This window comes from Canis lupus, chromosome 9 (genome assembly GCF_003254725.2).
Source record: "Canis lupus dingo isolate Sandy chromosome 9, ASM325472v2, whole genome shotgun sequence".
In the NCBI taxonomy this organism is placed as follows: domain Eukaryota; kingdom Metazoa; phylum Chordata; class Mammalia; order Carnivora; family Canidae; genus Canis; species Canis lupus.
The window spans coordinates 31,867,674-31,979,532 of NC_064251.1; the positions used below are offsets into that span (position 1 = coordinate 31,867,674).

Sequence of the window (111,859 nt, forward strand, 5' to 3'; positions counted from 1 at the left end):
CCTGAAATTTGCCTTGTTGTTTTCAACAGCATTTCTTTGATACGCTAATTCTGTGTGCAGAATGCTTTTCTTACTTTAGTCTGCTTTTCCATCTCCAGCTCTTGTCTCCTCTTTCTTGATCATCTTAATAGTTTCTGAGTACATCCTTTCAGCCAGATCCCAGACTAAATATATGCAGAGGAATATACACAGTCAAAACAGAGATAAATGACACAGTCCTCCAGCTCACTAGAGATGTCATGCATAGTCAAAGACAAACATTTAAGAACAATTGCATTTCAGAAAGATAGAAACCAGGATGGAGATATGTACAGTTCTCAGTAGGGCATGAAGTTCTTACTTATTACAAGCTTCCTTAGGAAGGGCCCTGTTAGGTATTGAACTGGAGGAAAGATAATACAGGCACAAATCAGCATGAGCAAAGGTGAGGAGATGTGAAGGAACATGGCAACACTGAACCATGACAAAAGTTCAGGCATAGGATGTGAGGGGAAAAACAGTGGTGGGAAATAAAGCTGGGGAAGTGTTTTCTATCTAACAAATTCAGTGACATAAGCTCCATCTTCTAGACAACAATTTTTCAATGTTTTTGATTATTCTTTCCTTCTAAAATTTTTGAGCTTCCCCCAAAATGTATGGGAACTTACTGATAAATCTTATACAGTACTATGATGGATTCATATATGAGGCATCAATTACGTTAATTTCATATTTAAGTTAAAAAAGTAACAATAAATACAACACTAATATTGTTTCCCCACAAGGCAAAGGACTGTCTTGCTTGGCCTCAATCTGGTATTATCAGAAGAGCTTATTAGAGGGCAAAAAAGTATTTACATTTTTGCAAGATAATTCTACCAGCAGCATGGAAAAAGGATGAGAGCTGAATTCTTGGAGTTTTAACGTATATAAAATTCACCTGGATTGTTTTGAAAATAAAGAGCCGGAGTCCCCAGTGAGTTAACGGAGCCAAGCAGTGTTCATCAATAACTACGAATATTATAAAAAGACAACGTTTAGTGCACCTAGATGGAAGTATTTGAAACCTCACACTACCTACAATATATTTCCGCCAGAACCACCAAATCTGCATATGGTTGAGGCTTTACATTTAAATGTTAATAAGGAAATTATTAGTAATTATGTAATAATTATAAACATGTAATTATATAATACAGATATGTAATTTTCTATAATACATAATAATTTATATATAGATTTATGTATAATACATTAATATTATATAAGTTATTTATTATATAATATAAATACATAATATAAATTAATATATAATTTAATAATTATATACTTACTAATACATAAGGTACTAAAATAAGATATATAAATTATAAAATTGATTATTATATAACATTATTAAATAAATTGAAGAAAATTACAGAGGTCAAATGTAATTCTACAGCACAAACAACCAAAATTCTTCAATAAATAAGAAGCAAATAGAAGGAAGAGTAATACAGGAGGAAAAAAAAGTGATAAGGGATATATCAACCAATTGCAACATAGGGAAGTTATTTGGTTTTTGATTGCAAAACTTGTGAGATGGGGCACCTGGCTGGCTCAGTCCATAGAGCATGTGATCCTTGATCTCAGAGGATGAGTTCAAGCCCCACATTACCTCAAAATTGTGAGATAACATGGGAAATTTGAATGTTGACTAGTTGTTCGATAAAAGAAGAATTGTTAATTTCTTAAGGTATTAAGATAAATAGTAAATGTATTTAGATTTTTAAAAATTCTTTGTTATTTAGAGATATGCACTGAAATCTTTATAGATGAAATGAGATATCTGGTACTTACTTCAGAGTAATCTGGGATGGGGAATTAATCAAATAAGATTGGCCATAGGTTATTAATTATTAAAGCTAGATGATAAATATGTGGAGCTTATTATATTTTTCTTTTTAATTTTGAGCATGCTTAAAATTTTTCTAATAAAAAATATTTTAAATTCAGATCCTAGGTTTCACCTCCTAGAGATTCTGACTCCATAGGTATAAGGTGGTACTCAGAAATCCAAACTTTTAACAAGCACCTCAGGAAATTTTGAATCAGATAGCCCCTAGACCATAATTTGAGCAAATTCAACCCAACAGTGAAGTGGCTTGAAGGGAGGAAACTAAGCAGGAGAAATTGGCAGTAGCTTTAATAGAGTAGGTACTCAAGATAAATATCTGACAATTTTATTTGATGATCATTTACAGATACTTGTCCCAAATCTTCATAGTGTTTGTGTATAATAATCATTCAGGGTGTGATTACTGGCACTATTTCCTGATGTGGGCCTTTTTTCCATTAGATTTTTTGAGTCCCCTAATGCTTGCCTCATGAACCAAGGCTAATTCCCTGATTAGATAATCATCCTTGTGAATGCTTTCTTCCAAATCACAATGGTAGCAGAGATGTTGCCAGGCCTTCCAGGAAGGGAGAGACACCCAGTTGTGACCCATTACATTGGCATCAGCTCTCACTCCACCCCTTCCAGGAGGAAAGGGGAGGGAATAGAGATGAACTATCCATCCCAGTGCTGTCAGGTCACATTACATCTCAACACTCCACACCCCCTTTTTCTTTCCACTTTTGAGACTGTCAACTGGAAAGTGCCCCAGGCCTTGGAGTTGTATAGTGGGCTGGGGTGTATAATGGAGACAGGGCTTACTGCATGTCATAAGGCAAAGGAACTCAAAGCGGGAAGGTCCTGCCATGGCTCCTCAGAACTTGGGTCCCTCTCAGGCAGTTACCCTGCAGGTGGCCCTCTCAGCAAAGTCAATGCAAAATGCTACTGCTGGCTGAGCCTCGCAAGACTGCTTTCAGTCCAGGGAAGGCTCTGTGGTCCTGCCAGCAACAGAGTAGCAGTCTTCCAGAAGAATCTTCTTATCTACAGCAGGTCTAGGCTTCAGACCTGCCTGGGATCGGCTCACCTCAGGGTCAGTAGATGGAGTGGCCACATTCAACCCCTCTCCAAAATACTATGAATTGCAATAGACTTGCCTCTTCTGCACAATCCAGGGAAACCTTGCTGTACCCCACTGATAAGGTAATGAAACAACAGTAGCCAGAGATGGGCCCTGTTTGTATCCTGAGTTTATAGAGAAAAACCTTCAAATTAAGGGTCTCAGTGATTTATCTGCAATCACAGCTCAGGACTAGGATCAAGTATTTTGCTTCAGATTTGTGCATGTAACTCCTTCAGAGGGTTTGTTGTTTTTTTTGTTTTTTTTGTTTTTTTGCTTTTGATGCAATCACCTTGCCTTTTAAAACCTATCCTTCCCCTTCTCCCCAAAGGGAACCTATCTTCCTGCCAACGTGGACTCTGCATTTCCCTGAACATGTCCCACTTATTTTCATATATTTCCCTTTTCCTTCTTCCTGGAATGCTGTCTTCTCCTCAACTCCAATTTGTCTCATTGAGATCCTGCTCCAGCTTGACAGACTTTTAGGATTCATTCACTGCTTTCACCCATAAGTGACATTTCCCTCTGCATCTTCATCACACTCTGCTGATAACATTTCTTGTCACTCCCATTTGTTTCCTTTTCTTATATTTTTCTTATTATGGCCATGTGTATACTTGCCTGTAGAATCCTGTTGCATTGCAAACTCCTTGAGCCCAATGACCATTTATTACTCAGCTTTTTATTTCCTCAGCATTTGTAATAGTGCTTTCTAAATAGTAGAAGCTTTAAAATTCTATTGAATCAAGGGGCACCCGAGTAGCTCAGTGGCTGAGCATCTGCCTTTGGCTCAGGTTGTGATCCCGGGGTCCTGGGATCAAGTTCTGCATCAGGCTTCCTGCGGGGAGCCTGCTCCTCCCCCTGCCTATGTCTCTGCCTCTCTCTCTGTGTCTCTTATGAATAAATAAATAAAATCTTAAAAAAATTTTTATTGAATTGAATGTGTGCAACCCTGCAGTAATATATAACCTAGTTTTTATTTGTCAAAATACAATTAAAACGTCCAGAGGAAGTTACATGCTGCAAAGGATCAATGCTGTGATTAATCCTCACACAGTTAAAACTAAAACTCCTTAAGCAACATCATAATTTATGTCTTTGTGAACTGCATATTTGCATATACTAAATACACTGAACGTGAATCACCATGGGAGCTTTGAATGTCTTGCCCCCTTTTCTCCCCTTCACAGAGGTGTGGAAGTAGAGGGGAGAAGATAGAGCTACAGAGCTGCCTGGGAGTTACTCTATTCCAACGCTGATGCTCACTCCTAAACTTCCTTACCCTCTTGTGATTCCGGATTGGTTTGGGTGAGTGAGGAGCAAAAGGGCAGCGCTCTGGGGAGATTAATAATAAGGTCTGAAGGATGAAGATCAAAGAGCAGCTTTGGCGGCAGACCATGGAGTAACCTTAGTAACCGGCAGAGGCTCTCTGATCTCCATACTCCCTGTGAACTTACACTACATTTCGCACCCTTTCCTGGGGTCACCAACCTTCTCAATTACAATCCACCCTTGTTTCTCCAAAACTCCATATCCTGCAAGATGATAGGTCTGCTGTTTATTTGTATATAGCTTACTATCTAGCCACCAAGAAAAGTTTTACAAAACTAGTATGAAACCAAATGTTAGTCAGTATCAAAGTCAAGGAGAGCTTGTTTAAGCTTTTTAAAAAAAATCTATCTAAAATGAATTATCCAAATTAGCCTTCTGTAGTATTTAACTTCACTCACTAACCCACAGCCAGTTCATAAAACTTATAAAAGTTTGTCTTTTAAATCATCCACTGCATATTGTCTGGGATGTATTCCAAAATAATTTGGCAGTAAATGGGAATTGAGGGGAGGGTACAAATGAACCCAAACTGGCCATGGGTTGATAATTGTTGAAGCCAGGTGTTAGGGACCTGGGTTGTTCATTATGCCATTCTCTCTTGTATTAGTAGGTGTCTGAAATTTTCCTTATAAATTTCTTCTTTAGAAAAACCTATTTTATCTTCAAATTCTGCCTCCATGCAATTCTAGTGTGGTTAACTTTTCTGTTTTGGAAGATAGGAATCATATTGGGTCACCTGATCCCTCTGACTTTCTTATCATCCCCAGTTGTACCTACCATCTTCCTTCCATGTCCCAGCTTGGCAAAACAAGGGTCTGTTTGTTTGGTGGACCTCAAGTACTATCCGCAGAGTGGCCCAGGAATCTTGGGCATTGCCAGGCTGGATGCTCAGACTCCTTTCGTAACCATTTAAAAATATGCTGTGGTAGCGGGAGTTCCAAGCTCCAGGGTTTTATTTTCACTGAGCACTTCAAATGCTGCTGCTGGGCTGCAAATAGAAACTAGGGTGATGGCTTGTTTGCAAAAGTTACTGTGTTCTTTTTCTCTATCCTCATTCCTTCTCTCCATCTCTCTCCCTCTCTCTCTCTCTCTCTTTCTCCTTTGTCTTCTATTGGAAAAGCAACTGTTGGTGGGCAGTTACCAATCTGAGGATACAAGAATTTTCTGGTGTTAAATATTTCGAGGATATCAGTTTTTCAGACTGCTGTGAATGACACAGTGAATCTGCACCCTGTGTCCCCTTTCTGGACACCGCAACGATGTTACTCTTCTGGGAGGAGAACAAGCTCAAAATCCAAATGTGAGACCCTAATTTGAGGAGGTGACACTCAGATTATGCTTCACGGGTGTTTGGCACCAGCACGTCAAACAAGGCATTTCTCAAATCATACAAGCAGACGGACTTGCCATCTCATCCACAGCAGAGCTTTTCCTGCACAAACTACCTCTAAAATATTACCCCACTCAGTGGGCGATTCCCTGCAGTATCAGGCACTGGCAGGCGTTCGTTGAAAGCTGCTCTTGGGAACTTCTGAGGTGTTGCCCTTCTTTGCAGCTTGTCTGATTCCCTGAGGCCCAAGAGATAGATGCCTTGAACAGCCAAGAAAGGCAAAGTGAAAAAAAAAAAAAAAAAAAAAAGCAGTTCAACCAGTTAGAGCCCTGGACTGTGGAGGAAGATGGCCAAAGAGGCTGGATTTACAGCTGTCCGTCTCCCCTCTCATTTTGCACAGGAAAGGCATTTCTCTAATCCACCTGTTCAATTATTTATCATGCTATGTGTTTCCTCTTAATTGTTACTCAGGCAAAGCCTTTATGTTGTAAGGTGATACTCTAGTATTTTTTAACGACCTTAGGCAAAGTGATTGACACTTGATCCTGGAGTCAAATGTTCCTAGTGACGCAACTTGCTCTCCCAGTAGCAGAAAAGCTTCCTGCCATGATTAAGTTAGAACCGTGAAAGTGCTAAAATGTGTTGTCAGCCTTCCTCTGATGCAAGCACTTTTATTATAGGGTCTGGTTGCAGAAGTGAAGCAACCCAAACCTTGCCTCCAAATATCCCTTTTTGCTCTGGACTAGCCACGCTATACAGAAAGGCAGTATGTGTCAGACGCTTGAAATACCAAAGATCACAGTCATGCCTTATCCAAACTTACAGTTTTTCTAGGTCGACCCCTCCCCCTCCTCTGTTCCTTTTACTGAGTTCGTTTGACAACGTGATCCCAACTGATTTCTGCCTGGCAGGGTGCCAGTCTCTGAACTCTCATTAACTACCCCAGGCAAGCAAAACAAGAAGCAATCCATTCTGTATTTGAACTTGAAATGGAAAATCATCTGTGTTTGCTTTTCTCGATAGGAGGCTGAGATGGAGCAAAAGGGTAATTCTATTTTTTTTGGACATGGGCTACTTCCCAGTGAAAACGCTAGGGAACCTATGAGCAGTGGGTATCAGGCCCACGGTGACTCAGTGGCCTGGCTGGCTGATCCATTCCTTGTTAAAACTACACAAAGGGCTTTCTCAATGCCACCTGCCTGGGGTTTCTCTACTACTCTTCAGGTTCCTAGGCAAAGAGTATTTTTAGGTTGTGACTGCCTCCTGAGGGAAGAGCCTCAGTTATTAATGATTCTGTAATTTACTAATGTTGTACCACAACTAATGCAATGAAACTAAACACATATAAGTCTATGGCCTATAAAAATTTGTGATTAAGTACAAGGGAAGGGGAAAGCAATAGAGGATATTGTATTCCTATTGCTTTCACACACAAGACTCTTGCTGGTATTTATTCCCAGTTATTATAGCCACTTTGTTGTGATTCTATCTCGATACCAGAGGTAAAGGAATCCAAGTACATGTAATTAATACACAGATTGGGTAGTTGACCCTATAGACTTTGATTGTTTTTGTAGAAAGTTTGTGCCCAAACTACCTTAGCCAGACTTTCTTAATTCAGTCATAAGATGTTTCTTTTTTTCTTTTTTAAAAGATTTTATTTATTCATGAGACACAGAGAAAGAGAGAGAGGCAGAGACACAGGCAGAGAGAGAAGCAGGCTCCATGCAGGGAGCCTGATGCGGGACTCGATCCTGGGACTCCCAGGATCACGCCCTGAGCTAAAGGCAGATAGATGCTCAACCCCTAAGCCACCCAGGCATCTCAGAATGTTTCTTTTTAATGCTTGGATTTCTGATACCTACCAATGTTTAACACATTGCACATGCCCAGTAAAAGGCAAGTGAGTGAACAAATGAGTGAGTGAATGGAGAGGAGCCCAGTCTTAGGAGAGAGCCGGCCTGAACCAATAGTCCCCAAACATGGCTGCATACCATAATCACTTACAAGCACTTTATTTTTATTTGCAGTGTTTCTCCAAGTACCACTTTATTTTCCTCTCATTCTTTATTCTTTTAAAGTTAATTCTTGCTCATTATAACAATCAAAACAATGTAGAGGAGTCTAAGGAGAAATTGTCTCCTTTTTCTTGAAGTAACACTCCAATGATGGGCATGCTCTTAATGAGTCACCATGTGTTCTTCTATAGTTTTTATTAAAACAAGCTGAAATATACTTCCAACTTATTTCACAAGAATAGCATATGATAAATATTAGTTGAAAATTTGCCTTTCTCATAATGTATTGCAGACACTCTTCCAAATTAATATTAGTAGTATACCAATTTGCCTCATTCATTTTATTAGCTATAGAGCATATGTAATACAGATGTACCATAACTCATTCAAAGGTTGTTTTTGTGTAAGTGTGTGCAAATGTTGGCAATACAGAAAGAAATATTCTTTCTTAAAAATGATAGTTTTTTATTTTGAACATAGATGGGGAAAGAATCTGAATACAAAAGTAAAAATAGAATTCCAGAGAAAAACATTCCAGTGTATTATAAATATTCTTATAATTCTGTTACATCTATGTAAAAATGTGCAACTTATGATCAGATAGGTTTTCAGAAATGAAATAAAGTTTTAATAAAGACATACACCTTGGGGCACCTGGGTGGCTCAGTGGCTGAGCATCTGCCATTGACTCAGGTCATGATCCTGGGGTCGTGAGATTGAGTCCCATAGGGGAGCCTGCCTCTCCCTCTGCCTATGTTTCTGCCTCTCTCTTTGTGTCTCTCACGAATAAATGAATAAAATCTTAAAAAAAAAAAAAGACATACACCTTTAAGTTTCAATAAAATATCATATTACCTGATTTCTCACCCTTGCAACACTATATTTATCAATCTTCTACTTTATTATAAGTTTATTGAAAAAATATATAGAGAAAAAATCTATTGTGTCATTAATTTTCATTTTCTGGGATATTTTGGGGTATTTGTTTGTTTTTAAATACAGATCTGGGGTTCCGTTTTGAATCTACTGAACCAGTCTTTGAGGTCGGCACTTGTGAATCCTGGTCTTATAGAGCTTCTGGGTGAGTCTGATGTTGTCAGTGCTTGGATAGACATTTGGGAACCACTGATAAAGACAATCTCTTGATTGAAACATAAGCTCTATGGGGATGTAAGCTTCTATTATCTAGAAACAAACACACAAACCCTCACAAGCAACAAGAGCTGATTAGTGAAAAATGTGCATTGTATAATCACATTATATTTTCCACATGATTTAAAACTATATACTTATTTCCAATGTTGATGTAAATCTCAACTTAGCACCTTAACTATTTAAAAATGTCTGTGTCCAATCAGAAAGAACAATAAAGCATAGCAGTAAGTATAACCAATTTTAAGACTTGTTGAAATATCCTTAGCTGTCTGGCCAGGGGGCCGAGAACCCTATGGGAAGACATTCCATAGGAACCTACAATGCCCAGGTTCATGAGGCAGTGGCAAGGTAGAATGGAAAAACAGAAGACCTGGATCAGGGCATGAGGCTTATGTCTATCATACATGAAGTGTTTAATGACAAGCAAACAATTTAACCTTTCCAAGCCTCAATTTTCCCATCTAAACATGAGGATAATATTTCACAGAGCTTCTGGAAGGAGTTAGTAAGGCAATGACTATGAAATCACTATGCCTTTACCCAAAGCACTGTCCAGTTGCTAACCAGCCCTCTCTCAGATAGCTTGATAGCATCAGGGAATTTTTGAGAAATATAAACTTGGATATGAATATACTGGATATAAATAGCTCCTGATTGAGAAAATAAAACATTGATATGTACACAGATTTGGAGGGGTGGGTTCTTGCTAGATATGACTAAATGCAAATTTCTAGTCAGCCCATTTTCTCGCAGTGTTTGCAATTTCTCTCATGAGTTAAACTGCTGTTTTTCTACTCGTATCTCACTTAAACTGATTTTCTGGTAACTTCTATAGCTTTATATGTCATAAAACTCCCTCAAAGCACATCAGCTATGCTTTAAAATTGACTTAAGGTAGGTACTAGTACTACCTAATGTATTGAGTACCAGTCATTGACATAAAGCACTTTTTATCTATTAACTCAGTTAATAGTCACTACAACCCTATGAGGTATACCATTAATATTCCCATTTTGTTGATGAGGAAACTGAGCTACCAGTTTATTTGTATAGGACACAGAGCCAGGAAGTGGTAAAACTGAATTTGAAGCCCAGGCACTTTGCATCTAGAGTCCATGCCTTTAATCAGAGTGCTACACCATCGTCAGGGAAGACAATTATTGGTATAAGGAGGAGGAGGAAGTTTTTAGTTATGATAATAATGTATTTTGTTCACCATCCCCACAGAGCTCATATATTAAAGTAAAATGTTTCTGCTCAATTAGAACCTGAACATTTGATTCTCTAGTTTTATGTTTGAACCCTATGGATATTGGAGTTATTGAGTCTCTTTGCTTGGACAGAATTTTGTAATTGATAAATCCCCTTAAGGAGTTTTTTCATTGTTGCCTTACAGCTCTCTGGTGAGCTTAGAGAGGCTGAGGGCTAGCTCTCCCTATGACCTTCACTCACTCTGGGTGTTCCCTCTGGGAGTATCCTTGATTGCTTCTCTTTACTTATTCCCATCACCTAGCTAACTCCTCTACCTGTCCTGCTCTTATCAAGTTACCACCTGCAGGAAGCCTTCTTTGATTCCCACTAAAGTACATCAAGTTTTCCTGCTCTGAACTTCCGTCACACCCTGCCGCCAGTTTCATGCTGAAGCTGGCTGATAATTCTGAGTCTTGAATTTTCCACACAGGAAACTCAAGGATGCCGAGAATAAAAGTACAAGATTTGGTGGTGGAAGATGTGACTGGGGTCCTGGGTCAGTCTTGTGTTTGCTAATAGGAGTGTCTTGAAAGGTGCAAAGTGCTGCACATATAGAGGGATTATTATAAGCAGACCTGGCTTCAGATGGCAAATGATTCAGTAATCATCTACTTTTTAGTCCTGGTTTCTCAAAACTGTTGACTCATTAGCTTTAATTCAGACTCTTGACCCTGTGTTGCTCAGCTTCTGTTTGGGACATTTATTCAAAAATCAGGTATTGGAGGGTTACTATATACTAATATATACTAATATATATATATAATATATATATTATCAAAATGGTGGGTAATTGAGTGCGTTCTAGAATCTGAACTCAGACCCTACTCTACTAGCTGTGTGATCTCAATCACTTGGCTTAATCTGTGACTCCACGTCCTCATCTATCAAATGGAGGTAATAATAGTACCTCCTTCATTGGCTTGGGGTGAGGATCAGATGCGATCACCCACGCAATGCTCAGAGCATAAAGCTCGGAGCATAGTGAGAGCTCTATAAATGTTGTTAGCATTGAGAACTCAACTCTGTCTTTTTAGCCTGGTTTCTGATCTCCAGAGCACCTCCTGGAGAATCTTGCTGCTTTGCTTTTTCAAAGCCCAAATCTAATTCATATTTTTCCGCTCTAATCTCTTCTCCCATCCCTAGCCTGCTTTGCCCTAGTAGAACACAGCTTCTGGTGCCACATCCCTTTTCTTAACTATATATTTTAAAAACAAGTGTAACATCCGTCACAAAGACTAAAATGGAAGATTGAAAATATTTTAAAAATTGATAACAATGCAATGCATCCAGAACTCTCTTATAATATAGTGAAAGAATACATTGATTTGGCCATTTTTGAAAACTCTGGCAGTAAAGTTTAGCACGTATACCTACCTTTTTAATCCAGGAAATCCACTCCTAGGTAAGTTTTCAACGGAGATGTGTATGCATGTACACCAAAAGTCATGTAGAAGAAATTTCACAAGAGCACAATAGTATCTGTTGCTGAATTAAAAATTACTCTAAAATGTAGTAACTTAAAACAGTAAACATTTATTACCTCTCAGGTTTTGCAGGTCCGGAATCTGTGAGTGACTTAGCTGAGTGAAGGGCCAATTTATCTGTTAGGTTCAGTATGTGCAGTGCCTAGAGCCCACAAAATGTGTCAGTACAATTTTCTTCTTGCAATAATTGGTATACATCCTCCTCTTCTTCCTTTCCCTTCTCTCCCTTCTTCCATCCCATCCCTTCCTTTTCTTTCTTTCCCTCTGTCTGTCTTTTTCTTTCAAGTGGAAGAAAGGGCATATGGAGACAAAAGTACCTAAGGCCTACAAAAATCATATAATTCAGCCCTGGATGGGTGGTTCTGGCTGAAGGTGTCTTGTGAGGTTTCAATGAGGCTGTCAGCTGGGGATACAGTCATCAGAAGATTCCACTGTGGGAGGATCCACTTCCAGTTTCACTGAGGTAGCTGCTGGTAGGTCTCAGCTCTTCTCTGGTTATTAGCTGGGAGCCTTAATTTCTCACCATACAGGTCTCTCCACAGCTTCCTGAGTGTCCTCACAACATAACAGAGGGCTTCTCCCAGAAGGAGAGAGAGAGAGAGAGAGAGAGAGAGAGATAGAGAGAGAGAGAGAGGTCAGTGTCTTCATAATCTAATCTTGAAAGTGACATGCTATCACTTCTGCCATATTTCATTGGTCACACAAACTAACCCTGAGCTACTGTAGGAGGAGTGTGAATGCCAGGAGGCAGACATCATTGGGAGCCATCTGAAAGGCTGGCTACCACAAGAACTATTTTTATTTAAAAAAAATTTTTTATTATTTTTTTCACAAGAACTATTTTTAACTATCCAAATGTCTATCAACAATAGGAAAGATAAATGATGATGTATTTATACAATGGAACTCTACACAGCGGGGAGAGTGAACCATTGAACAGTATGGTTGCACCTCACAAGCATGATATTGCACAGAAGAGGCCAGATACAGAGTGTACACCATACGGTTCCATTTATATAAAGTCAAAAAATAGGCAGAACTACTCTGTGTGTTAGAGGTGAGAATAGTGTCCTCCCAGAAAGATAATGACAGCAAGGAGAGTTAAGGGGGACTTTGGGAGGCTGCTGCATTTAGTTTCTCCATCTGGGTTTTAGCTCTACAGGTTTGTGGAATTCATTGAGCTGTACACTTTCCTCTATGTACATTATACTTCAAAAAGAATTTTTCCAAAATCTGTGTCAGAACACCTTTATCGCCTTGCTTTCCTAAAGAGACATTCTCTCGGAAACCGGTTTGCTTCTCCAAAGAGCAGGGTGGACGCATGCCCTTCCAGCCTCAAAGTGTGATGGAGAATGTCTGGGTAACATTAGGTACAGTTGACTACTGCTGTATGCAAGATTAAGTATTAAAGTCAGGGAGAAATGTAAAAATCATCTATAAACAAACTATCCTTGACAATTCTGTAGATAATCCCTAAATCACTGGGATGCCCTTGGAAGCTCAAAAGCCAGGAAGTAGGAGAGTACTTCTTTTGTTTCCCTTTAAATTTCTGCCTTTGGTCTTCCTTTCTGTAGGGCAGCCTAGGACAAGACTGGCTTGAATGGCAGTGGTGGGAAAAAGAGGATTTCTCATTCTCCTAATCTCTCTTATGTTGAGGGCACTTAATTGAATTCTATATGCCTTTACAGTAATTCCAATATATGTAAAAGCACTGAAAATTATAACAAGATCAAGGAAATGTAAGTTATGATTCAGCTTTGGAACAGAAGTTTTCCTCAGATTATTTTGGGTCTAGAAAGCCTTTACGGATAACGTCAAGGTTAAACAGAGTGACTGATTAAAGTCAATTAACCAAAATAGGGGCTGCTTGATGCTTAATGACATGTTGGGATAATAAGTAGAGAAAGAAGCTAAAGTCAACATTAGTTATTATCAATAGCAATTTTGCAATTATGTAGTACTTTGTAGTTTACAAAATCTAAATCATTTCTTAAAAATTAACCTTAAAGATGAGGCTTAACTGCTCAAGGTCATCTGGCTAGTTTAACAGAAGAACTGCAATTTATAATCAGATCTTCTAAGTTCAAAACCATAATACTTCCAGGAGACCAGTAGATCTCCCCTCACCCCCTTTATGAGTGGTGAGGGTACAAAAAGACAGGCTTGAGAATTTGTGATCTGGCGCTCCTGGGCTTATCCTTTGGCTTCAGCTGCCTGCATGATCCATATGACCTTGACCATCTCCACCTCTAGGCGAGATTCCCAAGATTAACCAAAACAGTGAGGTGGGAAGAGGAGAGTGACCTTGTTGGCTATGGTTCTCACCTAGGTAGAGACTGGCTGCACAGGATGAGGTCAAAAGTTGTTCTTGTGTGACCCAAGATGTGTGGGGTTTAGGGTATCCAGCTGGGTGATACAGTGGTTTCTGATGCTCCAGGATGGGGCTTGGTTATCTTTTTAATACATACATACCTGCATCATGCCTATGCATGCAGTCCATATCTGCATTTGTAAAGACAGACCTTGCTCAGTAAAGACATATGTTATGAGATAATTGTGATAGCATAGTTCATCCTCATGGGAGTTGGAATTCACAGTACATAGGACAATCTTGTGCCTCACAGCTCTACAGGGGTATGTACCCTCTACTGGGACTGAAGGTTCTCAGGGCTCCTCCACTAACTGGGGGAACCCAGATGTCACCATTGTGAAGTGGCTTAGGGAGGAGAGTGGTAGTGGGCTCAGTGGAGGATCTTCTCCCAACTCCTCACATTTAGGAGAGATATTGCTATGTTTAGATATGATTCCATTTCGGTTGTTGTAATTTGTCATTCTACAGTGTTTCCTTTAAGACTCAGGTAGCAGCATGAGGCCCCCTAGTGGCCTGAAATCGTTCATGAGTTTACTTCTCAAGCATTTTGAAGGGGAGGGCTGGAGCAGTACAAAGGTTGTCAATACTTACCTACATCTGTAGCTTACAGTTGAGGCAGGAGGAAGTAGGACAACCTCTTTGGGGAGAGTTGAGAACTAAAATATTTTCTTTTAAGAGAATAAAATAAATAGAGTATGATTCTAGATAAAACATTCACTTTCTGATTTTTCGTGCTTTAGTTTAGTAGGTATTAAGTACCTACTCTGTGCAGGACGTTTTATTAGATATCACACGAGGGTTAAAAAAAAAAGACATCATCCCTTCTAAGGAGCTCTGGAAGAGGATAAAACACTTATGCCACCAACATGGTAGAAAATGAAAGGTGCCATCAGAGACTAAGTAAGTAAAGACTCTCATAGGAGAAGTTACTTTGAGTTAAAAGGGAAGGAATTTTAGGAAGGGGTACTCTAAAGAGAAGCAGAATTTGGAGATGTTGAGATGGAGAGGGACAGGATGGCATTCTTGAGGAGGGAAAACAGAAGTTGAACATACATGGAGGCAGGAAACCAAAGTTTGATTCAGAACGGTGAATAGTCTGATCTGGCTAACTCATGAGTTTTCGGGCTGGAGTGAAGTGAAAGCTGGATACATCTGTTTGGATCGGATAGTGGAGAACCTTGAACACTTGCCTAGGAAATTTCTTCATCAGGGATGGGGAGCCTTTGAATATTTTGAGCAGAAAAGAGGCGTGTCAAAGCACAGACTCCCTCCCATTAAAATCAACGTGATGCTACATACTTGCATTTGGCCCAGAGGAGTGTTGATGTGCATGCATTTAACATAATTGTGGTATACTCTACTATAATGAACAACTCCAGGTTTGTACCATCTGACCTTCAAAGCCTTACTTCTCTTAACAAAACTACTTGAGCACCAGGCAGCAGTCAGTGCCACAGGGCTCCTGCCATATTTAATTAAATTCCTTGACAGAATGCTTCTCTTGAAAGTGCTACCTGAGGTTTGTTTTGCTTTGCATTGCAAAGGTTTAAGAAAGGCTTCATGCCTCTCTATCTTCCAGTACTAGTTTCATGTGGTTTAAACTCCATGGACTAGGGATATTTCTGACAAGAGTTCTAGGGTAGAGTCCTAGCTGGGGGTAGAAGTCAAGCAGTGATCTTATTTACAGTGTATTAGAACGAACTCATTTAAGCAGCCTAAGAATCTATACAAAGCCTGGCATGTAGTTGATGCTTGAAAATATGTGAAGCAAATACTTAACAACTGATTGAATAGATAATACATGTTTAATAACACATTATAAAATTCCTGACTCCAGGCATTGGTTTCCTCATTGTTAATGGCATAGAAATCATTTAGAGCACAGTGAACATAATTAATAGTATTCTTCACAAGTCCTGAAAGAATGTATAATAAAAAATAAAAATCTGAATAAGTTAGAGAGGAGCAAAATGCCCATTGGAGAGAAATACAATTGAGACATTGCAAACGAGGCAAGGGAAGATGAGCAATTTGGAACTGCAATAAATGTAACTACAACAGCAACAAGCATTTAAGAAATTTCAGCAGCAATAAGTATTTATTATTTTGAATGAAATGTACATTAAACAATATAAAAATCATCAAAAGTGCTAGGTTGGATTATTTTAATATTAATTTAACCCCCCCCCCCACCATTTAGTAGCTACATCTTTTGCCTTTTAACTTCTGACTCATCTAAAACTGTCCAATGTTAAAACATAAAAAATATTAGTTTATTCTTTAAGGAAAAGTACCACCGGTGATGAGTTATGGAAAGCAAAAAAATAGATGCCAGAGAATCAACTTATTAAAAAATATTATCACAGAATTTCATAGAAGTATGCAAAGTCCAAGGTGATTTAGACTCTTGGCAGAATATTTTTTTTTATGACACAACTTCTTAAAAGTGTGGGTTTTTGTTTTTGTTTTTGTTTTGAGGCAGGTTGCTGGTGTGCCAGAACTAGCTGACTAGTTTCTCATCTTTCCTTGGCTACTTCCCAAGGTGAACTGAATCTTGTCTAATGCCATGCACCTCCCACAACCCCTCAAATGTTTAGTGTTGAGAAAAAGTTGATTTTTCAGTCTTAGAAATAGCCCTTAGAGTTAAGTTTGTCAATAAAGAAGACACAAGTAAGTTCTTCATAAGACGGAACCCCCCACCCCCCGCCCCAATTCACCCCCATTCCTCTGGTCTGCTGCAATGCACTGTTCATTCTCTCCCACCCTAGTTCTGGGTGAATTGGACGACACAGTGAGAGGGAGATTTTCAGGCCACATATCCCATTTGGTCTCATTCAGTCTTAAGCAAACAAGCTTCTCTGATTTGCCACAAGAGCCGTCTGACTCTCCCGTCTCTTGGCTTTCTTGCTCCTCTGCCTCACCTTCCAGCACAGGGCACTGGAAGCTAACAGAAACAGTCCAGAAGACAGGAGGACCAGACCCAAGATGGAGATGATGGAGCCGTGGGAATTGAAGCTGTAAGCCACAGCAGTGACTACTATCCCAGCGATGAGGACCACCACGGCGAAGGGGATGATGCAGCGGTAACAGGAGAGCTCAGCACCCCCTGTAGCAGCCGTCAACTGAATCTCACTGACCAAGGGGACTGTGGTGACCACCACTTCGCTGGTGGGGCTCTTCTCCATTGTCAGTGGCTTGGAAGACTTTGGGGTTCCCAGGATCTCCTTTATGGGCTCTTCAGTCATTTTTACCAGTGACGTTTCCCAGCTGAGTTCACGGACTAGACCTGGGGGGTCTCTCCAGGGTGGAAGCTGTGGAAGGGACAGAAGATACCAGGGAAATGCATCACGGTGAGCCTTGCAAGTAGAAGTAAGGAGCTGGGGAAATACCTCTGTGTTCTTTTCTAGGAGGCACAGATGCATGTGAAAATCAACCGTCATATTTTTTTTTCTCCTGATTGTTTGCATTCTCTTTGCAAAAAGCAAGATAAAGCGATAGCCATAAAAAAGGGGAAGATATAAAAAGCAGGAAGCACTTTACAGTGTTTAATATACCCTGACGATCTACAAATGTTTTACAAGGCTTTCCACTTTGTCTATTGCTTCTCATTCTTCTAAACACACGGGAAAGTCTCAACCCTAATCCCAAAGACAGCCTCCTTTATGAGGAGAATACACTATGAATAACACTTTGCACAATCCGTTCCAAAACTCACGGCAACTTCGACTCTGCCAGTGTTTGCAAGCATAACATGCATTCCAAATCACCCATTCACTGCCCACCAAACAGTAACAAGACCAGAAGCCAGTGTATGAATGATGTTCTTCTACAGCAGATGACAGCACATCTTTTTATTGTAATTATTTAACAGTGCAACATGTATCCTGGGACCGTGGTGGGGGTGCAGGTCAGCAAAAATTCAGTGGCAATATAAGACCAGGATTTGTGGTTTGAAATGTGGCAATATCTTCCAATCCATTTGAAAAAGGAAAAGGAAGGGGGAAAGATTCAGTTTTGTAGGATAGAATTTTTTTTTTGGATATAATTTTTAAAGATAAGATTAACTATTAGAGTAATTAGCTGTCAATTCAAAATTTTCCATTGAACTCAACAAGGAATCTTAATACTATGTGGACCATGACACGTTTTTAAAAAAATAAGCAGGCTAGATTTTCAGTACAGTTTTATACTCTCTTTATTTTCCCGTGCCCTCACTATGATGTACCTTTCCGAATATTTTGAACCAGAACATTTTGGGACAAAATCTGAAACTCTTGGTCAAGAGCATCTGGTTGAAATGCTGCCTAGGAGAAATCAGTGAATGCTCTTGTCTGCTGTTCAGACATGTTAAATCATTCTCTTTTGTCCCTGAGAAGCGATGTAGCAGCTAAAGAATTGAGCAATTGCAGTCACTGAAGAAATTTAGAGGAAGATTCTTGAGGCTATTTAATGAGATAAATACTTTGGACATATTAAGCATCCACTGAAAACAAATTCAAGCCCAAATCAAAATATCACTCTCTGTGCAATGAAGGTAAATATTAGAACTGCCTGTTTGCGTGTAACTTTTAGTCACCAACATTCACCACTGCTGTCCAAAGATAACCTCGTATCATTTCTAGGCCAGTAAAAGGATATTTGAGGTTATGTCTGAAAGCAAAAAGAAGTCTTCCTCGCAAAGCTGAGGCATAAGCTAACTTGCAGATGAAGATCTGTCCGCAGAGGACATCCACATACCTCAGAGACAAGCAGTCCATTACCAGAGGAGCCACCAGATTGGGAGGGAAGAAACAGCAGCACTTGAGCTTCTTCGGTCAACTTCTGGGAAAAGAGCCTGTAATAGCACGTCTGTCAGTAAAATGACAGGACAAGAATCTCCTCTGGGGAAAAGAAAAGATAGAAAAATACTGTGCTGTATGGTTAGTTTTCAGATCCTGGAGTTCCTTCTTTCGCTCTACCTCTGTTCCTAAATGACGCTTGTCTTTCCCTCTCTCTCTTTTTATTTCCTCCCCCACTGGATTGCCCCTCCCTGTCATTTTTTTTTTCTTCGTTCTCTTCCTTGCCAGCAGATTTCGAGTTTTGGCTTCCCCCAACTCCGCTCAGTGACATGATAAGTCAGAATCATTCTAGAGTCCCCAGAGATAGGAACCAGCTTTTACTTTTATTTCTCTTGCAGCATTTACTAAGTAGACGGCTTTGCATTACTCATTTTTTCCCCAGCTAGCCTCCAGATCTTCCTCCCACCCATCAGGCACTTTCATAAGAAAATCCCAGAGTCAGCGTTGCAGACCCAGCTGAGGGGACAGAGCTGGAGGGACAGACGCTAGGGCAGCAGGAACAGCTGTGAAGTCATGGGGCAGCTGAATTCAGCCGGTAAGCTAGCAAAAATCCATGTTCCTAGGCTTCCCCAGTATTCTTTCTTTATATGTGTGTGGGGCCACACGAAGCTTTAAACTACCCATTGTTTGAGATTAATTCACTTAGGAATGAGGGTTGGAGATGCAAATGCTTACGGTTGAGGGAGAAACCAATCATCTTGCTTTAAATATGATCACTTAATACTCCTGCTAGGAGGTGAGGACACTTTTGGCAATGCTGAGATTCTCATCAACATCCTCATTACCATCATCGCTGTCATTTACAGAGCACCTACTATGGATGTGACAGTACATTGTGTGTGCATTAGCATTAACTCTCACTAGTTTACAAATGAGTTTAGAAATAGTTTCTAAATGAGGTCCAGAGGGGTTAAATAATCTCACAAAGTGCACACAGAAAGAAAAAAACCCTCGGTTTGAACTCCAGTCTTTAATGGGCACATAAATCATGTGGAGAGCTTGTTAAATGTAGAATCTGATTTAGTGGGTCTGTAACAAGCTCCTGGCTGATGCTGCTGCTCTTCGGCCCACTTTCAGGAGCAAGATATTTTAAACATTCAAGTATAGGTGGCTTGATGCATCACACTCTCAAATAATAAAGTTAAAGGTCTATATCCACCTGTTCCTTATGTGGCCTTACAGGTTTATACTTTTTTTTTTTTTTTACAGATAAGCTATTTGAAATTTTAAAGCTGCAGGTTGCCTTTTTGAGAGAAAAATGAGATAACACTAGGACACTATTGTAAGCTCATCCCTATACTGTGTAGCTCAAAGTTATCCGTCCTCTATATTTTAATCTGTACAAGTTTTAATAACGTCTTTTTAATTAATACAGTGAATCTACAAACATAAATTAAATCCTGGAAGAGATTTGTTCCCTTCTTTCTCTTGGGTTGTTAGGTTGCTTTAACTATTGGTGCCGGATGTTCCCAGACATCTCCCTTCTGTTCTAAGCATCCTGCATCTAGTAAAAAATACCTTGATGATTTTGTCATAAAGGGAGAAGGAACAGAAGTCTTTTTTTCTAGAATGGAAGCCAGAGAAGGGGCTTTTTTTCATTAAAAAAAAAAAAAAGCTGAAAAGTCCCTGAGGCCTGACTTCACCAAGTCAGGAGAGCCCCACTAGCTTGCTGAGGAGGATGAGTACCTGGAGGTCCTCCTAGCTGCCATTCTTGTACTTGTATGAGAGACAGAGCCATCATCCAGGAGAAATGCTGTCACTTGGTGTCGAAGATAAGGGATGCTTAGAACCAGGGCATTTCAGCACTTGCCGACATTGCCCTGGGAAGATGATGATATGGTCACTGGCCACATACACTGGAGGCTTTGGGGACGCTCCTTATAAGAGCATCAATCCCTCCCACCTGCAAACTCTGGGCTCTGGGCAGAGTTCCTCTCCATCTCCTAGCAGGGGTCTCTTTCCCACCACCAAAATAATTCAATAAACCCACTGCAGCTCTCAGTATCACCTTACCCTGTTGAACATCATATTCCCCTGTTACCAAAATCAAAGGTACACAAATCAAACTTCTGCCAGAGAGAAAGCAGAGGCACCCTTTTCCCACATTGAGCACTTGGCTGAATCTATAATAGGGGACAGTGAGTACATCTGTGTGCTGGGAACAGGAGCAAGTCTGTCATTACAAGTAACACCAAAGCATTCTTCAGCCTTTCCTGGCCCCAGGCATCTCATTCACCCTAATTCTTCTTCACAAAGAGTGTGCATATACCTAGATATGCAGATGCACATCTCCAGATTCTAAGGAGACAACCAATGATTTGTATTGATAAATACAAAGACGAAGAAAGCTTTGGGATAAAACAGAAGTTGTATATGAAGAATACGCACCAATTATTATACCAATGGACACATGCGGTTATAACCGACTTTTACCTCTTCAAATTGAAACTCAGGGAGAATTCCTAGTGATGAATGCCTGAGGTCATTGAATATTTTTTTACCTTCTTCCACTTTGTGCCTATCCGTTATTAAACTCCCTTGGGAATTCCTTAAGGGACACCTGCCCCCAAATGCAAAATCTTACCCACAGTGCAACCAGTCTTCTTTCTGCAAGCCTTTCAGAAGGGAGAAGAAGTCTTTCTGGTTCTTTTTTAAACACATGGCTCCAGAGGATTCTTTTAAGTTTGGAAAACTTTTCAGAAAGCTTCCAGTGAGTGAATTAAATCGGTGCCCCCCCACCCCCACCCCACACTACCCCTCTGTAGGCATTCAACATTTCTCTCCCAGATCTTTCACAAAGCAAGGCAAAGATTCTTACCTTTCCCAGACAGAATCGGACTGAGACAGCTGCCAGCTCGGCCAACAGCAACCCAAAGAGGGGGGATGCAAATCACCACACTAGGGACCGTAAACAAAGTACTCAACAAGGCTTGAACACAATTAAGGGACCGGAGAAAAACTTGGAGAGAGGAAATCCTTTAAGCGCTGCTGCATTTTGTTCTGTTTCCCTCTATGAGAATGTAATCTGTATTTTTAAAAAGGGAATCAAGTTTGAAAAGAATGTCCTACTTTGTTTTACTCTCTTTATAGCCTCATTCAGGCTTCCATTTTCAAGATTTTCCCTACCCAAGCCCTCATCCTGGTAGTCCTCTGTTCCTACTGTGAACCTACAGAAAAGAATTTGTCATCCTTGTTCTGTACTTCCAGGCAGGTTTTTGGGAGGTATGTGGGCATGGGTAGTGGGGTGTAAATTAATCTCTTTTGTCCTAACATGCAAGTAAAAAGAGGAGCAATTGAAGAGGAGGATTCATGGTGAAAATGGCTTGTGATTCCTTATGTGGACCATTTCCCTGAAGTCCCAGTGGTGATCTTATCAGCACTTTTCATCAGAGGATGGCAAAGCACCATGGAAACAACGGTATTCTGGAAAATCACATCTCTGAGGAACTGAACTCCTAATCAGCATATAATTTCCAGGCTTCAACATCAGTCTGATGCTGGGAAATTGAAACCACCCTGCAACATATAATATTTCCACCAAAGGCATCATAAATAGCAGAGCTTGTTCTTCTGGGGAGAATTTCCCCAAATTTGAAAAATCTTACTTCATTCAGAAATTAGATTGGAAACAAAGTGATTTAGGTGCAGGGGATGCAGAAGTAGAGGAGGGCAGGGAAGATGGTGATAACCAAGAGGACATTTTGCCCCTTTCTCTTCGATACAAGCCAAGGTTCAGTCTCTGGTCTGGAAAAAGGGGGGAGGCATTTTGATTTTGCCATTGACTTTATGCTGCTGAAGACCTGGGTATTTCTCCTTTGGGAACGCACAAACTTCGCATTTTGTGAAGAGAGAGCACCTCCATGTGTATTCAATTACTCGCCCATATTTACTTTCAGTTTGCTTTTGCTTGGTGTGGTTGAGTTGGCTAATTTCCAGCAGCTGTGAAGATGCCAGTTCCTTCCGGCACTCTGTCCAATCACTGCATGCCTTTGATCTGGGTCATCACCCAGTCCAATTGGATTCAGTGAGATTCGGGAAACTGGCCAGTTTTTCTCTTTTCCAATGCTTCTTTTAAGGGTGTGTCTGCATTTATCTTCTGAAATCACTAACATTTTGGAAAGTGATCTGTGCTGGTGTGTTCATTTTGGATAACACGTCATGTTTTTACTGCTTTCCCCACACCACTCCCCAACCCTAGGCACTTTTCTTTGAGGTCTAGGACATTAGAGAGATCTGATAGCACCAAGGAGAGCAATGGGTATGTCTTAGATATAAATATATATTTTGTTATTTGCTGATCAATTTCCAGCTACCAGAAACTCGTTAAGTCCATGTGAGTATAGAAAGGAAAGCATACATCTTTTAGATACACGTCCTGGTCATTTTTCTCTTACCCATTTTGTTCTGAGTTACTATGAAAGATCAAATTAACATAAAAAAAACAGAGTTGCTAAAATCAAATGACACAGTGGAACCTTAGGGAGGGCTGAGTAAATCATCTCTCACTTCAACAAGAGCTAATGGGTACTCCAGCCTCAGATGAGAATTGATTTTCTTGTTTCAAAACCCGAATATATGTTGAAACTGCTGTGCTCCTGATAGATCCCTATATATCTTGCATAATCCTTTATATTTATTTATATCATTCTTTGGAGCCCTAAGATGAGGAATCTCAAAGGTAAAGAGTTATAGCAAATTGAGCTGACATTTTCCCAAGCAGGTACATACCACTCAGGTCAGCCTTCCCTAGCAGACTGTGGGTCGTGTATTCAGGGGCTTGTAGAAAACCCACCATACTTGTCCTTTACTCAGGGGAGGAAAGGAAAGGGACAAGAAGGAGCTCATTTCTTTGCCACTCCTTTTGAAATTTGATAGTATGGTGTCTTACTACACCTTTTTACAGAATTGCTTTTATAGAAACAATCTCCCCCTAGTCTCTGGTGACAAATGTCGCTTGTCTTGTCCATTAAATAATTGGGGTGCTCAATGTGTGACCCAATCCGTTCCTGATCATGCATATTTTCTAAGTTTCAACATCAGTCTAGTGTTGGGAATTTGAAACCACCCTGCAGCAGGTAGAATTTTCTAAAAATGATGACTCTACGATATCCTGTGAGGGTCAGTTAGCTTCTTTTGTTCCATATTCATAGAGCAAGATACACCTTCCAACCTGATTAGCCATCTCTCAGTTCTGCTGTGATGGTCTTAGAATGACCCAGCATCAAGGCTGGCCCTCTCCCAGATAATGAAAGCTGCAGTTGAAACCATAGATTTTAAGTTCCCTAGATATGGCCAAGAGGGACATCAGGTAGATTCTCATGAGTAGTTTTTGTCCATTTCCAGCTACCAACAACTCATTAAATCCATGTGAGTATAGAAAGGAAAAATGGAGATAGAAGCAGAGGTTCAGGAATCACTGTTCCCAGGTTTAAGGCCAGAGCCTGGACACCTTCATTCTGAGCTGCCCCATACAACACTCTCAGTGAAGAGGGGAGGAGCATGTTAATAGTGTCTAGTGTGCACCACCCAGAACACAGACCCAATCTCAGGTATTCATATTTTCATTTCATTGATGTAGAAACTGAAACTCAGAAAGGTTAAGTACTTGCCCAGGATCTACTACTAGGGAGAGAGGCAAAGCCAGGATTCAAGCCCAAGTGCTGCTTTCTCCCATGTTGTGCTATGAGAACTCTGTTGCTTGGTATTATTTATTAGGTTGCATGTCTATTCCTAACTTTTTTATTTATTTATTTTTTTAACTTTTTTATTTTTAAAAAGATGTATTTATTTATTCATGAGAGACACAGAGAAAGAGAGAGGCAGAGACACAGGCAGAGGGAGGAGCAGCCCCCCCCACCCCCCGCAGGGAGCCTGATGTGGACTTGATCCCAGATCCTGGGATCACACCCTGAGCTGAAGGCAGACGCTCAACTGCTGAGCCACCCAGGAGTCCTTCTTCCTAAAATTAGAGGAAGTCCCATTTTCTTGGGTTTGGGAAGACATAGTCTCACCAGATTTAGTTTTGGGAAAGGATTTTGAGAAGGGGCACCTATTGCTTCTAGGATGATGAAACCATGTGTGTTGCCTCATATGCATCTGGGTTTTGAAATCGAGCTATGTTACTAAGCAGGTTTGGGAAGGTTTGAGACATAGGCCTGGTACCAGTGGAGTTTGTGCTAGATGCCATGGCAGTAGGGACATTTCAGAAGTCACCCAGGCCACCATGCTTTCATGAACATTTAAGTTCCACTATGTTCTTTTCAGGTGCCAGGGATTTGCTTAATGCTCTAGTTGAGAAGACACAAACCAGAATACAAAGTATGGTGTCTGCTCTCAGGGAACTCATAGTCCAGGACAGGAAAGCCACAGGACAACCTACGTGAGTAATCATCTTACTAGAGGGAATAACAACCTGCTATGGGGAGTCCAGGGAAAATTAAGTCAGTCTGGTGTAGGTGAGAGGGAAAGCTTGATGGTAGGCAGACACTGAGAGTATTATAAGTGGGGAAGGAGACAAGGTGATTCTAGGTGGAAGGATGCATATGAACATAGTTCAGAAAAGTATGAATCTTCTACAGAGAGCTCTGAGTAGCCTGTGTGGATGATTTGTAGAATGTGTGGGACAGACAGAGAGCATTCCAAATAAGACTGGAGAGGGTTTATGGTGGGATTATTGCCTCAATGTCAAGTTGGGACTGTATCCTGAGAACAATGTGTTTTTTTGAGAAGAATGGCATGGTTAGCTCTCTGCATGATCACAAGTAGCCTGGCATGAGAGTGTGAGATGCAATGTGGAAAATAAAAACCAGGAAGCCAGAGAAGATGACTGGGACACTAGTTAGGAAACCCCTGTGACTGTCCAGGTGAAAGTGCTAGGGGCCTGATATTAGGAAATGTGTGCAGGTCTGAAGACACTATAATTGGCAGAGTCAGCAGAACTTGACAATGAATTTTCTGTAGGGGAGATTGTCAAGGGAGAGGGAATTGTAAGGTTTTAAGGCCTACGTAATAAATTGCTTGGCAATACTGTCATCAGAAATAGAAGGCCAAAGGGAGCCTGGGTGGCTCAGTTGGCTAAGAGTCTGCCTTTAGCTCAGGTAATGATCCCAGGGTCATGGGATCGAGTTCTGTGTCAAGCTCCCTGCTCAGTTGGGAGCCTGTGTCTCCCTCTCCCTCTGCCACTCTCTCATGTGATCTCTCTCTCTCTCTTAAATAAATAAATAAAATCTTAAAAAAAAAAAGAAATAGAAGGCCAGGATAAGGAACGGAACAGGTATAGGGTAGAGAATGTATGCTTAATTTTGTTAGCATAGCTGGCCACTCCTCCAGTGGAGAGGCAAATGCTGGAGAAAGTGGCATTATTGCTGGCCTACTAATTCATGAACTATTGTCTGATTTGCCAAATAAGGTCCTTATGAGCTAACAGGTAAATTCTCCTCTAAAATTATGAGAGAATTTGTAATTTACTTCATTCCATACATATACACACAATTGTTGACATGTATACCATATACACAGATGACTTGACATTGCTAACTTTTTTCATAGAACAAGAGAGTCAATATTTTAAGAATTTCAATCGAGCTTTTGGTTATACTGACTGTATGTAAAGAATATATTGATTCAATTTTAAAGTTCAATTTTAAACTTTGTGAAAACAAGGCCATAAACAAATGTGCAACATAGAAAAGCACCCCATAGATGTCTTCCGGGAATGAAAGTGTTTTCTCCTGCATTGATCGTTACTCCAAGCAAGAGACTACTCATATAGAAGAGTATATAAGTAAGTTCCAATATTCCCATATCACAGGTGGAGAACAGCCTTTGTCTTTCCAAGAACTAATTTTATGTTCCCCCTGAGCCAATGCTTAAAAAAAAAAAAAAAAGTAGTCCAAGTCCCCTGTGGATTTCTTTTCTTTTCCTTTTCCTTTTTTTTTTTTTTTTAAGATTTTATTTATTTACTCATGAGAAACACACAGAGAGAGAGGCAGAGACACAGGCAGAGGGGGAAGCAGGCTCCATGCAGGGAGCCCAACGTGGGACTAGATCCTGGGACTCTGAGATCACGCCCTGGGCTGAAGGCTGTGCTAAACCTCTGAGCCACCCAGGCTTCCCTCCCCTGTAGATTTCTTTAGAAATGTCATGTTTGGTCCTCATGCAATGTAAGCAAGCTTTCATATTGGGGTTTACCAGGATCATGTTGACTGGAAAGTCTCCTACATCCTCAAGGATAGTATCAGCAATTGTGTGTGCTCAAAAATCTTTGCCAAATAAATGAACAAATAAATAAATGATGGTACAGTGAAATCAGATATAGACTTAGAAACTCAGAACATTATTCAAATGGATTATTTCAAATTGATCAGATATTTAGTGTTAAGCACTTTAATTATTCAAGTACTACTGGAATTTTTTTCAATATTCTTTGGATGGTAGGTACCATGTTGATCCAGCCACAGACTTCACCTAATAATAAACATAAGTATTTACTGAACACTTACTTTATACTATATACCTTTTATGGATTTATTATTTCATTTAATACTCACAAATAATCCAGGAGGTAGATGCTAGAAATAGTCCCATCATACAAAAGAAGAGATTAAGAGACTCGCCTTGGGAAGTCACCATTTGGAAAATGGTAGAGTCCAGGGTTAGAATCAAGGCCTGTTTGACTCCAGATTTTACCTTTTAATCCCAAGCAATATTGTCTCTGTGTTCAGTTGATGTGCACACTTTCTGTTACTCACAAGGAGTTTATACTTAGTCCAAAATAAACTCTTGGGTTTTGAAATGATTATTTTGCCAGAAGAAACACGCAATCACCTTCCCATAGAAACTACATAGTGGCCCACTGATTGAGAGTAGGGCCAGCTCAAGAAACTGTTTGAAAACATTTTTATCCACTTACAATCTGATATCCACAACGTGGGTGGGTAGTGGGAAAGGGAACCATTTGCCTAGCTGGACTTCGTTCAAAATAGAACTATTTATCTTATAAGCTTATCTTATGGAACAATGCAGAGAACAGATCTCTTGCTTTCTTTCTTTAGATAAAAATTTTAAAGCTTTGCTTCAGAGAGGAGATAGTACCTTGCTGTCTCCTTTTTGTTTACTTAAATAAACTATACAGGAAACAGGCATCATTGTCTTTGTAAAAGCAATTGTAAAGCTTGGTAAAACTAATGAGCCCAAGACAGTGCAAGGCCCAAGAACAAGAACACAATGTTTCTTCTATTGGTATACTGAGGGGCACCCAAGTTCACTTTCAACTACAACTGGCCACTTGTACTTGGTTGGTAAATCTGCCATTGATAACTTTGGATGACTTCCAATTTGATGGGCCCAGAAGTCTCAGAAGAACCTCTCTCCCCTTATTTCTTGGTATTTATTTTCTAAATTAAACTTAGTTTGGAAAACTTTCTTTATAGCTCCAGTTTGACTTGATCTTTTTTCCTGGGGTCACAGGGTAAGGTTTTGGATGGCTTCCACAGCAAAATTAACATCTCTGACTCTCCGCTCTGGTTGTGCAATGAAAACAGCCATGAGCAGGAAATTTGGATTTGAATCTTCTTTCCTCTTTTTCAGAGTCCCATCTGTTGGAGCTCAGGGTCCCGTCTGTAGATCTTTTACTATTCTTTCCCTTTATCCTATTTTTAAAAATCCTATTTGGGCTTATAATATCTGAGAACTTAGACAAGACAGCTTGGAGAAACAGCTAACATGACTATCCAAGCTACCAGAACAGCTGTAGGAAGCTTCTTAAAAAAAAAATAATAATAATAGTGCCTGGTTCAGCATCTGTCAGCAAAGCCACTGACCTCTTACTGTGGATATATTCATCTATTTCCCAGTGACGAGAGTCACAGACATCTGGCTCAGAGGCTGACCGCAGTGCAAAGGTTTTCTTCAGTTCCAATCAGAAATTAATTCTAGGTTGCTGCAATCACATACTAATTTCCACTCTTGCTGACCCAAAGCCAGTGCAGTAGGGAGTGTGGGGTGTCCAAGGAGATCAATAACAAGATAAATAGTACATTGAATTTGGAAGTCAAGCAGCAGGGGTCAGAATTTCCCATTTGGGGAGACTTACTCTGCTGTCACTGACATACTATGACTGGAGCCTGAGACCTGGGTTCACGGTTTTATGTGACAAGACACAGGAGCTGCTGGACGCATAGGAAAGCCTAAGGGTGAGTCTTTCTGGGAACAGGAAGCAGGAGCCGCTCTACCAATCAGGCTCTGGGACAGAGAATTTTGACAGGTTTTGTAGAAGCAACCGGGCTCTCCAGAAGCTGCCAAAAGGGTGTCACACGGAGAGCATAATTCCTTTGTGCTTCTCCACCCTGCTCCCCCACCCCCAGCTCTACCTCCCGCCCCAGGATCCAGAAAGAGCAGCTGTGCCTTTCAGTGTGGAGACTTGCCTTGACCCAGTGGATTTCCTAATGCTCCTAGTTCACATTCTCACGTTTATGGATTAGACCAGAGAAAAGGATAGCCTTATATATCCCTCTCTTTCTAACATTCCTTTTTTATTTTCTTTGTGCTGGGATCACAGGCTTATCACCGTCAAGTATATTCTGTGCACCAGCAAGGATTTGGACTTCCGGCACCAAAACTGCACAGGGTACTTGTCAAAAATACAGGTTTCTGGGTTCCTGCCCAGACCTATTGCATTACAGCCTCAGGATATTTGGTATGCATGTGTGTGTATGTGAATGTATGTGTCTTTGAAAGGTCCAGGAATCTGCATTTTTAAATACGTGTCCCAAATGAAGTTTGAGATCCTCTGCTTGACACCAATATAACAAGCCATTGAGTATTTGAGCCTAACCATGCTGCTCCTCTGGATAAAGCCCATCAATGGTTTCTCTTCATTGAAAGTTTGGAACCTCACTGTGACACACAAAGCCCCCCACCATGAGCTGGCTCCTTCCTCTCCAGCCTCAGCTCCAGCTTGGATCATATTATACATTACAACTACAATACATTTTTTTTTCATGTTCCTCATGACTTGCTGATTCCTACTCTTAGAGACTCAATATGATGTGTACTCATCTTTCCTGACCACCTCAAGTATCCCCTTCACTGGTAAGTCCTCCTCCATCTTCAGATTAGGTAGGCTTCAGTTCCCTTCTATGGTGTCCCCATCCTGCTCAAAGCCAGGGTCTCTTAGGCTGGGCATGTTTGACTTTTGGGGCTGGATGATTTTTTTTTCTTTCTTTTTTTTTGTGGAGGAGCTGACCTGCTCATTTTAAGATGTGTAGCAGCCTCCCTCGCCTCTACCCACTAGACGCCAGTAGCAACCCCCAAGGGGCAAACCAAACATGTCTTTGGACATTGCCAAGTGTCCCCTGGGGGCCAAATTGTTCCTGATTGAAAACACTGCTCTACTTACATATAGCCCTCACCAAATTATGTGGGAAGTCGCTGTTTTGCTTGTCTATCTCCTCCAGGAGTCTGAGAGTTCAAGTGCAGGGGCTATACAAAATTTATCATCCTGACCCCTGTGCCAAAGCATAGGACCTGATGCACACAGTAGGCGTTAAAACATATTTCTTCCATAGAAAAGCTTTGAGGTACTAGGTGTTAGAAGACCTACATTTTAGCTTATCTGGGTCAGCTCTATTGCCTAAAATGTTGTGACTGTGGACAAATCAGGTAGCATCTCCGTACTCTGGTTTCCCTCATTTGGTTCTGGCTCTTTTCTGCTTTGTGCTGGGATGGCTGCTTCCTGGTATGTTGACCTTTCGGTGATAGGAAATTAAACAGGTTTCGCATCTGCAACTGCTCAGAATTCACAGTGTTAGTAGGGAGACTCATCCACTCTGAAGGATGACTTTTTCCCCTTCAATACATCCTATGAAACGCCTCTCTGGTTATCTCATTTTCTTCAAGAATGGCCTCTCTCTCTCTGTTTACCTACTTTATGACTTCCTTTTACATTCTGGGCATTCCATCACTGTGGCTTCTGTGTTCTCCCAGCATTGTGGCTGGTTTATATATCTCGCTCCCTCCTTTTAGCAGAAGGAATTAGTTTCCAGATTGAATTCAGCTGACAAGGACCCCCATTGCAGGGAAATGTGGACTCTGCCACCATCAACTCCCCTCCAGCAGCAGCTGGCCAGGGCTTTCCATTAACCATTTCATGCCCTGAACATGGAGGCTACAAAAGCACTGACAGATTGTAAAAATCTACTCAAATGAGTCAGAAAGTGCCAGACTCGTATCTTTTAGGCTGCAAGTGGGGGGGAGGGGCGTGAAAATCATCTAGTCTAGCTCTTTCATTTTCAACTTGGGAACAGTGAAACCTGAACAGATTAAGGGACTCACTCATTACTATTTTCTTTGCAGTTTCTTACTATCTCAAAAAGTCAATATGAATCATTCTGTTGCTTTCTTAATGCATCCCAACTAATATTTATTTTCTGTCTTTTCCTATACTTCATGAACCTCTCTTTAGGCTTAAAATATGAATTTCCTTTCAATACGGGGTTTGGGGATGTCTCATCTGAAAGAGGGACAGATGTTTTTAAAGTAGTGAGCTCTGTGCATCTATGTCTACAGTAGCACATGGTTTAGAGGGGTGAACAGGGGTTTATTTTTTTCACCCCCAAGGGACAGTTTTTTCCATGCAAATTGAAAATAGCTCTATCCTATTCCTCCATTTTCTTTCTTACAACTTTCTTTAAAAACTTCTTGGGCAGATTACCAGGATTTGTTTGTAAGAAGCCAGCTGTTGAGAAAATGTGCAGTGCTCATTAGCCACTAAAATGTTTCTATTCAAGAATTTTGGAAAACTTGCAATACAAACGCACCTGTCTATTCGTTTACCTGAAGAGCTCATGAATGGCTTTATTAATTAAGAAACTTGGCAGCCTGATGCAGCCTGAGAGTCTAGGATTGCTCATTGCTGATCAACAATGGTGCTTCCTTGGGGACTCAGATGAGTAAACCAGTCCAGTGGGTGGAGAGAGACTGACATAGGATTTCAAACTTTGGTTTTGCTAAACTAGTACAGGAGAAAAAAAAAAGAACACCATCATCCATAGCCATGATTTTTTCTTAAAAGAAAGAGCACTGTTGCTCAAAAACAAAACAACAACAACAAAAACAGGACATAATCTCACCACATTTATTTTATTTTTCACATTTTGAATGCCTGTCTCTAAATTAGTATGTTGAAACCCACCAAACCTAAATTAATTAATTCAAGAACCAGAGATAGGTATTATAATGTCAAATCCTGTTAAAAAAAAGGGGGGGGGGAGACTAAAATTCTTTGATTTGTATTGTTATTAACAATTACTCATATCATTTGGTTCTTCAGTGGGGCTAAGGTGCTAATTATGTCTGAGGATATCTAGATTATTAGAGAAACAGCACAGTCAAATCAGAATGCCCAGACTCACAGACCCGATGGGGAGAACCTCTAACTTTGCCACCACATTCCATAAACCACTTAACCTGTTCATTTCTTCGTCTTTAAAAACATGATCTATTTCACAGGATATTGCATAAAATGAAATATAAAGCTGCAAGTGTTTAATAAGCTTTAAAGTGGTCTGTAGCTGTGAGATTTTGTATCTCCAGACTTTGTGAACTTTTGAAAAAATTAAAACCTTATCAAGGGTTTGTGTTAATCCATCTACAATGTCTGATGAAATTTATCAAAATACATTTTGCATAGGAGACTACAGCATACAAAGTATGCGTCAGTGCCTGGCATAAAATAGACACTCATTATTTTTAATTCCCTTTACCCACTCAGAGTACATGTTTGACTCTCCAGATAACATAAATGCCAGACATTTCGCAATATAAGTGGGTTGCCAAAGTGCAATTATGTGTCTATGATCCTTTGGAATTTTCTTGGATACATGAGTGAAAAGAATATCAAAATAACCTTTAGGTTATGAAACCATAAAACCAGCTACATACACACCAGCTTTCACCTCACTTCCTTCTCTTACTCCTCTGCGCCCTCTGCCGACTGCAGGTCTGTATTGCATTAGCAAATTTAACTTGAACAAAAGGATCACAATGTGCCTTAGCCCGCGACTGAAAGTCCTTATGCAGAAATTACCATTTTAAAGAATCATGATGTCTTCTTATTTCCTTTTTAATAACACCAGGAAAACTTACTCATGATGTAAAAGTTAAATAGGGATAAGTATAAATAGAAAATAAAAATTAAATGTTAACTCTACCTTCAACAGAGCTGTCAACATTTTGCTGTATCTTTATTCTATTTTCTCTACATAAGATGTGTGTTATTTTTCTTACAACGATAGGATTATGCTGTATGTGATTTTTACACACTTGCTTTTAGCACTGTTTATGACAAACATTCTTTCCATGTCGATAAAATGGCCCATGAAGTGGCTACATAGTGTTCCATTGGGAAGATGTCCCATAATACCTTTACGTATTTATAAAGTAAACAGTCAGTCTGATTTCAGCTGTTTCGATTGCTGGGTTTTTAAAAATTTTACTCTTACGCCCCATGTTCTCCATGAAGATGTGTTAGAAGCTAAAGCAAAAATTGATAATGCTTCATAATTAATATTAGGGGCTAGAAATGATATACCAGTGCCCAAGATCTCAATATACTGTATTGTCAAATATTTCTACTGCCTGTTTCCATTTCCTGCACTGCTTCTGCTTTTCTACTAAATCGTATTAAGATATATATTTATCATAAGCAATAAATTTATCATATAAAATATATTTATCATAAAGTGAACATTTTAAAAAGGTTTTAAGTCTTTTTCTCAATAAAATTTAAGAAGATATTTCATCTCCAAAATAGGAGTTGACAGCATGAACAAGAAAAAAATCAGAAGTCTGGAAAGACCAGGTGAAAATTAGAAATATATTTGCTATGATCAACTCCCAGTAAAGGAATGAATGTCCTCTCATACCGAGAAGAGTTGATTAGTGAAACTGAAGATAAACTTGAGAGTTTTCTTAAGACTATTTCTCAAGAAATAATAAATAATTGAAAATAATGAGAGAAAAAGATAGGAAATTAAGGAGTCTGGAAGATGTAGTTTGTGTGAAGTAGGAATTCCATAACAGGAATTGGAATCACGAGAACACAAGAAAAATAAAAGCAACAGAAGAAGAAATGTTTCACCTAAATAAACATTTAAGTTTGAAGTGTAAGAATGGTTCACTGAAAGTTGAATGGAACATATGCCTAGGCATAACCAGGCAAAGCTCTTGAACATAAAAGACAAATCAAACTTCCCATAAGAATGGAGAAATACAATATGTATTGCAGAGAGAAATATAAGTCAAGGAATTCTCCCTAATACTAAGTGCCAATCTTCAAAATTTACAGGACTTTGAGGATTTTTTTTAAGATTTTATTTATTTATTTATTTATTTATTTATTTATTTATTTATGAGAGAGAGAGAGAGAGAGAGAGAGAGAGTAGGAGGTGGAGGCAGAGGCAGGGAGACACAAGCTCCCTGCAGAGCAGGAAGCCCCATGTGGGGCTCTATTCCAGGATCCTGGGATCATGACCTGAGCCAAATGCAGATGCTTAACCAACTGAGCCACGTAGGTGCCCTCAGAACTTTGAGGATTAATCAAAATTAAGAGCTCAAGAACAGTAAAGGTGTAGTTTAAAATTTCCCCCCATAAACTTGTTTCCAGAGCTCCAAAAAAGAAAACCAACAAAAGCTCAGCTCTTGTTTGTGAAACAGGGTTGGAGGACTTGAACTCTAAGCTGCTAGTTTGCCTTCCTTCCCATGATAGAGCCAGAGGTGTCTCCTTGGGCATCTGGAAACCACTGTTCCAGTCCATTTAATAACATGAGAATGGAAAATTATTGGTATAGCTATTGGAAAAGGTATGGTGAATTTATCCTTTTTTCCTCGGCAATATGATTGTTAATATAGAAAACTGAGAACAACTTAAAAACTAATGGAACTAACAAAAGCATTTAGTATGGTGGTTGGGTTATACATATACATTCATATATATGTACACATATATAGGAAAATCAACAAAATACGTACACATACAATTCATATATATGTGTGTATATATTCTGATATTGAATATATGAACATATATGATAATTGAATATATGTATATTATATAATAATGAATATCAGAATGCACATCAACATTCTATTAACACTCAACAGATGTTTATATACCAGGTGTGGGCTAATAACTGGGGACACGGTTGTGAGAGGGATGGACAGGTCTAGATGTTGAGCTTATGCGCTCTGATGGAGGAGACAGGTACTCAGCTAATTACAGATCAAGATCGGTGCTAGAAAGGAATTAGTATTTATTTGTTTACCTTTTGTTTTCCTCCTGCTCCCCCTGGGATGCAGGTCCAATCACAAGTGGAAATATTTTTTTTTTTTAAGAGGGAAGAAGGAGGGGCAGAATGAGAGGAAGAGAGAGAATCTTAAGCAGGCTCCATGCCCAGCAGGGAGCCCAACATGGGGCTCCATCTATCTCATGACCTGAGCCGAAATCAACTGAGTAAGCCACCCAGGTGCCCCTGGAAAGCAATTTTGTACAGGAGAAAAAACAAAAAGCAAAGGCCGAGATAGCACATGAAAGAAGCTGGAGAAGAAGAGTCTATGGAAAAAAGGTTCTGACTGATACCTGAAAGGTGGGAATGAGGGAGGAGTGTGGGGAGGGCAGGCTGAGACAGAAGCCAGGGGAACAGGTGGCCTGACCCCAAACACTAGGGGATGGCCAGCTGGAGGGCAGTGAGGGGAGAATGGGGACAATGGGGACAGGGCACACAGAAAGGGCCAGTGAGATGCTACAGGATGTTGTAAGCTAGGGTGAGAGCTCTCAATGTTGTTTTGCACAAAGTGAAGCCAGTGGCCGGTTGTCAGGAAAGGAGTGACAGGAGCAGTGGACACAGAATTGTAATACAGCGCTGTCTCTCCATGGGGGGAGTGGACTTCGTACCGACTGATTGAAAGGTGCACTGGGCAGGCAGGGGAACAGCGATGGTGGCTTCGGTGACAGTAGGCAGTGCAGACAGAAAGAAGGGAACAAACCTAAGTCATGTGCAAAGTATAAATAGCAAAACTGTTGACTAATTGTACACAGGATTTGAAGGAAAGAGAGCAGAATATGTGTAAATTTTCAGACCTCCATACAGAGGTGATGGGCACACAACTGTAGGGAGATGGCAGCAAGGAGAGGCGACCCGAATGAGTCCTTTGCCCAGATGGAACTGGCCTAACCTAAGTCAGCAGAATGCACGGAGGACTTGGTCTATATTCCCGGAGAAGACAGCTAAGCTTCTGATCCAGACTGGAGTCCTGCCCTCTGAGAGAGGACTCCAGGTGTACAGAAAGAAAAGGGCAGCAAGTGTGTATATGCCGATGAGTGTCAGAGTGCAGTCTGGGGACCACAGCCCAAGTGAAACCCTAAACTTTTGTCTGAAATGCCCTAGCGCTGAACTCGGATCCCCTGCAGTGATTAGTCAGGGCAGCGGAAGGGATTTAGAAATACAATACTTCCAGCTCATCTCTGGAATCCCTTTACTGGAGGCAAGCAGGTTGATGACTTTATTCTCTGATCTCTTCCAGAATTCAGACAACTGGTTTTCTGAACTGTCAGTTTTTTTAAAAAATATTTTATTTATTTATTCATGAGAGACACACACAGAGAGAGAGAGGCAGAGACAGAGGCAGAGGAAGAAGCAGGCTCCATGTAGGGAGCCGATGAGGGACTCCGGGATCACGCCCTGAGCCAAAGTCAGGTGCTCAATCATTGAGCCACCCAGGCATCTCTGAACTATCAGTTAAAAGCTCACTTACAGTATATGTCCCAATAAGCAAAACTATAAACTCATCTTTCTTAACACCTGTATATATGTCTTATTTTCCTTATATTAGCAAGCTAAATGGACTAGGAACTTTTAGTCTATATGGACCTGGGAAACATGGTTTGGCTAACTGAATAACCAGGGGGTTATCCAAGGTATTGTCTCTTTGTGCCTTCATTCTCTTGTTCTAATTCTCTCTTATAAAATAAAAGGGGTGCCACAGAAGACCCTGAATAGCCAAGCAATCTTGAAAAGAGAAAAACAAAGCTGGAGGCATCACAGTTCCAGACTTCAAGCCATATCATAAAGCTCTAGTCACCAAGACAGTATGGTACTGGTTCCATAAAGTAAAAGTGGTGGGCTAGATAATGTATCACACGTACATAAAATAATTTCTCAAATTAATTGTTCGTGTGTTCATGAGGATGGCAAGCTAAGGATGAGAATTTGCATCTCACATTTTGTACCTTACAATTGCTGTTATGGCCATAGAAGCATAAAAGCTCATACTTAAGAGGATTCAGATATTGCCTTTATTTTGTTCTTTAATCTATTAATGTACTAATTTGTTGGAGAAATATTTACTGATGATCAGTATTTATCGAAGAAGTGAGTATGTGAATACATAAATGAGAACAAATTAAAGGCAATATTTAAATCCGTTTCTTCTATTAAATTATATAGTTTTATGGCTAGAATGGTTCATAAAAAGTCTTTTAAGAGTGAAAACTCTTACAGATATAATTGAGTTCGCAGCTACTTTCACTGTTCATGTCTATAGATACTATGTTGATAGTAGGTGATGCAGGTATGAGAAAGTAGGCTCTAGAACCCAATAGAACCAGCTACCAGCATCAACTCTCTTCCTTTGACCTACCCATGTGTCCTTGGCCAAGTTACTTTATTTATCTAACCTTTAGTTTCTTCATGTAAAATCTGGAGATCATAATGGAACTGATTTCAGAGTGGTATCGCGAGGATTAAATGAAAACACTTAGCATAGTTCCTGGCTCATAATGAGTACTCAGCAGGCTTAAGCTATTATTAAGCGACTTACAGGTTGTTATTTTATAAGCTTTGGAGCCCAGTAACAGCGTCATCATCCTCTGCTTCTCCACTGCCCTAGAAAGGCAAAACTCTTGAGCATTTTAGTGGGAGCAAACATTCAACAGTAGAAGTCAAATAGAAAAGAAGTAAACTGATTTGGACCACCACTGAGACAGATTAAATTCAACTCAGCTATAGAATTTAGCAATAACTATTGAGAAAATACATTCCGTAAGGGTCCACTTTCACATTACAGAGTGCCTTTGTTTGTATTATTTGTGTAATCCTGTCAGCAAATCTCTGAGATAGGTATTTTTATATCACTGTTAGGTAAATAAGTTTAAAAAATTAAAGTGATCTGCCTGGTTCTCTAAGTGCCTGGGACCCCGATCTTTTGATTGCAAAGCTAGTTTTTGTGACCACGACTCTGTCTGGGGGATCCACAGACCAAATTAGTTCTATACGGTGAAAAACATCACTGTGGAAAGTGAGAAGTGATCTTTACCCATTTGTTTTATCCATGATACCATACAGTTCATTCGCTTCTCAGTTTCTTGGTACCTGGCAGCTTTTCCTAGTAAATAAAGATAGATATACTTTAGTCCCTCAGTTAAACACACACACACACACACACACACACACACACACACACACCCAATACTGATCAATCATAGCAAGTTATCCATATTTCTTCTCTGTGCAAAGTTAGGCATTTGTGAACATTGATTATTCATTCATTCATTTTACATGGTATTCCAGAATAGTGTTTTTCTGTTTCTTCTGCTATTTTTAAGTAGTATTATATCTTTATTAGAATTATTTCTTTTTTTTTTAATTTTTATTTATTTATGATAGTCACACAGAGAGAGAGAGAGGCAGAGACACAGGCAGAGGGAGGAGCAGGCTCCATGCACCGGGAGCCCGATGTGGGATTCGATCCCGGGTCTCCAGGATCGCGCCCTGGGCCAAAGGCAGGCGCTAAACCGCTGCGCCACCCAGGGATCCCTATTAGAATTATTTCTTTAATTTTTTTACATTATACAAATTTCAAATATATAGAAAGGTGTAGAGAATAATAAAACACTCATGACCTCGTATATATGTTAATATTGTGCCTTATTTGCATCATAATTTTTTAAAGAATTAAGATGATACAGCTACTTTTGAAGTTAACCTGAATCTTTCCCATTCACATTGGGAGGTTTTCAGACTAAACACTATAAAGTATCTTATTCTGTACATTCTTCTGCAACTTACTTTCCTCATTCAAGAGTGTTTTCAAGTTTTATCCATGATATACAAATAGGTTATTTTTTTACTTCAAAAGTTATATGATGAATATACCACAATTTATTTATTCTGTGTTTGGTGAATATTTTCTGTTGTTTCCAATTGTTTGCCACCAGAATAATGTGTATCTTTACATAATACTAGTGGTTCTCTCAGGTATACACTCACCAATGTGGAACAGCTAGACCAGGTAGTATGTGGATACTCAATTTTCATAGGTCTTTTCAAGTGTTTTTCAAACTACCATTTATTTTAACTAGAGCATTTTATGTGTGAGCTTTCATTTCCTTGTATATTTACCAACATCTAATATTTAAGTTTTTGACAATTTAATAGAAATGAAATGGTATGATTTATTTTGCTTCTCCCCAGTTACTATGGATGTTAAACAATTTTACATGTGTTTATGTGCCATTTGGATTTTTTTCCCTGTTCATATTTTCAATTGCATTATGTGGGTTTTACTTAATGATTTATAGGAATTCCATGTATATAATCAATATTGATCCATTGTTATCTGTGTAACAAATGTCTTCTACCAATCTGTGTTGGGTTTTGATTTATTTATAGTATATAGTTGAGCAGTAGTTTTTGCTTTCTGCTATAGATCAGTTCATCTTTTCTTTCATCATTTGTGCTATTTTATGTTTTTAAGAAATCTTTGGGGCAGAGGGAGAGGGGGAGAGAGGATTTTTTTTTTAAAGATTTTATTTATTTATTCATGAGAGACACAGAGAGAGAGGCAGAGACACAGGCAGAGGGAGAAGCAGGCTCCATGCAGGGAGCCTGACGTGGGACTCGATCCCAGGTCTCCAGGATCACGCCCGGGGCTGCAGGCGACGCTAAACCGCTGTGCTACCGGGGCTGCCCACCTCATTGTGATTTAATTAAATTAATTAATTTATTTAAAGTTTTAATTTAAGTAATCTCTATATCCAACTTGGGGATCGAACTCAGAAACCAGAGGACAGGAGTCATATGCTACTCGGACTGAGCCAGCCAGGTGCCCCCATGTTTTCCATTTTGTTTCTACCTCCATGTTGCTTTCTAGAGCATTCTGTCATAGCCGCCTTCTTATCCTTTTATTTCTCTTGTACAACTTTACCTCTCTTTTAATAGTCTAATGTTAGTGACTATTGTATTTTTCACTTGCAGAAGGTTCTTTTTAAAATTCGTTTTTTTCTTAGTGTTCCATCTCTAGACATTCTTTGCTTTCATTAAATGTCAGAAATGCATATTGAAAATTACTCATATTGGCCTGTTGTTAACTGTAGTTCCTTGGTTCTGATAGTCCTGTTTGCACATCTGCTAACTCTCTCACGTGGAGGGATGTTTACTCAGATCTTTGTAACTCACTTATTGTATATGCATCTTCTGTGGGTGTTATCTCCTAGGTAATTCCATGTGTCCTAGTTGTGAAAGTGTCCCTAACTCTGATACCAGCAGGATCTCAGAGTTTTCAATGGTCCTGAATCAGATTTGGCGTTAATTGATCTCTTTGTGGCTCCCACACAGTACAGATAACACGAATTTAGGTCCCATCTCTGGCATATGCTTGGGATTTAGTTTCTCACAGTTGTCTTTTTATTTCTTTTTACTTAAGACTTCAGGGAGCGTGAGCTTCCTTGAGGGCTCTGTGGTGTACAGGCAGGGACTTTCTGGTTTCCTGGGAATGGAAGGAGCAGATCTTGAGGGATACAAGCTCTATTTTTCATTTTCTTTAGAGGAAGCGAGGGAGGAGGAGAGAGACAGAAGGTGAGGGAGTGAGAAAATCTCAAGGAGACTCCACACCCTGAGCCTGTGGAGCCTGACTCAGGGCCTGATCTCAGGACCCTGACATCATGACCTGAACAGAAACAAAGAGTTGGACACTTAACCGATCGAGCTGCTCAGCCACCCCAAGGGGATCCATGCTTTATGACAGTCCCCCCACCCAATCTCCTACCACCTGTGGCCGAGTGCCACATCTTCAGTCCCTGTGTGAGTATCAGAACCCCAGATCCTGCCGCTGGAGCCTCTGTCTGTTTGGAACTTAGGAAGCTCCAAATTCTTATTCCTCTCTTCCCCACCTATGTTCTGAATCCATTTAGACAGATGTGGAAGTCTGACCACAGAAATGAGCATTTCACCTTTATTGCAATGAAGCAGTGGCAACAGAAGAATTAAAACACTCTGCCTGTAACCAAACTTGCTCTCCAGACACAGACAGCATGGGAAAGTCTCATTTCTAGGAGCACAGCCTTCACTCTGCAGTACAATATAACCTAGGGCAGGTGAGAATGCACATTTTCTACAATAGAGAGGTGCTAGAACGGAGAGGCCAGAAGGGGTTGATCCAGACATGCCTAGTAGTTCCTTTTCTTAAACTCATCAACCATTTAAATCACCCCTCTTCTCATGAGAAGGAGGGAGTCCATGATTGAGGCCAAGAGTATTAGTCTAAAGGAAGGAAGTTTCCCCATGAGAAACAAGGCTTCAGGGAGGCAGGTGGGGGGTATTCAATCCCTTCTAAAGATATCCAGTGTGCTTGGGTCTCTGGCTTTCATTCTCTCTTTCCTTTCTGAAATCTGGTATCTACTCTTTATTTTCAGCTGAACTATATATTTAAGACTATTTTTGGTATATTTTGCCCAGGCTTTCCATGTTTGAGGCCAGGAGCATCAGCTGTCATGTTTGTTGAAGTTCCTCTAGAGAGCATTTTCACAAAGGCAGTGGGATGGTCTATTAAAATAGACAAGTGCTAAAGGAGAACAGGCCGATCTAGCCCTCTCTCCGAGTCTTTTCTAGTCTCTGAGGTTGCACAAAATAAAAGCTATTTGCTGGCAGCATTCTTTCCTTCATTAACTATAATAAAGTAAACATGGGTATAGATCTCAACATACCCAAATATATGTGTATTGACTTTCTGAATTTAGTAGGTAAACACACTTACAAACATATATATTGCATGTGCAATTTGAATTTCTGGCCTATATCTCATATATTGCACAGTGTCATTTACACTCTCCTGTTGTTTTCATTAATCTATTGTTACGTAGTGATACAGGTTCAGCTTCATCAAAGCACACCTTTATAATGGGATTCCTTGAAGCTATTTGAAACTAGTTCTTAACTGGTAAAATTGCTTTTTTAAAGAAATTGAATTTTATTTATTTTTTTAAAGATTTTATTTATTTATTCATGACACACACACACACACACACACACACACACACACACACACAGAGGCAGAGACACAGGCAGAGGGAGCAGCAGGCTCCATGCAGGGAGCCTGACATGGGACTCTCTAGATGCCAGGTCTCCAGGATCAGGCCCTGGGCTGAAGGTGGCGCTATACCACTGAGCCACCCAGGCTGCCCCCAAGCAATTGAATTTGAAACATAATACAGTTTGTATAAAGAAGAGACTACAAAGCTGTGGTCATCAAGACAGTGTGGTACTGGCACAAAAACAGACACATAGATCAATGGAACAAAATAGAGAATCCAGAAGTGGACCCTCAATTTTATGGCCAACTAATATTCGACAAAGGAGGAAAGACTATCCATTGGAAAAAAGACAGTCTCTTCAATAAATGGTGCTGGGAAAACTGGACATCCACATGCAGAAGAATGAAACTAGACCACTCTCTTGCATATATATAAAGATAAACTCAAAATGGATGAAAGATCTTAATGTGAGACAAGATTCCATCAAAATCCTAGAGAAGAACACAGGCAACACCCTTTTTGAACTCGGCCACAGTAACTTCTTGCAAGATTCATCCATGAAGGCAAGTGAAACAAAAGCAAAAATGAACTATTGGGACTTCGTCAAGATAAGAAGCTTTTGCAAAGCAAAAGATACCGTCAACAAAACTCAAAGACAACCTACAGAATGGGAGAAGATATTTGCAAATGACGTATCAGATAAAGGGCTAGTTTCCAAGATCTATAAAGAACTTATTAAACTCAACAGCAAAGAAACAAACAATCCAATCAGGAAATGGGCAAAAGACATGAACAGAAATCTCACAGAGGAAGACATAGACATGGCCAACATGCACATGAGAAAATGCTCTGCATCACTTGCCATCATTGAAATACAAATCAAAACCACAATGAGATACCACCTCACACCAGTGAGAATGGGGCAAATTAACAAGGCAGGAAACCACAAATGTTGGAGAGGATGCGGAGAAAGGGGAACCCTCCTGCACTGTTGGTGGGAACGTGAACTGGTGCAGCCACTCTGGAAAACTGTGTGGAAGGTTCCTCAAAGAGTTAAAAATAGACCTGCCCTACGACCCAGCAATTACACTGTTGGGGATTTACCCCAAAGATTCAGATGCAGTGAAACGCCAGGACACCAGCACCCCGATGTTTATAGCAGCAATGTCCACAATAGCCAGACTGTGGAAGGAGCCTCGGTGTCCATCGAAAGATGAATGGATAAAGAAGATGTGGTCTATGTATACAATGGAATATTCCTCAGCCATTAGAAACGACAAATACCCACCATTTGCTTCGACGTGGATGGAACTGGAGGGTATTATGCTGAGTGAAGTAAGTCAATCGGAGAAGGACAAACATTATATGGTCTCATTCATTTGGGGAATATAAAAAATAATGAAAGGGAATAAAGGGGAAAGGAGAAAAAATGAGTGGAAAAATATTAGAAAGGGAGACAGAACATGAAAGACTCCTAACTCTGGGAGACGAACTGGGGTGGTGGAAGGGGAGCTGGGCAGGGGGTGGGGGTGAATGGGTGACGGGCACTGAGGTGAGTACATGACAGGATGAGCACTGGGTGTTATTCTATATGTTGGCAAATTGAAAAGCAATAAAAAATAAATTTATTTAAAAAAATAAAAAATTAAAAAAAATAAAAAAGAAGAGAGGACTTAAAGGGCATTATAAAAACAGTAGTAAAGTATGTCTCTGATCTCTTGTGCATTTAGTCTAGGAGAATACCACATCCCTCTTCCCATCCTCATAAAACAGAACAGAACCAGCACTGAATGGAGTTAAACAGTAACATATCTGTGCTGCCACATTTGATTTTATTTCTCTTCTTGGAAATTGGCATGAACCTAGAGTTTGCCATCCATTTCAAGTCTTTAAAGAGAAACATTTCAATATAGTAATGTAAAATAAGTAGAAATTTTTCATTGAACATTTATTTACTTTGATAGGCATTGCCCAAACATGTGCAAACATGTTCTGTGTTTATTTTACGTAGTCACCTCCTCAATTCTCACTGGTTGCACAATGTTTATCCCATTTTACAGATTAGGAAATATGGGATTTCAGAGTTCATTGGCCTCCATGTGGTGTCGCATCGTTTAAACTACCTACTTTATTCAAAGCCAAATAAAGTGTGCTGATAGGACAGAAAGTAATACCCAAAGGACCTGAGGGAACAGAAGATCTTTGAGTTGCTCAGAGATCTAAATTATGCAAAATGCGGAAATCCTGGGTGGAAACCATGAACCGTTTTAGATGGATCTTTCACCGTCCAGGGTGGCAAATTACCTAATCCAGTATAGATTGGATTACTTAATCCTGTTTGCGCCACGGACCCCTTCTTGGATAATTTTTAAATATATATTTTACTTATTTATTTATGAGAGAGAGACAGAGAGGCAGACACAGGCAGAGGGAGAAGCAGGCTCCATGCACCGGGAGCCCGACGTGGGATTCGATCCCGGGTCTCCAGGATCGCGCCCTGGGCCAAAGGCAGGCGCCAAACCGCTGCGCCCCCCGGGCTGCCCTAGGATAACGTTTTTAAACGCATAAGAGAAGGAATAGAAATGACACTGGAATGGTTTTAAGGTCTAGCATCTGAGCCCTGAGATTATCAAGCATACCTGTGCGGTCCATCTCTCCTCCCCAGAGGACCCCTGGCCTCAGAGTTTTCTCCAGCATTCTGTAGGGAAGGTAAAGGAGGGGCACCCAAGCAGGATCGGAGGATATGGGGGTGGGGAGGAGTATGAGATGGGCTACGGAGAGGTTTCTGAGATGACATTGGTTTATTCCATTTTCCTTCTGTGTATTGAAGCCTCCTCACTTTCCCAGTCGCTCCATCTTCCCCCAGATCAAGTCCAATTTTTTTCTGATTTTACTTTTCTCCATCCCGGCCTGCCCCGGCTCCGCCCCGCCCAGGTCTCTGAGCCCGCCCCGGCCCGAGGCCCCGCCCCGGCCCCGCCCCGGCCCCGCCCCGGCCCCGCCCCCAGCCTTCCCGGGCCGCAGCAGTTAGCTCGGTGCCCCGCCGCCCTGGTTCCCTGCCAATCACGCCGGGCAGCCTCTAGGCCCGCCCCCAGCGCCCGCGGGGCTGGCGCGGCCGGGCTGTGCGAGGATGGAGCCTGCGGGCGGCGGCTTCTCCGAGGACCAGTTCCGGGAGGCCTGCGCGGAGCTCCGGCGGCCGGCGCTGCCCGGGGCCAGCTGGGAGCTGCTGCTGGAGGCCCTGGGCATCAGCATCTACGGGCTGCTGGACCAGGTAGCGGCTGGCCCGCCAGGACCGGGCCCCGGGAGGTGCGGGGCTGCGACCGCGGAAGTCGGGGCCTGAGCGGGTCACGCGGAGCTGGGAGGAGCGAGCGCGGGGCAGAGCCTCCTACCGACCTTACCCCCTGCCGTTGGGAGCTCCTGGGATTCAGCTTCAGCTCTGAGCCCCCGGTGGCAGTGGTTTGTTGGCAGTTAGGGATAGGGTTAAAACTTGGCCCTATGCCCTTGCCTGCAAGGGACGTGCATCCCCCTCCCGGTGGGCTGCCACTTGAGTGTGTGTGTGTGTTGGCGGCGTGGGGAGGACCTCAGGGTTTGCATACAGGTGGAAAGGAGACTGGACTTTTCAGAGACTGGGGGTGCAGGATGATAGCGTGAGTGTGGAGTGGTGTGCCCGAGAAGGGAGCTACTATCATCTCAGGCTCGGGCTTCTTTTCCAGGCTGCCCCCTTTGTAAGGTGCACTTACTAATTTAGTCCAGAGCTTTAGGCAGAAAGATAACCAACTCCATTCTAACCCCCCCCCACCCCCCCCCCCCCCCCCGTCCTCTAAGTTATTAGCAAGTCTCCAGGTGCTTCTGGAACCAGGTAGCTACCCAAGTGGACGGATTGCGTTGCCCCTGAGGTCTGTCATCATCTATACTGTGTGATAGCAGCTGCATGGCACACAGGTTGAAAGGTCACAGTAAGTGAAATCAGGGTTTCCTGGCAGAGGACCAGAGTATTACACTGTAGAGTAGGGAGGCACTCACAACCTGTGTGTGGCAGGGCCCCTGGGTGTGACAAGATGAACAGGAAGCTCACAGCCCAGAAGAGGCAGAAATAATTTCTGAGTGAGGTTTCAAATGTTGTCTCTGTGCAAGAATGGACATTATTTCAGACAAAATCCTTTATTCTTCTGACTGTTCCATTTTTCCTTACCAGCCACATCCAGGCGTTTGCCAAGTTTTGTCAGTTGGTTGTTACTTTGGGTGCCACCTCTCACCTAGAATTGCAGTGACCTCTTTAACTGGCCTCCTGGCCTTCCACCTCTCTGAGCCCTTCCTTTCTACATGTTACAGTCTGATCAAACACCTGAACGGGAGGCTTTGGTCTTATCCCTCTCCTTTCAGTGGCACTGTCGGTTGCAGATTAATGCTAAGAATAACTAGTGTCAGGGCACACACATTGCATGCCTTATATGCCAGGCACTGTTCAAGTGCTTCCCAGGCAGTGATTTACTCAACCCTTATGCCCTTATGCCAGTCTTGTTTTTTATATTTTTATTTTATTTAAATTCAAAAATAAACAAACAAAGAACTAAATAAATAAATAAATAAATTCAAGTTGGCAACACATAGTGTAGTATTGGTTTCAGGAGTAGTGCTTCATCACTCATACAGCACCCAGTGCACTTCCCAAGTGCCCTCCTTAATACCAGTCAGTCATTAACCCCATCTCCCCACCCACTTCCCCTTTAGCAAACTTCAGTTTGTTCTCTCAGTTATAGCATCTCTTATGGTTTGCCTCCCTCTGTTTTTATCTTATTTTTCCTTCCTTCCCCTTTGTTCATCTGTCTTGTGTCTTAAATTCTACATGAGTGAAATCATGATATAGGTCTTTCTCTGACTTATTTTGCTTAGCATAATACCCTCTAGTTCCATCCACATTATTGCAAATGGCAAGATTTCATTCTTTTTGATGCCTGATTAATAGTCTGTGGTGTGCACACACACACCACATCTTTTTTGTCCATTCATCAGTCAGTGGACATTTGGACTCTTTCCATATTTTGGCTATTGTGGATTATGCTGCTAGGAATATGGGGCTGCATGTGCCCCTTCCAGTCAGCACTTTTTTATCCTTCGGGTAAATATCTAGTAGTCTCATGTCAGTCTTAACATAAGATACTGTAATTATCATCTTTTTACCTATACGAAAGTGAGTATGGGGAAAGGTTAAGTTGATTGCTGAAGGTTTGAATTGGGTTCAGAGCTCCCCTGTGCTCTTCCAGACCTGTGCCAGCAGTAGGCTCCTGCATTCCCTCTCTGAAGGAAGGCAGATGCTGCTGGGCAGGCTACAGATGTTTCCCAACTTATGGTTGGTTTATATCCTGATAACCCCATTATAAGTTGAAAATATCATAAGTCACAAATGCCTTTAATACACCTCACCTACTGAACGTCATAGCTTAGCCTCCCTGATCTTCACTGCGCTCAGAATGGTTTCATCAGCTGACAGTTGGGCAAAATCATCTAACACTAAGTGCGTTTAATACTAACATGTTGAACATCATGTAATTTATTGGGTGGTTTACTAAAAATGAAAAAGAGAATGATCATTTGGGTGCAGAATAGTAATAAGTGTATCAGTTATTTGCCCTGTGGCTCCCTGCCCTGCCCAGCATCAGGGGAACGTACTGTGCCATGTATCACTAGCCCAGGAAAGATCAAAATTCAAAGTACAGTTTCTACTGAATGCCTGTTGATTTTGTGCCTTTGTAAGATTGAAAAATTATAAGTTGTATTGTCATAAGTTGTTTACCCTGTGTGCTGAACTGGTTTGGTCCCAACTTCCATTTCTAGCTTTATCTCCCACGACTCCTCTGCGTACCCCCTGTCCTGTCCTCTAGCCAAGCCGGACCACTCTACCCTGTACCTCTCCAGTGGGCCTGTGCTTTTGTGCTCTGTGCCTGTGAGCTGAGACAGTGACTGGCTTTGTACTGAGTATTGTTTCCATCGTGTAGTGTTATGTAGCAGGCCCATTTCCCTCTGCTGGGGAGGACATGAGTGGTCTTCAGAAGAGTTTCCATCCGTACTAACCACACTATTGTCTTATTTCAACCTGTCGTAGGGAGGAAGGCAGTCCTGGTACACTGATGTAAATTACAGGTGCTCCCAGATAACCTCTCTAAGTTTAAAGGGCCATGGGATTCCAGTAGGTGTACCCTTGAGCCTCAGCAGCTAGGATGCAGGACCACCCATAGCCCCTTTGACGTTCATCTGTATTAAAATGTCAAGAGGCCCTATTGGGTCAGGGTATGAACCCTTTCTTAGAACTCTTATTGGGTTCTAGCTTTTTCCAGCTTTATTTCCAGCATTATTTGTTGAAGCCTCATTTTCTTTCCAGGTTGACTCCCATGTTTTACCTTCCTCCTGGAAGGGAGGTCCCTCGAATTTCTAGTTAGTAAATCTTTTCATGTAACTACCACACCTTATCAAAAGTGAACTCACCTTGTCCCACTCTCTGAGTAGACCTACACCTATCTGCCCCAAAGCCCTTGATCTGTTTTGTGGGCCAGTGGTGTTCAATTCACCCTGCATGTGACCGTTATGTATCTTTTCTTCCACGCTCCCAAACCCTTTACCCACGAGTGCATATGGCCTTGGGTCCCCAGGTCCCCAACTGAGGGTCAGACCAGAAGACAATGGCCCCTCTGAAATTGTTCATCTTGATAATCTACCTGACCATTGCTGCAGGTGAGTCTAGGTGAGGTGTCTTTTTGCAGTCTTTGCTTTCTGGCTTTTGAAACTCCAACAACTGGTATAATCAGAGTGGACCCTTTCCTGTTGAAGGGCCACTGGGAGGTCCCATTGATCCACGTAACTTTTTTTTTTTTTTTTTTTTTTTTTTATGATAGTCACACAGAGAGAGAGAGAGGCAGAGACACAGGCAGAGGGAGAAGCAGGCTCCATGCACCGGGAGCCCGACGTGGGACTTGATCCCGGGTCTCCAGGATCACTCCCTGGGCCAAAGGCAGGCACTAAACTGCTGCGCAACCCAGGGATCCCTCCACGTAACTTTCAAAGGTGCTGCATTAAGGCTTTTGCCTTAAGCCTATCAACATCTGCTTCATTCATCCTATTTCTTAATACCATGTAAAGATTTCCTCTCTATTGAGATGAGTCCCCACCTCTGTCTGATTTTTCTTAGCATCTGTAAGACCCACAAGGGAAACTGGGACAGGTTATTTGGTAAGTCTTCTTGGATTGCTTGAACTTTGCAGCAGTAAGTTTACATGTAGTGCCCCTATGAAAGGGACCCTCTTTTTTTTTTTTTTTTTTGGAAAGATTTTATTTATTTATTCATGACACAGAGAGGTAGAGACATAGACAGAAGGAGAAGGAGGCTCCCTGCGGGGAGCCCAATGAGGACTCAATCTCAGGACCCTGGGATCATGACCTGAGCCAAAGGCAGATGCTCAGCCACTGAGCCACCCAGGCATCCAGAAAGGTATCCTCTATCAGAGTCTTTACCATGACTTGGGTAAGGAGCATATTTTCTAGGTGAATATCCCTATCATGATAAAGCCAGTCCAAGATCTGGATTGTATACAGTGATTTATGTTGGTCCATCACGAGCTCTGATGATGATCTATTATTACATGTTTTGAAAAGATTGAAGTAAGTATAGAGGCATTGGAGTTCTCTACTGTAACAAATTATATTTTAAATTTGAAAAATATTTTCAACTTTTTTTTTAGTAGATAAATAATCCTGAATCATGTTCTTGGACAGATTGCCACAGTATTTTGATACTTTTTCATTTCCTTTTTCCTATTAAATCACAGAATTTTTGGACTTTGAAAGTTTTTCTGAAACCATCCTGGCCAATACCATTATCTTTTCTGTTCACTTCTTCTTTCTATTCCCTTTGCCTGCTCTGTTTCCATTCTCTCTTTTCCTTTGAAGGTAGTAATGTTAATAACTTACCTTTACATGGTGATTTAACTTACAAAATGCTGTCCAATATCAGTTTCTTTTATGCCTGAAAACTAGTATGGAAGATGGGTAGGGACAAGATTATTTTCCTATTTTTCAGATGGAACTATGACCCAGACTTGTGAAGTGAGCCACACAAAACCTCATAAGTAGTAACTAGACATGAACCAGCTTTGATAAGCTCAGCACCAAATATACAGCTTGCTTCAAGGCAAGAACTACTTTCTCTTTCTGGAGAGTAAGGAAAACTAGCCCAGAGCTGCCACTGGTATGGCGAGAACTTGGATTTTGGAGGCACGTAGTCCTGGATTAAAATCTCCATTCTGTCCACTGTCATTCATTTTTTCATCCAGGGAATATTCATCAAATGCCTCCCATGTGCTGTCACCCTCACAGGCACTTGGGATAAGCCGTGAACAGGAAGATGCACCTACTGTTTCAAAAGTGAATGAGTTCTTGAAGAATGAATGACATTCCCTGATGAGAATAAATCCATAGTATATAATGAGATGTTGGGTGAAAAATGCTCTGAAGAAAGTAAAGTGGGATGAAGGGATAGAGAAAGGGTATGGCAGTGGTGGCCAGGGGTGATGTGGTATGTTTTAGATACGGGAAGCTGCAGAGATAACATTTGAGCGGAGATAGAATTGAAGTGCAAGGTGGCATCATGCAAGTTTCTGGAGGAGGAATGTACCAGAGAGGATTTTCAAAGCTCATGCACGTTAGAATCACCTGGGGATCTGTAAAGACAGGACAAGATATGACCAGGCCCTACCCAGAATCTCAATTTTAATCAATCTGGAGATGTGTTTGGGTAGTCCTTTTGAAAAATCCTCCTTCATTTAGGGGTTGATCTGTTTTCTCTACTTTTGTGTATGTTTGAAATGCTTCATAATAAAATGATTTGTTGTTGGCCTTTTTGTTTTTAATGGTAAAGTTTCCCATGAGATTCAAAGGGACATGCTGGGTTTTAAATCATGGCAGTAGACAGAAGACTGATTGCTAAGTCCCTGAGCCAGGCTGAGCTTGCCTTATTTCCAGGAAGAGCCAGCATACAGGATTGGGGTAAAGCTAGGGTTGGAGAGTAGCCAGGGGCCAGGCCCCACTCATTAGCAGGGTGGTACAGTTACTTTTTTTTTTTAATGAAATCTCAGCTTCTTTTGAAGGACAGTAATTTTTTTTATACATTTATTTTTTATTGGTGTTCAATTTGCCAACATATAGAAAAACACCCAATGCTCATCCCGTCAAGTGCCCACCTCAGTGCCCGTCACCCAGTCATCCCCACCCCCTGCCCACCTCCCCTTACACCACCCCTAGTTTGTTTCCCAGAGTTAGGAGTCTTCCATGTTCTGTCTCCCTTTCTGGTATTTCCCACTCATTTTTTCGAAGGATGATAATTACCTTTCAGGATGATATTGACCTCTCAACAATCATCAAATGAAATGATATATGGCAGTGTGGTACTCAAACTTAAGTATGCATCAGAGTCACCCACAGGGCCTATTAAAATTCAGAATCAAGACCCCACTTTCAGTTTCTGATTCAGTGGATTGGTGTGGGGCAAGAAAGTTTGCCTTATATTTCTTTTTTTCTTCTTTAGTTTGCATTTTATTTCTAACCGGTTACCATGTGATACTGAGGTTACCAGTCCAGGGACTGTGAATATCACCAATGTTTGGGGAGCATCCAGCATGGTGCTAGGGGATGAAGGAAGGGCAGGGGTTTTGACGTTGAGAGGAGAGGAGTACCCTAGAGAAGCAGTAGAAACTGAAGGTAAGAGTGAGAAAAAAAGAATATTGTAAGACAAAAGAAATGACCACTTGAAGACTCCTACGGATTTTTAACTTAGTGGCCACTTGGGAGTGAGTATAACTTCTGAGCTGCACTAAAACGCCCCTGGTAGAGAAGGGCCACGGGTCCCTTACAAAAGCATTTCAAGTGATCTACAGTCAGGTCTTGTTGGAGCTCTGGGCTGTGTTACTATGCCAATAGACCCTGTGGCATGCCAATAGACATTATGAAACCAGCCTGCAGAGCTTCCCATCCTCAATTTAGACCAAGTAAATCGTAGTCTCAGATGATCTGGTTAATGGATAGACTTCTTAACATATTTAAATCTGAATGTCTGGCACAGGGTGAAGGAACTGCCTGTTTTGTGCCTTTTGACCTTTAATAGGGTCTTCCAATCAAAGAGTTTGGTGAGGAGCAGACAGTTCTTTTCCAGGGACTGTTCTTTTCAGTGCTGTGCACCTACTGAACTATCAAAAGCCTGGCATTCTTAGGAAAATTCTTTTTAGCCAGGCTGGGCTAAGAGAAAGTTTGGCCTTTAGGAGGGAACCACAAATTTAACTCCCACAAGAATAGATGTACCTCAATGCATGAAAAGTTTCCAGTACCACCCCCACAGGTGAGATCATAATCCAATTTCATCATGAATGCCATCATATCCAGATACAGGACTGTTCTGCCCCCTTCTCTCATCCTTCTGCCTCTCTGCTGAGGGAGGGGTAGTTACCAACATGAGTGATAGAACAATTATTGAACCTGGGGCACTTATCAAGCCATGTTTTACTAGTGGTCAGGGCTACTACATCTGAATCCTGAGCACCCATGTATGGCACCCTTCTACCTTCTACAGACAGAGGCCAGCTCTTATGCTGTCTAGCTCATGCTCTCTGTTGCTCCTTTTCCATCTTCCTGAGCACACAACTGGATGGATACATTAGAGCCTCAGGTCTTCTCCTCCTCTCTTCTCTCTCAGGATATGCATGTGTTGTGAGGCTGGATGGAATGTTGGTTCCAAGAATTAAGTTGGGGGGAATGAGGAGAGAGGGGTGAGTAGGAGTCTCCACTTCTGTCTCTAGGTATAAGCCATGCTTCATGCCCTCACTCTGTCTCTACTGAGTTCCTACATGGGGATCATGGGAGGTGACTATTAATAAAGCAAAACCCCAGTTTTCATTGGGCTAGGGGGCCCTTTGAGAGGATAAATGACTTGTCAGCAAGGATTGGGCATTTGAGATTCTTGGATACAATACCATAACAGTACCAGGGTGAACCAGGGGCTGCACTTGGAACAATGCTGAATGGAATATGGGTCCTGCGTGGTCTTCCAACCTGCTGTTGGCATCAGTGCCTACCACCTCTGTGTGGAAAGAGAATTCTAGTGGACCCTCCAATGGGAATAGTGTGTTACTTCCCAAACTCACTGTCCCCTGACATTATTTTGTGAGGCTGTTTCATCCTTCAAATGAATATATTCTTGTAAGAAAAGGAGAATCTGTGCAACTATGAATCTTTGAATGTTAGCTTGGTCCTTTTAATGTGCGTTTAAGACCCAGAAAAGCTTAGAGATAGACCTAACAACCTCATCTTGCCATTTACTTTAGGAAAGACACCTTTCTATAGCTACCTTTGGGTTAATGGAAAGAAAACTGCAAAATATTTGTTCATGTACTCATTCACGCAGTCTGTAGGACTTATCGTGTGCCTGTCACTATGTAAGCCCTGGTGATACCTAATGAATAAGACAGGGTTCATACCTTTGAGAAGCTTTAAGACAATAAAACAGCCCTTTTTATGTTATGTAGATCTTCCTGGCCTATATCATTTTTTTCTCTGTTTGAACATCTTTTAACATTTCTTCCAGAGCTTAGGTCTCTGCTGATGAATTTCTTCAGTTTTTATTTGCCTGAAAAACTATTATTTCTCCTTCCCTTTTGAAGGACTAGTTCACTGGATATGGAATTCCTGGTTGGTGGCTTTTTTTTTCAACATATTATATATTTTACTCCACTCTCTCTTCTTATGAATTGTTTCTAATGAGATGCCTGGTGTAATCCACATATGTTACTCTAGAGGTCGATTGTCTCTTTTTCTTTTCTGAGTTTGAATAGGATACATTTAAGGCTTTTGGTATTTATCTGGTATGGTGTGCTTCAGATTGGCAGACTTACTTTGAAGGGTGGTCTGAAGGGCCCCTGGATGGCTTAGTGATTGAGTGTCTGTCTTTGGCTCAGGTCGTGATCCCAGGGCTTTGGGATCAAGTCCCGTATCAGGCTTCCTGCAGGGAACCTGCTTCTCCCTTTGCCTATGTTTCTGCTTCTCTCTCTCTGTGTCTTTCATAAATAAATAAATAAAATCTTTAAAAACAAAATGAAGGGTGGTCTGAGCCTATATGGTAAACACTACAGTGACTGAAGAAGGGATATAAATATGAATCCCATGACACAAAGCTTCCTCTCTCATGTGTCATTGCAATAACTTTCTGTAGCAATTCAGAATTGCCCTAAGTGGTATGTTTTGGAAGTGGTGGTGGCAGTGGTCTCAAGCGGGAATCACCAGACTGTTTCTCTAAAGGGCCAACTAGTAAATATTTGACTCTTTGTGGGCCAAGTTTCAAAATGGAAGATACTATGTGGTGCTTATAGAACCACTTAGAAAAGTAAAAACAATCCTTAGCCTATGGACTGTTCAAAGATAACCAGCATGACAAATTTGGCGACTCCCAGTCTAAAGTATCTTTTTGATGCCTAGCTGCTCTGTGATTTTAGGACTTTTGAGCCTGAGACCCTAGCTGGGTTTTCTGTTTCCTCATCTACAAACTGGAGATAATTCCTGTCCTGACAAATTTGCATGAGGATCCAATGAGAGGATACATTTTGAAGCACTCAGTAAAGAAAATGGTTTTTGTTGTGAGCCATAGTAGAGTATATATATCCCATCCAGTATACCCACGAGGGGCCTGGTTTCTACCTGTTGTCCTGGTGAAAATTCTTATCACATCCCTTTCACTCTCAAAAGTATTCTGGCTGGAATGATAAATTATATACTTACCCCACCATAACTATATGCACTTCAACAGGTTATCATTTATCCAATGATATGTTTGGAGAGGTCAGCGACATTTTGGAGGCAGGCCACAGATTACTGGCTTCAAGGCCAGGTTCTGTGATTATGAGCTGGGTGACTTTAGGTGAGTTTCACAACCTATTTTTTTATTTTAACTGCTTTATTGACGTAGCATTCGCATAGCATAAAATTTGCTCATCATAGGTGTATTGTTAAATGAATTTTAGTAAATTTATGGAGCTGTGCAACTTCATGCAGTCTAGTTTTGAAACATCGGTGATACACCCAAAAGAAACTTCTTGGCCATTTAGAGACATCCCCTGTTCACATTCCCAGTCCCAGACATCCACAAATCTGCTTCCTGTCTTTGCAGACTTGCCTTTTCCAGAGATTCCTCAGAACTACTTTAAGGCTGTTTCCTTGTCTGAAAGATGGGTTCACCAGTGCTCTATACATCATATTACCATTGCGTGGATTATGTGTAGGAGTAAGCCAATATCACCCCAGTGTCTGGTATTCAGTAAGCACTCAGCAAGTATTAACTATCATCATTATTTTATCTAGCTATCTGTAATCATTAGGCATTAAACCTGCCAGGTTTTCTGTGAGTGATCTAAATATTAGATTAGATTTTGAACTGCCTTTTCTCATACCATCTTGGTACCACCCTTCCCAGTGGCAGCTGTAGCTTTGATTCCTGTCATTACAATTGATGCTCTTGGGTGAAAGATGCTTACACTTCATACCATTGGAGTCTGTCACTTGCCACAGAGTTGCTGGAGTTGGTCAGATTCTCTAGTCATAGATTCAGGAGGCTTCCTCTCCCCCCTGAGAAATAGGAATGAGCTCTTCTGTGAGAGGCTAAGAAAATTCAGCACACACTCAGCATTTGTAGGAATAAACAAATCCGATTCATTGCCTACGGGACTCAGGCAAGTAATTTAGCCTGTGTGAGCATCATTTCTTCCCATAAAAATGGAGGTAACACTAACATCCCCATCTCTATCACAGGGCTGTGTTAACAAGATTACGTGAGATATTGAACATAAAACTGGAAGCTGAACAATTACTAGTATTAGTAAAGTAATTTATAGCAGGTCAAAGTGATTGGAAAATTTCGAGTACCGAATATACATCTGTTGCAGTGACCACCACCAGATCACCAAGGGAAGCCTGTTTTAAGCTGAAAAGTCAAGAATAGGTCTACATCTGATTTCTTCTGGAGGCCAAGGATACAGTGGGTCCTAGCAAGTTTATAAGTTTTTGTAATACAATTTATGATGATTTTTGGTAATTATAATTTTTTCTGACTTGGGGAAGGAGGTAGCACTTTCTGTAACAGAATACATGGAGTTGTAAATATGCAAAATTAAATATACTTCTATTTAATGGCTATTATCTCTTACCTCTCTTCCCTGACAGTGCATTTTAGCAATGCTTCTGCACTTCTCTACTGGTTTAATGCATTTACTTGCTCCTAAGTCTTACCGGCACTCTTCTGGCAGTCTGCTATTCTACTTTTGAGTAAGAGTGCCAAATAAAAACAAGTCTGGACTTAGTAAGGAGAGACTTTTATTCAAAAGGAATATTGCAGAGTGAGGGGGGAGATGATTGTGATAAGGGGAACACTTGGACCATAAGATCTGTGAGTGTCTCAGGAATTAGGCAAAAAAGAGTTTTTCTTTTTTAGAGACAAGTAAACAAGGCGAGAGACAGTATGGGCAATTGAGATGAAAGGTGGCATGACTGGATAGTAGGTCAGAGAATATTTTACCCTGAGGCCAGTGTGTTTTCAGGAGGGGCTGGATGGTGGCTCAGGCCAATGGTGGGCCAACGTTTAGGGGCCTGAAAGTAGGAGAGAAGCTCAATCAGTTTGGTTTACAAGCATTTTGTTGCAGTTGATCTGTGGGACAAGTCATGCAGCTGATCATTTATGAGGCACTGAAAGGGAAATTCGGAGGGTCTGTGTCTTTGTCACAGGTAAACAAGGGCAGCATTTGTGAGTCTTAACTCTAAGTCACATGGGGAATGGTGGTTCTTTGCAAGAATCTCTTTTCTAGAGCACAAAGGAGAAGGGAGTTTTTGAATTTTCACTGTTTTCCCAGCTCATAGGACTCAAGTAAAATCACTGTTGGGAATGATTAAGTATCAATTAAGATTGCTTTTAGGGACAAGTAATAGGAAACTGTACTAACTTGGGAATGATTAAGTATCAATTAAGATTGCTTTTAGGGACAAGTAATAGGAAACTGTACTAACAGTGACTCAAAGACAAGTTTATTTTTCTCACTTAACAAGTAGGGCAGAGGTCAGTAGTTGCTGGCAGAGGTATAGCAGATTAATGAATGATGCCGGTAAAAGGCTTGGGTCTTTTTACTCTTTCTCCTCATGTTTGTCATAAAATAGCTGCTGCAGCTCCAAACATCCATATTCAAACTGCCTAGGAGACCAGCAAAGTTCACTGTGTACATTGCTACAGAGGTTCTCTTAGCAAGAAAGAAGGTACTGTATGCTATACCAAATCTTTGTTTCTCCTGGTCATTGTATTCTATACAAGATATTTACTCATTCTCTACTACTGATAATTTTTTACTTTATTTTCAAGTGGAGCTTTAGAAAAGTACACACCATGTTTTACAGCATATAAAGAAATGGAGACATTGTTAGAAATAGTTTTCTGGAGGAGCTTTAGGGAAGCCAATCCCCTCTTGAGCCAATCACCACCTATTTAGAATCATCTATTGAAGTACTAGTAATTTTAGAAACATATATACAGAGAGTTTATATTTCTGATTTTAAGGTGATCTCATACATCAGTAATAAAAACTTCTCCCAAATCAAGCTAAATTTCGTTCTTTTTCCTATCAAATAGTTTGTAGAAACATGGTACCCAATCTTGATGTGATGCTCCTGTGTTACTGGCAAGTGTATAAATTGGTACCAACTTCTTAAAGGCTCATATAAAGAAGCATATAGAACCTTAAAATGGTAATACCCTCTACCCTAAAATTTATCTCTTTTAAGGAAGCTTTCCTTTTTTTTTTTTATAAAGATTTATTTATTTTTTTTTTCAGAGACAGAGAGAGAGAGAGAGAGAGAGAGAGGCAGAGACACAGGCAGAGGGAGAAGCAGGCTCCATTCAGAAGCCTGACGTGCAACTCGATCCCAGGTCTCCAGGATCACACCCCGGGCTGCTGGCGGCACCAAACTGCTGCGCCACTTGGGCTGGCCCTAAGGAAGCTTTCCTAATGAAAAATGAGAATTATAGAACTTGGTCCATATGAAATAATAGATTTTTCCAGCAATATTTATATTTTAAAAATAATGGAAATGTGTGACTTATGAGGAGAATGAAATTAGGTGTGATCTCTATATAGCTTGTTAAAAATAAGAATACAAGTTGTTTAAACCATATTATTCTTATTTAGTCACATGTAGAAGTATTTATGTATTTAAATATGTCAAATATTAAAATAAGTTCTTATGGATTATGGAGTTAATGTGCCATTTTTACTTTCCTTATTCTCTCTTTGGCACGTTCCAATTCTTATGAATATTATTTCTACAATTATAAAAATTCACTTTTTTTTTTTTTTAAAAGACAAAAATGTATGTTTGTGGAGATCCTTTTTAGTAAAAACTAATGGGTATAAAAGTGCCTTGATCCCAGAATTTGGGCAGGCTGTTGATGACTTGAACATTTTATTGATAGACGATGGATGTGTTACCAAGCATTTTGTTCCTCTGGAGTCTTGGCATTTTTCAGTTCTGCCATGAAGGGAGTGTTTGAAGGAAGTTGTAACAATAGTTCATTCTTCTGTATTCACGTAAATCACATCATTCTATTTTTCTCTTCCTAAGGGGGCTTTCTGTTTTTCTTTTCTGTGATATGTATAGGCCTGAGGTCACTAAGGGCAGTAACTAAATTCAGAAGGGAAAGGGAACCAGTTTAAGGAAACAGTTTGTCTTAATTTATCCAGATAACCAAAGTTACATCATGTAAGCTGAATCATTATCTCAATGCATAATTATCCCTCTTGCTCAGTCAGTGTTTACAGAAAATGGGGCCCCAATATGTTTGAACAAGGAACTAAGAGTCTCTCTTCCACAGTTGATTAGTAAATGAATGGGTATGTATAAACCCTCACTATCTTCCCATATGTGTGAGGGGAGGGGATACAAGGTAGATGTTTCTCCTGACAGTCTGCCCTTCCTTTGGGGTATCCACGGCACAGCTCGAGACGGGTTCAGATCTACTAGTTTGTCATTTGCTGGTTGGAAACCCTTGGTATAAAGTCACATACTTTTTAGCCCTGGAAGAACTTTATGAATTCAGTTTCAGTTTCATCTTCCATTTCTTACCAGGTGCTTTAACATACATATGAGATTCTTAAACTAAGATGTGTTTTTCTCTGGGTTATGCTCTGTGAGCAAGGAATCCCTTGCAGCCTCAAGGTCTCTAGAAAGTATCACCATGTTTACTTCTTGACTTCACATAAGTCCTTGGCATGGGGTTTAAAAGGATAACTTTATTTCATGTTCGATTAGCCAGTAACATTGCTTTAGCACATGATGAATGTGTCCTTCTAAAAGCATCATTTTTGTTTGTTTTGCTTTCGCATGGAAATTAAGTTAACAGCCTTTGGTTTAATCTTAATAAGAGAGAAGAAAATTAAAAAATCTTAATAAGAGAGAGTTTATGCAAGGAGAAAATCAGGAATTGCTAGTTACCATTATACAGAAAGTGAAATGTGTAGCATGGCCAACTCCAGCCCAGAACCCTCACAGAGGAGGATATGGCCTCACATGAAAAAACTGGAACTCTCTTATACTTTTGAATCTAGAAATGGTCTTTTTTCTGAGTAAAGGGGACTAATGTGATTTGAAGCTGCAGTTCCTTCCTTTATACACAAAGTCCTTAAAAAAGAAGTTGCTGTAAAATTCTGTCTTGGAATTGATGCAATCTGTTGGTTTTCCTTATGCCCCATGGATATCTAAAATAGTAACCTGTCCCCCAAATTCTAGCTGCCTATATGACACTACCACTGAGATGTTTAATAAGCATCTCAAATCAAAAGTAGAACTCTTGATATCCCCACAGCACCCACATCACCTCTTCCAATGTTTCACTCTCTTGGAGCTCCCAATTACCTAGTTCTTCAAGCAGAGGTTCTAAGATGTAATTCTTTGCTTTCTCTTTACCCATAGGCAATCAGTCAGCATTTCCTGCTGACATTACTGCTAAATATATCCCTAAATCACTGAACTTCTCTCCATCACTACTGTCACTTCCTTGTTCAAATCCTCATCATCTCTTAGCTGGACCACTGCATTGGTCTTCAGGTCCATCTCCTTGTTCCTTTATGATCTGTTTTCTAAAAGGAGCAAGAATCATCTTTTTATTTATTATTCTCTCTTTTAAAGTCACTCATTGGGTTTCCTTAGTAGTTATAACAAAATCCTTATCCTTTACCCTGGGTTACAAAGCCCTTTCGAGTCTAGCTCCCACTATTTCTCTGACCTCAGCAACTACTACTCTCCCCCCATGAACAAGTCTCTGGACCCCATGACTTTCTGTTCTTCAAGCATGCAAGTTCATCAATCTGAGAACCTTACTCCTACCAGGAATGAGTTTTCCTTAATTTCCATGGCTGGCTCCTTCTAATATTAAGAATAAGATGTTATGATAAAGGTTATCCCTCATACAGGCCTTCCTGATTATATAGGAACCTTTCGCCTTCGAACCAGGCATCACTAATTACAAAATTTGCCTTATATATCTAAGTCAGATTACGTAGATAGCATTTATAGCCACTACCACCAATGTCTGTAAGTGAATATAAGACCCATGAGCGCAGGGCCTCATCTGCTTTTTCATCATTGTATCACCAAAACCACAGAGGAGGTAGTCTATAATGGTTTTACATGAATAGCTGTTTTTCATATGCTGTGTGATCCAGCTGTCCCTCAATTTTGACAATCAATACATTGTTTCTGCCTGTTCTGTTTTTATAGCAAACTGGACTTTATGAGTATAAGGTCTTTGGTGTTCTGGACAATTGTCTGCCGGATGTTCTTGCAGATGTCTATATGGACTTAGACTACAGAAAACAGTGGGACCAATATGTTAAAGGTGAGTAACATCTATTATTTTTTAAAAATCATGAGGAAAGTAGAATCTACTGTCATTCTAGCCAATAGAAAGCATCAGGTTTAATCTCTACTATATTATGTTTTATTTTTAATTTTGTGTGGAAGTCATAAGTGCTGGGCTGAAACATGCCCTTGTGGTTCTCTGCATGCTTTTAGATTCCACTCTCCAATTTGCTCCAGGGGCCACTTTATTCTCAAGGTAAGTTTGTCATTATCCCATATATCTATCACAGAGGGTTTCCTGGAGCACATGGTGTCCAAGTTGCGTTTTGGAAGTTGAATCAAGTTTTACAAACATTAAGAATGGAAGACACAAAAAAACATAAGAATGCATATGGGTGAGAAGGTGGGAGGGTGAGGGGGTGAGTTGTTTGAGGCCATCTGAGCCCAGAAAACAGCATGAATAGAGCAAGGAAGGCATGAAATAGCATGGCATGTTCAAAAACTGAGCGATTTCGTTTTATTGGCTTGTCAGTGTAGCAGACTCTAGAGCTAGGGAGGGGGGTATGTCCAGATCCCTACAGCCCAGCCTAGCCACCAGGCTACAGTGCTTAGATTTTACCCTAAAAACAGTGGACAGCTATGAAAGGCATGAAATAGGTGATCCTCCTGTCACTTAGAACTGGGAGTGGCCTCTGCCACTCAGTCACAGTGCACTAGAACTGCAGAGCTAGCCAAGGCGCATGTAAACTCTGAAAGACTTTTGCTAGAGTCAGGACTCTTGGCTGCATACAGTAAGAAGTTAACAAACGCCAGTGTGAAGAAAAGGAAAAAGAGTTCATTGGTTCATGGCATTGAAAAGTCCAGGGGTTTCTGACTTCCAGGACAGCTGCATCTAATGCTTACTTTCTCCATCTTGACTCAGTTTTCTTCTGAGTTGACCTAATTATGAGGCAGAATCTTATGTCATGGGGGGGGGCGGCCACCAGAAGATCCAGGCTTCTAGTCTAGCCATGTAAATAACCCCACAGGAACAGGAATGAGCATTCTACTTTCCTAGTCATGGCAGCAGGAGTCCCACAGTTTGCTGTCATGGCACCTTATGGATGTTTGTCATGGTTTGGTCTCTCAGTGTTTCTAAATGCCCTTTCTATCTAGAGTGAATTGTGATGCTCACCCATGCAAGGGAGAAGGTTCTCTGCCTCAGTCTCTTTAGCAGCCATAGTTCAGTGATGCAATATAGACGTCGCCAGTAAGACAACGTACAGCTTCAGTTTGAGAGAGAACACCATGAGCAAGCAGGCAGCATGCACAATCAGTTTTCTGGTGATGATAGGGCTAAGGTATCTGACTATGGGAGAGACAGTTGCAGAACCTCTGATGTTTGGTACATGGCATCAGCCATTCACACTATAGTGTCTAGTCCAGTAGCAGCTTCTCTGTGGCAGCTTCCAGTAGTTTGGCTTCTTTGGAACAATTCTGAGGTTCTAAGTCTAACTCTGGTGCTTTTAGATACTCTTTTTTTTTTTTTTTTAGGATTTTAATTTAATTTTAGGGAGAGAGCGAGAGAGTGCATGATTGAGAGAGGATTAGGGAGGGAGGGAAAAGGAAGGGGAGAGAATCTCAAGCAGGTTCTGCACTGAGTGTGGATCCTAACAAGGGGCTTAGTCCCACGACTCCAAGATCAAGATGAAATCAAGAGTCAGACGCCCAAATGAGCTACACAGGTGCCCTGGTCCTTCTAGATATTCTGTGATGTATCTGATATACCTGAGAGTCTTTACTCTCCACCATTTTTGGCCTGAATGTGTTAGAGACCTTGTCCAGATGCACCATCCCTGAACAAATTACTGAGGCCACGTCTTGCTCATTTTTGCCCGCTCTGAAATCAGTGCTGAGTCAGTCGTGCTTAAACCACATAGTCAAGGAGCAGGGGAAGGATGATACCCTGAAGGAGAATTGAGATTGTTGGTCCAGGGGAAGGATGATACCCTGAAGGAGAATTGAGATTGTTGGTCCAGGAAGGGGGAGGTGATGTTGAGCATGGAAAGGTAACATGTCCACTTCTTCCCTTACTCTCAAGGGCTATCTTTAGCCTCTCATGGCACCATGTCTGTTGGCAAGCTCTTTAATCCATAGTCTGCTTTTAATAGATTTTGTTTCTAAAGCTGAATTAAATAATACATTTTCCCTTACATTACATACATTAAATAATACATTAAGCATCTCCTCAAGGGGCTCTCGTGGTTACATCAGCAGCCTTGGCGTAGCTCCTTCTCTAAATGGTTAGTACGGAGGGTACTGCGCAGCTCAGTGTCACAAGGTGTGCATGTCATTGAATTCCTTTGCTTTATCCAGCCAGACTCAGTTGCTCTTTGCACACAATAAAATGATGGAATATTAAGGAATTCTGGTCATTGTAGCTGTGGTAGGATGTAGGGAAACGAGATAAGCAAGACCATTAAGGATAGCCACAGTTATGCCACTTCCTAGCTGTTTAGGCAGGACACTGCCCTCACTGGAACATTCATTTCCCAGCTGAACACACTAGACTGGGTGGTTGAGTCCCAGGCAAGCTGTAATAGGTCAAGAAATGCAGAGAGGTCTCAAAACATTTGGTACTCTAGTGACATCTGGTGGTTGCCCTGATTTAAAAACCTGAACATTTATTTTTGGAACCTGATTTTGTTTCATTGTGTTCTACTTGAGAATCTTGCTTGTGCTACACAATACACATGTTTTGTTGAGTTAGTTTATATTTCACCATGTTTTTATGTCTACTAGAGTGTGTCCTTGGGAACAAGCTTTCAACGTTAATAAATCTGTCTGATTTTTGTTTGTTTGTTTTTGGACTGTGCCTTATGAGCTAGTGGTTTATCATGTCCTTAGAGGTCATCAGACTGAGACTTCTTGTCAGTTGGTGGCCAGGAAGCTTCCAGATACATTAACTTCTTTTGTTCTCCATAGAACTCTATGAAAAGGAATGCAATGGAGAAACCGTGGTCTACTGGCAAGTGAAGTACCCTTTTCCCATGTCCAACCGAGACGTATCCTTTCTACTTTGCTTTCCTAGGAAGGGGTTAGAAATTTGAAGGACAGGCAGGGTGGGGGCAGGATGACTAACAGGTGAGACTTCCACTCCTTCACTCTCCTCTTCAATCACAGCACCTGAGTGTGTTATGCACTAAATTTCCATAGAAGATCCTGTCAAAAAATGGTCTTGTCAATGTAAAAAAACAAACAAACAAAAACTATTTGGAACCCACTGAATTGAATGCTCACCAGGGTCTTTCTATCTTTAATATTATATAAATCTGTATGTTCCTAAATAATTATTTTCTAGAAAGAGAAGGACATGTCACTGAGTTTTATGTATGTTGTTTGTGTGTGTTTTTGTGTCTAAGTCTATGTGCTTTCTATGGCCTGAAATAGATTATAAATTCCATAAGGGTTTATTTCTTGCTCACATACTGCTAGGTAGTTTGTACACATATGGTATGTGCTTCAACATATTGTGGATTACATAATCGCTTAGATTTTATATGGCTTTTCCTGACCCTTCCAGCAGCTGTGCAACGTAAGTACCATCATCCTTATTTCACAGTCAAGGAAACTGAGGCAAAGAGGAGTCCAGAATTTTGTTCTGGTTCACACAAGAGTGGCTGATAGGGGCAGGTTCAGGACCCAGGTCCTTCTATTCCAGAGAAGTTGACCTAGACCAGGGCATGATCCCATCTCTCTGACCTCATGGTGACATTGTGGGGTACGTCCTAGGAGTAGACACTTGAGGTACTTGAAGTTCTATTTAATTGGTTTTCCAATACCACGCAAGCACATAATGATTGATTCTATATATGTCTCTCCACTAGGGGTTAAATTTTTGAGAACAGAGAATAGTGTAGTGGAAAAGACCATTCATTTGGAGCCAGAGATCCGAGATTGAATGTGAGCTCATACTCTCATTTATTGTGTATCTTTGGAAAAGTCCCTTCACTTCTCTGGGCCTCAGTGAACTAGTGGTTCTCTGACCATAGGCTCTATGGCACACTGGACCTTCCAACCCTTTGAAGACCTCTGCCAAGTTTTAATTAACGTATCAGGTTGATTTTTCCTCAATGGAATGTCAGGTGATATCTATCACATGAGATGAGCAAGCTTTAGGAGACAGTGGGACAATTTCTGCTGTGAGGAAAAAGTAAAAGGCTTGGGGGAGGAAAGCCAGAGCCAAAGCAACACAATTTCTCCACACCAAAACATTTAAGAACTTTACTTGTCAGTCCATAAAGCATGGGGACAATAGCCCATCCTGCAGAGTGCCTGAATGATGGCTGGGACCCTTGTGGGTGCTGTAGAAACTCTGAGGTGGCATGGGGCTATGGTTGTTGCTGTTACAATGAGTATATTACCTTATACTTAGAGATTTTTTTGTTTGTTTAGGCTTTGAATTACTTCAGTGTGAAACCTAAAATTCTGTTGATGCCTGAGCAGCTGTGAAAGTCTAATTAGGTTTTGGAGACAGATCTGAGTTTGCAGTCAGGTTCCAGTTGAGCTATGGGATCTTTGGCAAGTTCCTTTACTTCTGAGTCTCAAAATTGTCATCTGTAGGATGGGGATAATGGCTCCAAACTCACAGGGACCTTTTCAGGATCAAACGTGATGCTATATGTAAGGCTCATGGGAAGGGCTTAAAAATTGGTAGCTTTCACTGTTTATTAGGATTACATTATCTTCCCTAGAATAGTACCTTAGACATAGTGAGTGTTCTGTGAGTGTTTACAGAGATGAAACGGCTTTGTTATTCTTGGCGGTTAACTAGTGTTAACCCAGAGTGAGGACATCTGGGTACTAAATATTCAGGTATTCATTACTCTTCCTCTGACCACTAGGTATAAGTAACATTGCTTGAAGATCCTACATGCATAGGCGTCACTAACTAGCACATTGGGGAGGACAGGACAGAGTGGAATGACCCCAGTGCTTATGGAGTACTTATTCTGCCCCAGTCTTTCTCCAGTGCTCTGAGCAAACCTGCCTGCTGGGCAACTTGATTCCCTTTTCCTACAGAGGGAAACCTAGCTTCAGAAAGGTTGAGTAACTAATGCAGAATCACACCGCTGATGAGCGATCCATCCTCTATCTGATAGTGCCTTCTCAGAGAAGGGAAGAGTCCTTTCGTTGTATAATTGAAAACGTCAAGGAATCATTCATATGTAGGTAATGCGTGCTGTCAGATGAGCATATCAAGTAGTACGGGGCACAATCTTGGTATGCACCCAGGGAGACAGGACAGGGAAGTGAAGGAACAGTATAAGGGGGCAAATGCCAGGGGGGAGGAGTAGAATTATCTCACATTACTTCTGGCTTGCGGGATTTCATTCCACCCATCTGAAATGCTGGCATTGATATCATGCCTTGACTGGCAGTATAGTACATCTACATCCGGCAGCGACGAGACCTGGACTTGGACGGGAGGAAGATCCACGTGATCCTGGCTCAGAGCACCTCTGTACCTCAGATTGCTGAGAGGTCTGGTGTGGTCCGGGTGAATCAGTACAAGCAGAGCCTGGCAATCGAGAGTGATGGCAAGAAGGGGAGCAAAGGTAAAGGCGGGGTCCATGATGACATACTGGGCAGGGCCACTCTATGAAGGCCATGCTGATTGTGTGGCTTGTAAAATACATGATGCTTATTACCTGAGGTCAGATAATGGGCATGGGTATAAAACAAACAAGAGAGCAAAACCTGGGGAGAGACTCAATTAACCCCCAAACCTTACTTGAATGCATGATGGGTATTGAAATCTGACTCAACCCATTCTTGGCTCTTGCATTGTCCAGAGGAAATCAAACCAGAAGGTTTTGTAATCCAGTACAGGCTAGTACTTGAGATACATACATAGGGCCTTGGGCATAGCGGTGGGCAAGAGGGCTGGCAGGACTGACTCTGAGGATGAAGCTCCTGCCTGCCTTGAGTTCCAGCCCGCACAGAGAAAAGCTGTGAACAGAGCGGTGGCACACAGCCACTTGCTGTACTGGAATCAGTGTGGCCTTGACTTGCATGTGAGGCAAAATCTGAACCATAATTCTGATGCTTTTCAGATCTGTCACCTTGGACATGCCACCTAACTGCTCTGAGTCTCCATGTTGTCATTTATAAGTGGGCGTTTAATTTTACCAATTCCTTTGGACTGTTAAGATAATTAATGAAAAATAATTAAGTGAGAGACTATATCCAAGTATCTAACACTTGCCAGGCATTTAGTTAGTAGCAGCAAAATATGCCTGTGACTATGTTTTCATAAGTGTTCATTATATATATTCTGGGAGGCAAGGCAGAGGATGGAAGTACTCCAGAATCCTGTATTTCCTCCCTCCTTGCTTTCTGGACCTGAAGAAAGAAGGAGGCGAGGACGTTTGCAGAGTTTGTAGTGTCTTTCTAACATTTTTCCTTCTCTTGAATTGTCCTTTCTTTCCCCTCTAGTTTTCATGTATTACTTCGATAACCCGGGTGGCCAAATTCCGTCCTGGCTCATTAACTGGGTCGCCAAGGTGAGATCCCAGGAGGCAGATGGGGGGAGTGTGTTTGACAAATGTTGACTTAGCCCACAGGGCTGTCAGGCTGAGGAGATGCCATGTCTCAGGCCTAATGAGGCTCTTTTATGAAGCAGCTTGGTTGAGTGACTACAGTTAGGACTGAGGTTGCCAACACCCAGGATGTGGGGGCTGGGACAAAAGAAGAATCCTTAGCTGGAATGTCAGACACTGCTTGGTAGTAAGACCCTGACAGGATCAGTCTCTGGATCCTCCAGACAATAGCCTGATCCTTGTAGGAAAAATGGTGCCTTTGAGCCCTGCATCTGCTTATAGAGTAGGATGGGCCAGCCTGGCTCGAGAGACCACCAGACATGTCCAAGCCTGAAGTCTCCAGTTTTGTCACTGTTGTTTCTCTGTAAGGAGAGAGAACCACAGTGGTGGCCTGATTGTTAGAGACTGTCCTGCCAAAGAACCTCTCTATGGCTCTGAATGGCTCTATGAGAACCATTCAGTGCTTTGTAGGAGTCCTGTATACTGGTGGGAGGTCTCGGCACATTCCCTGGGAGAGTGCAGAGCACACAGGTTTGGAGTCAAATACATATGACTTTGAATCCTGGCCCTGCTTCTGTCTGTATATTTTAGGAAGCTGTTGATTTCTTCCCTTCTCAAAATGAGTATTACTGACCCTGAGGAGTAGTGGTAAATAATGCGGTGTCTGGGGAAAGCCTTGCACAGTGCTCAGCACTAAGGAATAACATAGTCTGTCCTTTGCTCCACATCTTCACTGTGTCCTAATTGTGTAAAGAAGTCCTTTCTCTGATTCCTGGGTTAGAATCCCACAACCCAACCCAATCCCATTTCCTGTGTTTTTTCTTTTCAAAAAATAGTGTCTCAGAAGAATCTTTGGTTTTTACTAGCAAAGCCAAGATATACAACAGATCCGCTGCTATCTAGTCTCACCTGTGCCTTCGACCTTTTGACATTGTCTGTGGCCATTTCTGTAGAAATTGGACAGGGGCCTGGATATCATGGGTATCACAAAAACCATTTTGCTTACCTCTGTCCTATCCCAAGGAATCAAGAGTAATGTTAATGAGGACACAGAAGTGACAGTTCTCCTTTGCTTTGCAGAGTGGTGTTCCTAACTTCCTGAAAGATATGGGGAAAGCCTGTCAAAACTACCTCAAGAAAACCTAAGGAAGTCAATTGTGTGTCAATGGAATGGTTTCTCTGGGAATGCCACAGGCCACCGATGCTCAGCTTTCCTTTCACTCTGCCATCTTCAGAGAGCTGCATGCTCTCCTGCACATCATCCCTGAGTGTGTTTGCCTGACACCGGGCTTCCTTTCCCAGTCTCCCCACCCCAGGACTGGCTGCCTTCTTCCACTGTTGAATATAGGTCAAAATAGGGAAACTCTTGCTTGTTTATTTTTAAAAAGGGAAGTCCTCAGTAGAGAACACAGTCCTTCCATTGTGCCATTTCAGCGGGATGGGTGGGTGGAGGAACGACAACAATGCATTCCGGGGATCCCGCGCGCTGGCTCCTTCCCAGAATGTGACTTCTTGCAGCTCAGGAGGGGCTGCTGCGAGCCCCATCCCCTTCAGAGTGGAGTCTCAGGGCAACAAGACTGGATGATATGGACTGAAGTCCATTTACCTTATGCTTTGGTGTATTGATTTGGCTGCAGGGTGAGGTGATAATGCAGTAAGTCTCTCTCCCGTTCCTACTTGTGGAAGATCATGACCTGTTTTGATTTCAAACCATTCTGAAAAACAGTACAGTCCTAAGCACTTAATGTGATAACCACTTTTTTCTCATCATCCATGTCTAGATTTCTGTTTCCCACATGCCCCAGGGGAGAGGCTGCACATACCTTGCTTATTCTGCATTTTATTGGAAACTGAGGCATCACGATGGCTCTGGAAGTTAGCAAAAGGCAAGATGCTCTGCACACAGCACTGTGATAAAGTGTCCTTCTATGCAATAAAATGAATTACCTTCTAGAATGTTTAGAGATATTGAACAGATATAGTTCACAGCCAAGGAAATATTAATTAGTGGACTGATCGACTCTCCACCTTTTCCTCAGGAATACAACCTAAGTTGCCTGCCTCTTCGACCACCAAAAGACTTCCAATTTCTTGTTTTCTCCTGAATTTTGGTAAGCCAGGATGATCTGTGGCTAAAGGCACAGCCTTCATGATCTCAGGGAAACATTTTAACCACAGTGTTATGGTACTGAACCTTGATTAGAGGTCATAGAAATTCAGGATGTGAAAACAGAAGCAGAGGATTTATTAAAATGGGAGATGTCAGACTGTATGTTTGCTCTCTGGGAAAATAGATTGATACCAATAAATACCGAGTGACTTACATTTGTCTTGTTTGCAGCTTTCTTCCTACCATGTTCCTTTTGTGAGGTTGAATCAGTTAGGTGTCAACATTTGCAAGGCACATCCAACCTGACTAATGACCTGGAGTGTAAAAAAGGATTTTAGGTGCATTTATATGCAAGACCAGGTATAGAGTGGCCTCACGTTAGGGTTGATACAGGTGCTCAAACTGACATTAGAATTTGAGTATATTCTTTTTCAGGTTATCTTTGATGCTGGGCTGTGTCTGGTGACGGGATTACTTCTGACAGCAAAAGGTAGACCTGTACCTTTCCAGACTCATGCTGAGTCAAAGAAGAAAGCATTTCTTTCCAATAGATCCCACACCATCCTATGACTTTTCTCTCAACGATGTATCGGTCCCTTCCTCAGTCATTGTGGTCCTATGGATAGACTTAGGCAAATAAGTGAATACCTCATAAATTTACCATTAAAATATTATATTTTAACGATAATGTAGCTGGCATTATATTATAATGGTAATGTAGCTGGCAATTAATTTTAGATAAATGAAATCTAAATGTGTCGTGTAATAGAGGATCAAGTTAAAATTTAAGTATAGAGTCCTGGAGCCAAGCACTCACCATAAGGGGTGGAGGGAAACGACTTTTCCTCCATGTAAGATTCCTGGTAGCCAGCAGGAGACCCGCTGGGACACCCCACTCACCCCAGAGCCTGCGGATGGCATCCTGCGAGAACTAGCACAAGCCTCTGGAGCTAACATTCTTACCAAAGGTAGGGCTCCCATTTTCGTCTGTGTGTGTGGTGCCTTGTTGAGAGAAAAGGGCAGGATTTCATGTTACCCCACTTTTCTAGATTCAGATGAGTAGGCAAAGAAAATGTTTGTAAGGATAGGGTCTTTGAATTGTGACTGGTGAAGGTGCTCTTGGGTGCTCCTGGGTGGTCAGTCCCTTCCCCTCCCAGGGATATCTTTGGCCTTCTTGGTTGTCTCATTCTGTGTCCTGAGAACCTGGCTTGGCAACGGCCGGGTTGGCTCCCACAATATCGCTGTGCAGAAACGTAGGTGGTTCTCCGTTTCTGCCTGGCATCCTAGCGACTGTTTCCAACGTCAGGGAAGTTGCAAATGTCTTTCTTTTGGGAGTGGATCTTGGGGAGTGGGGTAGTATCTTTGCCCCTTGTCCCTATGGGGTTGCTCATTACTGCTGGGAATATTTACTGCCTGTCTGAGGCTGAAACTTGACAAGATACTCAAAAGGATTTCTTTTTTACTTATCTTCTTTCTTAAGAAGTTCTATGGTCAGACCTTGGCCAAAGTGGAAGCTGATATTCAGCGCCTGACAGGAAATTTGTCCTAGGCTTTCTTCCTAAGCTAAATGATACTGTGGACCCAAAAAAGAGAGACAAACATTCTGGACTTTTGTATAAGGATTCACTAAAACATTCCAAAGACACACAGCTCTGAATCTGGAACACAGGAATCTTTTGACTCTCACCTTAGTGAAGGTCCTTTCCCTGCTATGAAGATGCAAGCTGAGGATAAGGTAGTTGGATGGGAGGAGTGGTCTCCATATCTTTTGGGGTTGCAGCTCAATTCTTTGAGGAATTAGAAGCAGTTGTGCATATCTTATAAATTGAATGTTTAAAAGAACAGAAATGTGCTTCTGAAAACAATTCAGTCTATTTATGTGGCTTACCAGTCCCCAAACCTCCTTTCATCTGGAAGGCTTGCAGAGAGTGTATAAGATCTGGACTGAGGGAACAGGAGTTCTTCTCCATGGAACTTGGATTTGTCTCTGTGCCTATTGTGATGTAAGTATTTTAGGTAGCCTTTCCCAGGAACCAAGGTAATTCTGACAACGAAAGGAAAAAAGAAAAGGATTTTTTACACAATAGGTCTATGAAAAATCTCTAAAGTATCTTTCACAAACCTTAAAAGGTATCTGAGTAGGTAAATTTATTCCATCTGCCCGTAAGCACATTGGATCCTGGGACTCCAGGTTCAGGAACTGGGCAGAGAGCATAACCATCGGAACCACTTACACCACCCCTCATGACTAAAAATTTTAAATGAAAGCTGTGAGATCTGTTCAAACTGTTCGTATATTTAGGTATAGTAATATATGTATGCTCTAGATACATTGGGTTTTTTTTCCCCTACCTTTGATTGGTATTGCCAAATTTAGTTTTTTAAAACTTTTAATAAATTCCTATTAACATGCAGTGTAATATTAGTTTCAGGTATACAGTACAGTGATCCAACACTTCCACAGGACACCCAGTGCTCATCACAACCAGTGTGCTCTTCCATCCCCATCACCTAGTTCCCCCACACCTCACATCCCTCCTCATCTGATAACCATTAGTTTGTTCTCCATAGTTGAGTCTGTTTTTTAGCTTGCCTCTCTTTTTCTCCCCTCTGCTCAATTTGTTTCTTAAATTCCACAGATGAGTGAAATACAGTATTTATCTTTCTATGACTTATTTTGCTTAGCACGATACTCTGTAGCCCTATCCATATCATTGCAAATGGGAAAATTTCATTCCTTTTTATGGCTGAATAGTATTCCATTTAAAATATAGACATCACATCTTCTTTATCCATTCATTAGTTGGGGACACTTGGGCTATTTCCATAATTTGGCGATTGTAGATAACGGTGCTACAAACATCAGGGTGCATGTATCCCTTTGGGTAATTACCTAGTAGTGTAATTGCTGGACTGTAGGATGGTTGTATTTTTAACCTGTCAAGTTAATCGATGAAGTGTTCTATATACTGGCTAAAAGACAAATAAGCATTATATAAATATACTCTGATAAATACAGAAACTAACCCAAATATTTGGCAAGTTCACATGATCTAGGATAGTCCTCAGTAAATAAAAGCTAATTTAGGTTTATTGGTTTAATTGAAACAGGGAGATCTTGAGAGTTCCCAGTATTAAGTATAATACTTTTATTCTTCCTCAGTTTACTAAAAGTCAAATAAGCTTATGTTTCGTTCACATCAAATTCTGTGACAGAATTTGTCAGAAGGCAATTTTAGATGGCCAGCTATTTAATGTCTCTAGAAGTTTTCTGAGTAATCTAAGTATAATTGTTATGGCCAAGTAAATTAAGTATATTTATGTAAGACAAAAGTTTATAAATGAGCTTTTCCTCAATAACTGTATTTTATGATAGGTCTACTTTAAAGTAGTCTCTCAAATGTTCTTGGGACATCTCAGCCCATATAATCCTGTGAGCCAGTTTCTTATGATAAATCTTGAATTTGGACAGAAATTAAGAAGGATTGTCTTCACAGACAGACGGGATATTCTGAGGCAAAGCACATGCTGGAGAGAGAAACAGACAGATAGGGGCAATTGGGGGTAATAACCAAGAATAGCCAGCATTTATCGGCCACTTATGAAATGTCGGCACAAGCTTAGCACTTTGCACACATCAGGTCATTTCCTCGTTGTTCATGTATGAAGACTGAGAGAGCATGGAACCTTGTCTTGCTCCTAACTATATTCTCCATATATAGAACACAAAAACTATTAAAACCATCTGCTGAAGGAATGGATGACTCCATGGTAGAGCTACAATCCTAAAGCCCCATGACCTCAGTTTGAGCGCTATGTCAGAAAGATGGGCACCAAAAAAGGGTACGCTCGATCCTGTGTTCCACCTAATTCTCACCAAAGAGTGGACTTTGAGAACAAATGAAGTTTTAGAAATGTTTTAAAGCTAGAATTATTTTCTTTCAGGATTTTTTGTTTTTTCCTTTGTACTTAGAATTAAAAAAAAAATTCTTTTGCTATATATTTTGAGTCGACTCTCTTGAAGACTTACACCGACTATCTGAAAACCCAGACGGGAAAGGTCTTATTGATTTAACTGGAGGAGGGGAGAGAGGCAGCAGGCAAAGCAGAAGGAGAAGAGAAGAGCTTTTCATTTGCAGGCCAGAATCCTGACGGTTCAGAAAACCTGTATTCCCCCAGGGACAGGTAGGGAGGTGGGTGGGGGAGAGGGCAGCACACCAAGTCCATTTTCTCCTATCTATCTTACCTGATTTGTCTCTAGTGGTTCATAAACCGAGAAAAAGCCAGTGGATACCAAGCAGGACAAAAAGGGTACTTAGAGCTCAGGGAGGACATACAGCAAGTTTTGTTTTATGTCAAACACTTAACGAGGGGCTGGATCTGTTTTTACGTGGTCATGGATTCTGCTTACCAGTGAATGTGGTGTTTCATTTTCCACGGGAGAGAGAGTAATAGTCCTCACCAGGAGCCTGCCCTTCAGGCCTGGTACTGAATAATTACTGGACTGCTGAAAGCTTCCAAGTAGAAGCTCAGCCTCCACTATACCGCTTGGCTCCTGTTCCCATTCCAGCTACTTTAAGCTCTTGTAAACAGCCTTTGTTTTCCATTACAAGCTGGGAAATGTGACCGTGTGGCAGTGGTGCCGGGTCCCTGGAGAGGGCCTGCCAGGGAGGCCGTTTCCTCACATCTCCTTTCAGCTTGTAACTTGCTGTCGAGGTTGGCTAATCACTGAAGCTCCATGTCTTCCCATCCTATTCTGTTCCCCTAATTTACAGAACAGCCAGAGACCCGCTTGAGGACTAGCGGATCGACCAGATGTTTCCTGAGCACAGACAGAGTCCGTTTCCCCTTGCACATCATCTTGTGAGAGGGGAGGGCCGGCAGGGCGCTCACCCCTGCTGACATCATTGGGTGAGGTGGCCTGGGGGAGAATTTCAAAGCAGGGCAGCTTGGCCAGGGAAGAGCTCAGCTGGTGGCCCTGGGCTGGGATTAACTGACCCAGATGCCTAGGGAGAAGGATTTAGCAATTTAAGTGTGTTGGTTCTCTGGGAGGAAGTAGCCCCTCCATTCCCTGCACATCCCTGGGCTATGGATGAACTTCGCTGGTGGCTCCACATACACATTCAGGGTCACCTTCACTTCCGTCCAAATCCCTGTGGTTTCCGGACTTTTGCTTGAGGTTGTGATGAGACAAGCTCATTTGATTGCAGTGAATGATGACAAAATCATAATAAATGATAATGATAATAATAAATTAGTGGGCCTTCTTCCACAAATGCAACATAGGGGACCCACATGCTAACAAATCTATCATTTTGCATCACTTCTTAGATCACTAGCTTGTCAGATTCAGGGTGGTAGGAACCAATAAAACTTTTTAATATAGAGAATAACTGACATGGATTTAATCGCCAGCTTCCCCTTAGGAAGGTCATTAAAAGTAGATGAAACCAAGTAAATGAATAGACTGTGCCATTTACTATCACTCCAGTTTTATAAAAGAAAGGTTAGTTTAGCCTCTTCTGCTCAAATCCTTCCAAGGAATTGTCTTCACTGCTCCTAATCAAATCCAAACTACCAGGACCTGGGGATCCCTGGGTTGCCCAGGGGTTTGGCACCTGCCTTTGGCTCAGGGCGCGATCCTGGAGTCCCAGGATCAAGTCCCACGTCAGGCTCCCTGCATGGAGCCTGCTTCTCCCTCCTCCTGTGTCTCTGCCTCTCTCTCTCTCTCTCTCTCTATGTCTATCATAAATAAATGAATAAATCTTAAAAAAAAAAAAAAAAAAAGAAACCTACCAGGACCTGAACAGTTCCATGTGACACAGGATCGGGCCCCTGCCTACTTTTCAAGCTCCACTTCCTTTTCCTGATTTCTCCCCAGCCTCGTTTCTGTACCTCAAAATTGCTATGGTCTTTGCTATTCCCAACATCTGGAATGCTGTACATCCCGCCCCAGATTTGTATACAGTGCTCTGCCAACGGTAGGCAGCTTTCTGACATGGCTCTCAGTGGCCCCCAACTCCTGATAGTAACACTTTTATGTAGTCCTCCCCCCTCCCCATATGTGAGCTGGACCTAATGACTAGCTTCTAAAGAATGGACTAGAATAGAAGAGGCTTTCTCTGAAGAGTAACAGCAGTGATGGGATGTCATATCGACATTAGGTTATAAAAGACTGTGACCTCATCCTTGCTTAATTCTCTCTGGCTCTCCTGGCGTACTTGTTCCAATGAAGCAAGTTGCCATGTGTGAGCTGGCCTATGGTGAGACTGGTGTGACAAAGAACTGAAGGGGGACTCTTTTTTTTTTTTAATTTTTTTTTAATTTTTATTTATTTATGATAGTCACAGAGAGAGAGAGAGAGAGAGAGAGGCAGAAACACAGGCAGAGGGAGAAGCAGGCTCCATGCACTGGGATCCCGACGTGGCATTCGATCCCGGGTCTCCAGGATCACGCCCTGGGTCAAAGGCAGGCGCCAAACCGCTGCGCCACCCAGGGATCCCTGAAGGTGGACTCTTGGCCAACAGCCAGTCTGAACTGAGACAGTCATTCCAACAACCGAGGAGCCACTGAATCCTGCCAACAACCATCTGAGTGAGACTGGAAGTCGATCCTTCCCTGTTGGGCTTTGCAATGACTGCAGTCCCAGAGGACATCCTGTTTGCAGCCTGGCAGGAGATGCTGAGCCAGGGACACTGGAACCAGCTGAACCCATGCACCGGTGCAGGCATCTGAAACATCGAGATAGCAAAGGTTTCATTTTAAGGCAGTTAGTTCTGGGGTAATTTGTTACACGCAACTGATAACTCTAATACACTGCTTCACTTTATGTAGGCCTCTGCTCAAGTGTCTCCTCTTAAAGTAGTCTCTCAGCTGCAAAACAAAACAAGTGAAACAATATTAATCACACTTAATTCTTTGTCCCCTCATGCATTTGTATATTTATTCATGGAAGTTATGACCACTTAACATTTATATTATGTATTTATTTGTTGACTTTTCTGGTAGAATGAAAATTCAGACAATACCCCTCTTGTTCCTGTTTGAAGAAGATGGACATGTATTTGTCTTGATAGTGCTTACATTTATTCAACAAATATTTATTGTAGGTGACTATTTGCCAGTCCCAGTGATTATAGGTTATTCCTATTCTCTGGAATCAGGGCCAGTTAATTTTAGTCTGTTGGCTAACCTTTTTTTTAAGCTAAGTTGCTCTGTTTTCATAAGGCATTTTTCTATGCTTTAAGCATGTGAAAAACATGCAATATATGACGGAGTCAAGATGAGAGCAGTGTGTGCTTTATTGAAGTTCATTGTTGGATTAACATACTTTTTTGAGAAGTTCTTATTTCACACTCTGCTGAAGTCCAACTTCCTGGTAGTTTCATCTACTGGCCTTAGCTTTCATCCTGGAAATAATGAGGAGCTTATCTAGTTTTTCTCCATAAGCCAGTTCTAATTGCCCCATTAACTCTGTTTCTTGAGGTGTAAGTTTTATTTTTCATTTTATTTTTATTTTTTTAAGATTTTATTTATTTATTCATGAGAGACACACAGAGAGAGGCAGAGACATAGACAGAGGAAGAGGCAGACTCCTCTCAGGGAGCTGGATGTGGGAGTCGATCCCCAGACCCAGGATCACGCCTTGAGCCGAAGGTTGACTCTCAACCACTGAGCGACCCAGCCGTCCCATCAGGTATAAGTTTTATTTTATGAATTTATTGTCTCCTTTTATGCTCTAAACTTTTCGTGGATATTTAGTGTTTATTTTATGTTCCTCTTTGTAGTTGAGATTGCAAGTTCAGCTTTTGGCTTGCTGGAGAGGCAGTGTGTGATCCATATCTATTGGCCCTCTCTCTACCCAATTTCCAATGGGAATGGCAAGACTTGTGGTGACATCACATGGTCTCCTGCAGCAGCAGTACCTGGGAGCTACATTGTGTGTCTGTCTCAAGGTCCCACCATTGAATCTTGAGGCAGATTCCTCCGTTTCTAGGGTGTGTATGTATACAGGGTGGGCGGGTAGATGGTGGTTAATCTGCCTGACTGCTCTCCTGCTGTCTTGAGAAATATCAGAGGTAGATTACCTCTGAATGTGGGATATCCTGTTGTGTCCCTATCCTTGACAAGTCCTTTCTTCCTATGAGTCCTGATCTCCAGCTTTCTTTGCATTTTATCTCTTCTGTTTTCTCTTTGTTTCTGGACCATAACACATAATAATCCTTATGTTTGAATCCTTATGGTTTAATTCTGATGTTTGTATTTCTGCATGTATATTTTATGTATTTAAAAAGATAGGGGATCCCTGGGTGGCTCAGCGGTTTAGCACCTGCCTTTGGTCCAGGGTATGATCCTGGAGTCCCGAGATTGAGTCCCACATCTGGCTCCCTGCATGGAGCCTGCTTCTCCCTCTGTCTGTGTCTCTGCCTCTCTCTCTCTCTCTCTTCTGTGTGTGTCTCTCGTGAATAAATGGGTGAAATCTTAAATAAAATAAAATAAAAATATAAACTATGACTATATTTTATATCCATAAATGTGTGAATATATGTAGTCAGTCAGCTTAGCTGCCATCTGAGACCATTAGCTCTACTTTTCTGTTGGCTCTGCTTGAAAATCATGATCACATTCTCCCTTATTCTGTCCTCCTTAGTCTAAACATCCCAAGTTTTTTTTTTTTTTTCCCTCAGCTTTTGGGGAAACAATGGATATACATCACCATACAAGTTTAAGGTATACAGTGTGATGGCTCGATTTACATAGGCTTCCAAATGACCACCATGACAGGCTCAGCCAACATCCATCATCTATGTAGGCACAATAAAGAGAAAAGAAAAGCATTTGTCCTTGGGATGGGAACTCCAGGATCCACTCCTTTAACAACCCGCTATATGACATACAGCGGTGTTAACTATGGATATCATGCTGTACTTTATATCCCTGATTCCTTTAATGATTCTATAATAATTTTCTGACCCCCTTCTCACCAAAACCACCGCCTCTATTCCTATAGACCTGTTGATTGAATGCACTCCTGTGGCTCCCAGTGTTGAGTAGAATATTCAGAGTAAAGTGAAACTATTACTTTTTATATTCTGTGCTTCCTCCCATGCCGTCTAAGTCTGGGAGACCTTTTTTTCTTGTATCATATATTTACACTATTGGCTCATAATAATCAGTTCCCTTTCCACCCTCCTTTCAAATTGTAATATATCACCTGTGTCAAGCAGCAGTTGCCCCAGCCTTTACTTGTGTAGTTGATCCTCCGCCAAAATGAAAGGCTTCACACTTCTCTCTCATGAGTTTTACCATGTTAGTTTTAAGCTCCACATCCTGTTGCAGTGTGTGTTGGGAGACACAGAAAACTAGCTTCAACTTATTCTTGCCTTTACCAAATGATACTCCTTTGATATATTGAAGCCCAGTGAATAGTGACTCCTTCCATCTATAGAACATTTTCTCCTCCATTATTCATTTATCTGAGAGCATTCTAAATTAGCTTCTTAAAAAATAAAAAAAATAAACTAGCTTCTTTAACTGAAGCCCGTTTTTACTCACTGGGATTATGATATCCCTTTATTCAGTAAAGATTTATCAAGGGCCGACTCTGTGCCAAGAGCCAAGCTTTGTTATTCTGAGTTAAATGAAGAAACATGGTTCTTGACCATGGTTTTATAATCCTTTGTAGACTTATTATAATTGCCAGTGATTATATACTCAGACTTTGACTTCTTTACAAAATTGAATCTTGATTAAAGCAAAAATGACGTAGTGTTATTTGCAGAATCTAGGTGGTGGTTTGATGAGTGTTCACTTAGAACTTTTCTGTATGTTCGAAAATTTTCATGATAAATTGTTGAAGGAAAACTTGCCTATCCTTCACAAGCTCTATTTCTTTTATTATCTTCAGCCATGGGATTGTACACAGCCCTTGTTAAAATTCTTTACATTGCTTTACTTTTTACATAATTCAGGACACCACAGCCTTTCCCCCCAGGGCTCTTGGGAGAAGTTATCATGTAATAGAAAGAACACTTGCATTGGTGACGGACTAGGTAGGACTCAAACCGAATGCAGCACCTATTGGCTTTGTGCCCCCAGCAAGTCTCTTAATGTCTCTGAGCCTTGATTTTTCTCATCCCTGAAATGGAGTTAATCATGTTCACACCCCTTGCTGTTGTGAAAACGAACTAAAATTATGTCCATAAACACTCAGCATATTTAAGATGCATCCTGCCCCATTTCTACCACGTCTTTCACTTATCTACCTTGCACATACCATTATTTCCTTCCTTACAAATCTGAATTAAGTAGTTAATACCCATCTATGCTTTTTTATTCCTTTGCCCTTTGGAAAATAAAATTTCTCATAACTCAAATCCATAATGCAGTACTGGATGCTTTGGGTTAGCAAATATGGGATCAGAAGATTTGAATGTATCCATCACCTTCACTTTCCTTCTTGTTCAGGTGTGGGATTGATGTTAAGGAAGTGCCTGCCATTCATATCCTGACCAGGTGGCCTGAAATTGCTGCTATTTTGTAAATGCTTTGTTGTCAATTCCTGTCTTGACTTAGTATGTTTATGTTACTGTCTGTGTGTCCTGATTGCTCTGTCTGCAGTATCTTCCCATTCAAACCTGTGAAAACCCTATACTTCCTTTAAGAACAAGTTCAGTACTGTGTCCTTTACTCTTGATGTTTCTACTGTATCATGTCATTTCTCAAACTATCTTAAAGAGCTTACTATTAATGGTTATGTAGCCAGAGAAACACAGCTCTTCCATCTTTCAGTTCCCTGCCTGTAAGACTGGGTGCACTCTTTAGGCGCTTATGAGAGATCATTCATGGGTGCCTACATGGATGATGACTAGAATTCATCATCCCTTGGTCTCTGTTTATTTCTATGAAACAAAAGAGATAGCCAGGTCACTTCAGAAGCCTGTTTGAGCCCTGAGATCCTATGATTCTTTGTCTTCATACGGTATACTTTTTTATTTCAGGTATTTGTCTTAATGCCAGTGCTTTCTGTATAGTCAGAAGCTTCTTAATTTTTAAGCACCTAGGATTTGGAGTCTTATACATCCCCTCTCTATGACGCTACCCTTAATTGCACCAAGGGTATGCTGAATTGATATATCTAACCAGTCCCTGATTATCTGCCACCCCAAATAAACAATATGCATCTCCCCATCACTTTCACCCTACTATCCCCTGCATCTCCCAGATTACCCAGTTTAGACTATTCCTTCAGTCCTGTGATGTAGCTCTGAATAAGGTTGAGTAGACTCATATTTCCTCAAGGAGTCTGCTGGGTTTCAATGTAAATACTAAGATAATAGTGTTTCTTCAAGTCTCAGGTCTTTTATCCTCTAGCAGCTGCTGAGTTAGTTGCTTGGAAGATATATAAGTTCTAAATTCTAAGATATAGTGACCCCCTTCTGATTATTCTAGAGTAATAATGCACCTATTGGCTTTGTGCCCCCACAAAGCCTGAGTATTCTGAGTAGCACTCAGGAAAGACAAGGAGGCATGTTAGGTATTCGGGAAACCACCACTCCAATGTATCCTCTTTCCTCACCCTTTAAATGCAGCACACTGGACATAGTTCATGTTCTTACTTCTCTGCTCTCTCTACTGGACACACTCTTCAAATCCTTTCCATGCTCTCGACTGCTAAGCTTATTCATCCTCCACATCTCAGTGGACAGTACTACTTCCCGCAGTAAGCGTTTCTTGAATCGCCTATTACAACACTTGTCACACTGTTTGGCGATTGTCTGATTATTTGTGTAATTTCTTAACTACATTTCATGTGGAAGGAAATACCATCTATCTTGTTCACTGTTGTATCCCTAGAGCTTATCACATTACTTGATGTAGAATAATTTTTTATTCTGTATCTATGAAGTAAGTTATGAACATAGTAGTCCCTGTTCATGTTTTTGAACTTAAATTTTAGTTATTTAATGTACTGGTTTTTGGAGTATAATTCAGTCATTCATCACTTACATACAACATCAGTGCTCATCACAAATGCCCTTTTTAATACCCACCACCCATCTAGCCCATCCTCTACCCACCTCCCTCCTTCAACCCTCAGTTTTTTCTCTATCATTAAGAGTCCCTTATGACTTGTTTCCCTCTCCCCTTTTTTTCTTTAACCTCCTTCCCATATGTTTATCTGTTTTCTTAAGTTCCACATATGAGTGAGGCCATATGGTATTTATCTTTCTCTGACTGACTTGTTTCACTTAGCATAATACACTCTATCTCCATCCATGGCATTACAAATGGCATGATTTCATTCTTTTTGATGGCTGATAATATTCCATTCTGTATATATCCAACATCTTTTTTTATCCATTCATCAGTCAGTGGTAATTTGGGCTTTCAGCATAGTTTGGCTATTGTTGATAATGCTGCTATAGACATTGCAGTGCAGGTACTCCTTCAAATTTGCATTTTTGTATTCTTTGAGTGAATACCTGGTAGTGCAATTGCTGGATCTTAGGGTGTATTTTTAGCTTTTTGAGGAACCTCCAAACTGTTCTCCAGAGTGGCTGCAGCAGTTTGCATTCCCACCAACAGTGCAAGAAGGTTCCTCTTTATCCACATCCTTGTCAACACCTGTCGTTTCTTGTGTTGTTAATATTAGCCATTGTTACAAGTGATAGGTGGTATCACATTGTGGTTTTGGCTTCTATTTCCCGGGTGATTAGTGATATTGAACGTCTTTTCGTGTGTATGTAAGTCATTTGTATGTCTTCTTTGGAAAACTGTCGACTCACGTTTTCTGCCATTTCTTAACTGTATTCTTTTTTTGGCGGGGGAGGAGGGTGGCAGGGCAGTTGAGTTTGATAAGTTCTTTACAGATTTTGAATACTAACCCTTTTTCAAATATGTCATTTGCAGATGTCTTTGCACATTCCATAGGCTGCCTTTTAGTTTCGTTGATTGTTTCCTTTACTGTGCAGAAGCTTTTTATCTTGATGAAATCCCAATAGTTCATTTTTGCTTTTGTTTCCCTTGTCTCTGAATGTATCTAATAAGAAGTTGCTAAGGCCAAGGACAAAGAGGTTTCTGCCTGTCCTCCTCTATGATTTTGATGATTTCCTGTTTTACATTTAGGTCTTTCATTCATTTTGAATTTATTTTTGTGTATGGTATAACAGAGTGGTCTAGTTTTATTCTTCTGCATGTTGCTGTCTAGTTTTCCCAACACCATTTGTTGAAGAGACTGTATTTTTTCCATTGGATATTCCTTAGTGTTTGTCAAAGACGTGTGTGTGTGTGTGTGTGTGTGTGTGTGTACCATATCTTTATCCATTCATCTGTCAATGGACATCTCAGCGCTTTCCACACTTTGGCTATTGTGGACATTGCTGCTATAAACATTGGGGTGCAGGTGCCTCTTTAGATCAATACATTTATATCTTTGGAGTAAATACCTAGTAGTGCAATTGCTGGATTATAGGGTAGTTCTATTTTTAACATCTTGAGGAACCTCCAACTGTTTTCCAGAGTGGCTGCACCAGTTTGCATTCCCACCAACAGTGTAAGAGGATTCACCTTTCTCTGCATCCTTGCCAACATTTGTTGTTTCCTGTTTTGTTAATTTTAGCCATTCTGACTGGTGTAAGGTGGTGTCTCATTGTGGTTTTGATTTGTATTTTCCTGATGACAAGTGCTGTGGAGCACTTTTTCATGTGTCTGTTGGCCGTGTGTATGTCTTTTTAGAGAAATGTCTGTTCATGTCAGAAGACACTGCCTATTTCTTGGCTGGATTCTTTGATCTTTGGGTGTTGAGTTTGATAAGTTCTTTATAGATTTTGGATACTGTCCCTTTATCTGATGTGTTATTTGCAAATATCTTCTCTCATTTTTAGGTTGCCTTTTAGTTTTGTTGACTGTTTCCTTTGCTGTTCAGAAGCTTTTTATCTTGATAAAGTCCCAAGATTTTTGCTTTTGTTTCCCTTGCCTTTGGAGACATGTCTAACAAGAAATTGCTGTGGCCAAGGTGTTATCTTCTAGGATTTTGATGGATTTCTGTCTCACATCAAGGTTTTTCATTCATTTTGAATTTATTTTTGTATATGGTGTAAGAACATGGTCCAGTTTCATTCTTCTACACATGGCTGTCCCATTTTACCAGCACCATTTATTGAAGAGATCGTCTTTTTTCCATTGGATATCCTTTCCTTTTTTGTCAAAGAGTTTACCATAGAGCTGAGGGCCCATTTCTGGGTTCTCCATTCTGTTCCATTGATCTATGTGTCTGTTTTTGTGCCAGTACCATACTGTCTTGAGGATTACAGCTTTGTAATATAGCTTGAAGTCTGGCTTTGTGATGCTACCAGCTTTGGTTTTCTTTTTCAATATTTCTCTGGCTATTTGAGGTCTTTTCTGGTTCCATAAAATTTTTAGGATTATTTGTTTCGGCTCTGCAAAAAATGTTGATGGTATTTTGATTGGATTGAATGTGTAGATTGCTTTAGGTAGCATAGACATTTTAACAGTATTTGTTCTTCCAATCCATGAGCATGGAATAGCTTTCCATTTCTTTGTGTCTTCAATTTCCTTCATAAATATTCTGTAGTTTTTAGATTAGATTATTATTTAGATCCTTTATCTCTTTGATTATTAAGTTTTTTCCTAGGTATCTTATGGTTTTGGTACAATTGTAAATGGGATTGATCCCTAATTTCTCTATCTTCAGGCTCATTGTTAGTGTAAAGAAATGCAACTGATTTCTGTCCATTGATTTTGTATCCTGCCACACTGCCGAATTGCTGTATGAGTTCTAGCAATCTTGGGATGGAGGCTTTTGGGTTTTCTATGTACAGTATCATGTCATCTGCAAAGAGGGAGAGTTTGACTTTGCCAATTTGAATGCCTTTTATTTTATTTTTTGTTGTTGTTGTTGCCTGATTGCTGAGTCTAGGACTTCTAATACTATGTTGAATAGCAGTGATGAGAGTGGACATCCCTGTCGTGTTCCTGATCTTAGGAGAAAATCCGTCAGTTTTCCCCATTGAGAATGATATTCATTGTGGGCTTTTCATATATAGCTTTTATGACATTGAGGTATGTTCCCTCTATCACTACACCATGAAGAGTTTTAATCAAGAAAGGATGCAATATTTTGTCAAATGCTTTCTCTACCTCAATTGAAAGGATCATATGGTTCTTGTCCTTTCTTTTATTAATGTAATGTGTCGTGCTGATTTTTGCATCTATGTTCATCAGGGATATTGGTCTATAATTTTCCCTTTTGATGGGACTTTGGTTTTAGTATCAAGGTAATGCTGACCTCATAGGGTTTGGAAGTTTTCCTTCCATTTTTTGAAAAAGCTTCGGAAGAATAGGTATTCATTCTTTAAATGTTTGGTAGAATTCCCCTGGGAAGCCATCTGGCCCTGGACTCTTATTTTTTGGGAAGTTTTTTTATTACTGATTTAATTTCCTTGTTGGTTGTGGGTATGTTCAGATTTTTTATTTCTTGTTTTAGTTTGGTAGTTTATAAGTTTCTAGGAATGCACCCATCTTTTTCCGGATTGCCTAATTTCTTGGCATATAGTTGCTCATAATATGTTCTTAAAATTGTTCAAATTTCCTTGGTGTTGGTTGTGGTCTCTCCTCTTTTATTCATGATTTTATCAATTCGGGCCTTTCTCTTTTATTTTTGATAAGTCTGACTAGGGATTTATCCATCTTTCTAATTCTTTTGAAGAAGCAGCTTCTAGTTTTGTTGATCTGTTCTACTGTTCTTCTGGTTTCTATTACATTGATTTCTGCTCTAGTCTTTATTATTTCTCTTCTCCTGCTTGGTTTAGGTTTTATCTGCTGTTTTTTCTCCAGATCCTTTAGGTGTAGGGTTAGCTTGTGTATTTGAAATTTTTCTAAGTTTTTGAAAGAGGGCTGTTATGCAATGCACTCCCCCCTTAGGACCACCTTTGCCTTCTCACAAAGGTTTTGAATACTTGTGTTTTCATTTTCATTAATTTCCATGAATATTCAAATTTATTCTTTGATTTCGTGGTTGACCCATTCATTCTTTAGTAGGATTTTCTTTAACCTCCAGGTATTTGAGTTCTTTCTAAATTTCCTCTTGTGATTGAGGTCCTGTTTCAAAGCACTGTGGTAGAAAATATGCAGGGAGTGATCCCAACCTTATGGTACTGGTTGAGACCTGATTTGTGACCCAGCATGTGATTTATTCTGAAGAATGTTCCATGTGTGCTTGAGAAGAATGCATATTCTGTTGCTTTAAGATGGAATGCTCTGTATATATCTGTGAAGTCCATCTGGTCCAATATATCATTCAAAGCCCTGTTTCCTTGTTGATCTTCTGCTTAGATGATTTGTCCATTGCAGTGAGTGGGGGTGTTAAAGTCCCTTATTATTATATTATTATCAATGTGTTTCCTTAATTTGGTTAGTACTTGATTGATATAATTGCCTGCTCCAAAGATAGGGGAATAAATATTTATAGTTGTTATATCTTCTTGTTGGATAGCCCCTTTATTTTTTTTATTTTATTTTTATTTTTTTAAATTTTTTTAAATTTATTTATGATAGGCACGCAGTGAGAGAGAGAGAGGCAGAGACACAGGCAGAGGGAGAAGCAGGCTCCATGCACCGGGAGCCCGACGTGGGATTCGATCCCGGGTCTCCAGGATCGCACCCTGGGCCAAAGGCAGGTGCCAAACCGCTGCGCCACCCAGGGATCCCGGATAGCCCCTTTAAATAAGATATCCCTCTTCATCTCTCTCTCTCTTTTTTTTTTTTTCCTCTTCATCTCTTACTACAGTCTATGGTCTAAAATCAATTTGTCTGATATGAATATTACTATGCTAGCTTTCTTTTGAGGTCAATTAGCATGATAAATGGTTTTCCACTCTCTCACTTTCAGTCTAGAGATATCTTTGGGTCTAAAATGAGTCTCTTGTAGACAACATATGGATGGGTCTTGCTTTTTTATCCAATCTGATACCCTGTGTCTTTTGATCAGAGCATTTTAGCTCATTTACATTCATAGTAAGTACTAAACAATATGAACTTAGTGCCATTGTATATCTGTAAAGTCGCTGTTTCTTTCTGGTTTATGTTGCTCTTGGGTTCTCTCTTTGCTTACAGGATTGCCTTTAATATTTCTTGCAGGGCTGGCTTGGTGGTCACATATTCTTTCAGTTTCTTTCTGTCCTGGAAGTTCTTTATCTCTCCTTCCATTCTGAATGACACCCCTGCTGGATAAAGTATTCTTGCCTGCTTGTTATTCTCATTTAGTACCCTGTGTATATCATGACAGCCCTTTCTGGCTTGCCAAGTCTCTATGGGTAGGTCTGATGCCAGTCTAATGTTCCTACCCCTGTATATTAGAAATCTCTTGTCTCTAGCTGTTTCATGATTTTTTCTTTCTCTCTGAAATTTGCAAACTTCACTATTATATGTCTGGGTGTTAATCTATTTTTTGATCTTGGGAGGGGTTCTATCTCTTGTACATGAATACCTGTTTCCTTCCCCAGATTAGGGAAATTCTTAGTTATGATTTGCTCAAATATACCTTCTAACCCCCCCCCTTTCTTTTCCCTCAAGTACTCCAATAATTTTGATATTGTTGTGTTTTATGGCATCACTGATTTCTCAAAACTTCCCGTCATGGTCCATTAGTTGGTTTTCTCTCTTTTCCTCAGCTTCCTTCCTTTCCATCAACTTGTCTTTTATGTCAGTTACTCACTCTTCTGCCTCATTTACCCTAACTGTTAGAGCATACGATTTAGCCTGTATCTCAGAGCATTTTTAATTTCGGCCTGATTAGATCTCATTTCTGCACTAAAGAGATTCTCTGATGTCTTTTATGCTTTTTTCAAGCCTAACTAGTAACTTTATAATTGTTATCCTGAATGCCATCTCTAACATTTTACTTATATCCATATTGATTGTATCTGTGACCGAAAGTATTACTTCTGGTTCTTCTTTGTTGTAAATTCTTCCTTCTAGTTATTTTGCCCAGAGAAGAATGAATGAGCCAGTAAGCACTATCAAAAGTATCACCCACAACCCAAGCAAAATAGACAAATCCGAAGAGGTCAGAAACCAGGAAGAGAGAGAGAGAGAGAGAGAGAGAGAGAGAGAGAGAGAGAATGAAAAAGAAGAAAACAAAATGGGGAAAGAGGAAAAAGAGTGGGGAGGAAGAGAGAATATAATCTCATAGGATGGACAAAACAGTGCGATCCACTTGATCCTGAGTGTATTTTGGTCTCTGTGTTAGAAGACACTAAATCTCAAAATTGTAGAGAAAGCAAATTTATATATATGCAAAAATAAAATTGAATAGAGTGAAAGGAAGCCAAAAATGTAGAATATATCTATAAAATGTAAATGTAAAAAATGAAAATTTTTAAAAAAGACTTAAAGAGTTGATAAAGTAAGAAACTAGTTGAAAAATGAAAAAAGAAAAAAAATGGAAAATTTTAAACTGAAAGATAAAATGTGAGTAAAAAAAACCCTCAAATACTATATACTATTTTCCCCTAGCACTGGAGTTTTACAGTTCTGTGTGGTCTGTAAACTTGCTGTTCAACTGTTCTTCCTGTTTGTCTTCTGGGGGAGGCGTCTGCTGCTCAGATTCTCAGGAGTTTTTGCCTGGGCAGAGTTGCACCACCCCTTGCCATGGGCCAGGCTCAGAGTAAGCTGTTTTTGGTTGCTCTGTGTGGCTTTTATTCCCTGAAGGCTTTTTACACCTCTTTAGAGAGTCAAAATAAAAAAGGCTGCACCTGATCTCCAGCCCCAGAGCTGAAGTACTGTGATCCCCTCTCTTCAGTAAACCCTCAGGGATAAGCAGTCTTCACTTTTGTGTGTGCCAAACTCTGTAGACTTTTGCAGTGCGTGCCTGCACTGATCTTCCCTGGGGGAAAGCAGAGGGTCCCCTGTTTCTGCACTTTGCAGGGCCCCAGCAGGAGAGTGGTCGCTGGATTGTGCACACACCTGCTCTGCCCCTCCCAGGGGAAGGTGGAGGGTCCCCACCTGGAGAACGGTCACCCAATTAGGCCATGGCCTAAGGTTTATGGTGAACCAAGCTGAGAACCCACTCCTGGGCTTGCTGAAAGTAACCAGTTTCCCTGCTCCAATGCTTGGGAACTCTTAACAGCTCAGGCAACCACATTCTTTCTGTGACTCCAGGGATCCTGAGACCACACTGTCCTAACTCATACTTACCCGATTATATAGGGTAATTTTATCCATATAGGAATATAATATATAAAATCCTATATATTAGGTATATTTACCCTAACTCATATTGCCCCGATTTACCACCTGAGCATCTTTCAGGCAAGAATGCCTTTCACTGGCACAGATTTCTATGGGTTATGATTTTGCACTCTGGGGCTATATCACTTTCTGGTGCCAGCTTTTGGAGGCTCCCTCCCCTTTACTGTTTATCTTCTAATGTATCACTTTAGATTCACTTCACCGCACCTCCTACCTTGCAGAATGTGCGTGGTTGCTTTTCTAACTTGAAGAGTTCCAGCAATTCTTTTCTTACACCTCAGGTTGAATTAAAGAGCATTCAAATGATTTGATAGTTATCTAGCTAAATTCAAGGGATCAGATAGCAAGAGGTATCCTACTTTTCTGCCATCTTGGCCCTTCCCCCTCCTGTCATTATGGTTCTTATCCCTCCTTTTATTAATGTGGTATATCATGTTGATTGATTTGTGAATGTTGAACCACTGCTGCAGCCCAGGAATAAATTACACTTGACTGTGGTGAATAATTATTTTATTGTACTGTTTAATTCAATTGGCTAGCATTTTATTGAGAAGTTTTGTGTCCATGTTCATCAGGGATATTGGCCTGTAATTCTTCTTTTTAGAGGGGTCTTTGGTTTTGGAATCAAGTTAATGCTGGCTTTGTAGAATAAGTTCAGAAGTTTTCCTTGCATTTCTATTTTTTGGAACAGTTTGAGGCGAATAGAATAATTAACTCTTTGAATGTCTGGTAGAGTTCTCCTGGGAATCCATCCAATCCTGGACTTTGGTTTGTTAGGAGATTTTTGATTACTGATTCAATTTCTTTGGTGGTTATAGATCTGTTCCAATTTTCTCTTTCTTCCTCTTTTAGTTTTGGTAGTTTATATGTCTCTAGGAATGCATCCATTTCTTCCAGATTGCCAAATTTGTTGGCACATAATTTTTCATAGTATTTTCTTATAGTTGTATTTCTGTTGTGTTGGTTGTGATCTATGCTCTTTATGGTTTTATCTATTTAGGGCATTTTTCTTTTGTTTTTGATAAGTCTGGCTAGGAGTTTATTGGTTTTATTAATTTTTTCAAAGAATCAGCTCTTAGTTTGATTAATCCATTCTAGTGGGGTTTTTTGTTTCTGTATCATTTATTTCTACCTTAATCTTTATTGTTTCCCTTTTGCTGGCTTTAGGTTTTATTTGGTGTTCCTTTTCTAGTCCCTTTAGGTATAAGGTTAGGTTGTGTATTTGAGACTTTTCTTGCTTTTGAGGTAGGCCTGTATTGTTCTTATGACTGCCTTTACTGCATTACAAAGGTTTTAGACAGTCAAATTTTCATTTCCATTTGCTTCCATGTATTTTTAAAATTTCTTTTTTAATTTCCTGGTTAATCCATTCATTATTTAGTGGGATATTCTTTAACCTCCATGTATTTGTGGTTTTTCCAAATTTTTTCTAGTGCTTGACTTAAAGTTTCATAGCATTGTGATCTGAAAATATGAATGGTATGATCTCAATCTTTTTGTACTGGGTGAGGCCTGAATTGTACCCAGTATGTGATCTATTCTGGATAGTATTCCATGTGTGCTTGAAAAGAATGTGTATTCTGCTGCTTTAGGATGAAATGCTCTGAATATGTCTATTAAGTTCATCTGATCCAATGTGTCATTCAAAGCCATTCCTTATTGATTTTCTGCTTAGCTGATCTGTCCATTGTCAAAGTGGTGTGATAAAGTCCTCTACTACTACTGTATTATTATCAGTGAGTTTCCTTATGTTTATTAGTTGATTTACATATTTGAGTGCTCCCAAATTGGGTGCATAAATATTTACAATTGTTAGATCTTCTTGATGGATAGACCCCTTAATTATGATATAATGCCTTTCTTCATCTCTTGTTACAGTCTTTGTTTTAAAATCTAGTTTGTCTGATATAAGTATGGCTATTCCAGCTTTCTTTAGATGTCCATTAGCATGATAGATGTTTCTCCCTCTCTTCACTTTCAATTTGTAGGTGTCTTGAGATAAAAAATGAGTCTCTTGTAACAACATATCAATGAGTCTTCTTTTTTTTTTTTTTTTTTTTCCATTCTGGTACCCTGCCCTGTGTCTTTTGATTGGAGCATTTAGTTCATTTACATTCAGAGTGATTATTGAAAGATCTGAATTTAGTGCCATTGTGTTACCTGCAGAGTAGTGTTTCTGGTGATATTATCTGATCCTTTCCAGTCTTTGTTGCTTTTAGTCTTTTTTTTTTTTTTTTTCCACTCAAAGAGTCCACCGTAAAATTTATTGCAGGGCTGCTTTAGTAGTCACAAACTCCCTTAGTTTTTGTTTGTCTGGGAAACATTTTATCTTTCCTTCTATTTCTAATGACAGCCTTAATGGATAAAGAATTCTTGGCTGCATATTTTTTTCCCATTCAGCACGTTGAATATTTCCTTCCACTCCTTCTTAGCCTGCCAAGTTTCTGTGGACAGATCTATGAACCTGATCTGTCTTCCCTTGTAGGTTAAGGACTTTTTTCCCTTCCTAGTTTCAAGATTCTTTCATTATCTTGTGTTTTTTGAATTTGACTGTGATATGCTTTACCAATGGTTGGCTTTTGTTGAAATTAAAGGGAATTCTCCAGGCTTCTTGGATTTTGATGTCTGTATCCTTCCCCAGATTAAGGAAGTTTTCAGTCATAATTTGTTCAAATAAACCTTCCACCCCTTTTTCTCTCAGTTCATCTTCTGGGACTCCTATAATAGGAATGTCATTACATTTTAATAAGTGACTAGTTCCCTAAGAAGAGACATTATTTAAACAGTATTATAACTGGGGTGAAAGAATATTGACATTCTATTTTAGGTTTTTATACTTCTTGCTAATCTTACCCCATATAGCTACCATTTTTATGTGACTGTAATGGTAGAAGAGAGTGTTTCTCCATGTTGTCCCATATTTCTTAAAAACAGTTATCAAAAGCTAACTCAGTGGGTGCAGGACAAAAGCCTATTTTCCTGTCTTCTTTTCATTGATATCCTGATATTTTTATCTCCATTCTAGAGTATGAGTGGATTCACAACTTTTCTAGGGGGTAAAGGCCTGAAAATTAAGGGAAATGTTAAGTTGTTTGCCCTGCCATGGAGTTATGGGTCCCATTAAAAGTAAAACAGCTGTTAGGTAGGAGAAGAGGGGAGAAGGGAAAAAGGCTCAAAACCATTCATTAAAGTGAGTTTTTATTCTAGTTATTTTCAAGTTAGGAAATCTGAAAGCAAAGAAATGCACTAATGAGCTGACAAACAGCTCTGTGGAAGCTTGGCGGTGGCCCAGCAACTGCTCACGGGGGAGGACAGCTCTGGCGATGCCAGCAGCCATGCCAAGGCTGGGTGAGGCCAGGGGGAGAGAAATGCCTTGCATACCTTTGGACCTGTTCAGTCCATTGACTCAGGAAATAGGCCTGTGTCACTCGGCTGGTAGCATCATTACTTTGGGGTGGGAGGCCAAGGGTTCAAGTCCCACATGAGAAAGTTGGCAACTTCCCAAAGCCAATGCTTGTGTTGTCATGGAAGGAGGCTGGTGGCCTGCACTGGAAAAGAGAGCTCTCTCTCCTTGGTTCTTCCAGGGAAATGGGGATCCGAAGAGCAAGGGTGGCAACACACCACACAGCTGAGTTTGCCCCACAAGCTTTGAAGAACTCCAGTACGGAACTGAGAGGACCATTACCCAGTTGCAGGCCCTTCCCAGAGGAGAGGAAAGAATGAGTTCTCTGCCCGTGGTGCACCATCTCTTGAACTCCACCCTCAGCCCAGTCTTTGTTCCAGCTACAAGAAAGGTAGAGACCAAGAACAGCAAGAAATGGTGACAGGTCTTTATTGTCAGAGTGAGGAAGCAGCGGTCCCTGGTTAGTGAGGAACCCAAACGTGGAATGCACGTCCACACTCCTGTAGAAAAATCTCTTGATGAACGTTTCTTTAAAGTACTCACATGCCATGTTGCTTGGCAGTTTAATGTTACCTATGAAAGCAATTTGTCATTTAGAATATTTCAGTTAATTTAAAAGTTTAAAAAGGATCACCTTTAAAAATGCTTGGAATTATATATGTCAAATATACCTGACCAATTTGCTTTTTAGTAAATATTGAAAATCAGGGGAATAAACAAACAAAGAAAAAATGGTGGCAGAGAGGGGCCAGCCACTTCAGTGAAGGTGAGGGTGGTGATGGCTCTTTTTCAATACAATAAGCTTACTCCAATAAAAGGTAAATCATGTAGCATGAAATATACTTTCTTCTTCTGTCTTCTTCTTCCATGATCGCTTGCATGGCCTGGAAAATAGGTTTGTTCATCTGTTCATGGAGCAATATTTTAGCTTACAAGTCACTACAGGACTAGTTCTGGTTGATCTACTTTGTGCACAGCCCTGATGCCAGAGCCCTTTGCCCCAGGAACATGGGAAGCTAAATGGGGTTGGGGATAGTGCTCTTCTAGAAGTTGTCTTTAGAATGGAGAGGCCTCAAGTAACAGGAGCTACCTCTCAGCCTGACATAAAATCACCCTTCTCTCTTTTCCCCTTTAAATAAAATACCTTGCTTGTGATCAGCTGTGAGGGGGTAGTGAGTTGCACAGGGACTCCACTGAGAGGCCCAAGACTGATATTTCTGTGGCCAGGACATCTTTTGCTGTGCTCTCATGGGTTTCATTTCTTTTTTTTCTTTTTTTTAAATATATTTTTTAATTTATTCATGAGAGACAGAGAAAGAGAGAGAGAGGCAGAGACACAGGCAGAGGGAGAAGCAGGCTTCCATGCAGGGAGCCCAACGTGGGAAGTGGGACTCGATCCCAGGTCTCCGGGATCACACCCTGGGCTGAAGGTGGCGCTAAACCACTGAGCCACCCGAACTGCCCCATGGGTTTCATTTCTGTTCAGTTACAAGAAGCTCTCTTCTCCTCTAAGGCCTTCTCTCCTGAACCTAAACATGCACCAAGAGAGATTGTGATGGTCCCTGGAAAAGGAAAATCCTCCAAAGGTGGAAGAAAGTAAGCAGTTTTGGATCTTCCTTAGCATTCTGTGGCACCTGTCTTTATTTTCTAACTGGTATTAATGTCTTTCTTCTTTTTGTGAGGGCAAGTGTTGTTTGTTTGTTTGTTTTATTGTAACAGCTTTAAAGGTATCATTCAAATACCATACAATTTGCCCATTTAAAGTGTACAGTTCACAGGTTTTTAGTATATTCCCAGATTTGGGCAAGCCTAGCCACAATTAATTTTTTCAGTACCTCTAGAAAGAAACCCCACATCCTTTAAGCCAGCTTTCCCCAAGGCTCCTTCCTTCCAGCTCTAGGAAACCAGGAGTGTGCTTTTTGCCTCTCTGAGTTTGCCTATCCAGGACATTACATATAAATGGAATCAAAGATCTAGTTAAGCATCCTGCTGTTCTTCCACAGAGGCTGGCAAAGACCTTCTATCTAGTAGGACTTTGAGTAAAGTTAGATTGTTACTTATATTAGGTGTATTAGATTACCTGGTCCTAGGACCAGTATAACCCATGAAGTAGGAAACTGGATAGTCCTGGATGAAAAGCCTCAAATGTCATTACCCAGAGTGTGCTGATGGTCTGGATATTATCAGTCGGAAGGACAACCTATGATTCATAGCTTCCCCTAGGTCAGATTGCACAGACATGGTCTCCTGTACTCCCAGCCTGTTCAACGATATCACTCAGATACCATAAACTCAACAATTCAGAAATTGATTCCTTAGAAGATTGGAGTTCTCTCATGAGTTGGCCAACTCTCGGTAACCACTGTGTGTTAACAGGCAATAACACTAAAATGCACTAAAGACCATGTAATTTTTTCCCAATATACTGTTATCTGTTATTCTTTTTAACTCATTAGCTTTGAGGAAAGAATATTTGCTAAATGTTGTCTTTATTTCCAAAGCTTGGGGTAAAGATTGTATACACCCAAAGGCAGAGAGATAATTGGCCACGTTACAGTTTCAACCTCAAATTAACTCCCCTGTCTGAGTAAATTTCCTGGTAGAAGATCCCATTTTAATAGAATGTGAAAGCTGCAAGAAGGATGGAGCTTACAGATCGCAGTATGGTCTATTAGATAAATGACCAGGGGTAATCTATCTTAAAACCATGTTTTCTTTAACATTTAACAGAAAGCCCTCCCAAAAATACCCAGTACTTCAGAATTCTTGTCTAAATGAAAATAATGTGTATCTTCAACCCATGATGTGCCAGGGTTTGAGGGGAAATTGTTAAATATTAAGACCAAGAACCTTTTGGGAGCTGTTTGGCATTGTCATCTTGGGCCTGACCTCACAGCTTTCTCTTAGAGAAGAAAGCAAAAGATGGCACATTAAAGCTTTGCTCTCAGAGTTGCCACAGAGAGCCCCCCTAAATACCTTGTAGCTGGCATCTTTTCCCTGAGATGACTTGAGTCAGAAATAAAATTCTCATTTTTGTTTAGAAGCTAAAGAAATGGATGGCTTGTACCATTTAATCTCAAAGTCATCTCTGGCTCTGACAGTGGATCCCTACGTGTTAAGAACATGAGGGTGATCTTTTTTGTATTTAAAGTGAGAATCTTCATTTCCTCCTCTATTATCCTCTTTCCTGAGGTCTGTCTCTTGGTGATCTGGTGACTGTGAGTTGTATTTTGCAGAGTGCAAAGGTGGTTTTACTGTTTTAGGTTCAAATTTCATAGGCCTGAACCTCTTGTTTTAAGAATCAGATTCTCCATAATAGAAGTGAACAAAAAGTCCCAAATATTCATTTATTTGGGTTGGTTTACCGAGAGATGCTTTAAACCTTCTACCAGAGATGGCATCTGTTTATAGGGGCTCATCCTTAAGATTCAGTTAGTTATTTGAAAAAACATAGGGCCAGGAACTCTACTGGGAGACAGAAGAGAACTAACTATGGCCCCACCTTGAAGGTGCTCATGGTTTACTGGTAATTTGTTGAGGGGGAGAAAGCAAAAGTGGTGAGTCTATAGCAAAGGTATGTATGGGATATAACAAAACACAGTCTGGTGTGGATCAGAAGGAGTTCCCAGGAAAAGTGATTCTTGTATTGGGTTTGCAATAGGAATAGAAATTAGTCAGGCATCTAAAAGTTGGCAGTTGAGTAGAAGAGAGTGTTTTTGAGGCAGAGATAACAGCATATGGAAGGTACAGCAGTAGAGATAGCATGATGTGGTTCAGCGTGTCTTGGATGGGTGGGCATATGTTTTTGCAAGATAAGTCTGGACAAGTTGGCACACAGGAGCAACAGAAGCCTTGTATTTGGAATGAGGTGTACCACTTTCCTAGTTCCTAGCTATTCCAATATGGCAACTAATGCCCTGAGTTTTGTCTTAGCCATTACAACTAGATGCATGTTCCTCTCTTTTGCTCCACCCAGACAGAAATGTCATCAAATTCTGGCTCTGCCACTTACTATGTATGTAACCTCAGACAAATTGGCCGGCCACATGGAGCCTCAGCTTTCTGTTCTGTAAAATGGGACCAAAGTAAAAACAACATGATGGAGTTATTATTAATAATAGGATCAAACGAGCTCAATACTTGGCATTAAAAAGTTCTCGTGATATATTCATGGAATCAAACTGGTATGGAATAAAAAGGAAATTCTACTGCCTGGAAAACAGCCTTTAGCTTTCCAAATACCATTGGCTGCCAGAGTAGTCTAGGACACCTGTAATGAGGTAGACAGGGATCTGAACCCTGAAGAAGAGTGACAGGAAGCCAGTCACCTAGAATCAGAATGCAGTGGGCCAGCAAAGCAGGCCAAAGTGGAAGGGAAGCAACTTGTGCCAGAACAACAAGGGCACCTATCTAGGTCAGGAGTGCAGACAGGAGGGAGAAGGTGGCAGATGCTTGCTCATAGAGCACTTTTGGGAATGGATGCACAGCAGCCCATGGTTTCCGCTTCCCTGATGTCATCCTGGTGTCCTACCAGGCTCTGGAAAGAAATCATAAAAGGGAAAGAAGAGAGGAAAAAAGGGAAAGGAGAGAACAGCTGCATTTTTGTGTAATAACAATAACAACCTTTATGATAAAAACATTCAACAAACTAGAATAGGAGACTTCCTCAACCTGAAAGAGAGCATCCGTGAACAACCCATAGTGAACATCATTCTTAATGATGAAGGGCTAAAAGCTTTTCCTCTAAGATCCAGGCTAAGACAAGGTTGTCTGCTCTTGCTGCCTCTATTGAGAAATTGTACTGGAGGTTCTGGTCAGGGCAGTTAGGTAAGAAAAAGAAATAGAGGGCATCCAGTTTGGAAAGGAAGACATAAAACTGTCTTTATTTGCAGGTGATGTGATCTTATTTATGGAAAAACAATCTTGAAACAGAAGGAAAAGGTTGGAAGATTCATAGTTTCTGATTTCAAAACTTACTACAAATCAACATTGATCCAAGACAGTGTGGTACTGGCATGAGATTAACATGTAGATCAGTGGATTAGTATCAAAAATCAGAAAAGAAAAAACAAAAAATAAAAAAATAAAAATTAAAAGAAAAGAATCAGAAATGAAAGTTCTCATTTATAATCAACTTATTTTCCACAGGCAGTACCAAAAATTCAGTGCGGAAGTTAACCTCATCAACAAATGGTGCTGGGAAAACTGGCTATCCACATACAAAAGAATGAAGTTGGACTATTCCAGTGTCACAACATATATAAAAATTATTTCAAAATAGATCCAAGACTAAATGTAGGAGCTAAAACTATAAAATGCTTAGAAGACTTTATAGGGAAAATCTTCATAATGTTGGATTTGACATGAGAAGCATAAGCAACAAAAGGAAATAGATAAACTAGACTTCATCAAAACAATAAATTTTCTGCTTCAAAGGATACCATCAAGAAAGTGAAAAGATACCCACAGAATGGGGAGGACTGTTTACAAATCATATATCGATAACAGGCTTATATCTGAAATATGTAAATATTGCCAACTCAGTAATAAAGAGACAAAAAAGCAATTAAAATAAAAATGGATCTGAATTGGCGTTTACCCAAAGAAGACATACAAATGTCCAATAAGCACATAAAAGAAGCTGAACATCATTAGCCATTGCGAAAATAAAAATTGAATCCACGGTGAAGTACCACTTCATGCCCACTACAATGGCTGTAATGAAAAAGACAAACATTAGTATTGGTAGATTGGAAAGAAATGAGATCCTCATATGCTATCAAACGAACTTTAAAATGGTGCATTCACTTTGGAAACATCTGCAGTTCCTTAAGAGGTTAAACATGGAGGTAACGTCACCATAAGATCTCCCCAAGAGATATGAAGTTTCACACATAACTTGTACGTGAATGTTGATAGCAGCATTATTCATAAAAACCAAATAAAGGAAACAATCCACATTTTTGATAAGTGATGAATGAATAATTAAAATATGGTATATCGACACAATGGAATAATAATATTAAACAATAAAAAGAGATGAAGAGATCCACACAGTGGCATCATGGCATATATTCAACAATAAAGTGAAGTGAACTATAGGTGCTACAGCATGGACGAACCTGGAAAACATTATGTTAAGTAACAGAAGTCAGTCACAAAGGATAATGTATTATATCATTCCATTTGTATGAAATGTCCAGAACAGGAAAATCCATAGGGAAAAGAAGAGATGAGTGGTTGCCTAGGTTTAGCGGAACTGTGAATGACTTCTAATGGAATGGAGTTTACTTTTGTGGTGATAAAACGTTCTAACGTTGACTTTGGTGATGGTCGTGTAACTTTGTGAATATATGAAAAGTTATTGAAGTGTATACTTTCAATGCATAAATTGTGCGGTATGTGAATTCTATCTCAATATAAGTATTATAAAAATGAAAAATAACAAAACAAATAGCTGTCCTGAGTACTTTCCAATGCCAGGCACTGTGCTAAGCTTTATAAATTTACCTAAGTGTTATAATAAAAATGCAAGAAAGGTTTTATAATCTTTATCTACAGCAGGAAAACACGAGTTCAGAGATATTAGGGAACTTGCCCAAGGACACAAAACTAGTAAGTGGTTTATTAGGAGTTAGGACTTGGACCCATTTTTGTCTTACTTTGAGATTCAGGGCCATATGAAAAGGTCTTAGGTGGATCTTGCAGGCTTTCTTGTGTTCCAAGTCCAGTGTTCGCCATATGACCACCACCAACAGCAGGAGTTAGTGAAATCTCTGCTTCTGCGTTTGTCACCGTGAACTGTGGTAAGGCGTTGGCCCCGGGTGCTACTGAATATGGGTTGGAGAGAATCTGTCCTTAGTTGTGTTCTCTGTCCTTGCAAGGGTACATTTGTCCTAGAGACTCCCTTAGTTCCCCCTCAGAGGTGTCACAGCTGTAATTCTGGGAGTGAGACTCTTGACCCTCCACCGCCAGCACCTGATTTTATAGATTGTGTCTTGTGTTTGAAATGGAGCCCTGTTGCCCTTGGCTCTGTCTGCTTCCTAGTTCCAAGAAATAAAACGTGAGAAGGAAGGTGTTAGGCCCACGAAGACAAAGACATCTAATAGGCTTACTAAGGAAAATTTGGATGAGTTTTGGGAAAATGACTCTGAAGTAGATGGATTACATTTTCTGTTTGGGCTCAGTAATTAAGGGAGAAGGGGGACCAAAGCCAGATGTCCTTGGGAATCTTGTCAAATTCCAAATGTTGGAACACATTTCAGGATATTTGACTGAGTTTGGCAGACTCTACACCTTGACTGTGCCCTTTCTTCTTGGACAAAGGTGACTGAAAAACTTGCAAGGATCCAAGTCCCAAAGAAGCCGCGGGCATGATTACCCTTTTATGGGAAGTAGCACAATGGCACCCCTTGTCAATGGAAATATTTCCTGAGGGTATTAACCATGAGCATGGCTATGCTCGCAGGTTTTTTAGAAAGAGAGTGAAAATCACTGAGGTAACAACTCAGGTCCTAAAGGGAAACAGCATATCCTTTCATTCTGCTGTTTGTGATCAAGAGCAGAAGCTGGAAGGGGAAATGTGCCCTGTGACCGTTCACAGCCCCTAGTCCTGTGCATTCTGAAGTATTCCCAGGAATATTGTGGCCTCACTCTCATCTTTTGACTTTTCCACTGGATTCTTTAGAGTCAGAGGAGAGCCATGTGGAATGAGCACAATCAGAGAGCACTTCTTTGGTTGTTGGTAAACCCAACATGATAGGTTGGAAGGAAGAGGAAGGTGCAGATGAAGTCCTGGGAACAGCTGAGCCCTTGTTGAAACACCGAAATGGGGATAAGGCTGTGGATAAGCGAATGTAATGTTTCCATAGTAGTTTTTCTCATAGTCCCTGAAATAATTTGTTGATTCACAATATTTACTACTTACTCTATGCACTAGAAAGACAGTAGTAAATAAAACAGTTGAAATTCCCTGCTCTCCTGGATTTCACATCCTAATGGATAAAATACCATAGTGTTTGTGAAATATAATGTTAAATTACCAAAGTTTAAAAGTCAGTTGCAGAGTTGGACAGAGAGGGATAATTTAATTTTCCTTCCCATAAATAGCTATGATACCCCACTGGATATTTTACCCTAGTACTACAAATATTTATTCCATTTTCATCATAAATTTTAACATTGACTTTCAGTATTACCTCAGAAAATGTTGTCTTTACCATTAACGTGATGAATTATGCCCAATGTTAAATTTTGTAAAAGGAAGAAGTAACAAAACTTATCCTTTAAAATCCTCCCCCCCCGCCCCCCCGCCGGAGTAAAACAGAGAGACTGGGAAATATTTAAAACAATATGAAGCTAAAGCTTTCTCCATAAATACCTCTTTTTTTCCTACTTGCCTTCTAATCACCAGATATTTTTTTTTCACTGAGGAAGCAAAATTTGAAAATAAAAATATAAATGAGCTCATGAGAGAAGTCATCGGTAGGCTTGGATTTTTGCTTCAAGACAAAAGGATGGTTTCCTGTCTCCCCTTCCTTCCATTTCTGCACTTCACTGTCATATTTTAATTCGTTGTGGTCAGAATTGCTATTTTTTAGTGGATTCCAATTCTGGCAGTTATCAAGGGAGCTCCTGTATGGTAGCCGTTGTGGACATGTTGATCCAGCTGGTCACAGCTGGTTCTGCTGATGCTCCCCAACCTCAAGCTCAGCTCCCTGAGCTATTCCTGATGGAAATGGATAATACAGCATGCCCCCCCTCCCAGGCTGGTATTATGTTATGCTCAGACTGAAGATTCAATGACTCCAGGTGACTGAGGGCCTCCCACACTGCTCCTTACTAATTACATCTGAGATCTACTGGCAATATTAATGGCCACAAGGAATCAGGTAAGTCTGGAGTATAGCCCCCTTCACTTATTTCTCTATATTCATTCACTCAGTCCACATACTAGAACTACAGTTTTGATGCCCTTTCCTTAGTCCAGTCAGTTTAGTTGTGTAGTTCACTAGTCCAGATTCTGGAGACCCTAGCTCTAGTGACCCCATTATTTAGATCTGGTTCTCTTGCTTTGAATAAGACCCCAGAGAGTGTGCCCACTGACATTTAGACCTGTCAGTATCCACCAGTCTACTTCTGGCCTTTGCTGACTAGATGCAACTTGCTGGTACAGCCATTTTGAAAATGACGATGGAGGCAAGTATAGCCCCATGGACACTTGGGCATGATGTGACCTCCAGTAGCTCTGGAGCTATCCCTTGTCTCATCTCAGTGTGCATGTGTCAGGCTAGCTCCTGCTCCATTCCCAGCTCACCTGACAGTCCTATAAAGCATCAGTACAAGTTCCTAAGGTCCAAGTTTCAAGCTGCAATAATCTATACTGGGAGTTACTTCATGATAGAGAGGGAAGCTTTTGGTGTCAACATTTATGAGCTGTTAGACATTCTCAATGTCATTTGGTCCCTGATTGTAGAGATAGGCAGATCTGGATTTTGTCTTTATGCCAATTCCCTGAAGGAAGTCAAAGTGTTGGAGCTAGGAATGCTGTGAAAATTCTCAGACTAACTCAAGGCCCCATTAAATTCCCTCTGGGGTTCATCCTGACATCTGCTGCTCCAGATTCCTGTTGTACTGAAAGTAATACTTGATTTCCTATTACTGCCAGCCCATGATCAGTATTTCTACATTGTCTTTCATTCCTCTCTAATGCTTCCTTGGGAAAAAAATCTCACTTTGGGTGTACAATTGAATTTGGAAGTGAGAGAGAGATGCATCTGGGAGAGAAAGTGCAAAACAATTGAACAAGATGCTTGCTTAGAGAACAAGATGGTGTTTACCTCAGGAAAGCGGGCTACCTTCTCACAAGTACATACATTTTTTAGTGTCCTTTTTTTTTTTTTCTTGTTTAAGAAAAAGAAAAATTGGTCAAAGTTGATGACTCTTAGTCAAGTACAGAGAGTATTAGATACTTACCTTTTTATCCATGTGGAGGGCAGGGTTAAATGTGAGCTCTCAGAGCCCAGCATGAAGCCTGTTGCTTGTAACTTGAGGAATGGCCATTACCTTCTTTGACAAATTGTGTAATTCTCCAAGTCAGTGCAAATAAGAGTGAGTCAAACTTAAGGCTGCTTTTATTTTGTGTTGAGTAAATGTGTGCTTGATACAGAGAAGCAAAAGGAAGACTCATAGGTGAATGGTTTGCTAAGGTCATAAAAAATGAATGTTAGATACTATTTTCATCTAGTGATGATTTAACACCGGGCTGCCAAGGGAAGGCAAAGACTCATATTTGTGCTGCAAAGACAGTGTCATTGCCTTATAGCCTAACATAACCTGGCAGTCTCTGGAATGGAGGTAACATCTGGGTAAGTTTCTGAATTACCAGAAGAAGGTAAAAAAAAAAAAATGAAATCTACTCTTTAAATACTGTGAAAATAATGCATCTCTTCATATTGAATCCTAAACCTCTGTGCCTACAATATTTTTGCTTTTGTTTATGAAACTTCCTTGGAACAATGTAATTGGGCTTTAAAAAATATATGATACCACCTTCCCTAACATATATTCACACAATCTCAGAGACCACATTTTATTCCACCTCTCCCTGTGTTTGTCCACAAGCCTTGTCTCTTTACAGCATCACTTAAAATTGCCAGCCTAGTTCTTATCTCTCTGCTGCACTCATAGGGTACCAGGACGGTGGTGAGGAAGGAAGAAGAGAAATACCATAATTGATTCCCTACCTTCTATGAGGTGTTTTACCGTCGTGGTGGCCCTCACTATAACCCCATAAGGTGGGATCATGGCAGTATGAAAGAGGAGGAAACTGAGCTTCAGAAAGGTGAGGCAACTGGCCAGAGGTCACACAGTTGGCCACACACAGCAGAGGTGGAATTTGAACCCAGTGTGTCTGGTCTCATAGCCTGAGGAGCTTTTTGTGGCTTGGTAAGCACAGAGATAACAGTGTCAATGGGGTCACTGGATGTGGAGTAGGTGGAAGGTGCTCTCTCTGCTCAAGAGGGGAATGAGTCCAAGGATAGCTTCACAAGGCCTCCTGTGGCACATGGACAGATGCCAAGAAAGACAGATGTAGGTGAGTGTAAAGGGTTGGCAGTTGTAGATGCATAAACAAGCCCATACCTAGAGCAGATCTTCCAGAAACAGTGACTCTGGGAGACTTATTTCATTTCCTTCCACTCCCCCATCTTAAAAAGTTGAATGTCTCATGAAGATGAAGGTAACCAACCATCTACAGAGGATTAAAATGGCAAGAAAAACAAAGGTGATCTAAGCATAGCATTAGCCATCTGTTTGGCATAGAGAGGGCGAACACTGATTTTGCTGGACAGGATATAGCATAGGACTTAAGTGACACTAGGTTGATGTTTGTTAAACTGCAGATCTTATAGGACCCCTCTGATGCTATCTAGAGAGCTAAGCACAATGGGGTCGTTCTTCATAGAGGCTGACTTTTATGCCAGGAAATTTGAGGATGGAAGTGAGTATGCACTCTTTTTTTATTTCTCACTTGGAAATTTTGAAGGCAGGAGACCTTTGGAGCAGGCTGTGATAGTAGGCAGTCACAGAAAATTAGTGTATTATACAATTGGTGTATTAGATTTTTTATACAACTCATTAGGGAGACAGACAGGTAGGAGTTTCCTATGGAAGAAAGGAACTGGTAGCTGGACTTGGACCATTTTGCTAGTACAGAGTCTGTGTTAGAGTCCTAGAGCTGCTGTAACAATTTACCACAAACTAGATGGCCTAAAACAATAGAAATTTATTGTGTCATACTTCTGGAGGCTAACCATCCAAAATCGAGATGTCAGAAAGGCAGCTATGCTCCCCGTGAAATTTCTAGGGAAGGATCCTTCCTTGCTTGTCCCAGCTTTTGGTAGCCCAAGATGTTCTTTAGCTTGTAGCAGCATGTCTCCCAGCTCGGATTCTCATCTTCACATGGCCATCTTCCTTCTGTGTCTTCATATGGTGGTCTCTCTTAGTGTCTGTTTCCAAATTCCCCTTCTAAGGTCACCAGTCATTGGATTAGGACCCACTGTAATGACTTCCTTGTGACTTGATTACATTTGCAAATACTTTATTTCCAAATAAGGTTACATTCTTGATCAGGGCTTAGGACTTTGGGGTGGGGGGGCACACAATTCAACCCCAAACAATATTTAAAAGGGTTGGCAGCTGGGCGGGGGAACCCAGTGTAAGAACTGTGGTGATTTATGCCAAGTGTAGGGGCTGAAGTAGGCAGTGGGAAAGGGTCACACCTCAGGTCAGAGCCTCTTAAAGCATGCACAAATGCACTGTAATGAAACCAGCGTGTAGACTCTTACTTCACAATGGGCATAACTGCCCACAGTGGGCAGCACATGGCCCCAGTCAAGTAAAAGACTCCTTACCACCTTCCCTGAATCTTTCTCCCCAGTCCCTGTATATTGGAGTAGAAGAGACACAGGAAGAGGAGGATGTATCCCCAGAATGAAGGAGCAGACCACAGCCCAACTCCCCACTAAGGAACCTAGAGCCATTGGAAAGAGCTACACTGGAGGGAAGGGAGGAGAAAGGCAGGGCCAAATTTACTCGAAGTTTCACTGCATCAGACTGAACCAGGCTTTGTGAACCTAAGTGGACATATGGGTCTGAGATTTGCCCACGATATGATCAAGGGGTGGGGAAAGGGGCTTTAATGGCCAGTAAGTGAGGGAAAGTATTATATGCTTATATTTTTCCTGCTAAGTCAGTTCAGCATAGGAGATGTCAGAATTCAAGTCTAAACTGTGTGACCTGGAGCAAATCTTACACCACCTCTGAGTTTCAGATGCCCCATCTATATATTTTGGCTGATAATTTAACACACACACACAGCCTCTGCAAGACTACAGAAGAACTCTCTACGTTTTGGGGTATGGTTGTTACAGAGGCCTGAAACCACATTTGGCATTCAGTTTTCCATGTCTTGATTGTATCGTATCAGACAGAGCACTCAGCTTTTCTGAGCTTCAGCTTTATCTACAAAACAGGGTCGTGAGTCATGGGGTAAATGAGCAGATGAAATGAGATGTGAAATTACTTTTTATTTTGTAAAGTGTCTTATACTTGTAAAATACTTCAGGCATGTCTCCTACTGTCTGTGTGTTTATAATACCAAATAGATGTAACGTATTGGATTAGGTGCAAGTATTGACATCACTTGAACTGTTATGATGATAATTTGTGATCAGCAACTTGCCCTGGACATTGGATACTTCTGGAAAGCTTTAAAAATACTTATTTTTAAGTCCCTCCCCCCAGAGGTCCTGATTTAATTGACATGGTCTTCAGCCTGGGCATCAGGGGTTTTCAAAGCTCCCAGTGTTTCGTTGGTGTGGTGCTGTGGATGTTGGATTGCGAGCCATAGGGTGAAAAACAACTGCAGAGTTAGGCTATTAAAATTCAGAGTGGATATATGTATGTATGTATAATATGTAATATATATATGTATATTTTAAAGATTTTATTTATTTATTCATGAGAGACACAGAGAGAGAGCGAGGCAGAGACACAGGCAGAGGGAGAAGCAGGTTCCATGCAGGGAGCCTGACGTGGGACTCAATCCTAGGACTCAAGGATCACGCCCTGGGCTGAAGGCAGGTGCTCAATCACTGAGCCACCCAGGCATCCCTATATACATATTTTTTTTTTTTTGTAGTCTAGCAGTATGTATTTTTTCTTTACCATTTTCTGTTATTGAAGTATAGTTGACACACAATGTTAAATTAGTTTTAAGTTGTACAGCATAGTGATTTTCCAAGGCATTATTACATTATGGTCTATTCAGCACGGGTGTAGCTACTAACTATCTGTCACCATATAGCACCTCCAATACTACTTTTAAAAGATTGATATATTTATTTCAAGGGAGAGAGTGCAGGAAGAGAGTGAGCAGGGAGAGGGGCAGAGGGAGAGACTCTTGAAGCAGACACCCCCACTGAGAGGGCTAGATCCCTCTGGCTAGATCCCAAGGCCTATGAGTTCATGACCTAAGTGGAAACCAAGAGGCAGACATTTAAGTGGGCTGAGTCACCCAGGTGCCTTTCCAATACTATTTTTTAAACTGTCTGTTATTTTTCACATGCTAAGTTTCAGTATGCATATGGATTTGATTCTACAGGGAAAATTGCTTCATCATTTATTTATTGTTCCTAGATCTGAGTCAGTATCACAATATTTTCTTTATTTCTTTTTAAAGATTTATTTCTTTTGAGAGAGAGAGAGCTCATGAACAAGGCAGGGGGAGAAGGGCAGAGGGAGAGGGAAAGAAAGAGAGAGAATATCAAGCAGACTCCCCACTGAGTGGAACCATTCATAGGACTCAATCTCAGGACCCTGAGATCATGGCTTGAGCTGAAAGCAAGAGTCAGATGCCCAACTGATTGAGTCACCCAGGCACTCCACAGTATTTTTTTAAATTTCGGATCCTAATATCTAATAAGGCACAACTTGAAAATTTGCCTTCCTGCTTTTTCAAATTGCTTGATTCCTAAACCTTTCCTGTGAAGTTTAGAATTGGTATGTTCAACCCTTGAACACTCAATGGATTTTTGTTTAAATTTCATTGATTATAGTTTGAATTGATAGAAATGGTTCTTTAAAATATAAAATATCCTAATCTGTGAATAAGATCTCACATAAGAGTATGGACAGAAAACAGGAACCCTTCTCCAGGTGTTTTAAGCAGAAAGTAATTTGATGCAGGGCCTTAATTGCTGGCTAGGTTCCTAAAATAGGTATGTATTTGTTTTGTTTGTTTAGTTTTCAAATATTTGGGGGCAGGGACTGGCTATGTTTTCTTTTTTTCTTCCTTTAAATTTTGCAGTGTCAACAGAGAATGATATATACTTTGGGTTTTTTGTTTTTTGTTTTTTTTAAAGAGACTACCTGTCCTGGCATGAGAGGGGGGAGGGGCAGAAGAGAAACTCAAGCCCACTCTGTGCTGAGTGATCTGGGACCTGATCTCATGACCCTGAGATCATGACTTGAGCCAAAACCAAGAGTCAGATACTTAACTAAGTGAGCCACTGAGGCACCCCAAGAATGATACATATTCTTAAGTGTTTGTTGAAATATCCTCTATTCTTTGCAGGTCATCAATTTTGGTGAATAGTTAATAAGAGTTTCACAAATAATATGTGTGTTCTGTTTATTGGGTATGGGGTTCTATAAATGTCATTTAGATCAAGCATATGAGTTGTATGCCAGTCTTCCATCTCTTTGCCAGTTTTTTGCCTGCTTCATTAATCAATTACCTAGAAAAGAACCTTAAAATATTCTACTGTGATTGTGAATTTGATTTCTTCTTGTACTAATGCCACTTTTTGCTTTACATGTTTGAGATTGTGTTATGAAATGAATATAAATTTAAGCACTCAGAATTCCTGAAGAGTTCTGTCCTTTATCATTAACTCATGAACTCCTATTAATTTTTTTCTTGCCTTAAACTCAATTTTGTCTGATATTTTAGAGCCCCACAAGCTCCCTTTTGTTTAGGTTTACTAGTGTGTTTTCCATACTTTTACCTCTACATTTTCTGTGTAATTATATTGTAGTTATTTCTCCTATAAACATATGTAGCTGGGTTTTCTCAGAATTTCCATTTTGAATAATTTTAAATGTGCAGAAAAGTTGAAGGAATAAAACAAAAAAAAAATGCTTCCCTTTCCCCTAAATTCATCGTTGTTTATACTTTGTCACTTTGGCTTCTCTATCAATTACACAATTTTATAATATTATGAATATTACACAATTATTTTTACTGAACTCTTTATATGTAAATTGTATGTATCATGTTACTATACTCTTAAATATTTATGGTAAATTGCATGCATTTTTTTTTTTGCATTCTGTTTTATATATATATATAATATGTATGCATATGCATACAACTCATATACACATTTTAATCATTTAACATTTTATTGCTGAGTGATTCATTGATGGATATGTCAGAAGGTATTTATCAATTCACTCATATAGGACATCGAGTTTTTTCCAGTTTTTGGCTACTACATATTAAACTGCAATGAACATTTGTGTATGAGGCTATCTATGGATATCTTTTTCTTTCAGTACACCTAGGAATGGAATGGCAGATTGTATGGTAGGTGTATGTTTAACTTTTATTTATTTATTTTTAAAGATTTATTTATTTATTTATTTTAGAGAGAGAGAAAGAGAGGATTGGAGGGAGGGAGGAGCAGAGAGAGAGGGAGTGAGGGATCTCAGGCAGACTCCCTAGCAACTTTGGCACCCATTGAAGGACTCAGTCTCACAATCCTGAGATCATGACATGAGCCTAAAATAAGAGCCAGGTACTTAACTGACTGTGCCACCCAGGTGCCCTGTAACTTTTAAAGAAACTCAGTTTTCCAAATTGCTTGTATCATTTCTATTCCTCCAGCAATGTATGAGAGTTCTATTTCTCCCACATTCTTGCCAATGCTTGCTTTGATCCATCTCTTCCATTTTAGTCATTCTGATAGGTGCATACTAGTACCTCATTGTGATTTAATTAAATTAATTAATTTATTTAAAGTTTTAATTTAAGTAATCTCTATATCCAACTTGGGGATCGAACTCACAAACCAGAGATCAGGAGTCATATGCTACCTCGGACTGAGCCAGCCAGGTGCCCCCACGTTTTCCGTTTCTTTCTATCTCCATGTTGCTTTCTAGAGCATTCTGTCATAGTCACCTTCTTATCCTTTTATTTCTCTTGAACAATTTTACCTCTCTTTTAATATTCTAATTTTAGTGACTATTGTATTTTTCATTTGCAGAAGGTTCTTTTTAAAATTCGTTTTTTTCTTAGTGTTCCGTCTCTAGACATTCTTTGCTTTCATTAAATGTCAGAAATGCATATTGAAAATTACTCATATTGGCCTGTTGTTAACTGTAGTTCCTTGGTTCTGATAGTCCTGTTTGCACATCTGCTAACTCTCTCATGTGGAGGGATGTTTACTCAGATCTTTGTAACTCACTTATTGTATATGCATCTTCTGTGGGTGTTATCTCCTAGGTAATTCCATGTGTCCTAGTTGTGAAAGTGTCCCTAACTCTGATACCAGCAGGATCTCAGAGTTTTCAATGGTCCTGAATCAGATTTGGCGTTAATTGATCTCTTTGTGGCTCCCATACAGTACAGGTAACACGAATTTAGGTCCCATCTCTGGCATATGCTTGGGATTTAGTTTCTCCCAGTTGTCTTTTTATTTCTTTTTATTTAAGACTTCAGGGAGCGTGAGCTTCCTTGGGGGCTCTGTGGTGTACAGGCAGGGACTTTCTGGTTTCCTGGGAATGGAAGGAGCAGATCTTGAGGGATACAAGCTCTATTTTTCATTTTCTTTAGAGGAAGCGAGGGAGGAGGAGAGAGACAGAAGGTGAGGGAGTGAGAAAATCTCAAGGAGACTCCACACCCTGAGCCTGTGGAGCCTGACTCAGGGCCTGATCTCAGGACCCTGACATCATGACCTGAACAGAAACAAAGAGTTGGACACTTAACCGATCGAGCTGCTCAGCCACCCCAAGGGGATCCATGCTTTATGACAGTCCCCCCACCCAATCTCCTACCACCTGTGGCCGAGTGCCACATCTTCAGTCCCTGTGTGAGTATCAGAACCCCAGATCCTGCCGCTGGAGCCTCTGTCTGTTTGGAACTTAGGAAGCTCCAAATTCTTATTCCTCTCTTCCCCACCTATGTTCTGAATCCATTTAGACAGATGTGGAAGTCTGACCACAGAAATGAGCATTTCACCTTTATTGCAATGAAGCAGTGGCAACAGAAGAATTAAAACACTCTGCCTGTAACCAAACTTGCTCTCCAGACACAGACAGCATGGGAAAGTCTCATTTCTAGGAGCACAGCCTTCACTCTGCAGTACAATATAACCTAGGGCAGGTGAGAATGCACATTTTCTACAATAGAGAGGTGCTAGAACGGAGAGGCCAGAAGGGGTTGATCCAGACATGCCTAGTAGTTCCTTTTCTTAAACTCATCAACCATTTAAATCACCCCTCTTCTCATGAGAAGGAGGGAGTCCATGATTGAGGCCAAGAGTATTAGTCTAAAGGAAGGAAGTTTCCCCATGAGAAACAAGGCTTCAGGGAGGCAGGTGGGGGGTATTCAATCCCTTCTAAAGATATCCAGTGTGCTTAGGGTCTCTGGCTTTCATTCTCTCTTTCCTTTCTGAAATCTGTATCTCTCTTATTTTCAGCTGAACTATATATTTAAGACTATTTTTGGTATATTTTGCCCAGGCTTTCCATGTTTGAGGCCAGGAGCATCAGCTGTCATGTTTGTTGAAGTTCCTCTAGAGAGCGTTTTCACAAAGGCAAGTGGGATGGTCTATTAAAATAGACAAGTGCTAAAGGAGAACAGGCCGATCTAGCCCTCTCTCCGAGTCTTTTCTAGTCTCTGAGGTTGCACAAAATAAAAACTGTTTGCTGGCAGCATTCTTTCCTTCATTAACTATAATAAAGTAAACATGGGTATAGATCTCAACATACCCAAATATATGTGTATTGACTTTCTGAGTTTAGTAGGTAAACACACTTACAAATATATATATTGCATGTGCAATTTGAATTTCTGGCCTATATCTCATTTATTGCACAGTGTCATTTACACTCTCCTGTTGTTTTCATTAATCTATTGTTATGTAGTGATACAGGTTCAGCTTCATCAAAGTACACCTTTATAATGGGATTCCTTAAAGCTATTTGAAGTTCAGCTTCATCGTAGCACACCTTTATAATGGGATTCCTTAAAGCTATTTTCACTGGTTTTTAACCAGTGAAATTGCTTTTTTAAAGAAATTGAATTTTATTTATTTTTTTTAAAGATTTTATTTATTCATGAGAGAGAGAGAGAGAGAGAGAGAGAGGCAGAGACACAGGCAGAGGGAGATGCAGACTCCATGCAGGGAGCCTGACCTGGGACTCTCTAGATGCCAGGTCTCCAGGATCAGGCCCTGGGCTGAAGGTGGCGCTATACCACTGAGCCACCCAGGCTGCCCCCAAGCAATTGAATTTGAAACAATACAGTTTGTATAAAGAAGAGAGGACTTAAAGGGCATTATAAAAACAGTAGTAAAGTATGTCTCTGATCTCTTGTGCATTTAGTCTAGGAAAATACCACATCCCTCTTCCCATCCTCATAAAACAGAACAGAACCAGCATTGAATTGAATTCAACAGTAACTTATCTGTGCTGCCATATCTGATCTTATTTCTCTTCTTGGAAATTGGCATGAACCTAGAGTTTGCCATCCATTTCAAGTCTCTAAGTTTAGAAGGAGAAACATTTCAATATAGTAACGTAAAATAAGTGGAAATTTTTTATTGAACATTTATTTACTTTGATAGGCATTGCTCAAACATGTGCAAACACGTTCTGTTTATTTTATGTAGTC

At 40.6% G+C, this 111,859-nt stretch overlaps 2 protein-coding genes and 7 long non-coding RNA genes across 21 annotated transcripts; 6 read left to right on the top strand and 3 right to left on the bottom strand.

Moving 5' to 3' along the window:
• Positions 1-15,699: 15,699 nt before the first annotated feature.
• TMEM100 (transmembrane protein 100) lies at positions 15,700-21,689 on the bottom strand. 5 transcript variants are annotated; one of them, XR_007412944.1, is made up of 4 exons: positions 21,570-21,586; positions 20,438-20,571; positions 18,651-18,793; positions 16,637-17,224 (listed from the first exon to the last, which is right to left on the bottom strand). XR_007412944.1 is itself a non-coding variant. In XM_025440275.3 (3 exons), exon 3 carries the CDS (start codon positions 17,156-17,158, stop codon positions 16,754-16,756), a length of 405 nt encoding a protein of 134 aa, XP_025296060.1. In that variant the 5' UTR covers positions 17,159-17,224; positions 18,651-18,793; positions 21,570-21,689; the 3' UTR covers positions 15,700-16,753. The 5 variants fall into 5 exon arrangements, 4 of the variants coding, with proteins under 4 accessions (XP_025296060.1, XP_025296062.1, XP_025296061.1 ...); XM_025440275.3 differs by lacking the exon at positions 20,438-20,571 and having other exon boundaries at positions 15,700-17,224; positions 21,570-21,689; XM_025440277.3 differs by lacking the exons at positions 20,438-20,571; positions 21,570-21,586 and adding an exon at positions 21,336-21,458 and having other exon boundaries at positions 15,700-17,224.
• A 19,162-nt stretch (positions 21,690-40,851) lies between these two features.
• On the top strand, positions 40,852-41,730 carry LOC125755740 (uncharacterized). Its single transcript, XR_007412952.1, has 3 exons — positions 40,852-40,887; positions 40,998-41,180; positions 41,542-41,730. It is a non-coding gene; the product is annotated as an uncharacterized LOC125755740 (long non-coding RNA).
• A 3,433-nt stretch (positions 41,731-45,163) lies between these two features.
• LOC112655458 (phosphatidylcholine transfer protein) lies at positions 45,164-69,940 on the top strand. Of its 2 annotated transcripts, none has more exons than XM_025440575.3 (6): positions 45,164-45,384; positions 60,954-61,071; positions 63,999-64,078; positions 66,460-66,631; positions 67,512-67,579; positions 68,696-69,940. In XM_025440575.3, the coding sequence occupies exons 1-6, from the start codon at positions 45,244-45,246 to the stop codon at positions 68,759-68,761; spliced, it is 645 nt and encodes a 214-aa protein (XP_025296360.1). In that variant the 5' UTR covers positions 45,164-45,243; the 3' UTR covers positions 68,762-69,940. The 2 variants fall into 2 exon arrangements, with proteins under 2 accessions (XP_025296360.1, XP_035576434.1); XM_035720541.2 differs by lacking the exon at positions 45,164-45,384 and adding an exon at positions 45,527-45,645.
• LOC125755739 (uncharacterized) lies at positions 45,933-51,266 on the top strand. Its single transcript, XR_007412951.1, has 3 exons — positions 45,933-48,842; positions 49,004-49,172; positions 50,185-51,266. It is a non-coding gene; the product is annotated as an uncharacterized LOC125755739 (long non-coding RNA).
• Positions 63,069-71,714, bottom strand: LOC112655459 (uncharacterized). 6 transcript variants are annotated; one of them, XR_004818576.2, is made up of 6 exons: positions 71,413-71,712; positions 69,940-70,039; positions 69,439-69,484; positions 68,622-69,330; positions 66,387-66,594; positions 63,069-63,454 (listed from the first exon to the last, which is right to left on the bottom strand). It is a non-coding gene; the product is annotated as an uncharacterized LOC112655459 (long non-coding RNA). The 6 variants fall into 6 exon arrangements; XR_003133691.3 differs by lacking the exon at positions 63,069-63,454 and adding an exon at positions 70,228-70,341 and having other exon boundaries at positions 65,284-66,594; positions 71,413-71,714; XR_003133690.3 differs by lacking the exon at positions 63,069-63,454 and adding an exon at positions 70,228-70,352 and having other exon boundaries at positions 65,284-66,594; positions 71,413-71,714.
• Positions 71,715-76,220: 4,506 nt separating this feature from the next.
• LOC118355666 (uncharacterized) lies at positions 76,221-81,147 on the bottom strand. Of its 2 annotated transcripts, none has more exons than XR_004818575.2 (4): positions 80,955-81,147; positions 78,940-79,055; positions 78,447-78,529; positions 76,221-77,134 (listed from the first exon to the last, which is right to left on the bottom strand). It is a non-coding gene; the product is annotated as an uncharacterized LOC118355666 (long non-coding RNA). The 2 variants fall into 2 exon arrangements; XR_004818574.2 differs by having other exon boundaries at positions 78,442-78,529.
• On the top strand, positions 76,999-100,695 carry LOC125755738 (uncharacterized). The gene is made up of 5 exons (XR_007412949.1): positions 76,999-77,421; positions 77,513-77,722; positions 92,582-92,791; positions 93,914-93,996; positions 97,549-100,695. It is a non-coding gene; the product is annotated as an uncharacterized LOC125755738 (long non-coding RNA).
• A 3,846-nt stretch (positions 100,696-104,541) lies between these two features.
• Positions 104,542-109,982, top strand: LOC112655465 (uncharacterized). Of its 2 annotated transcripts, XR_003133696.3 has the most exons (4): positions 104,600-105,317; positions 108,520-108,550; positions 109,230-109,594; positions 109,799-109,982. It is a non-coding gene; the product is annotated as an uncharacterized LOC112655465 (long non-coding RNA). The 2 variants fall into 2 exon arrangements; XR_007412950.1 differs by having other exon boundaries at positions 104,542-108,550.
• Positions 109,983-110,018: 36 nt separating this feature from the next.
• LOC112655461 (uncharacterized) lies at positions 110,019-111,034 on the top strand. Its single transcript, XR_003133693.3, has 3 exons — positions 110,019-110,054; positions 110,165-110,347; positions 110,707-111,034. It is a non-coding gene; the product is annotated as an uncharacterized LOC112655461 (long non-coding RNA).
• The last annotated feature ends 825 nt before the right edge of the window (positions 111,035-111,859 follow it).

Coding starts and splice junctions, on each gene's coding strand:
- TMEM100 (XM_025440275.3), bottom strand. CDS start 17,158: ATGACTGAAGAGCCCATAAAGGAGATCCTGGGAACCCCAAAGTCTTCC.
- LOC112655458 (XM_025440575.3), top strand. CDS start 45,244: ATGGAGCCTGCGGGCGGCGGCTTCTCCGAGGACCAGTTCCGGGAGGCC. Junction 61,072..63,998: donor GTGGGACCAATATGTTAAAG/GTGAGTAACATC, acceptor TGTTCTCCATAG/AACTCTATGAAAAGGAATGC. Junction 64,079..66,459: donor TTCCCATGTCCAACCGAGAC/GTATCCTTTCTA, acceptor CTGGCAGTATAG/TACATCTACATCCGGCAGCG.